The sequence below is a fragment of the Crotalus tigris genome, unplaced genomic scaffold, assembly GCF_016545835.1.
Source record: "Crotalus tigris isolate CLP2741 ecotype Arizona unplaced genomic scaffold, ASM1654583v1 scf7180000018867.1602434, whole genome shotgun sequence".
Lineage (NCBI taxonomy): Eukaryota > Metazoa > Chordata > Lepidosauria > Squamata > Viperidae > Crotalus > Crotalus tigris.
Genome location: NW_024097246.1, coordinates 941391 through 1085049, shown reverse-complemented (window position 1 = coordinate 1085049; position 143659 = coordinate 941391). Strand labels below are relative to the sequence as shown.

Below are 143659 nucleotides of genomic sequence, written 5' to 3'. Positions count from 1 at the left end.
AGGGACACCTATGGGGGCCAGGCAGGGTTGGGGAAGATCCAGGGGGTCTCAGGCAGGTGGTGCTGTGGGCAGGAGGCTCATCCTGCAGGGTGAGGCAAAGCGAGGCAGGGCGGGGGTGCCATTGTCGCAGGGCAAGGTGAAGCAGGGGCCAGGGCAGCCGCTGCCTGACACCATCGGCCCCCACACACAGAGGCCAGTGAGCGCATGGGGCCGACAGTGTCCGTCAGCAGCCACAACCTGCCGGCCCCTCAACTGGCACACTCTGGGACTCTGCAGCCTGCCACCAGTTCAGAGAAGCCACCTCTGAGCTGGACGGCTAGCCGACAGCTGAGGAGGCGATGCAGTGGGTCGTGCCCGCGGAAAGGAGAGCATGTGAGGCCAGGAGGGATGGGACGGGGGGGGGAGGGAAACCAGCCATGCTGGGATGCATCCGGCCATGTGGGACCTCAGTGAGTTAGCGGGCGGCTGGTTGAAGAGGGATAGCTGCCATCTCCGGGACGTGCGCGTGCCCACAGAGAGGTCTCTGAGTGCCGCCTCTGGCACACATGCCATAGGTTCGCTACCACTGTCCTAAGTTTTGCAGATATTCTTCCTCTTCATTTAGAACAGATGTTGCAGCCTTTAGCATTCTGATCTCCGTCTTTCAAGAGTACATTGAAAACATAGGACATCACAGCAGGTTAACCAATCAAGGAATATCTACAGATAGATGTCTTAAGACGTTTTAGGTGATTGATGACTGAAAAGATTGCAATTGTAGCCTCCCACAAAGGCGTGCCTATTACCTTCTGTGAGTGGGCACGTAAGAAATGGAGGCAGATGAACTGGACTGGTGACATTGGACAAAATAGACAACATTCTTTGCTATTTGTAGATCTCCAGTCCTACATGTAGAGCATGTAAAGATCCCTGTTAGATTAAAATGGATTTACGTCTGCTTGTTTAATTAAAATGGTCCGATCCCTTTTTGAAGACTTCACAAGCCTTCCACATTGCTTCATGTTGAAAGCAATTAGAAGAATGGCTTTTGTTTTGTTTTAACCTGCCTCTTTTTTTTTTAAAGGATTGATTGAAAGATAGTTCCACAGTAAGTTCTTTCATAAATCAGTTTCATGAAGCTATGTGTCTTTTTTCCCCAGCAGTTTCTGTTTTTCTTGAGGGTGACTGAATTACACTAAAAGATAAATTATCCTTCAACACTTTCTTGGTGATTCTTTGTAGTTTAAAAATTGTTTCCTACGGTCTGCTCAGTCAAAGGCGTGTAAGGAAAACCAGGAAGAAAGTCAATGATATTTCAAGCACATACAAATATCCAGAAGGAACATGTTATTTGTTACATAGAACATAGACCATCCTATGTCCGTGGCAGATGAAAGAATTGGGGAACAAAAATCCAGATGTTTCACATTCTTCTTTTACTAGAATGGTCCTTACATTTTCCAAACTATGGTTTAATTTAGAAGTCCACAATGGCAGAACATTTTAGAAACACTGATTTAGAGACTAAATCACAAAAGACTCCATACACCTGCCAACCTGCTATTTGCTCAGATTTTGCCAGATTGTGTAAGTATACCTTACACAATTTGAATATTAAACAGGTATACTTACTTTTTAATTAGAAAAAGCCACTTTCTTTGATACATAATTCTTTGATTGATTGGCAGATGGAAACCAATTTTGCTGGCTACTTTTAAGTCAGCAGCTCTGATTCTTAGATACTACAACTTGGGAGTTTCTAAGCACTTTGGGGGCATTCAGAGCAGTTCAAATTATCCCATTGTCTTGACAGCTAAACAGGAAAATAGCTATGGCCTATCTCCACACGTCACACTTCAGTTTCCTGAGAACAGACAAGAGTGTTTCACACAATTCACACGGACTGAATTTCAGGTTGACAAGTTCTGCTTGGTTTAGTTTTCATACATTCCAAGCCAACACCATTTTGGAATTACAAAGTATGTGTCAACTCTGCAACGAACCTGAATGAAGCCATTTGGCTCGTTTTCGGTTGCCTACAGAATGGGAAGGGAAGTGGTGGAATTTTTCTACTAGCTTAAACAATTCTTTGTCACGTGGGAACCAAGGTCATTTCTGTTTGTTAGACTGGGAGGCTGAGCTTTCAGTTAGAAAGCCCGCCAAACTAATCTATTGAGAAATGTAGCTGGTTGCATAGTAATGGGGTGGGAAGTTTAACTTTGTATACTGTAACTTTTTGGAGGGAGCTTTAGTCTTCATTTCACTTTTGACAGCGCCCATATTTTGTAGCCAATAAACATGTTCTTAAAGGAAACCTCAGACCTCAGAGTTCTGTTTTGGTTGGTCTCATCTACCGGAACCAGGACAGTATGCCTGCTGATTTATCTCAGACTAGCTCCCCCAAAACTACAGAACAAATGGGACCCTATTTGATGTGGAGCAAGAAACCAGATTTAATATGGACCGTTTGTAAAAGTAATAAAGGCTGGATATAAATAAGTGTTTTAAAAATGGGCCAGATTCAGCTGAGGCTATGGAGCAAACATGTCAAACACAAGGCCCGGGGGCCGGATGTGGCCCGCGAAGTGGTTTCATGTGGCCCGCGAAGCCATCCTGGAAACAGTGAGGGAACGGCCCTCGCTGCCTTGGCCCTGGCCCAGGCCAGCCGGGAGCCAATGTACAATTTTGTGGTGGCCATCTAGGCACTTGCCCCGGTGGACCATGCCTTGGCACTTGCCCCGGTCCCACCCCCTTCTGCCAGAGACCCTCAGATCTGTCCCACTCCTGCCCAGGCCCCCACAGACACCCTTGATGCGAATGATGTAGTATTGGTCATGCCCACCCAGTAGGCCACACACACTCCATCCACGCCCACCCAGTAGGCCACACCTACTCCATCCACACCCACCCTGCCCCCGAGGGCAACTGCAATGCTGATGCGGCCCTCAGTGAGATTGAGTTTGACACCCCTGCTATAGAGCAAGGATGGGGAATGATGGCCCCTTTATGACTTGTGGACTTCAGCTCCATGCTGGCTCAGGAATTCTGGGAGTTGAAGTCCACAAGTCATAAAGGGGCCAAATCCAGGGGTTTTCCTCAATGCATCTTGATGGGAGAAGAAGCAAGAGTTGGCTTTGCATGTTGTTGAGTACTCCATCCTTAAGACCCCCCCCCACACACACACCTCCCAATCACATAACCTTGAGTGAAGTATCTACAGTATTAAGGGCTTGGAAAAGCAGAAAATGAAATTCACTCAACTGAGGCCTAAGGTAAGAAGTCAAAATAGTAGATTTAAAGAATTTTGAGTGCAGACATTTTGTTCTACACCAAACAACCAATGCTGTAGCTCAAAAATGCACACACATACACACCTCCAGATGGCATAGAATACTTCAGCTTCAGAAATAAAATTTGGGGTGAGGAAAGCTTGTCTCCTTGGTGCAATTTAACAATGTCAGAAATTCTTGCCGATCCACTAGAGATCAATAAAAAAGGCTCAGCCCTGAACAAAGCAAGGTCATGTTAGAAGCTGAGGTTTAAACTAGTGATTATCTCAGTTAGATCCAAAGAAATAAGTGATTCGGTCCATGGTGTGTGGTTTTTTTTTTTTTTTTTTAAAGTACAGGTAGTCTTCAACTTATGACCACAATGGGGCCCAAAATTTCTGTTAAGATAATTAAGTGAGTTTGCACCAGTTTACAAACTTTCTTGCCACAATTGTTAAATGAATCAGTGCGGTTGTTAAGTTAGTAACATGGTTAAGTGAATCTGGCTTTCCCATTGACTTTACTCGTCAGAAGGTCACAAAAAGTGATGATGCTCCCATCATAAATATGAGTCAGCTGCTAACTATCTGAATTTTGATCACATGACCATGGAGATGCTGCAATTGTCATAGGTGAAAAGCGGTCGTAACTTTTTTCAATGCTGTTCGAACAGTCACTAAGCAAATGGTTGTAAGTCAAGGACTGCCTGTATGCATTTAGGCTGATAAAATTGTGGAGCTTGGTACAAGTCAGTGGGCTTTGTTTTCTGTTACCTTCCTGATCCACATCTGCTCCCTATTCACACCAAAGGCTTTTTGTACTTTTGTACTGACCCCCTCAGGCTTACAGCACACAAATGAAGGGGAAAACCCAACTCTTGTTTTCTGTGAAATTTTACACAATTCACTGATCAGGTAAACACCATTTTCTCTTAATTTGGCCCCAAAATCAGGGGGGCAAATGCAAAAACCACAGCAGGCAGGCTGAATGAGGCCTAGCAGAATTTTGAGGATGCCTCCTCAATCCCTAAAAAGGGCCTGATGGCTCAGCGGTTAAAGACCCTGAGCTTGTCAGCTAAAGAGCTCACAGCCCGGGCCCGTGCAATGGGGTGAACTCCCATTCCTTGCCCACCTCACGGTTTGAAAGCACGCAAATCTGAGTTGATTAATAGGTACCACTTTGATGGGAAGGTAAGAGAGTTCTGTGTGCCTTTGGTGTACAGCCATGCTGCCCACATCACCACAGAAATTGTCTTCAGAAAACTCTGGCTCTCTCGGCCAAGAAACTGATGAGTACCATGCCCTAGATTTGGATACAACTGACAGAAAAATCTTTACCTTTTACCTCAATTCCTATTTTATTTTTATTTTTTTTTAAAAAAAAAATACAATTGATGCTTTTTTTTAATTTTTAACTTCTGTGCTTTTTTCAGGCATTGCTCCCCAATTCTGCCCATTTTTTGGAATTCAGTCTTTGACAGGCTGTTATCAAAGCTGGAGCAGCTTTCAAACTGACTGTAAACTGCCCATTTTAAGGGCGCATCTGTTTATTTTGGCATCATTGCGATTCCAGCGAGTCACCCTAACAGTAAAACGACACAGAAATCCCTGCCATGAGGACTACCTTTTGGTTGCTATATCAGAAGGTGCTGGTGCCTAAATTCTTCGTAAGCCCATTAAATGTAAATTTCTAAAACTAGTTAAACCATTTAAATCAGGGATGTCCAACCTTGGTAATTTTAAGACCTGTGGACTTCAACTCCCAGAATTCCCCAGCCAACATGGCTGGCTTGAGAATCCTGGGAGTTGAAGTTCACGGATCTTAAAGTTACCAGGGTTGAATGCCTCGGGTTTAAATCTAAATTTCTAAAAATATTAAACCAGGGGTCCCCAACCCCCAGTCTGTGGACCGGTAGGGCCGTAGCATGCCAGCAACCGGTCCGCACAAACAAAGCCCCATCCACAGGATGCAGGCAGCACACAAAGCCACGCAACCTCCGGTTCATAGAAAAACCTCTCTCCACGTAACCTCTCCCTGGTGCCCAAAAGGTTGGGGACCTCTGTATTAAACCACTCCTGATTTAGAAAAGAGTTTTTCTCCCTCTCCCCCAAGTCACAGCGCAAAGACCCCATTCCAAAATCATCAGTCTTTTCACACCCCGTTTATTGGCAGCAGTATATAAAAAACACAATCCCGTATGTACAATTTTAAGGCAGTGCATTGGGGGGGATTAGCGTCGTCTCTTGGCTGTGCTGGGTGGAGCTGGGGCCGTCCGTGTGGCTGCCCGTCTCTTGCTGGTCCTGGTAGAGGGAACAAGGGGGCTGGAAGCTGGAGATAGACCCACACGGACATCCAGGCGGTGAGCCTGCAAGTCCACCGTCTGCTGCAAAATACCCGTCAGGATGAACTCCGCGTTGGTGACAGGCACTCCTGCCTCCTGAGCTGGTTTGCAGCACGACAAGTCCTCGGGGCAGGACACCACAATACGTTTCTCCTGAAACAAGGTACAAAAAGGTCAGATCGTCCTCTTTCCCAGTCAAAGAGTTGAGTCACATTTTTGCATGGCCCCAATACACTTCAATTTGTCTGCCTGTTGGAAAACCAGTATGTAGCTAGTCCTTGACTTACAACAGTTCATTTAGTGACTGTTCAAAGTCACCACGATGTAAAAAAGATGTTGAGACTCTAGAAAGAGTACAGGGAAGAGCAACAAAGATGATTAGGGAATTGGAAGCTAAAATATAAGGAATGGTTGCTGGAATTGGGTATGTCTAGTTTAATGAAGAGAAGGACGAGGGGGGACATGATAGCAGTGTTCCAGTATCTCAGGGGATGCCACAAAGAAGAGGGAGTCAAGCTATTCTCCAAAGTGCCTGAGGGCAGACAAGAAGCAACGGGTGAAAACTAACCAAGGAGAGAAGCAACCTAGAACTAAGGAGAAACTTCCTGACAGTTAGAACAATTAATCAGTGGAACAACCTGCCTCCAGAAGCAGTGAAGGCTCCAACACTGGAAGTTTTTAAGAAGAGACTGGACAGCCATTTGTCTGAAATGGTATAGAGTTTCTTGGCTCAGCAGGGGGTTGGACTAGAAGACCTCCAAGATCCCTTCCAACTCTGTTATTGTATTCTACCGTGGCACTGGAAAAGTGACCTATGACCTTTTTTCACACAAGACTGTTGCAGCATCTCCGTGGTCATGGGATCAGAATTAAAACAATTAGCAACTGCCTCATATTTATAACAGCTGCCGTCTCCTGGAGTCACGCGGCCCCTTTTGCCATCTTCTAATAAGCAAAGTCAGTTGGGGAAGCCAGATTCACTTAACAACCGTGTTACCAACTGAACAACTGCAATGATTCACTTAGCAACTGTGGCAAGAAAGGTCCTAGAGTGGGGCAAAGCTCGCTTAACAACTGTCTCGCTTAGCAACGGAAATATTGGGTTCGATTGTGAGCGTAAGTCGAGGATTACCTGTAATTAAGTCAACCAGGGTAATGTTGAAGGTGTTGGACAAGGAGCAGGGAGGCCCACGTTGTAGTCCTCCTCAGCCATGGAAGTTCTCCGCTGAAGTCTGGGCCCAGCCACCCTCTCTCAGCCCAATTTATAACTCGGTGTAGTAATAAAAAAAAACAACAACAAAATAATGCCTCCCACTCACCTTAAAGGCCCGAGGCATTCTTGGTAATAAAGTCCCACCACTGCATTTAACGATGTCCTTCATGTACTCTGGTTCTGGCTTCACGTTAGGAGTGACATGGATTTCGTAGCCCTGGAAAGAAAGAAACTCTGGGGTACTACTACTGCTACTACAAGTAGTCCTCACTTAACGACCAGTTACATAACCACCATTTGAGGTTATGACAAACCCATCTCCGCAAAGGTACTTATGACCCAATTTTGGAAGTTCTGATGATTACCCCCCTCTCTGGTGATCATGCGATCACAGTTTGGGTGCCTGGGTAACCAGCTCACATAGCCATTTTCAGCGACTTACATATGACCATAATTTTTGCCTTTTTTTTTTTTTTTGCTGGTTTCCAGCAAAAAACACACGTTTTATAAATTGGATTTGCTTAATGATCACTGCCTTGGCTCAACAACCACGTTTGCTCAATGGCACTGGCATTTGTTTAACAACTGCCACAATATACAATAAGGGACGGTCATGTATGAGCCACTTAACGACCACAATGACTTACAACTGTAATTCCAGTCTCAAATCATGGACTACCTATGTTTGCCAGGAATGTGGGCAAAAAAAGGAAAGGAACATCATACCGTAGCAGACCGGCTGCTGATGGACCTAAAGCCAAATTTGCAGCTTTCACCAACCCAGTCCCCCTTCCCTTTATAGGTGTGTTTGCGACTCAAATTACATTCACCGCAATCCCCAAATACACTGTTCACAGGTGTGTGGGGACTTGTGATTATGGAGTTGTGGTTTCATAGGCCTAGAAACCACTAGACTGGAGAGAAATTAGTTTAGAACAGAGGTTGGGGAGCAATGACCCCGTTATGACTTGTGAATTTCAACTCCCAGAATTCCTGACCCAGCATGGCTGGCTCAGGGATTCTGGGAGTTGAAGTTCACAAGTCATAAATTCAAACTAGGATTATTTTTTTTATTATTTTTTTTGCATCTGGAGCTTTTCAGCACCGGGGAAAGCTATAAGTGAGTCGAGGGTACCTCTCCATCATGGCAGTCTGGGTACTGGATTCTTGGGGAACCGCCTGGGCCCAGCACAGCAAATGATGGACTCACCTGGAACAGGGCTCCTTTCTGCTGTGCTTTCTGCAGCGAGGTGGAGAGGCTGAACCGCAAGTTCTTCTCCTGCTCAGGGTCCCGAACAAGGAAGCTGTTTGGCGCCAGGAAAAAAGCATTCCGTCTGCTCTGTGGGGTGGAAGTATGAATAAGAAGGAAGATCAACCACACAGAGCAGGGATCTCCAACCTTAGCCACTTTACGACTGGTGGACTTCAACTCCCAGAATTCCTCAGCCGGCCATGCCGGCCATGGAGACCCCTAACATAGAGGAACGTTTTCCTTTCCTCCCTGGAAGCAGATCACATCATTCCTGGAGCCATGAATCAAACCATTTACAAGACGCTATAAACCGGAGGGCTGCAGAAGAGGCACTTCATAGTATAATGCTTGGAAGGTTCATTAAATCAGCTGCACTATGTATAGCAGTGGTTCTCAACCTTTCTAATGCCGCGACCCCATAATACAGTTCCCCATGTTGTGGTGACCCCCAACCACTTATACATCACCGGGTGCCAGGGGCGCGGCCAAAGAAAAGGGGAAAAAATGGCGGACAGCCTTGTTTGGCGACCCCCGTGAAATGGTCGTTCGACCCCAAATGGGGTCCCGACCCACAGGTTGAGAACCACTGATGTATAGGCTCATGATTTTTCCAGCACATCGCCCTTCAGCAGCTGCATGGGCCCGGCGCACATGAAGTAGATAGTCCTCGACTCAGAACTACAATTGAGCCCCGTATTTCTGTGGCTAAGCGACAGTTATTAAATGAACTTTGCCCCATTTTATGACCTTCCTTGCCGTTAAGCGAATGTTAAGCGAATCACTGCAGCTGTTAATAACCCAGTTGTCAAGCGAATTTGTCTTCCCCATTGACTTTGCTTGTCAGAAGGTCCCAAAAGGGTATCATATAAATACCTTCGTCATAAATACCAAGTCAGTTGACAAGCTCCTGGATTTTGATCGCCTGACCATGCGGATGCTGCAACGGTCGTTAAGTGTGAAAGACAGCCAGAACTTCCTTTTTTCAGTGCCGTTGTAACTTTGAACGGTCACTAAATGAATTGTTGTAAGCCGAGGACTGCCTGTAGTTTTAAGGAAGTGCTGGCGGATGCTGCATTTGTACGCAGACGGAATTCTAAGGAGTTGCCGACAAATGCTTGAATTTGCACTCCTGTGCATTCCAACGCACCTCACCCCAACTGAATCCCAAACACGGCACTGCCTTAATCAGCGGTTCCTTTCCCAGATCAGTGGCAGGCCCAGGATTGTGCTCTTGGCTGTCCCAGGTTGTTCTCTATTGGAGGATGTTTAAATGGAAGTAGCTGGATGCAAAGCTTGCAGATTTTCACTGAGCTATCCCTGCCCATTTAGGAATATTCACGTTCCGGCACAAAGCAAATCCCACTCAGCAACTCAGAAAAGATAGAACGTCTCGTCTTCAGACAAGGGTGCTCCTGGCGCTCCTGCACGAGTCACTGTTCTGACTAATCTTGAATACCGCAAATATATAGCCACTGGTTCATATTTACAACAGTTGCAGTGTCCATAGGTCTTGTGATCATCTTTTGCGACCTAACCACTGAAAAAAGTGACTACCATTTTCACACATAGGACTGTAGATGTGTCCCAATAGTCACATGATCAAAATTCAGACGCTTGGCGACTGACTCACATTTATGACGGTTGCAGTGTCCCAGGGTCATGTAATCCCTTTTTGCGACCTTCCAACAAGCAAAGTCAACGGGGAAGCCAGATTTACTTAACCACCAGGTTACTAACTTAACAACTGCAGTGATTCGATTCTGGCAAGAACTGGGGACAAAATTCACTTAACGACTGTTTTGCTTCAGAATAGAAATTTTAGGTTAAATCGTGATCGTTAAGTCGAGGATTACCTGCATTGGGAAAAATAATATACTGGTGCAGAGGTGTGAAAAGAATTCATTTGGTCTCAGCAGAAGCTGAACGGGCAGAAACAGAGTCAGAGCAATAAAACATGCAGAGCAGCAGCGTGAAATCTCCCTGGGAGCGAAGCGCAATGGACTTGGGAGACGCCAGTCCTTGATTCAATTTATTTCTCACAAAAATCTACTAGCAGACACCTTGCAGGGCATTAAGCTGGGCTTTGGACTGCATCAATCTGGTGACAACGCTGCTAACTTCAGATATTTCTGCATTGACAACAAAGGGAAATGTAGCCATCTTTTATCTTTTGCTTTTAGAGTTAGATGATGCTGGGAGGGGGGATGTGAACGAGAGTTCAGCTAGGCATAACAACACTAGACTTAGCATGAGAAACAAGGTTATTGTAACCAGAGCTGATAAGGAATTGGCAGGCTGGAGAACTGGCCCAGGCTTCAAGCTAATTGGGGAATGTGATTTATGACTGTTAATTGAAGGAGGGAATTGTGCTTTGATACGATGTACTCAGGAGGAGGGGAATTCAGTTTTTGGCTTCGATTATACTAGTGCCCTAGATGTTATGTTTCTTGAATAAAGATTCTTTAAAGGAAACAATGCCTTGAAGTTCTTTGAAGAGTTTCACCTGTCGGAACCATGACATCTGGCTTGAAAACATAGTGGAAAAGTACAGGTAGTCCTCGACTTAACAATAGTTCATTTAGTGACTGTTACAACACCACTGAAAAAAGCGACTACCATATTTTACACTTAGGACTGTAGCTGCGTCCCCACGGTCACATAATCAAAATTCAGACACTTGGTAACTAACTCACATTTATGACAGTTGCGGTGTCCTAGGGTCACGCGATCCCTTTTTGCAACCTTTCTGACAAACAAAGTCAATGGGGAAACCAGATTCACTTAACAACCGTGTTACTAACTTTAAGCTCCAGGGATTCACTTGTTAACAGTGGCAAGAAAGGTCACGACCTGGGGCAAAACTCACTTAACAAATTCTCACTTAGCAGCAGAAGTTTTCAGTTCAATTGAGATAAGTCGAGGACAACCTGTATGGCAGACTTCAGCTTACAACCAGTCATTTAGTGACTGGTTGAAGTTACGACAGACCTTCCCAGAGCTACATATGACCCAGATTCAAAGCTCCAAGAGCTGTTCCACCCTGCAGCCACATGACTGTATTTTGGGCATTCAGCAACCGACCTGTGCTTCAGCCATTTTCAACATTGCTCAGTCACAAAACCATAATTTACCATGTTTTTGCTGGATACCAGAATTTACTTCCAATTTCCAGTTTAAAAAAAAACAAAAAAAAAACTATTGCAGACAAGGGATTCACTTAACAACCTCAGTGTGCTTGCTTTATGACTGCCACATTTGCTTAACAACCATCACAAAAAAGGTCGTGAAATTGGGCACAGATGTGTGGGGCAGCCCTGGTGGCACAGTGGTTGGAATGCAGCAGTGAAGGTTGACTCTGCCCACTGCCAGCAGTTTGATCCTGACCAGCTTAAGGTTGATCCAGCTTTTCATCCTTCCGAGGTCGATAAATTGAGGACCCAGATTGTTGGGGGGCAAGGTGCTGACTCCCTAAGCTGCTTCGAGAGGGCTGCAAAGCACTGTGAAGTGGTATATAAGTCTATGCGCAATTGCTATTAACGATTGTCATGACATATGTCCATAATTCCGAGTATCCAAAAAAATGGATTACCTTCTCCAGCCAGTCAAGGGTCACAATAGGGATTCCTCGAGCCAGGGCACACAAGAACTTGACCGTGCGACGCACACGGTCCGTCACAAGGTGAGTGCAATCAAAGACAGATTTTGCTAGAGAACCCCCCAATTCGGCCACTACACGCTCTCCCTCCTCATCAATCACACCCGTGAACAGCACCTGAAAGGAAAAGATGGAGGAGATTCAATAAACATTCTTGTTAACGATGCAGTGCCCCCACTCAAATGGCCATCTTCCCTTGTCCGGGCCCAACCCCTCCCCTGCTATGCTATAATACGTACCCGCCATACCTTGGGAGCAGGACTGGCAAATCCAGTGGAGCGCTGGTTGCGACTGCCAGATGAGGCCTTTTCACTTGTCGCTCTGTCTTCCGGGCTGTGATGCCGCAACTTCCTTCCCGAAGACGGAGTGGACAGTATTTGTTCCTGGAGAAGACAGGAAAAGCAGATCAGTCCCCAATTCTAAGAAGACTTGCTGAAAGAGCACTGCCACTTTAGGCTCACGAAACCTGAGCACACCACTCACCTCCTGGATGGGGGCCCCCTGCCCACAGACCACCAAGAGTCACACTGTCCAGGGACAGGTGGCCCCGCTCCACAAAGCCCCAAGTTTGTTAGCTTCAGAGCACCAAGAGACTAGCCAGGTTTCTAGAAACCTTTTTACTGACACATATTTTAACATAGACTTGCCAGCTTGCCGATATTCAAGCCTCAGCTTATGCAGCTGTGTACAGGCGGTCCTCGACTTACAACTCATTTACTGACTGTTCCAAGTTACAATGGCACTTAAAAAAGTGACTTACGGCCATTTTTCACACAACCATTACCGCGTCCCCATGGTCACGTGACCAAAGTTCAAATGCTTGGCCACTGACTCCTATTTATGACGGTTGCAGTCGCCCTGGGGTGATGTGATCCCCTTTTGCGACCTTTTGACAAGCCAAGTCAATGGGGAAGCCAGATTCACTTAACAACCCACTTGCTAATTTAACAACTACAGTGATTCACTTTAACAACTGTAGCCAGAAAGATCATAAAACGGGGCAAACTTCACTTAACTGTCTCGCTCAGCAACAGAAAATTTTGGGCTCAATTGTGGTCGTAAGTCGAGGACTATCTGTACGAAGTGATCAAAGGTGCATAGCAAGGAACTGTGGGAGCTGCAGTCACAACATATCAGAGAAGGCAGCAGGTTGGGGATGGATGCTCCCCATTGGTTTGTGGAACTTTGGAGACCCTCCCATTTAAGATGACTGATGAGCATGACCCCCGCTAGGTCTGCCTAAGGCCGCTTATGACACCTGTGGCTGTTAAGGGCCAGGTTTCAACCAGAAAAGATGTGGAAGAAAAGCACTATCCACCAGTCTACGCAGCTATAGATATATAAGGTCTAGAGCAGTGGTTCTCAACCTTTTTAATGCCGCGACCCCCAACCGGTCGTAAGTCGAGGACTACTCAACCGGTCGTAAGTGGAGGACTACTCAACTGATGCAGCATCGTTTGCAGAATGGGACTTTTGGCGGGCTCAACAGGGCAGAGACAGCCTGGACAATTCCTATTGGCTTTTGAAAGCCAATAGAATAAAAGGGAGTAGCACAGCTAAGGAAAAGGGGGAAAAAATGGCGGACTGCGTTGTTTGGCGACCCCCGTGAAATGGTCGTTCGACCCCAAATGGGGTCCCGACCCACAGGTTGAGAACCACTGGTTTAGAGGGGGACGTGGTCCTTCTAATGATTCAATTAAGGGTCCATTGTCCTGAACTGGGGGGGGAAGCTTTCTTTGGGTGAGGCAGCTTCTCCTTCCTCTGCTTGGATACCCACCTGCCCAGGCTTGGCACTTTTCCCAGAATCCTTTGGGCTCGGGGTGCTCATGGAAATGCTGCTGCTGCTGGACAGCTTGCTGGCCCGAGTCCTTGGACGCTCCGGCTGCCCTTCTAGCCCAGGGCTGGGAGCAAGACCCCTCCTGGCCCGTTTTGTGGGCTCCCTGGCCCCAGGGCTAACCGAGACGGCAGCTGCTACTTCTGTAACCTTGCTGGCAGCCCTGGATTCCCTCTGGGAGCTCCTCGTTTGAGCTTGAGGGACAGGAGTAGCGGTCAGGTCCCCATTCCTGGCCTTTTTCCTGGGCCCCTCTTCTCCAGGCTGCTCTGGCCTCTCCTTCACTTCCCTCTTTCGTTGACTTGCTTTGCTGAGCTGCCGGAGCCCTCTACGCCTGCTCTCTGGGGCAGCTGGTTTGCCGGATGCGACGACGGCCCCAGATCCGTGCTGGCGGAGGCTTCGTCTTTCTAGGACAGGGGCAGGTGAAGCGGAAGCGGTTGAAGATCGCAGACTGCGCCGCAGCTCACGGGCAGGGGGCGCTGTTGACGCCGGATCTTTCTCGGCTGGCACCTAGAGGTATCGTATGGAGGTCAGGCATCATGCCAAATCATAATTCGGTTAACCAGGTGGGGGGGTTGAACAAACCACAATTTGTTGAGTTCTCATAGCAAACCACAGTTTACAAATCACGGTTATCTTGTTCTACCCCATGAGACAAGAAAAACGTCACCAAATCAATCCTTGATTCATGAAGAATGCCAGTCACCCTTAGTCCAACCCACCTCACAAGGTTGTTGTTGTGGGGAAAAGTGGAGAAGGGAGGAATGTTAGGTATGTTCACTACCATGAGGCATTCATTAAATAATTTATTTCATTCAGTTATAACTATTTATATTTATATATTTATAATCATCATTTTAGCAAATGTCTATCCACTGTATATATATCTATGTAATAATAACTATTATTTATATATTATATATTAGTGTTTATATTATATAAATAAATATTATATATATATAATATTTATATATTGTATAATTTATATTTTACACACACACAACACACACACACACAATGTATGTATCTATGAATTTATAAAAATAAGACGGTGTTAAATAAAGATGAATCTGATGCTTACCTTCTTAGGATTCCTTGTTTCTCTTACTAATTCCGAGTTTTCTTCCACCTGGTCATCCAGAGGAGCTAGAAAAAGTCAAAGGATGAAACAGCCTGGATTGAAAAACATCGTTTCAATTTTTTGCCACCAGGGGGCAGAGCAGAGAGACGGACTTACTAAAATATAGACCCGTTTCCCATACCTAAACTCTATCGATATACCACACCAATACATTATAACCCTAGCTCCCTGCCAGAGTTTTTGGCTATATAATTGACATGACTGGTTGCTTAGCAACCATTCAAAGCTACAATGGACCCTCCAAAAGCTACTTATGACATTGTGCTGAAGTTATTGTGTTCCCTCCCCCTCCAGTCACGACTCCATTTTGAGCGCCCACCAACTGACCTGTATTTACAATATTTTTTCCCCAGTTTCCATCCCATAGCAAACAATGTATTCGTGACCAGAACCTTTACTTAACAAAAGTGGCACTCGCTTTACCACTGTGGCCTTTGCTCATTGACTGCAGCAAAAAAAAAAAAAAAAAAAAACCATAAAATCGGGTCCAGTCACGACAACCCAATTTACCATAATTCATGACTGGTTGTAAATTGAGGGTCACTTGTACACAACTCATGAAAAGAGCAGCCTGGAGCATGCAGGATTGAAGGTCACATTCCTGTCTCCCCAACTCTGACCTACAACTTCTATTTGGACTTGGAGGTATCAATTTGAGCCTGTTAGACACCACCACCCCCAATATGGATTCTAGATCAGGAGTCCTCAACTTTGGCCACTTTAAGACTTGTGGACTTCAACTCCCAGAATTCCTCAGCCAGCAAAGTGGAGTTGAAGTCCACAAGTCTTAAAGTGGCCAAGGTTGAGGACTCCTGTTCTAGGTGATGTTTCCCTTACAGCCCTCAATCCAGATTGCATGTGGCCCACAGGATGCCTATGACTCATCTCGAAAGGAATCACAAACACTGCTGGAGTGAAGCTAAAGACCAGTTCCAGCGGACCCGTGGAATATTTTGGATTTATGCTGGAAGACGAAAGCTTCAAAGCTTTCTCTGCCCAAGGAGGGGATGAAGCTGTGCTAAAGCAGGAAGAGAAGACCCATTTTGCAACAGCGTCTCAAGATATGGGAGAATAAGAGAAGCCAACGAGAACTCTTTACATGTGGAGAAGACAGAAAGGAACTCCAGGACTGGAAGAGGAATACGACCCTCCAGTTTAAAAATATTTACACTTGATTGAGAGCAAAGATGAATAGTTTTCAAATCTAGGGCTGCAAAAGCTCTAAAGTCCACCCAGTAGTGCTTTAAAAACACAAATAGAACAGAGATAAAACCTCCCCAGTTCTGAGCAAAAGAAAAAAATAAATCCAGGATTTTGAACACTTGGCTATGTTCCCAGGCCTAGGACTCAAAATGTATGAAGGACCCCAATGCTCGGCTTCACTATTAGCAGATTAATCATCACGGATGTTTATGTGTGTATGTATTTATTTTGTGGATGTTTTTATTGTTTTAATGCTTTTGAAATTATTTTAAAGTTTTAACGCTCGTAAGCTGACCGAAATCACTTGGCTGAGTTGGGTGGCCATAGAAATTGAAAAAAACAACAAATAAATTTACATAAATTACATAATCTGGAGCCTTTGCCATCTGCAACACAGCCCCTTGGTATCACCCTAAATGTAAATTGCAGCCTCTATAATAATAACAACAACAACAACAACTACTACTACTACTACTACTACTACTACTACTACTACTACTACTTCATTACGGTCATAGACCAACAATAGACGTCACTTTTTACAATATATTAAAAAAAATAGTACTGACATTAATAGTAAATAATAATATCCCTGTTAAGAAAATACATGTTCTCAAAATGTTAGGGTCACTCCCTAGTTTACATGAGTGGAAAGCCGGTAAGTGTGTGAGTAAATATAATGTTCCAAAAATTATTAGAGATATCTCCCAAAAATTGGCACAAGTTGACGGCTATAAATCTGTAACCAATTTTTTTTCTTGCGGACATCGCAGCCTCTGGCTCAAGTGTTTCTTGAACTTGGCGAATTGAAGAGGTGTGGACTTCAATTCCCAGAATTCCAGGAACCAGGGGAATTCTGGGAGTTGAAGTCCACCCGCCTTCACCAAGTTGTCAAGGTCGAGAAACGCTGCTTCTGGTTGTTGGAAGCCTCTTCACCTCTTATTCAGAGCTGAACTATGAAAATTTATATTTGTAAGAAAAAGAAAGAAAAAATCAAACAGGCTCATCAAAGATTGCCCCCACGAAGCATTTCGGCAATGCCCATCACAGAACCATAATCCATGCATTCCCCCCAAAACCATTTTTCGTGCGCTTGCCACTCACTTGCCTCACTCTGTCTGAGCATCACCTCTGAAGGGCTTCCACCTTCTGGGACCTCCACCCTCTTCTCTTCCTGTGGAGTCAAGGACCACTGGCTGGCCACCAGGGGGATTTGCAGAGAGCAGAGAGGCTGGGTTTCCTCTTCAGAGGCGCCCCCTGCTGTCTTCGAGGAGGACTGCGGAGGGGGCAACTCCATAGCCTGAGGCAGAGGGTTGTCTCCTGGAAGACTGGGGGTGGTCTCTTCTCCCGGAGAGGTTGAAGCTGGGAAATCAGGGTGAGGCACCTGCTCAAAACATTTCTCCCCTTCGGGTTGGTTCTGGACAAGCCGTTCTGGGTCCAGCTTCTTTTTGCCAGCCAAGGCCTCGCAAAGCTCTGCTAAGGCTTCGGGTTCAGGCTCCTGACAATATGGCTGGGTAGCTTCCAGCATATCATCTTCTTGGTCAGAACTGTTGTCTTTCAAAGGTAAGCTGGTTACTAGGAGGACAACGAGTGGAGAATAATTGTCTTCGTTTGTTCTCAGGGCTAAGCAGGCCTTCCCTCCCTAATGCCCTTCCAGATATTCGGGGTGACAATTGCCTTGATCTCCAACGTAATGGAATCTGGAATTTCCATTGTAAGTCACAATAAGTCAAAGCACCACAGGACCAGATCTGATTTCACGACTTTATTTTGTAGCGCTCTTTAACTCAACGCCATAGTCATTAAGCGAACGTGGCGGCCGTTAACACAAATTAATGTATTCCTATGTGCATTTTTTGTGGAAAAGGCTGGAAATTGGCCAGTAGCAATCCTTGCTGAAAGGATGGGGACCAGAATCCATGTATTTATTTAGAGGGGAATCAGGTGAAGGAAACCTTTAAGCTCTACCAGGATCTTCCTGTTTATCATACCAAGTTGCAATCGCTCCCCTCCCCGTCTATGAGAAGTAGCCCAGCTACAATTTAAAACAGTGTTTCTTAACCTTGACAATTTTAAGGCATGTGGACTTCAACTCCCAGAATTCCACAGCCAGCAATGCTGGCTGTGGAATTCTGGGAGTTGAAGTCCACATGCCTTAAAATTGTCAAGGTTGAGAAACACTGATTTAAAAGGTCCTAAGCTATCACTTCCCTTCACCTTGGCAGTTCTGCTGTCCAGTCACTCTCTACCTCAAGTGACAAGAGGCAGATCAAGTGTGAGCTTCAGGAAACTGGGATGTAAAGGCAATTCTTGATGCAGCTGGCCTTCCAAGCTATTGCTGAACTACAATTCCCAGCTTCCCTCACGATTGGGCACTCTGCCCAGGGGAAGTTGGGAGATGAGATCATTTATAAGAACTGTTATTTAACATATGCAGAATTGGTGAATTGTTTCTATATTTCGTTTACCCTTGCCGACCCTATTGTGTCACATCTTTTCAAAATACAGGTAGCTTAGCAACCATTCGTCGTTATAATGGAACCCCCTCCCAAAAAAAACTAATCAAGTTCCAACAGCTACACAAACCCTCACAATCAAATGACTGCATTTCGGGCACTTGGTAACTGGCTCACCTTTACAGCCAGTTGCAGTATTCCTGTCAGAAGCAAGAACATCCAATGTTAGCCGTAACTTCGGGATAAGGATTGGTTCTGAGGGCTAGGCCAGGTGGGATGGGGGGGGGGAGCGCGGCAGCGATTCCAGAGGCGAGCTGGGCCGGGCCCTTCTCATGGATCGCCCCAATGCCTGCAAGTTCTTTGAAGTGTTTTATTAGTCAGAACTTTGACAATTCCAATCACATGACCACAATTTACTATTTATTTTTTGCCAGTTTCAGCCTTTTCGGTTGGTTTCCGCAAAAAACACCCATAGGAACACATTAATTTGTATTAATGACCGCCATGTTCATTTAATGACTGTGGCCTTGGATTAATGACCACTACAAAATAAAGTCATAAAACTGGATCTGGTCATGTGGTGTTTTGACTTACGACCATCATGACTTACAGTGGAAATTCCAGTTTTCATTACATTCATAAGTCAAAGACGACCTGTATAAGCAGAAACATAGACCAACCTATGTGAACCTCAGGCAGATGTTTCTTAATTGAGGAACAAGATTTTAAATGCTGTAAATAAAGTAAATACCATTCTTTACTTACAGAATCTACGTTTGCTGATACAAAATGCTCTTAATTATATTTCTGAAAATCCAAGAAGCCCTGCCAACCCAACCTTTTCTTCTTTCACAAGATTGCTTTCTAAGAAAACTCAGAAAAGTTCAACTATGCAAAGATCTTTTTAAAGAGAGTACTCTAAACAGAGGATGGGGTGTGAATTAACCTCACTACTGCCATATGCTATAAAGACAAACATATGCTATAAAGACAAACACTTTCTCCCCCACTCTGAGGCATTTCCTTTCTAAAAAGGGCTGTCAGATGCAGCTCCTTTAGAACAGGGGTCCCCAACCCCCGGGCTGTGAACTGGTACCAGGCAGCGGCATGCCAGCAACTGGGCGACACAAATAAGCAAAGCCCCATCCGAGGGCTGCAGGCAGTACACAAAACCACGCCCCCTCCGATCTGTGGAAAAACCTCTTTTCACGTAAGCAGTCCCTGGTGCCCAAAAGGTTGGAGACCTCTGCTTTAGAATATAGGTAGTCCTCAATTTACCACAGCGCATTTAGTGACTGTTCAAAGTTATACAACAGCACCGAAAAAAGTGACTTATGACCATTTTTCACACTTACAACATTGTAGCATCCCCATATTCAAGTGATCAAAATTCAGACACTGGGCAACTGACTCATATTTATGAGGGTTGCAGTGTCCCAGGGTCATGTGATCCCCTTTTGCGACCTTCTGACAAGCAAAAATCAATGGGGGAAGCAAGATGCACTTAACAACTGCTACTATTTAACAACTGCAATGATTCACTTAACAACTGGGGCAAGAAAGGTGATAAAATAGAGCAAAATTCACTTAATTGTCTCTCCTAGCAACAGAAAATTTGGCTCAGCTGTGGTCGTAAATCGAGGACTGCTTGTAATGTGATCTTGAGAAAATGAGATCAGATCCTAAATAATTATTAAGGAATTTTCAGGTAGAATCAGTGAAGAGGAGATAAGCAAATGAGAGATTTAGAGCATGGTGCAAAAAGAGATTAAACTGATTTTAAAAAAATGGGTTGTGGACCAAGAAATTCAATACAAGTAGTGCAATCTAAAAGAATGTATATCCCCCCTTTTGACCCTGTCATCTGGGTTAGCCCTGGACAACAAATTCCATCTTGGGAAAACCTCCTCTTGTTGGAAAAAAGACTCACCATTCCTGAGTTGACATTTGGCGGGTAAAAAGGGTGAACTGAAGTCAAATGCCTGAGTGGGCTCTTCTTCTAGAGCGCAATCGGAATCTGATATTTAAAGAGAGTTGAAGGGAAAAAATCCATTATTATAAGACATGGCAAAGGAAGAATTGTTCTGGAGGATCAGGATACGGGTCCATCTAATCTAGAATTGTATGTCACGCATCGGAATCACGTACTCCAGAATCACAGACCAGGAAGGAAATAGCCCACAGCAGTTTTAAGAAAGCTAAAATAAAGAATGTAGGAGTCACTGATCCTTTTCTAACTGAACTTCCAATTCTAACTATGATTTATCAACCGCCATTCAAAAGGCTCCCCACGCATTCCAGAAATGCCAATGATTGTAGGGTCCTTGTGCTCCCTGAGTTTGGTTGCTTTCTTGCAGACATTTCATCACCCAAATAGGTAACATCATCAGTGTAACTCATGACTGTTTCCAAACTACCATTTAGGAACACAAATAGAGCCTTAATGGATGGAGGCAGGCTCAGAGCTAGGCTGGTATCTAGTTTCCCTCCTTATCCGACCCAAAGTCTGTATGAAATCCTTAACTAGGGGCCTAATAACTCTTTTCCACTATTAATCCATGTCTATCAAAAATTCAGAGGGCTTCCTGAAGCCATCATAACAAATGACCCATTTCTCTCGTCCTCAACCCATTTCTAGATGTTTAAACTTCTCTCCCTGTCAACTGCCTCCTGTTTAATCTTTTATTTGTCACTGAAGGCACGTTCACAAAAATCACGGATCACCACTATGATTACTGTCCATTCTGTTCCACTGGTAATAGACGAGGCTTTGCTTTGGGATCACAAACCCTGCATAACCAACCCATAATCTGCACAGGGCCTTAACCTACAGCTCCTGGTCTGTCATGCCCTAATTACTTCTTCTGCCACTGAACCCAGGAGCCAAACGTCCTGGCTTTTAGCCCATTAAGTCTCTTCTCTTCCAGATGATCCAGAAGTTCAGCAATATTTCTTACCTGTAGCTGTGATACCTCCAGCTTTTTCTGGTCTAGGTGATGTGGTTTCTGTTGGCAGGTAACACTGTGTGGCCTGCAAGGACACATCAATCTCGTCTGAAAGAGAAAAGTGTGGAAATAAATGTATTATGTACATTGTGAGCTTAGTCCCAAGTAAAGATGGATAAATAACCCAAAACGGCATTTCCTACATATTAGACAGTATCAGAAAACAGCAATGTCTCTAAACCTGCCAGTCTTTGAATGATACTCTATTCAACAGAGGGAATTATCTGGCCATATCTTTCTAAAAGTTGTTTCATGTAAGTTTTAAATTATTTCCACCCCCCACCTTTTTTCTGTTTAAAGTTAACTTTAAATCCCGAAAGAACTCATCGTATAATCTGAATTCAGATTACAGTAGAACCTTGGTACTCAACTGCTTTGAAACTCATCCAATTTAGTGCTCAGCACAGTTTGACATAAACATTTTGTCCCGGCACTCATCGTTTGTTGGGTACTTGATGCGCTAGATAGAGGTTGTCGGTGTCGGCTGCCTTCTGACTCATTACATTATTCCTTACGGGAAAAATCTGTTTGATACTCATTGTGACTCCTAGAATCAATTAATGATGAATCCCAAGGTATCACTGTACATAATTTGTTACTATTTTTTTTAACATCACGAGATTGTGACATTTGTAATAACTAATGCATTATTGTGTTGTTGATATGCTTACAGATAAATATGTGAACATATTTTACTTACATAAATTTTAAAAAAGATGAAGTGTTTGGAAAGGGATACAAACTACATACAATGAAGAATATTTTTTTTTCTTTTAACGACCCTGTAACCCCCTTGCATAGAGGTGGAGTTGGGACGACTGAACAGAGCTTCAGCAATTATTGGCCGGATGCAGGGCTTGTCTAATAATACCCTAATATCAAAGAAATAGTGGAACAGAATCATTGAAAGAAGGGTGCAAAAGGAGGGACAGAATGAAATGTGAATGGCAAAGATTAAAATATTTTTAAAATTTATTTTAAGTCATTAAATAGAATTGTTAAATTGTCCCGTAGCGAGTTCAACTGTACCTTTAGATCAGTGGTTCTCAACCTGTGGGTCGGGACCCCATTTGGGGTCGAACGACCATTTCACGGGAGTCGCCAAACAACGCAGTCCGCCATTTTTTTCCCCCTTTTCCTTAGCTGTGCTACTCCCTTTTATTCTATTGGCTTTTGAAAGCCAATAGAATAGACTCTCTTGAATAGAATTGTCCAGGCTGTCTCTGCCCTGCTGAGCCCGCCAAAAGTCCCATTCTGCAAACGGTGCTGCACCAGTTGAGTAGTCCTCGACTTACGACTGGTTCAGTAGTCCTCGACTTACGACCGGTTGGGGAAACGCGGCATTAAAAAGGTTGAGAACCACTGCTTTAGAGTAGTGGAATTTATACACCTTGCCTAATGAAATCACGACATTAGGATGAAAAAAAAACAATAGTCAGCTGGTGTCCCAAAGATGCTTTTTCCAAAAGGCAACTGGGCTTTATTGGGTTTTTTCCCTTGAAAACGTTTCATTTCTCATCCAAGAAACTTCTTCAGCTTGCCAAAACTGTCCTGGCTTTGCCCTGGCTTGCCAGAACCGAAGAAGCTTCTTGGATGAGAAGTGAAACGTTTTCAAGGGGAAAAAACAAAACAAAACCAGGAAGTCCAGTTGCCTTTTGGAAAAAGCATCTTTGGGACAACCATGACCTGGAGGATTGGGAATCTCTGTAGCAATATGGAGACAACAGTACTTGAAATTTCTCTCTCTCTTTTCTCCTTTCTCCTTACCATCGGTGTTGCTCTCGTCTGCCGAATAGGATTCCTCTCCCTCTGCGTCTGTATCTTCATCGTCTTCACGAGATTTGAGGGACACTCCAACCCCCACTGCAGAAGAAGCCAACTGCTCTTCTCCTGCCTCAGATTTCACTGGGATTATCGACTGTGCGCCTTTCTCTTCTAGGGGTTTCCTTAGTAAAGGTGCAGCAACGTCCTCTGTATCCGTATCACTGTCCTGAGCTGTGGATTTATCATGACCCACAGGCATCATTTCCACATCAGTATCGCTGTCCTTGTCTTGTACAGATGTAGGTTTTTCCTGAGATCCGATATCTGGATCCCCCAAATGGCTCACTCTACTTCCTTTGCTGGACTCCACACCGGAGGATTGCGGGTTCTCCTTTGATTCTGCATCCGGATGACCTGCCTCCTCTTCCCCATCTGTATCGCTACCCAGAAAGAGTAGGGGCAGGTTGTGATGCTCGGGGTTTGGCAAGGGCTCCTTCTCATCGAAGTCCCTAGGAGACTTGTCACCGACTTCGTAACTCATCTCAAGTCCAAGGTTAGAATTTTGTGTCAACCCAACCACGTCGCTGAGTCCCTCACCAACGCGATGATCATCTGGCACAATCCTCTTGAGGTGGATCTCTTCCCTGTCCATGCTGTTCTTCTTGGCACTTGAAAAACAGGTCCTCTGAGGACAAGTATCTTCTGAATTCTCCAGCCATGGGTTAATCACTTCCTCCTCGGTATCATCCCCGTCACTGTCTCCACCTACTTCGTGGTCCTTGGTCCTGCCTGGAGCCTCTCCCTTGACAGAGGAGCCTTCCACATCTGTGTCAACATCTTCATGGGCTGTGGGAGGCAGGGCATTCACACCGCTTTCCGAATTATCCGAAGCCTCCTCCAAATTTGTATCATCATCCTTTTCCCCACCAAGTTGGACATTGCCTTCCAGCTGTTGGCAGTCATCCTCTTTTGGGGAAACAGGCTTATGTTTCCCTGGACCAACAACACTTGGACTTTCCATTTCTGCTTCCATGTCGGTGTCATCATCTTCTTTTTCCAGAGAAGTGGAGGGAAGCTTTAATCTGAAGGCAGCTGGGCTTTCCATGGTCTCTTCCGCATCTGTATCACTGCCCAGCTCAACTGATGTTTGGGGACAATGGATCTCTGGAGCCATCACTGAAGACTCATTCAGATCAGGCTCAGTGTCCACCTCTAGGTCCCTATCCCTTTTTGATGGGTCCAATGATGCTGGTGCTTCGGAGACGCAACCCATTTGGCTTTCGTCCTCTACATCTGTGTCACTGTCCAAATGAAAGCCTTCCACCAAGCCATGTTCTGTAGAAGCTCCCTCCTCTTCGGCTGTGGGTTCTCCGGAGTCTTTTCTGCTGGAAGAATGACCATCACCATTCTCTGTGGGGCCCCGTTCAGCATCCTGGCTCTCAAAGGAAAGACGCAGAGCAGGGCAGGGTGGGCCACTGGCTGAAAGGTCTCCACTTTCATCATCACTTGAGAAACAAACAGAAAGCAGAACAATTTAAGCTCTCGGTAATTGGAGTTTTCTACATTGCTATTTAGAACTATTCTCCCAATTAGAAAAAATACAGGTAGTCTTCAACTTACAGCAATAGCACTTAAACTTATGTACCGCTTCACAGTGCTTCACAGCCCTCTCTAAGCGGTTTTACAGAGTCAGCATATTGCTCCCAACAATCTGTGTCCTCATTTTACTGACTTCGGAAGGATGGAAGGCTGAGTCAACCTTGAACCGGTCAGGATCGAACTCCTGACAGTCGGCAGAGTTAGCCTGCAATACTGCATCCTAAGCACTGTGCCACCACGGCTCTTATAACTGCAATTGGGACCAGAAATTTTATCGATAAGCATTGCGGTCGTTAAGCGAGCTATCACATGACCACTCCCAATTTCATAATTTTTTTGTTGTAGTCATTATGATAAATCACTGCAGTCGTTAAGCAAATCTGACTCCCCCATTGACTTCGTTTGTTGAAAGCTGGCTGGAAAGGTCACAAGTCACCATCAGTGACCACAGGGAGCGGCAGTTGTCATAAATGTGAGCCAGTCGCCAAGCACCCAAATCACAATCACGGGACCGTGGGGGTGGTGCAACACTCATACGTTTGACTTCAAACTGGTTTCAAATGAATGTTCGTAAGTCAAGGACAACCTGTTGAGCTCTCCTTACAATCTCGTATCCATTTGATGGAGTAGACTACAGTGCCTGGTATCCCATATTTTAAACAATTAAACAAACATCCAAACTAGTTTTCATTTTTTTTAAAGAAAGAGTGTTTCATTTGTTTTTAATAGGGACTAAGACAGGGGTAGGTAACCTTGGCTCTTTTATGACTTGTGGACTTCAACTCCCAGAATTCCTGAGCCAGCATGGCTCAGCTTTGAAACCTCTCCCTTCCCCTCAACATGGCTGGCTAAGGAATTCTGGGAGTTGAAGTCCACGAGTCATAAAAGAGCCAAGGTTGCCTACCCCTGGACTAAGATATCAAGATTTCCATATGCTAAAAGGAAGATGTCCTGCCGATGATTGAAAGGCGGATACTTTTCTCAGATACGACCTGTCGCCTGCATGGACTATAAATACTTTATCTATTTGATGTGAAATACTTCTGCTTTTATACAATAATCACAGCAACTATTGATTTTCATTCATCAGACTTTTAACAATGCAATATCATCCCTCTAGAGCAGGGTAACCAAACCTGGCAATTTTAAGACTGGTAGAGTTCAACTCCCAGAATTCCTCAGCCAGCCTGGGAATTGGACTTTACAAGTTGCCAGGTTTAAAGACCCCCACCCTGGGGCTCTAGAACTAGGTTCGCCTCCAACCCTGATGGACCTTGAGAATTTGGTTTTGGGCTCAAGCTCCAGGTCTGTGACAGATCCTGTTTCCTGGCTCTGCTGAAGGATTTTCATGATTTTCCAGCTGCTCTGTGTTTTACAGGTGGTCCTCGACTTAGAACAGTTCATTTAGTGGCCATTTCAAGTTACAATGGCACCGAGAAAAGTGACTTATGGCAGTTTTTCACACTTATGACCGTTGCAGCATCAACGGTCGTTAAGTGTGATCAAAATTCAGAATCTTGGCAACTCTCATATTTATGATGGTCGCAGCGTCCCAGGGTCATGTGATCAACATTTGCGCCCTTCTGACAGGCAAAGGTAATAGGGAAGCCAGATTCACTTAACAACCATGTTACTAACCTAACAACTGCCATGATTCACTTAACAACTGTGGCAAGAAAGGTGGTAAAATGGGGCAAATAAATGTTTTGCTTAGCCACGGAAATGTTGGCTCAGTGGTGGTCGTTAAGTCAAGGACTCCCTGTATTTCTTATTTTGATAAAAAAAACTGATAGGCAACCTTGGCTCTTTTATGACTCATGGACTTCAACTCCCAGAATTCCTGTCTACCTGGCAAGGTGGACACCAACTGGCTGCACCAAGGATGTTGACAAGCCGTGAGTGGAGGGCAAAAGTTTTCTCCTGCTGTTGCTACCTAGCGACCATATTAAAGACCGGCTCCTTCTGGTTCAGGAGGCTGTAAACAGCCATAAATAAGCCACTGATAACTTAATCCTCTATGAACCTTCTCAATCCTCTTTAACAGCATCTAAATTGGCTGCCATCATCACAAGTCCTGACAGCAAAGTCTACAGCTAACTCAGCAGTCTAGACCTCAAATCTTCCTGTATTTATACACTGAATATCATTTAGTTAGCCGTGCTTTATTGACCTAACGAGACAGCCCCGCGGCCCATTGGGTCATGGTTGAAGAGATATTTCCTTACCGGATTCTTCAGTGGCTGCCTTCCACAACGGCAGAGATTCTAATGTACAGGTTGTCCTCAACTTATGACGAAAATTGAACCCCAAATCCCCATTCCTAAGCAAGACAGTTGTTAAGTGAGTTTTGCCCCATTTTACCATCTTTCTTGTCACAGTTGTTAAGCGAATCACTGCAGTTGTTAGGTTAGTAATGTGGTTGTTAAGTGAACCTGTCTTCCCCATTGACTTTGCTTGTCAGAAGGTCGCAGCTCATGACATGAGCCCGGGACACGGCAAGCATCATAAATATGAACCAGTTGCCAAGCATCCAAATTTTAATTACTTCATTATGGGGATGCTAGAATGGTCATAAGTGTGAAAAACGGTCATAAGTCAATTTTTTCGGTGCCACTGTAACTTCAAACAGTCACTAAATGAATGGTTGTAAGTCAGGGACTTCTTCTATTTGAAACTTTCTTAAAAATTCAAGGATATATTCAGAGAGGTATCTGCCTCGAGAAGAGCCCATGTTGAACTTTATAGCACAGTCAAACATCAGCACAGGAAATGTTCTACGTCATTTTGAATCATGTCATAAACTACTTTATGATCATGTCGATGTCAAAAGGTTTTACAAAATTTGCTAAAATTCAGTTCAATAGGAGACATGGATCTCAGACTTCGGACACATTTGGCAAGTTAGCCCATTTGAAGTATTTTGGTTCAAAAAGTTTTGCTGTCACGTGACCACATTTACGGCCATTTGCAGCATCCCAGAGTTAGATAACCATGATTTATGACATTTTTTTTCTAAACCAGCATTTATTTCTGGTCTCTGGCAAAACAAAACAAAAAAACCACCCTCTAGTAAACAACAGGTTTGCTTAGTGACCACGGCATTCACTTAACAACTGCCCTCATGATTTATGATTAAAATTGTGGGCTTAATTATGATTGTAAGTCAAGGACTATCAGTCATGATTCATTCATCAAAATTCAAACATAATTCTTTTCTAAAATGTATGCAGTGTGAAGCAGAAGGAGGCCATCCGCCTATCCAGCATCTGATTTATTTTATTTATATTTTCTATTTCTAAACCACTCATTTTCCTCAAAGACGGTCTCTTGAAAATTAACACACAGGGAGTCACACCCAGCCACTATCCTACCCTTACGTGTCTTAATCAAAAACATGCTACGCATGAACTTGAGCAAGCAATTCCATTATGTATTAACTATGGAGAGGTTCATCCTTCCACAGATTAATCTAATTCTTCCTACAATAGACTCAGGCCGTGTTCACAACATGCTAAGTTATAATGTGCTTTGTCAGGTTTAAATTTAGCCTATTCTCTCAGTCAAAGCACTTTGGTTCATAAACCTGCATAGTATTAGGAAGAAATTTCCTGACAGTGAGAATAGTTAATCAGTAAAATAGCTTGCCTCCAGAAACTGTGGATGCTCCATCAGTGGAGGTTTTCAAGAAAAAATTGGACAACCATTTGTCCAGAATGGTTGAGTGTCTACCAATCAAGCAGCGGGTTGGATTAGGAGACCTCCAAGGTTCCTTCCAATCCATTATTCTATGTCAGGGGTCTTCAAACTTGACCCTTTTATGACCTGTGGACTTCAACTCCCAGAATTCCTCAGCCAACCCAAACAACTGCTAGGTAGTCCCTATAAATAATGGTTGTAACAAACCATAATTTAATATAACGCATGAATCATGCCTTATATACGCCTTTCAAAAATGCAAAAATATTCCAGGTTTTAACCGCAAGGAAGTTGCTACATGATGATTTACCTTTCAGGCACCACCGTAGACGAGGGAGAAGAGACACCAAAGGAAGCCAAACTCACTTGTCCTTCTCCTACGCCATTTTTGTTAGAGCAACCAGACTCTGTTGGTAAAGAAGAAAGATGGAAATAAGAAAAATCAGTATTAAGGCATTTCCTATTCTTTTCACTTTAATGGTGTTCAAAGCAGTGGCGGTGGGAGGAAAAAACTGCCAGAAAATGTTCCACAGGAAAATTTCATCCCACATCAATTCCATTCCTGTACATATTTGTTAAGGTTTTTGGGGAAATGCACATTAATTGGTCTAAACAGCATCTTCTCCAGTTAAAAGATTGATTAATTAAAATCAATGTATATGGCTGCCCATCTCTCAAATATAAGTCCTTGACTTATGACTGTAACTGAGCTTGGCAATTACAGCCTTAAGTCGCGATGGTTGTAAAGCAGGTCATCATGTGACTGATCCATTATTTTGCCATACGCTAAATCAATACATGTGGCCGACCCAATTTTATAACCTTTTTTGTAGCAGTCATTAAGCAAACATTGTAGTCATAAAGCAAACCCACTGCTCGCTGTGTTTTTTTGATGGAAACAGAAGTAAGCTTTGGTTTTCAGCAACAACATCATAAATTGTTGAGACTCTAGAAAGAGTACAGAGAAGAGCAACAAAGATGATTAGGGGACTGGAGGCTAAAGCATATAAGGAACAGTTGCTGGAATTGGGTATGTCTAGTTTAATGAAGAGAAGGACGAGGGGGGACATGATAGCAGTATTCCAATATCTCAGGGGCTGCCACAAAGAAGAGGGAGTCAAGCTATTCTCCACAATGTCGGAAGGCAGGACAAGACGCAACGGATGGAAACTAAGCAAGGAGAGAACCAGCATAGAACTAGGGCAGGGGTAAGCAACCCAAAACACTCAAAGAGCCACTTGGACCCGTTTCCCACTAAAAACAAAACACTGGGAGCCGCAAAACCCTTTTGATATCTAAAATGAAGATAACACTGCATATATCCTTTTTTACCTTTATTATAGGTGTGTGTATGTGTGTGTGTGTGTGTATGTGTATGTGTATGTGTGTGTGTGTGTGTGTGTATATACACACACACACACACACACACACACACACACACACACACACACATATACACATTAAAAATAAAAGTAAAAATATGACTCTTGGGAATATCCATACTATTAAAACAATGATCACCAAGAGAATGCTTTAAGAGAATAAAATTACATACACACAGAGGTTAAAAAAAGGATATATGCAGTGTTATCTTCATTTTAGATGTCAAAAGGGTCTCTCTCTCCCTCCCTCTCTATCTGCCCTTGGTCTGCCACTCCTCTTCCCCCACTCTCTCTCTCTCCCTCTCTCTCTCTTTCTCTCCCCCCCCTCCTATCTGCTGCTCACATGGCAAGCTTCAAGCTGTTGTCCAACAAGATCAGGGGTAGGCAACCTCGTCTCTTTTATGACTCATGGACTTCAACTCCCAGAATTCCTGAGTCAGCCTAGCTGGGCTAGCTAGCTCTCTCCTGCCCTTCCTGCTTCCTTCAGAGACGCAGCAAAGGGAGGAGCTCCGCCCAGAAAGCTTTTCAGCTCCTCGGAGAACACTGTGAGTGCACTCTCTTTTACACATATACACACACACACACACACACACACACAAAACACACACACACACCCAGACACACAGAGAGAGAGAGAGAGAGAGAGAGAGAGAGAGAAAGAGAGAAGCAGGGAAGTGCAATTGCCTCTCTCTGTCTCTGTCTCTCTCTGCAAAGGCAGAGGAGGCTGGGAGCCACAGGGGAAGGCTCAAAGAGCCGCATGCGGCTCCGGAGCCGCAGGTTGCCGACCTGTGAACTAGGGAGACATTTTCTGACAGTTAGAACAATTAACCAGTGGAATAACCTGCCTGCAGAAGCTGTGAAGACTCCAATACTGGAAGTTTCTAAGAAGAAACTAGACAGCCATTTGTCTGAAATGGTATAGGGTTTCCTGCCTGAGCAGGGGATTGGGCTAGATGACCTCCAACATTATTATTATTATTATTATTATTATTATTATTAGTAGTAGTAGTAGTAGTAGTAGTAGTAGTAGTAGTAGTAGTTAGCATGTTGTTGTTGTTGAAGTGACGATGGACATACTTGGGGGATACTTATGACCTGGATTTGAAGTTCCATCAGTCACTCCCACACACCTGGAGTCATGTGTCTGCATGTTGGTTTCCTGCCTGAGCAGGGGGTTGGACTAGATGACTTCCAAGGTCCTTCCAATTTTATTGTTGTTGTTATTATTATTATTATTTGCAGCCAAGTGACCATGTGACACTGCTAACAGCCATAAATGTGGGTCGGTTGCCAAACCCCCCAAATGTGTTCACATGGCTGCGCGGGAACCATTGTGACTGTGGAACAGGGTCATAAGTACCTTTTTGAGAATCCATTGTAACTTCAAACAATTGCTAAGTGACTGGGTGTAACTCAAGGACTTCCTGTATGCGTTATATTGATTTTCTCAATCAGAAAAGAAGTGAAACAGAAGTGAAACAGAAAAGATACGAAGACCTGGGACATTCCCTGCCCTCCGGGGAAACCTTTGCAACTCAATTTTCAAATGTTATTCACAAAGATTAGGAACTTCTTGTGTTTTTCTAAAGGAAGGAATGACAAAATGAACGTCTGGACCCCCACAAAGATGATTTCTGAGTCAATCTTACATTCGGTTATTTTTTGGCTCTCCCAAGAATCAAAGGATAACTTTGCATTCAAAGATCTGGTTGTTTTAGTTGAGGAATTTAATACAGGTAGTCCCCGACCTACGAACACAATTGAGCCCAACATTTCCGTTGCTAAGTGAGACAGTTGTTCAGTGAGTTTTGCCCCATTTTACGACCTGTCTTGCCAGCGTTGTTAAGTAAATCTCTGCAGTTGTTAAGTTTGTAACATGGTCGTTAAATGAATCTAGCTTCCCCACTGACTTTGCTTGTCAAGTCGTCACAAAGGGGATCACATGTAACCATCATAAATATCAGTTACCAAGCGTCAGAATTTTGATCATGTGACCCTGGGGATGCTGCCATGGTCGTGTGAAAAACAGTCGTAGGTCACTGTTTTCAGTGCTGTTGTAACTTCGACCAGCCATTAAATAAAGAGTTGTGAGTCAAGGAATACCTGTAGAACAGATCCTGCCGCTGCCAGGGCAAAGGCCCCAATCTGAACACTGATTCCTTACCGTCTCTTGCTGTGTGGGGCAGGTTGCTTCCTGTCCCATTGATCACTTCCTCCCCTTCCTCTTCCTTGTCAGAATCCTGGACCAGAACTTGCCCAAAGCCTATTCTCCTGCCCGGCGCAGGTGTTTCCTCAATGGCCAGTGCACTGGCCTCCACTCTTTCCTGGGTGGGTGGCACTGCCATGGATTCCTCCAGGGAGTCACAATCGCTATCCGGGGCCAGGATGAAGTACTGGCATGTCACATCTCCAAAAACCAAGGTGTCCCCATCTTGGAGGCTGTAGCGGACCTGTGGGATCAAGGCCACCCGCTGGCGCCGAGTCCGGTTCAAGCTGCCCCGATCGTACAAAAGGTGGGGTCCGCGGGAGGAGGGGACCTCGATCACCGCATGCGCTTTGGAAACAGAACTGGCAGGCAAGCAGACATGACAGTGTTCCAAGCGACCAATGGCGTTCTCGCCAGGGTAGATCCAGAAATCTAGAGAGAGAATACACAATACACGTGAAGAAGAAAAAAATCTCCTTTGGGTGATCTGTTTTATTTCCATGCAGGAGGGTCAAAAAAAAAAAAATTCAAGATGACAGCCACAACAATGTGACCAAAGGCCCGCCCCTTTTAAAATTGCATTGCAATGAACATAAACAAGGGGGCGGAGCTTTGATTTGGTTGAGGCTGCCCTCTTGACTTTTAGTTGGTTCCTCTCCAAGGAAACCTTTACTTTCATGGTTGCCACAGAAACCTAGTTTTACTTACACACGTGGTGAAATCAAGTGAAAAACGCTGGCAAGATAGATGCTATCCAAAAGTAGTTATAAAAGTCATACAAAGGTTTTATAAATATGTATTTAAAAATATAGTATTTTCAATTTTAACAATGATTTTTTATAGTTTGATAACAATTATTTTATGTATTTGTTTTTCTATTTGAATATAATATTCAAACCCCGACTGCTCTTTAGAAGGCCAGATCCTGAAGTTGAAACTCAAGTACTTTGGCCACCTAATGAGAAGGAAGGACTCACTGGAGAAGGGCCTAATGCTGGGAAAGATTGAGGGCAATAGAAGAAGGGGACGACAGAGAATGAGATGGCTGGATGGAGTCACTGAAGCAGTAGGTGTGAATTTGAATGGACTCCAGAAGATGGTAGAAGACAGGAAGACCTGGAGGAACGTTGTCCATGGGGTCGCGATGGGTCGGACACGACTTCGCAAGTAACAACAACAACAAATTCAAACGTTATATTCAATACTATTTGGGTATACTCTCCAGAGTTACTTTTTTGGGGGGAAGGGCAGCCATATAATTGGGATTTAATAAATAAATACATTTTCGAGCTTTCCCCCATTACCAATTTAAATCCTGGAAATCTAACCATGCTTTCATTCAAGGTAGGTCAAAAGGTTTGCTCAACAGTTTAGTTATAAAGTAAAAGAATGATTATAAGGAACTCCATCCTTCCTTGAATTTTTAGACTTACTCCCATTTCTGTCATTCGGTACAGAAACCGCCAGCCATGCATAAATGAGGACCGGCTTGATCTAAGTCAGTGGTTCTCAACCTGTGGGTCGGGACCTCATTTGGGGTCGAATGACCATTTCATGGGGGTCGCCAAACAACGCAGTCCACCATTTTTTCCCCCTTTTCCTTAGCTGTGCTACTCCCTTTTATTCTATTGGCTTTTGAAAGCCAATACAATAGACTCTCTTGAATAGAGTCTAATTCTATTGGCTTTCAAAAGCCAATAGGAATTATCCAGGCTGTCTCTGCCCTGTTGAGCCCGCCAAAAGTCCCATTCTGCAAACGGTGCTGCACCAGTTGAGTAGTCCTCGACTTACGACCGGTTGAGTAGTCCTCGACTTACAACCGGTTGGGGGTCGCGGCATTAAAAAGGTTGAGAACCACTGATCTAAGGTGCTGAAACAGAATCTAGAGGACCATGAGTTCTAATCCTGATTTGGGCATAGAAGTCAGCTGGGTGACTTTGGGCCAGTCACTCTCATCCCTAGAAGAGGGCCAGGGCAAATTATTTTCAAAAATGTCACCAAGAAAATTGCAGGAATCTGTCCCTGGAGTCACCAGGAGTTAGACTTGACTTAATGGGCCATAACATGCATATGTAAGCTAACCCTCTTTGTCCTTCCCTCTCTCCCTCTGCATGCCAGCAGTGCAATCTACTGCCCTATGTGCACGGGATAGAGATATATATAGGACTCTCCCCATATGGATGTTAGCCCTAACTGACCAGGGCGATATGCCCATTCTCCCAAGGAGTTCATTCAGATTAACCATGATTTCAGTGACATGTTCGATTGGGGAACACACGTTGAGTACATTTAGTACTAGCAATCACCAAAATACTTAAACCAGTCACTTATTTCTACAATCACTGCATTCAAAATATAATAATAATGGTTTCTAAATTCTCAGTCAGCATAGTACATTCAGCTAAAATACATTCCATTTTTCACCACAAAAGCAAATCAACTGATCAGGTACGTAACTATCACAGAAACACCTCAACAGCAAACAAAAGAAGCTGTGTAAAAAGTGTTCTCAAGTGTTCTCAACACACTGCAGTAAACCAGAATTTAAAAAAGCCAAAAATAGCTTTGTAACATGCTCTAATTGTAACATGCAATTTCCTCAAAAAGTGACTATCCACGAAACCTACACAATACATGAAAAGGATCTCCACCAAAAGACAACTCTGAAACTAGTACAACTCCAGGCCCACAGACCACAAGAATTTATCCAAAGGATCCCAAACAAACTCAGAAGCCAACAGCCCAAGAAAACCAAGTTAAGTGTTATTTATGTCAGAAAGTACAAGCAATTAAAAACCGCTATGTGGAGCAGGTAGACAGAAAACATACCCATGAAAACTGCGAGTTTTGTGATGAAAAGTTCTTAGTTTTCAAACATACTAATACATTCAATCACAATTTTCATTGAGAAAACTGTTGACATTAGACCAGGGGTAGGCAACCTTTGCTCTTTTATGACTATGGACTTCAACTCCCAGAATTCCTGAGCTGGCTGGCTGGCTCAGGAATTCTGGGAGCTGAAGTCCACGAATCATAAAAGAGCCAAGTTGCCTACCCATCTTAGACCAAGCCAGATCAAAAATCCAAGAAACTTCCTAGAAGCAAATCATTGAGGAATCAACCATTTAAGAGATGCATCAAAATCTGTACTCTCAACAAGCCCCTTCAAGAAAGGAAGCAATCGAGGTACAAGAACAGGAGCAAAGAGCCCTAATCCCTCATCAGTTTTTCTCACATGCTAATTAGCCAACAGCCAGATAAGCAAGAACCAGCTCCAGATAAACAAGACCAATCAAAGAAGAAACAATGTCCCCAATAACGGAGAATATTTGTAGCTCAGGGTTGAAATGAGGAAGCTTTGGTGCCCTCTTAAATTGGTTGTTTTCTTTCATTACCCAAACTGGGTAACATCATCTGTCCCCAAAAATGTTCCATCCAATCAAGGAAGAAATAATACCCTATCAAGGCCGATAAGGCAAGCTACCACATGTAAACAGCCTACAACAGTGATGGCGAACCTTTTAGAGACCGAGTGCCCAAACTGCAACCCAAAACCCACTTATTCATCACCGGGTGCCAGGTGCGCGTGGCCCACTGGATAGGCATGGCTGTGATGGTCATGGCAGATTGGGTTGGTGTGGACAAGGTGGGCGTGATAACCTCAATGTTGCTTGTGGGGAGGGACGCCTGTGGGAGCCGGGCAGGGTTGAGGGAAATCCAGGGGGTCTCTGGCAGGTGGGGTGATGGGCAGGAGGCTCGTCCTGCGTCCTGCGGGGAGAGGCAAGGCAAGGTGAGGCAGGGCGGGGGTGCCATTGCCACAGGGCAAGGTGAGGCAGGGACCGGGGCGGCTGCTGCCTGACACTATCGGCCCTTGCATACAGAGGCCAGCGAGCGCATGAGTGCTGGGATGCATCTGGCCACATGGGACCTCGGCGAGTTAGTAGGCAGCTGGTTGAAGAGGGATGGTTGCCATCTCTGGGGCATGGCGCACGTGCCCACAGAGAGGGCTCTGAGTGCCGCCTCTGGCACGCGTGCCATAGGTTCGCCACCACTGGCCTACAACTACTCCCCCACACCTTGATGAATTTATGTAGCCTGGAAATGAAACATCTGCAGGAAGTGAAGCAAGCATAGAGAACATTAAGAACCCATCAATCATGCAAAATAGCAACAAGCAAATATGTACTGAACACACTGATATTGTAAACATACCAGTCTTTTTATAGACCGTGGGTTAGGAAGGAAGCACACTCTACAGCAAAAATACACTTTGATATCAGTAAATATGAATCTGGAGTGATCAATCGATCAGAATGGAGCTGGAAGGGACCTTGGAGTTCATCTAGTCCAGGGGTAGGCAACCTTGGTTCTTTTATGACTTGTGGACTTCAATACCCAGAATTCCTGAACCAGCCATGCTGACTCAGGAATTCTGGGAGTTGAAGTCCTCAAGTCATAAAAGAGCCAAGGTTGCCTATCCCTGATTCTAGTCCAAACCCCTGCTCAAGCAGGAGACCATACCATTTCAGACAAGTGGCTGTTCTTAAAAACGTCTAGTGATGAAGCACCCACAACTTCTGAAAGCAAGCTGTTTCACTGTTTAATTGTTCTCACTGTCAGGAAGTTTCTCCTTAATTCCAGGTTGTCTCCTTCCTTGATTAGTTTCCATCCATTGTTTCTTCTCTTGCCTTCGGGTGCATTGGAGAATCTGGGACTTGACTAGCCACTAGGTCACCTGTAGCTCTAAGGAAGACACAGGTCCATTAGGCCTTACCTTTGTCAGGGCCGTACGTGCTGCTCAGCTGATGCAAGCGCCCCACCGGTTTAGGGGTCTCCCCTGCAGCATCAGACCCATCAGTAGAATCGCCTTCTCCATCCCACTCCAGTAACTGAGTTTGTTCCATCCTGCAATAAATAAAGGAAATATTTTCCTGCAGAGTGGAAACCTGCCTCGCTTCGCTTTATAGATCCGAATCGCCGTTTTCCCTTCCTAGCATTAATCCTTTCCCCGATCGTGGCGATGCCCCCAATTCCTGTTTTGGCCCCCTCCTCCCACCTTACTGGGCAGCCAACTTTTTTAGAGGCATGGCCCTTTAAGCCTTAAAGCCGCAGCAAGCCCTTTCCCGACTAAACTGCAGGAAGTCGGTGAAGGAGATTTCAGCTAAAATTAGATAAAAGGAGATGGGGAAAATCACCTTCCTTGCACCCCCCACCTCCGAGCAACCCTAAAAGCGAAGGAGGGCGACCGCTCTTTCTGGACGCGCCCCACCTTTCTCGGCAGGAAGGGTTTTCATTCGTCCACTCCGCTGCCGCTTAAAAGCTTTCCTTCACTTGATTGGACCATTCGAGTCCTGGAAAACGGAGAGTAAACGGTCTGACCTTCTCCCCGCTTGTCCCAGAACCAATGAAAGACCCTGGGGGAAAAGATCATAGAGAGGGGAAACGCCAGCGTAGAGAGTGTTGTCATACCCCTGGAGGACAACCATAGAGTTGCTTTTCAAGGCTAGCCTCTCTTATCGGAGTTTTCTGCAATCCGTTTTTTTGTCTCCGCACAGCGGAAGTCGATGTCATTCATAGGAAATAATATTGTTAATATTATGGGAAGCGCCGTAGGCTGAGACTGCCACGCTAAAAGTAAATTGCCAGATCTGGGCTGCAAAATCCGAACGACCGGTGGGTGGCAGCAGAGGTGCCAAGTGACCCCGGATTTTTTTTTTCCAGCCTTGAACTAAAAGCCGTACACTACAATTTTGATGCAAATTTCTAATTCAGATCCTTTGGAGAGGGGAAACCCGATACTTCGTTAAATGAAACAATGGACCCTTTGCATTTTTCATCTAATTTTGTTCACCCGTTTAAAGTTTCCCCTGAATGTGCTTTTTTGCAGTCAATTTAGACTCATACCCATAATTAGATTAGCTAAAGCTAGTTTCTGAAGATCCCCATTCGCCTCATCATCATCATCATCCTCATTAGGTTGGCAGTGTTAGAGATGAAGTTTTATATTTCTTTCAATGCGGAAATCCCTCTGCTCTCAGGCAAATGCATATAATTACAGAAATATATTTTTTACATTTGCAGTGATTCATTCCTTCCTTCCTTCCTACCTACCTGAAATTCATGACCTTGGGTAGCTCATGATATTAAAGAAAAAAAGTATAAAAAAACAGTACACAAAAAAACAGCAGCAGAGATAAAAACAAATTCAACAATCACAAATGTACTGATTCAGCCACAGCTCCTAAGCCCTAGGCCTGGTTATCTCTTGCAGTTCTATCATAAACTTTAAAGAACATAGAAATTTACGCACAAATGCAATACAATCCACTTTTACTTGCTTCCAGCTGTGTGAAAGACAAAGCAATATACAGGTGGTCTTCCACTTAGGACAGTTTTTTTAGTAACCCTTCAAAGTTACAACAGCACAGAAAAAAAGCAACTTATGACCATTTTTCATACTTAGGACAGTTGCAATATCCCTGTGTTCACATGATCAAAATTCGGATGCTTGGCACCTGGTTCATATTTATGATAGTTGCAGCATCCCGGGGTAATGTGATCAATCTCCTTTTGAGACCTTCTGACAAGCAAAGTCAATGGGGAAGCCAGATGCTGTTGACAACTGTGTTATTAACTTAACAACTGCAGTGATTTGCTTAATAACTGTGGCCAGAAAAGTCGTAAAATAGGACAAAACTCACTTAACAACTGTCTCGCATAGCAAGATAAATTTGCAGAAAGTCGAAGTCCACCTGTACTAATCCTTACAGATCTTGGTGTAAGAGCCAGTTTAGTGTAGTAGTTAAGGCCTCAAGCTAGAAACTGGGAGACCATGAGTTTTACTCCCACCTTGGATACAAAGCCAGCTGGGTGACCTTCGGCCAGTCCTAGGAAAAAGGCAGTGGTAAACCACTTCTGATAAACTTTTTCAAGAAAACTAGAGGGACTTGTTCAGTCATTCTCCAAGAATCAGATACAATTGAACGGGGGGGGGGGGGAAGTGTTGGTATGCTGTGAGAAAAAGCATTTGTGTTTTAGAGAATAATCCAACTTTGGTTAAATTTACATCAGCCATAAACCAAACCAACCATTAGAGGGCTTAGCATATTCTGAGCACCCAGCTATTATTTTGAATTCCTGGTCAAAATGAGGTATTTTGAAGAATTGGAGCCCTGATGGAAAATATGTAATATCCATCCTGTTTTGATTCAGAAAACCACTGATGTTGTAAACTGTAGTGTAATGTAAAATGTGAACCCCACCCTTTTGAATCTGGGAGGGAAGCAATAGTATTTATATGCTTTTGGGTGTGTGTTTTTAATGGAAAAAGAAAAAGAAAATGGATTCCACAAGAATTTATCTCTCATATATCAATCAAAACTGGCTTTGCTTTTATAGTCAGGTTAGACATGCTACATTTCATTTGTTGCAGTCATAAGTGTGAAAAATGGTCATAAGTCATTTTTTTCGGTGCCGTTGTAATTTTGAAAGGTCATTAAATGAAATGTTATAAGCTGAGGACTACCTCTATTTTTCTAATCGTTATATAGAAAAGGGATACCCAACTAATCTTGTATTCTCAGAAAATGTTTTGAAATAATAATAGTAGTAGTAGTAGTAGTAGTAATAGTAGTAGTAGTAGTAGTAGTAAAGTTGGAAGGGACTTTGGAGGTCATGTAGACCAACCCCCTGCTCAGGCAGGAAACCGTATACCATTTCGAACAAATGGCTGTCGGGTCTCTTCTTAAAAACCTCCAGTGTTGGAGCATTCACTGCTTCTGGAGGCAGGTTGTTCCACTGGTTAATTGTCCTAACTGTCAGGAAGTTTCTCCTTAGTTCTAGGTTGCTTCTCTCCTTGATTAGTTTCCATCTGTTGCTTCTTGTCCTGCCATCAGGCACCTTGGAAAATAGCTTGACTCCCTCTTCTTTGTGGCAGCCCCTGAGATATTGGAACACTGCTATCATGTCCCCCCTCGTCCTTCTCTTCATTAAACTAGACATACCCAATTCCAGCAACCGTTCCTTGTATGTTTTAGCTTCCAATCCCCTAATCATCTTTGTTGCTCTTCCCTGTATTATTGTAAAGTTACTCCTCGATTTATGACCACAATTGAACACAAAATTTCTGTTGTTAAGTGAGACATTTGTTAAGTGAGTTTTGCCCCATTTTACGACCTTTCTTGCCTCAGTTGTTAAGTGAATCATGCAGTTGATAAGTTAGTAACCTGGCTGTTAAGTGAATCTGGCTTCCCCTCATTGACTTTGTTTGGCTAAAGGCTGCAAAGGGAGTCACGTGATCTTGGGACACAGCAACGGTCATAAGTATGAACCAGTTGCCAAGTGTCTGAATTTTAATCACATGATCCTGGAGATGTTTCAAAAGTCGTAACTGTGAAAAATGGTCATAAGTCACTTTTTTCAGTGCTGTTGTAACTTTGAAAGGTCACTAAATGAACCGTTCTAACTCGAGGACTACCTGTACTACATTTGTTTAATTTGAGGTAAATATGTGTGGACTTCAACTCCCAGAGTTCTCCAGTGAGCATGCTGGCTGGGGAATTCTGGGAGTTGAAGTCCATACATCTTAAAATTGCCCACGTTGAGAAACACTGTTTAAATAATTCAGAGAAAGCTATGTGTTTCCTCATGTGAGATGCTAACAGGTAAAACAGACCTTTGAAAGTTGTATTTGAAAAATCCCTCTTCCAAATTGCATTTACTTTGCACAAGTCCTGTCTTCTTTAGCCTTCACCATATATAATACACAGCTACATTGCCTCCTTTTCTTTTCAACCAGAGACAGCAGAAGGCATTTAAATAAAAATTTGGATGGCTCCTTCAAGGCTGGTCTTGCAGGCAAAACGTTTGGAGCTGCACTCAGTAAAATAAAGATGGAAGTCTTCAATACAGTGGAAAATCAAACGATGGCTATAATGATACCACCTATTCTGGTAAATCCATTATGTCTAGAATTGAAAATTGCTTAAGTGCATCAGTAGAAGGTCTACGTTACTCTTTCTGGTATGCAAGCTCTGGAGATGGCATGTAAATCCATTTTAGAGAGGATCAAATTCCCACAATAATGAAAACCAAGCTTCAAGCAGAACAAATGATACCTATCAAAAGCTATGTTCTGGAAGGAGGCCAAATGGATACATCCTAAGTGCTTTTTAAAAGCGCAGAGGAACAGAATGGACATTGCTTGGTGCCTAAATTATTCAGAGGTAAAGTACATAAATGGCCCCCAATGTCAATGCAGCTTGCTTTTGAATAAGAAATCTCAGTGAGGGCTAGCTTTCCATTGATCTGACCCCACTGCTGACACATCTCAACTTCTGAAACATACGTAATCTGTTTCTGAGCGAAAGAAAACTTTCCAACTTGCTCTTTTAATGTCCAGTATCCTTCTGAGCAGTTTACTGTGAATTAAAACATTTAAAGCATCTATGAGAGCCTTTGGGGAATGAACTGGGGACGTTTCCCTTGCAGTCTGGCATTGTTTGTATGGAGGGAGAGAGGACAATTTGGTCTAGTGGTTAAGGCACCAAACTAGAAACTGGGAAGCCGTGAGTTCAAATCGCACCTTAGCCGTGAGAGCCACTCAGGTGGCCTTGGGCCAGTCACTCTCTCTCAACTTAACCCCACCTTACAGGGTTATTGCCATGAGGAAAATAGGAGGAATATTATCTTTGAGTTATTTGGGAAAACAATAAAGGCAGGATATAAATTAATTAGAAACATTTACAGCTTAAACTTTCCAATGCTGTTGCATTGTAAAATAATGTATCAAGTAATGTTAACTATGGATATAGTCGTAGTTGCAAGAAATATTAAGGCTGGGTTAATGAAAGGCATCTCACACGTAGCACTTGCCTCATCCAAGATGGATTGTGCATATTGTCACTTTTGGCTCAGTTGTCACACATTTTAAGCTGCTGTATCAGCTGATTTTTTTTTTTTTTAGATACCGTGGATAAGTTGCTTTGTCCAAATTTGAAGATAGGGATGGCTAAACACTTGATAGCTTTTCATAACAATAACTAATAATAATAATAAAATTGGAAGGGACCTTGGAGGTCATCTAGTCCAACTCCCTGCTCAGGCAGGAAACCCTATACCAGTGGTTCTCAACCTGTGGGTCGGGACCCCATTTGGGGTCGAACGACCATTTCGCGGGGGTCACCAAACAAGGCTGTCCGCCATTTTTTCCCCCTTTTCTTTGGCCATGCCCCTGGCACCTGATGATGTATAAGTGGTTGGGGGTCACCACAACATGTGGAACTGTATTATGGGGTTGCGGCATTAGAAAGGTTGAGAACCACTGCCCTATACCATTTCAGACAAATGACTGTCCAGTCTCTTCTTAAAAACGTCCTGTGTTGGAGCATTCACAACTTCTGGAGGCAGGTTGTCCACCAGTTAATTGTTCTAACTGTCAGGAAGTTTCTCCTTAGTTCTAGGTTGCTTCTCTCCTTGATCAGTTTCCGTCTGTTGCTTCTTGTCCTACCTTCAGGTGCTTTGGAAAATAGCTTAATTCCCTCTTCTTTATGGCAGCCCCTGAGATATTGGAACACTGCTATCATGTCCCCTCTTGTCCTTCTCTTCGTTAAGCTAGACATACCCAATTCCAGCAACCATTCCTTATATGTTTTAGCCTCCAGTCCCCTAATCATCTTTGTTGCTCTTCTCTGTACTCTTTCTAGAGTCTCAACATCTTTTTTACATCGTGGTGACCAAAACTGGATGCAGTATTCCAAGTGTGGCCTTACCAAGGCATTGTAGAGTGGTATTAACACTTCACGTGATCTTGATTCTATCCCTCTGTTAATGCAGCCTAGCACTGTGTTGGCCTTTTTTGGCAGCTGCAGCACACTGCTGGCTCATATCTAAGTGATCGTCCACCAGGACTCCAAGATCCCTCTCACAGTTACTACTATTACGTAAGATACCCCCTATACTATACCTGTACATTTGGTTTTTCTTGCCTAAATGTAGAACCTTACTTTTTTCACCATTGAATTTCATTTTGTTAGATAGCGCCCAGTGTTCAAGTCTGTCCAGGTCCTCCTGTATCTTAAGCCTGTCTTCTGTCTTGGCTATTCCTGCCAGCTTGGTGTCATCTGCAAATTTGATGAGTTCCCCATCTATCCCCTCGTCCAGATCGTTGATGAAGATATTGAAGAGCACTGGGCTCTGTGAATGTGTCAAGTGAGAGAGACTGACTAGCTCAAAACGTAAGCAACAGATAAAGTATAATGTTAAATAAAATATTACAATGCTGAAAACCAATATGATAGAGATTAAGAATTAGGTTGTGCTTGTTTAGGCTACAATATCTCAGTTAAAAAAGAAATCAGAGCAGATCTTGTGATCTCCCTAGTTTATGTTTTAGCCACCCCTCCAGCTGTTTCAGTTCTATGTACAACTGGAGTGACAACAAAAAAGACACCAGAATTTCTAATTATATGACTTTACTTCCTATGATACTAAGGTTTATTTCAGGAAAGAAAACATCCCTTATCCCCAATGTTATAATTTGCTTTGATTTTGTTTTTAGCGTATAATCAAAAGGGATGTTAATAGGGAACAACCCCAGCCTTGGTGCCTGATGAAAACCACACAAGGTCAGGATAATGAGAGCTTTTGGTTTTCCTTTTTCTTCTGATCTGAAGGATCCAAAGCACAAAATTCAGGGCTCTTCTGAACCTCAGCAGTAAAATGCCACTGTCATCCAGGATGGAAACTGGCAAGAAACTGTGCCAGCTTAAAGAAGTGCTGACCTCAATTTCAACTCTTACAACTAAGCAGATGGGATCTCTCTCTCTCTCTCTCTCTGTGTGTGTGTGTGTGTGTGTGTGTGTGTGTGTGTGTGTGTGAGAGAGAGAGAGAGAGAGAGAGAGAGAGAGAGAGAGAGAGAGAATAGTGTTGCTGTCTGTGAAAGAAGCAATGTGTCAGGCGCAAGGAATGAAAAAACGACACCATGAATTGCCAAGTAGTTCCTTTATTGCTGTTCACTCCTAGATAGAAATCTTGCCATACTAAAGCGCACTCTGCAAAACTATCAGATATATGAAATATATTTGGCATGGCCTCCTTCTGCATACCAAGGACAAGATTGATTTGCCTCTGAGCTCCTTGGGAAGGAGCCCCCCCCCCTCCTGCAACTCTCAGTCAGATTCCACCACAAATGAGATAGGGTGGAAAATGACTCCTTTGGTGCCCGTCACTTGCAGCAGCAGATCCACAGGTGTCAAGACTGCCACTCAAAAGATCCTCTTCCTCCTTCTGCTTCTCCTAACACTCAGGGTTGGTCAGAGAAGTGAAGAGATAGCCTTGTGGCCCAGTTGAAAAACCCAGTTCTCCCACTTCCCAAAGACAAATGGCCCTGAAAGTCAGTGGCCAGGAGCCAGAGGGTTGGCAGGTTCAGATAGCTACTGGGAACAAAGGGGCTATCACATCGCACTTTGCCAGAACCACCGAAACACTTCCGGGTTGAATGGTTTAGCTCAGTGATGGCGAACCTTTTAGAGACCGAGTGCCCAAACTGCAATCCAAAATCCACTTATTTATCTCAAAGTGTCAGGGCTGCATCAGCATTATGGTGCCCTCAGCGGGTGTGGGGGGAAGGCGTGGCCCACTGGGTGGGCATGGCTGCAGTGGTCATGGCAGACTGAGTGAGTGTGGCTGAGGCCAGTCTGCCATCTCTGGGGCATCCCTGGGGGGGGCAATGTCACTTGCTCGCTCACTTCCTGTCCTGTTGCTTCCAAACGCCACGTGCTCACTACTTTGGTGAACTTTGCTGGGGCAACAGCGCGCGTGCCCACAGAGAGGGCTCTGAGTGCCGCCTCTGGCACGTGTGCCATAGGTTTGCCACCACTGGTTTAGCTGGTGATTTTACTGTTGCCCAGGGGATGCCCAGTTGGGGGCTCTTTTCATATCCCTGGCAGGAGCTGGAGCAAAGGACAGGAGCTTACCCCACCCAGTGGCAGCACTCAAGTCTTGAACACGGGCTTGCTAACTTCCAACCATGTATCCTAACCATCAGGTGAGCCACTGGGCTCCTTCAAAGGGGCCTATAGTCCAGCATGTTTTGTATTTCAAACAAACTGGAGAGCACAACTTAAAACACCTCTCTGGAAGCATGGCAAGAAAAGAAAGACAGAGGTCTTTTGGAGATGGGCTCAAAGAAGGTTGATGTTCATGTCTTCATCAAAATGGTTAGTAGGATGTCATAACACAAGACAAGACCTACAGGTGAGTCTCCAGTGAGAAATTATTATAAGGCAATAGCTGGGTTTTCATAGCTGTGGTTAAATTAACTTACATATTTTTCAATTAAGCTGGGTTTACTGATGTTTACAATACAGCTGTTTAACTGAAGGTAACTATTTGGTAATGATTCAGTGTATTAAATGAACCAAAATAATTTAATTCAGCTATCAGGTTAAACGTATTAACTTGCCAATTATAAGCTTATCACATGATCTAGTTGATATAACCCACTGGGATACAACAGGCTATCAAGCAAACCCAGCCTAAATGAAAAAAAAAAAGACTTCCTCCAAAATTAACATAATTTGAAAGCTTTATTGCAGCATGGGCTGGGTGGAAACCTACCACATTACCCATTTCAGTGGCATCCTAGGTTGGGGTAATGTGGTTTTTATCTATTAATGGCTGAGTTAAAGTAAAAACTCCCAAAAGTTCTGGAATTCACTTTGATTTGGAAAAGTGTCCTTTTAAATTAAAAGTTCTGCGCTTGCACTGACTCAGCATTTCCCATATATTATTTGGTCTGTCTAGGGCAATGATGGTGAATCTTTTAGAGACCGAGTGCCCCAAAACAGGCCCCGCCCCCACCCTGCCCGCTCGGCCCCACCTCGCCCCCATCCCGCTCCCCGCCCCATCCTGCCTGCCCACAGGGCCATCCACCGCCTCCACAGATCGCCCAGGCGGCCCAGCAGTGCCATGACAGCCACACCCTCTGCTTGCGCCCCGTAGAATCAACTCCGTGCGACGGGGCACAAGGACGGAGTCTTGTCCCCACTGCCCGGCTGCCATGTTCTTGGCTGCGCTGCTCCGCGTGGGCCGCGCTCGGGGGCGATTCTCCTCTGCGTGGGCTGCTGGCGAGGTGGGGGCCATGGGGAGAGGTGGGGCTGGGACAACGGCGGCGTGCCCAGAGAGAGGGCTCTGAGTGCCACTTCTGGCACGTGTGCCATAGGTTCACCACCACTGATCTAGGGAATAAAAATGTTGATTTTTCCATTCCCATCTTTGTTGACAATCAGAAATTTGGATGATGGAAGCTCAAAGTTGTTATCTTGATATTTAGAAGATACATAGATCCAGTTTAGGATGCATGAATGGATGTTACTCAAAGATACTTCGAATATCTATTGTCTCTTGGAGTGGTGTTGAGGACCAGTCTTGCTAGCACAATATTAAGGTGCCTAAATGTATCGGTATCAAAAATATTACCTAATTGGAGAGCCCAAATGCATAAACACCCAGAAGAAGACATGTTCTCCATGGATGTGTCCCTATTTTGGAGCTCTGAGTAGCAGGAAAGAGAAAGTGTTTGTTTCTAAACTGTGCTGTTAGAAAAGAAGGGGTATGTCTATGTGAGACAGTGAGAGAATCGTCACACAATATTTAGATTTAATGTATGTCGCTTAGTCTTGACTTAAAATATTCTGCCAGCCTATCCATTGTTGCTTACAAAAATGCATGTTGTGCAGACCTAGCCCATTATGATTTAGCCAACTATGGTTAAAACACAGGTTAGTACAATATGGGAACCAGTCCTTAGGATAACTCTTGGTATGCATTTTCTCACCTGCTATCCTCAAACATATCCTCCAAGTACAGGGGGTCCTTGACTTATGACCACAATTGAGCCCGTAATTAATGTTGCTAAGTGAGAAATTTGTTAAGTGAGTTTTGACCCATATTATGACTTTTCTTGCCACATTGGTTAAGCGATTAACTGCAGATGTTAAATTAAGCCCCCTGGGAAAGCCAAGGGAAATCATCAAAACAATTAAAAAATGAAAATTAGAATATTTCGGACATGTGATATGACACTCAGAAAAATATGGCATACTCCATTTAATCCTCCAGGGAAAGATTGAAGGCAAACGAGGTCCAGGCAGAAGAACATCATGGCTTCAAAATCTAAAGGATTGGTTTGGACAAAACTCAGCAGCACTTTTTCATGCGGCTGCTGATAAAAACAGGATCGCCAACATGATCGCCAACGTCCAATAACGGATATGGCACAACAACAACAAGAAGTTAAATTAGTAACATAGTTGTTAAGTGAATCTGGCTTCCCCATTGACTTTGCTTGTCAGGTAACAAAAGATGGTCACATGGCCCAGGGACCCTGCAACCATCATAAATATGAACCAGTTGTCAAGCATCCCAATGTAAATCACGTGACTTTGGGGAATGCTGCAATGGACATAAGTGTGAAAAATGGTCATAGGTCACTGTTTTCAAGGCTTTGCTCACTGAATGAACTGTTTTAGTTATGGACCACCTGTATAGACCAAAATACAGAGAAGACTCTTAAAGAGACAGAAGTTGGAAACATTTTCTTTCCAAGATCTGAAGTAGATCTGTGATCTTCCCCATACCCAGCAGACTTGTCAGCTGCCACTTTATGCTTGCTTGTGCTTCACTACATTACGATGACAGACTGCCATGAACTGTGGGGACAGGGGAAAGGCGAGGGGGGAAATGGAAGTAAGTGCTGTATCTCTTTGAGATGCTGCTTCAAGGTCACCTGGCATACCAGCTGCATATCAAATTGTGCAGCTTGGACTGACCATTACGAAAACTTCCTACCTGAATGTGACTCGGCTCGTGGGGTAGGAAATGGGAGGTAACTGAGGGAGGGAAAAATTGAACTTAGGGATTTTGGCGGTGATGCTTAGTTCTGACTATTGCAATGCACTTGACTTCTAATAAACTTTTCTCAACAAATGGAGCCAATAATCTTTTCTATTTAGAGGTTTAAATGGTGGCATATCTGACAAAGACTTTAACTCACCTTTCTTTTAATTAAATCAATACAGGCTAAACTCCCATACTGGAAAATATAGGATCTGCTCATAGCATCATCTTTATTCCCAAGGAGATCTTTGGGTGTATTGGCATTCCCAAAACAGGAAGAGCAGTTAATTATAGCCCATTACTATGCTTGGAAATATGTCCCTTGGCCAAGGCATCTTAAGCAGTTATGATGTCAGGAAGCAACCTCTCCCATCTGCTTTCTGAGTACAGGTAGTCCTCGACTTACAACCATTCATTTAGTGACCATTTGAAGTTGCAACATTACTGAAAAAAGGGACTTGTGATCGTTTTTCACACTTATGACCATTGCAGTATCTCCATGGTCACATGATCAAAATTCAGGCACTTGGCAACTGACACGTATTTATGATGGTTGCAGTGTCCCGGGAACATGCAATCAACTTTTGTGATGTTCTGACGAGCAGGTGGTACCACCTATTCCAGTGGTAGCGAACCTATGGCACGCGTGCCAGAGGCGGCACTCAGAGCCGTCTCTGTGGGCACACGCGCCGCTGCTGCCAGCAGCTTGCGCAGGTCCATTAGGCCGCTGCTGCCCAGAGCAGCCCCACCGGCACAAAGGAGGCGAAGCAGCCAGCTAGCAAGCTCAAGTAGAGGTGGTAGAGCACGCCCACACCCAGCAAGTCAAAGGCCACCCCGAGCAGGGAAAGCCGGACCCCCGTTGGCACCATGGCCTCCCAGCCCCAGCTAGGATTGCGTGCCTCCCCCCACCTATGCTGGGCCTCCTACCCATCGCCCAACCCACCAGAGACCCCCTGGATCTCCCCCAATCCCACCCGGCCCTCACAGGCGTCCCCCCCATGAGCAACATTGAGGTGGCCATGCCCACCCCAGCCACGCCCACCCAGTTTGCCGTGACAGCCGCAGTCATGCCCACGCAGTGGGCCACACTCCCATGCCCCCCAAGGGCACAATGCTGATGCTGCCCTGGCACTTTGCGATAATAAGTGGGTTTTCGGTTGCGGTTTGGGCACTCGGTCTCTAAAAGGTTCGCCATCACTGACCTGTTCCATATCTGTACATTTGCTTTTACTTACCTAAGTATAAAATCTTACTTTTCTCACCACGGAATTTCATTTTGTTAGAGAGGGCCCAGTGTTCGCACTCTCTGCGTTTGGAGTAACTATATCCAAATATCAGTTGTAGAGGAACAAGAATGGGAGAAGGGTGTCGGTTCTTGTGAAAAATACAGGGAGTCCTTGACTTACAACGGTTCATTTAGTGACTGAAGTTACAAAGGGACTGAAAAAAGTGACTTATGACCATTTTTCATACTTACAACCGTTGTAGCATCCCCATGGTTGCGTGATTTACATTTGGATGCTTGACAACTGATTGACGTTTATGACAGTTGCAGTGTGTCCCAGAGTTATGTGATCCCCTTTTGCGAACTTCTGACAAACCAAGTCAACGGGGAAGCCAGATTCTTTTTTTTTCTTTATTTTTTTTTTTATAATCCCTCTTCTTCTTCACTCTCCCCCTCTCCTCCTTCTCCTCAACCTTCCTACTTACTTCTCCCCTTCCTCCTATCTTCTCATTGCGGATGCAGTCCAGGAGAAATGCCCGAGCAATTCCTCTCTCCAAAATAAAACATAATATTATAAACAATGAAACTATTTCTACTTATCTGAGCTATTTAACCTTCAATCCATCCCCCCTCCCCCCACCCCCTCCCCCCCACTTCCCAGAGCCAAGTACAGGGTTATACAAACATATTAAACATAATCTATTTAAGTTTACTAATTATACAATAACCAAAATCATACTAACCCTTAACTCTCTTCAAACTTTAACATTAACAACAATTTTATAAACAAATCTATTACTCATAAAATAAATGAAACTTTGTAGTTCCATATTTCTTCTGAACATATTCTATCCATCTTCTCCATACAATAACATATCTCTCTTGTGAATGGTCCTTTAAATAAGCAGAAATTTTAGCCATTTCTGCAAGGGGGAAGCCAGATTCACTCGACAACCATGTTATTAATTGAACAACTGCAGTGATTCACTTAACAAATGTGGCAAGAAAAGTCGTAATACGGGACAAAACTCACTTAACAGATTTTTCACCGAGCAACATGAATTTTGAGCTCAAGTGTGGTTGTAAATTGAGGACTACCTTTATATTGACTGAGATGGGCTTTTATTATCCAGCAGGCTTATGTTTCTCCCCCCCAACTTATTAGAAAACTATGGGGAATTGAGCAAGGACAGGCATATGTATAAAAACTAAGAAAGCCCAAAGGAGTGAAGAGTCAGGAAAGATGAACTTAACATGTACAGAAGGGAACTGCTGCTGCTGCAAAACAAAAAAAACCCCACCCCACTGCAGGTAGTAATTGAGGGACTTTAAAAGAAAAAGCAATTTAGCAGCTTGGAAAAAGAATATGCCATGAAAATTTATGGGCTGAGGAAACAAAGAGAAATTTGAGCAGAGAGGAAGAAGTTTCCTTGGGGAAATCAACAGTGAAATTCTTTGATAGGTGAGGGAATTGATCTTCTCAGGTAGGCAGTCTCACAAATCAAGAATTAGTGTCTGAATGGTAAGCTATTTCTTCCTTAATGGTTTGATTGCTTAAGGAAGGGGGCTACATCTGAACTGTTTGGAGACCTCCTGCTCTACTTGGCTTAGTTCTCTTGAACACAAGCTATATATACTGTGAAAAATAACAGAAAAATCCCTTCACCCAAGAGTGGATACATGCAATGTAAAACCTCACATATGGTCATCTGATGCAATGTAACATTTGTATCTAGAAGCTTAAGAGCAGTGGTTCTCAACCTGTGGGTCGGGACCCCATTTGGGGTCGAACGACCATTTCACGGGGGTCGCCAAACAACACAGTCCGCCATTTCCCCCCCCCTTTTCCTTAGCTGTGCTACTCCCTTTTATTCTATTAGCTTTTGAAAGCCAATAGAATAGACTCTCTTGAATAGAGTCTAATTCTATTGGCTTTCAAAAGCCAATAGGAATTGTCCAGGCTGTCTCTGCCCTGCTCAGCCCGCCAAAAGTCCCATTCTGCAAACAGTGCTGCACCAGTTGAGTAGTCCTCGACTTACGACCGGTTGGGGGTCGCAGCATTAAAAAGGTTGAGAACCACTGCTTAAGAGGGAAATTATTTGTTTTAAAAAAACCCCAGTAATTTACCAATTAGATAGGTCTGTTGTTATAAACTAGCTATTATTATGTAGAAGTAAAAAGTGGAGGCTTGATGTTATTATCTTATTCTACTTGCACCAAAGGGAGTCAGAAGTCAATGCCTTTTCTTTCTTTTTCCCCTGCCCTTTCCCCTTCCTTATTTTCCTATTTTATTTTGTACTCTTGTATTTTATATTATAAACTAAGAACCCAGAAATTATATAAAGCCAAAAATAAACAAAATTGCTGTACAAATTATTAATCCCTAATTTTCTAAGGTAAACCTTAGTGTGTACCCCAGGAAAGGGTACCATTTTGATTTTGCTTACTTCTGAAATGTCTTTTTATTGCCCCCCCCAGTAGATTTTACTAAAAGGAATAAAGTTTCAGGAGCTACAGTTCACTCTAACACCTTTTAATAAGATTTGTGGGTCTAAAAAGTAATTACCAACTGTCTCCCAATTTTTTGGCTAACATAGACTAATGCAGCTCTCGTCCTGCAGTTTTCCAACTGTATCTTTGGGAAGAATCATAAATACGTTTCAATCTGTACATATTAGAATACATTTCACGTTAAGGCTGTAAAATATTTTGCCACTCACTCTCAGTGGCACCTAGCTAAGTATTATCACACTACCCCAAAACTAATTTCTTAAAACATTTTCTCTCAAGGCTCCTTCTCACTTTTAAAGATTATGGATGAGAGCTTTCGTTTATAAGGGCTATATTTATAAATATCTACTGTATAAAATTAACATTGACATATTCACAGCCACTGTTTGCATCTCAGGATTGTTCAATGGGATTTTAATATATTATTTTTTTCAATATAGGCTGGCAAATAATTTTGATTTTGAGAACCCCTGAGGATTTTGGGGGGGGGGGTGTTTCTAGGACCACACTTTAGAAACCACTACTCTACACTATTGTATTAAGCCTAATTTTACTGCAGTAATACAAAAGATGGCAAATTGCATAAAAGCAAATTAGGTAAAGCCAGGAACACATAAGATCGTTGTACAAGACGTTAACTCCTAATTTTCCATGGAAATCCTTAGCGTTTACCCAAGGACAAATGCATTTTTCCAGGCTAAATAAATACCTTGAAGGAGGGGAGGGAAGAAGATACCAAACGATATTCTGCCCCCTCCCTGTTTTCAAACGCTGTTAAGACCCCTCCCTGTTCCTGCTATAAACCATATGCCACAAAGGAGGGCATTTTGCTAGCTAGGCATTTTGAACAGAGTCCCTCGAAGCGTTTTAAAAATGAAGTCATTATAGCAAAGGCGTTTTGTTCCCATATGCCTGAACTCTTAAAAGAGAGGGTGGCGAGCAGAGCAAGGAAAGAACCACGCTTTGAACGTAGTACAAAAAGCAGATGAGATGTCCTGGCGTAATACTTCAATGCGAAGTACGCACGATGTTGTTTTATCATTTCTCGTCCATTAGACAGCTTTCCAACGCCCCTTCTCATTTTATCGCCGCCACAAAAAAAAAAGAAAGAAAGAAAAATCGAATTTTTCGCTCCGGCTCCCCTCCTCTGTCACCTACCACGCCCCAACTCTGCCTCCCCCCCCGCTTTTTTTTAGCCACGTGATTTTTTTCCTGCCCCTGCCCTATCAGCGTGCGCTCCTGATCCCTTTCGACCAATCAGAGCTCGAGCCGACCTCCAGTTTATAAAAGCTTTGTCTGGTTCTCTGCAGGCTAGCCCCGCTACTTCCTCAGAACGTTTCGCTGTTGCCGCCGCGTTCGGAGAAGAGAATCTTGAGCTCCGCAACGTTCTGCACTTAAAGGAGCAGCGGCGTCCGGCTAATCTTAAAAGCAGAAGGCAGACAAAATGAGGGAAATCGTACACATTCAAGCTGGGCAATGTGGTAACCAGATCGGAGCAAAGGTGAGGCTGGTCAATTTTTTTCCCTCTCTTCCACCCCCTCCCCGCCAAGCGGGCCGAGCGTTAAATTTAAATATAGTCAAGTTGAAAAATAGCGAGAGGCGGGACGCGGGATCAGGAACGGCTCAAACGCTTTGTCCTGTTGCTTCTTCTCCATTGCCACGGTGGCGAAACGGAAGTGCTCCAGGGGCGGAGAAGCACGTGGCTGCGTTTAATTTTTGAAATTAAGGGCTGCAGAGGAGCCCTTTTTTTTTTCAATCGCCGTTGCAAAACACGGTGCGGTCGCTATGAAACCCGGTTACAACGATGTTTTTATATATATAGATATAGATATAGATATATCACCTCTAGATTAAAGCTATTAATCGGAGAGAAAAGATTGGGGCAGGCGGCTCCCCCTAATCCCCCTCCCCGCTAAAAAAAATGTACTGATTTTCCTTCTAAAGGGAGGGGCTCTCGCCCTTCTGTCTTGGCACTATTGTTCGGCCTTCCCTTTTAATCCCGCGGTTTAGCAATGAATGGGATTATTAGACCCTAAATGGCAGAGGTCTATCCGTGAACGTCACCCTTTCTCCCTTCGCGCGATGGGGGAGGAGCGATCAAATGCCCGCCAGCTAATCCGGCGTAGCATGTAAATTCTAGCGCCAAAGCGGCTGAGGAAAGGCGGTGCAATTCCGAAATGTATCCGAATAGAGATCGAGTGAGAAAGGAGAACAAAAGCCGCCGGGCTGTTTTTAGCGCCGGGGATGAGAAAGGGCGGCTCTGGGGTGTGCGCGTAGCCCGACCTACATATCGAAATAGAGCGAAGTGGGTCAGCAGGCTTGAAATGGAACTCAGGCAGCCGGGGAGAAAGACGGGAGGATTCGCACACAGGGTGTTGACTTTCCTCCCCCTCCCCTCCCCGCTCCTAAATCCAACGGCGCCGTATCGGTCGTCTTTTTTTGCGACGAGCGAATCCGGTTTCCTCCGAGCCGAGTTCGTTCCCTGGGATCGTCGTCTCCTTCCACGCGGTCGATCCTTTTTTTTTTTTTTATCCGAGCCCCACCCCGTTTTCCTGATCCGTTTGAGATCGGATCGAGAAAAATAAGAGAAAGAGGAGGGATGTGGGGAAGGTTAGAGAGGGTGGACGCAGCCTGGGGGGGAATGGGCAGGCGGTACCAATGGTTAGGAATTTAATTGTATTTTGTATGAATAAATGGAAAATAAAAACTTTTTAATAAAAAAAAGAGAAAAATGAGAGGATCCGAGGGGCTTTCCGCAACAGAGGCGCGGCTCTCTGAGAGACTTAATGGAACCGGTTTCCTAATAAAGCACGACGGGGGTTGTTGCAGGCGTGTAACCAGACCCTGGGTAGGCTTACTCGGGAGTAAGTCCCAACGAGGCGCTCTCCCTTTTTTTAAAAAAAATTTAAAAACCCCCGGGTATGTTTTTAAAGAGGTGTTCTGAAAAGCAGCAATTTACCTCTATAAATAAAATTGTCTTTCAAGATTTCCATAAACGTACAAAGAAAAGGAGGGCCCGGAATACTTGAATATTTTTACACATTTTTTTTAGGGTTAATAAAACAGCATTCAAGTTCGGGGAAGCCTTCCCCCCTTTTTTTATTTGGGGGGGCTCGAGTATCGAGGGGCTCCGTAGCTTCTACGTTCCTATCTGACATTGGATCCCGGCTTGAAATAAACCTAACGGGAGCTGCACCTCTAGTCTAGTGTAATAACCTCTGATTAGCCGAGAGAGAGAAGAAAGAAACGCGGCCTTCTGTAAGTTTGTTGCAACCCGAGGCTTGAAATGTAGCAGGGAGAGGGGAAGGTTGCTGCTTTGAAAGGGAAATCCTAGCGAAAATCTGTAACGATTTTTCAGACGTCTTGGCCTTCCGCTCTTGTTGTCGCTTATACGCAGGCTGCTTGAGGGGTGGGGTGGATGATGGGAGCTGGAGTCGAGAGTATTGGTGGTGGTGGGGCGCCAAGTTGGGGAAAGCTGGCTTGCAAAGCTCCATTAGTGCAATAGTGTTTTTTTTTTTTTTAAATCGACTTACTCTACTGCAGAACGGATGCCCTAATACTGGCGCCAAATCTCCCGTTACCCCCACCCCACCCCCTTTTTTTTTACCCGCCCACCATTTCCAGCCTTCTTTGTCTGCAGTCGGAGAAGCACATGGCCGCCGGGCGCGCTCCGGTCTCTCTCTCTCCCTCTTTCACTCTTTCCCTTCCCTCCCTCCTTCCTCCCTTCCCTCCCCTCCCTCTATCCTCTCCCTGCCTGGCCGAGCTCTCCGCCCGGTGGTTGCCCTTCTGCTCGGCTGCAGCAGCTACAGTAGACAAAGGTTTGTGGGTTTGTGTAATGGCTGCTGCCCGGAAGAAAAAAAAACGCCCGGCAGGGGCGTTGAGGCGTTTTCTAGCAGCAGCAGCAACGTGGTTGAAGTGGATATTAGCAGGAGAGCTCTATTTTACATACCAGATCATATTTTTTTTATTCAACATACATTCTCCTTTTTGGGCTGCCTTAAAGCCCCAGAGTTGCTTTCCAAGCTGCTGAGCCTGGCCCTGCCCTGCCACTCTGCTGTCTGTGTGCAGTCCTTGAAATCCTGGTTATAGGAAAGCCTCCCACCCAGCTGTTGAAAATCATCCAGTTGCTCTCCTGGATTATTAGCCTGTAGAAAGGAATAGGGCTTCTTAAAAGTCAGTGACCCTGCAGGGATGAAACCTTAACTTGCACTGCATTTCAGCTGAAGGGTCTAGAAGATCAGAGCTGGAGACAATGGGGTGCCCGCCCACCATATTCCCCAACTCCCAGCATAGATGCCCTGCATCTTTCTGCCTGTGGGACACTCACATGATGAAACATCAAAGGGCTTCTGAAGCAGCATAAACACTAAACCCCACACCCATCTTAAAAAAAAAAGTCCTTGCTTTTTAAAATCAAACCTCTCTCTGGATGCGTGAGAAATTCTGATTGTCTGCCTGAGTGGTTGGACTACAAGACCTCCAAGATCCCTTTCAACTCTATTGTTCTGCTCTACATCCATGTTGAAAGGCAGGAAGAATGCCCAGCCAGGCCTTCAGAGAAAAAGCTTTTGAGAGGTTAAACTAACTATTGCAAGGTGCCACGTTTCAAAATCCTCTTGGTTATCCCCATAGTCTTAGTGTGAAGCTGGGTTTCTGCAACATGCTATAAGCCTCCTTAAAGTTAGGACATTGTATTAAGCAGACAACTGCGGTATCCATTGTAATGGGTCAGTGGTCAGTTTTCTCTCCATTGTGCTACTTACATCAAAAGATTGGAGAGAATTATTCACCTGTATCCTTAGAATAGGCACTAAAATTAGCATCCCTACCTTGGAGATTATTCTCACAAGGAGCTGTCTTGCTCCTGTAGACATAACCCATCCTTCCCTGTCCTCTCTTTTTTCCCTGACCTCCATCATTCTATAATTTTAGATGTTATATGGAATGGATTTTTGAGCAGTAAAGATAATTTAGCACCTGTACAGTATGATAGAGATACATTGAGAAAGCAGAATCCTGCAGTTTGTAGAATTGGCTGATGGACCTGTATGCTTTGTTCTCTTTCTGGTAAACTCTTATATGGTGCATATGATGTTTGGGGGGGGGGGAAGGAAAGAAAAATCAATACCAGGGATCATTATTCATTTTCCAAAATGCTGCATTGTTCCTGGAAGGCTGTAGCCTTTAAGATGTATTCCAGGATCCATTGATGCTAATCCAGTGTCTGCTCCTTCCCAGCTGCCCCACCCAGATTACCTCTACATGACCTACGTTGCAGTATACGTTGCAGTATACGCATCCACTTCGGTATGCGTGAGGGTGTGTCTGCAGGTTTTTGCTGGCATCTGATGAATTAAAAGCAGACTCCACTAACTGAGCTGCAGGCTTTCTCTATTAGATAATGGGGAGCATCATTAAAAAAAAGAGACCCCACTCACGATCCTTTAGAACAATAACTTCCCACTGGACCTCTATAAAATTCCTAGCGTTGGAATCTATGCACATTCCAATGGTGTGCAATGAGTTTTTTTGGTCCCATGTCTGGCTGCATGCAGTTTTTTTTCCCCTGATTAGATCTGCAGTCAGGGTGGGGCTAGACCCAACTCTCCACCTTCCTCCCCACTAGTGTATTTAAAAATTTATGTATCTGCAGTGTCTTGGGTGTGTTTGGCCAGCAAATAGGAGAACCAAAATTAGGAGTGGGTTTTCATTTTTTTTGCAAATAGTGCCTGTAAAAAGATCTGAAACTGATTTGCATATAGGGGTCCATTGGAAGCAATAATCTCCTAGGAAGAGAGTACCACAGTTTTGTGCTGCGGTTTGTCAGGTGTCTTTGCCCACACAATATGAAGGAATCTTAATACTAGAAGGGAGAATCTTAATATTTGAAGGTTTTTATCTGTTACTTTTCTTATAAAAATGATGCCAATTATTATCTCCCTTGGAGAAAAATGTATCCCTATGAATGCAAGATTGTACTTTAAAACTACAGCACACCTATTTCTTCCTAAGTGAAACCCTTAGGACTGAATGAAGATTTTTAAAATTGGCATACAACAAATAGAAACTTTTTAAGAAATTTCATTAATTGAATATAAACAAAGGCTTATAGAAAGTGGGAAAAAACTGACAAAAGTAAAAAAAATGCCCACAAGGCATATATTCATACATAAATATATATAAGTAAAATGCTAACATAAATATTACAATGAACAGCCATATTTCATTATAATCATTGATGTGTGTGTATATATATACATACATACATATACATACATACATACACACATACATACATACATACATACATGCAGCCAGTAGGCCATACCCCCTCATTTGTTGCTTGGGTTAGTCATAAGGTTATTATGCTAGAAGCTGGACAACTATAAAGGGGCTATTGATTCTGAGAACCACAAGGAAGACATTTGAAGCCAAGTCTGCTTCTTAGAAGTATCTACTCTGTTCTTCCCACTATTCATTGCTATGAAAAGAGCACATTCCTTTTTCGATGGGTTGGAGAACATCATCCATCATAGTTCAGTTCTTTCTCCACTGCTTTGGAAGTTATTAGACCAAAGAAAATCTGAGAAGAACATGGGCAAGAGTCATAATACCTTTGGCTGCCCCCAGCTTTATTATGTACTACATTTTCCCAGCTCTGGGGGCTACAGGGTGAGATTAGGTTATTGAGTTTGCCTAGCCCAGTGGTGGCGAACCTATGGTACGGGTGCCAGAGGCGGCACTCAGAGCCCTCTCTGTGGGCACGCGCACTGTTGCCTAGTCCTAGGCCTTCAGCTGGGTTTTATAAAACCTTTTCGCTTTAGGCCTCTGCCGCAGTGTGCAAAAAAAAAAAAAAAGGTTCAATCAGTCAATTTCAATTTCTCCCAGGAAAAAAAAGATCTTGCAAAGTTGGGATTGATTGATTGAACTTTTTAGTTCAGCCACGCCCACCCAATGGGCCACACCCACCGATGCATAAGTGGGTTTTAGGTTGCAGTTTGGGCACTCGGTCTCTAAAAGGTTCGCCATCACTGACCTAGCCCATTGCAACGGAAGGCAAAGCAAGAAGCAATGGATGGAAACTAATTGAGGAGAGAAGCAGCCTAGAACTAACAATGAGAACAATTAACCAGTGAAATGGTTTTGCCTTCAGAAGTTGTGAATGCTCCATCACTGGAGGCTTTTAAAAAGAGTCTGGACAGCCACTTGTCTGGGATGGTACTGGGTTTCCTGCTTGAGCAGGGGGCTGGACTAGAAGATCTCCAAGTCCCTTCCAACTCTGTCATTATGTTAACTGATCTGACTTGTCAAACTCCAAATAGGATTTTGAACCTGTAGGACTCCACCTAAGTGCTCCCTTTTGTTAGAGTTAGTAGGAACTGAAATTTAGATTGGTGTTTCACTTCCTCACAAAGAACTGGAAGCTTTAGGAAAGTGAGGTTTCTGGGCGTCTTGAACAAACTTTTGAAAAATTGGTGGCAGTTATGAGAGTCAGTGTGAAGTTGAAATAATTTGTTAAATGCTGGGCTAGAAACAGGGAGATTCAGGTTCCGATCTCATATAAACAGGGAAGATGGTCCAATTGTTCACTCTTGGCATTCTTTAATTTTTCAAGGAATTTAAAAACATCTGGATACTAACCTGGATTGGTGGATTTCGATCCCTAATCATCAATGGGATTGATTAGTCTGCAGTGAATTGATTTGGCCTGATAGCAGTAGACATTGATTCCAGCCTGGGCACCTTTGAGACATGTGGACTTCAACTCCCAGAATCCCTCAATTCTGGGAATTGAAATCCACACGTCTTAAAAGTGGCAAGGCTGAGAAACACTAGTAGTAGTGATGATTATGACAATAGTGGTCACAATGAAGAACTTTTTACTCATTTCGCAATTTTCACAGTGGATCCCATCAATACCTCTTTAAAGCAATAGTGGAGATATTGTGGGTGTCTTCCTAATGTTTCAACTGGTACAGGATGGCAAATCTAAAAATGTTTCTTTTTAGTCTGTATACAGTAATGTAAACTGGAGTGGGAAGATGTAGGATTTACGGTAAAAGAAAACTTTAGCAGAGGGTGTTACGATAAGCCTGTAACCTAAAACCCTGAATGTTAGAGATATGCAAAACTCATTGATCCAAGAAAGGGATGTTCTGGACCTGCAGTTTTTCCCAGACTTCTTCCTGAACTGTACCATTTTGGGAGCAGATAAACAGTTTCCGGCAGTAAATCGCTCCTGGTTGGGAACATTTCCTTCTGAAAACCATCAAAATGCACCTGTAACGGAGTGTTCTGGAGGTAAAAAAAATATTTCTGATTTCTCTGGTAACATTCTTTATTTGGATCCATGAATTTTTCACATCCATAATGAATACTGTCTTGAATTTGTATTAACTGTTTGTGTAGTAACCACAGTCACTAGCCTTATCATTCACCACATGGTAACTGTCTCCAATTATCTACTCCAATAGCAACATTATCAATGAAAGAAAGTTATTGTGTCAGAATGAATGGGTTCCCTGGCACAGCTGTAGAATGCTTTAGATTGGATTCCAAAATGGTGCTTTGGAATAAGGGGTGAACTATGAATCCAGCTTCTTTGTGCAGCTCTTTAAAGCAGCTGCATCATTTCCCAGAATCAATCACATAGTCCCAGAAAAACGTGCAGCTATTTTAAAGAATTACTAATGGATGCAACACACATTTTCCAAATTTATTTCCAAAGTGTGACAAAAGTCTATGTGCTAAGTGCTAGGTTTTATATCTGTGTTTTGAGATATAAAGTCTGCTTCAATGGGTACATTGTAATTACTTTTCACAGTTAGAAATTCCTCAGAAAAAGGGCTTTATGGCCTGTAATGCACTTCCAGTCATCAGAAAATGTCACACACACACACACACACACACACACACCAGCATCTTGGCAACCGATTCACATTTACAACTGATTGCAGCATCCCTGTCCCATGACAATTTGTAATGGTTTTTTTTTTTAATCATTTTTGTCAAAAACGCCCATTCAGGAGAATGGGTTCAGATATACGACTACTTGAATCACTTAACAATTGTTGTAAAAAGGGTTGTGATATTGGGGTCTGGTCATTGGTGCCTCAACTTACGATTGTCACAAACCTCATGTGGGCACCTCAACGATTGTTCTGATTCTCATGAATTTCAAATCCAACTTTGGTCATAAGTCAAGGACTGCCTGTAAACAACAGCTAGTCATAAATTGAGGACTATGTGTAAAGAAATAATAAATTCCATAATTCTAGCCAGAGTTGGGCAACCAGAAGCTCTCCAAATATTGCTAGTAGACATCTCCAACACTCTTACCTTCCCTACCGAACAGAATCAGTGTGATTTTATAGGTAATCCTCAACTTGCGTACTTTTTTTTAAGTGTCTGAAGTTAAATGATCCTGAAAAAAATGACTTACATTTTTTTACATTTGCAACCATTGCAGCACCTGTGGTCCTATGGACACTTGGAAATTGCCATGTATTTATGATGGTAGCAGTGTCCCAGGGTCATATGATCACCTTTTGCGACCTCCTGTCAAGCAAAGGCAGTGGGGAAGCCAGATTCACTTAACGACTGTATTACTAACAACAACTATTCACTTAACTGTAGCAAGAAATGTTGTAAAATGGGGCAAAACTCCTTTAACAAGTGTCTTGCTTAGCAATGGAAATTTGGGGCTCAATTATTACAAGACTACTTGTGCTTTTCTCCCATTCCTCTTAAAACTACCATTCTAGTCTGGATTCCCAAATTTTAACATTCTTACTTGTGGGGGGAAAAGACCATTTTCTGATAATTGTCTCTCCCCCTTTTGCTCCTCCTTTTTTGCCTCAGAGAATTTATGAACCGCTAAGATGAAGTTTTCCAGATCCAAGTAGTTATTGAAAGAATGGATGAAAATTAATTTATAACTCACAGGATAATTGAATTCTGCTGAGAATAAATGTCTACACGCGTTGGTAATTTATGTTAACTATTAACCAAGGTACATGACATTACTCTAGAGATGAAGTGGGCATAATGCAAGTTTCAAGAATTTGGAAGATCCATGCAATAAAAAAAAAAAACAGTTCATTGGATTGTCCCTTGCCTATGTTATCTCAAGAATCTAACCTTGCTTGTGTTGGAATATAATTAGTGCTAGAACTGGTGAGAATTCACGGAGTTACTGGTCTGTTGACTAAATTAGAAAGTTGAAAAAACAAAAAAACTCAGATGAAGGCAATGCAGGTAGTCCTCAACATATGATCACATCTGGGACCAGAACTTGTGGTTGTTAAGTGAGTGGCACCTAATTTTATGACTTCTGCTACGGTCATTAAGCAGGTCACATGGTTGTTAAGCAAATCCGGCTTCCCCCACTGACTTTGTCAGAAACCTTGGGAAAAGCAATCACATGACCTCAGGATGCTACAGCCATCATAAATACATGTTGGTTGCTTAAGCGCCTGAATTGTGATCACGTAACTGCAGGAATGCTGAAATGATCATAAGCGTGAGGACCAAGTGTAAGTTGTTTTTCTCAATTGTGTCATAACTTCAAAAGGTTCTTAAACGTATGGTCATAAATCAAAGACTGTAAGAAATACTCCCTGTATTGTTATGCCACAAAACTAAATGCGCGTGTTCGTAAAATGACCAAAACTCAACTTACATTGAAGGAAAGTTTTATCTTTCATTCTTTAAAAGCAGTTTTGGGTAGCTTGGTTTATTAATTCTCATATTTAGAGAGAAAGAAGACAGGTGCCATCTCCTTAAGGGGAGGCTGGGACAAGGCTAGAGCTGCATTTGCATGAATCTTCTTATATTTTCCTGAATAGATTAGTGCAGCTTTTACAAAGTCTGGCATTGGGGAATTGATAAATTCCCTGAATTTGGGGAATTGAAAGTCTCATTTATCTGAAAAACATTGTGTGGGGGTCTCTAAAGGAGGATTTTTGATTATGAGACTACCATTTAATTTGTGGGCAGGGAGGAGACTCACTGGATCTGCTGTGGCTTTTTCATAGGGTTTTCAGTTTTTGCTTGTCCATTGATTTGCTTCCTGGCCCCTTCCTGACCAATCCATGGTTCAAATGTTTGTGGACTTGCTTAAATGCTCCCTTCTTTTACTGTTTAGCTTCATGGATGAAGTGATTTCAGAGAAGGACTGAGCAATTTAATTGAGGAATTTCTGGCCAGAAAGCAAGGCATAACTGAGAACATTTTAGTGCCAATAAATCTTTCCCCTGGTGCCTACATGTTTCCTTCTCCCTAGTTCTGCATTTTTTGCTCTGGATTCTTTTATTGAAAAATAATTAGTTGTAAACCAAATGTTTCTGGCACCTTTATTTTCAAGAAATTATGGGATACCACGCTGTCCAAAGGCATTCCTAGGAAATAAAAATGTTGGTGGCAATAGTACAATGCAAACATTATGTGCAGGAATGCATTTGTCTGCCCAGAAATATGCAAAAAAAAGTAAGGAATATATCCAAGGACTGTGGGGAACAAATCCATCCGTTTGCCTTCTGATAAATGGGTGTTTTGGGACAAAGATGTGTGCTATGGGAGCCATTTTGTGAATAAATAGACACTCCATGGCAGGCATTTTGAGAAACATTCCAAATTTTCTACAAATAGTAAGACAGGTGTCTCCAACCTGGGCCACTTTAAGGCTTGTGGACTGCAACTCCCAGAATTCCTCAGTCAGCCATGCTGGCTAGGGAATTCTGGAAGTTGAAGTTCACAAGTCTTAAAAGTTGCCAAGCTTGGAGAGCCCTGCCCTAAGAGGATTATTGTGCCCCTTTGTTGGCTCTTATATAGCATCCAAAATTAGTATCTTCTCCTTGGAAAAGATTGTCCAGGCAGGGACTTCATTACGAAGCTAGATTTTATACAGGACAACAATTACACACTAAAACATATTAGCCATGTTGTTTTCCAAGGTGACGTTAAAGTTTGCCCGAACCCTGTAAGAATGTTTTGGCATCTGAAAGACAACATATTCCATCGGGCAATTTTAAGTAAGTTTTGCCTTTGAGATGCTGCAAGATTCTTTGCCCTTTCAGTTACAAGAAGCAAAAACAATATCTCTCCAGAAATTGCTTCTTTCCTTCCAAGTCTTTGTAAAATGTTTCTTTGAGGGACATAATGGTGGGGATGAATGGAGGCTGTTCATGGGCCCGAGTGTCCTTTAAATCAGCCATTACTGGTTTTAGAAAAATGCTTGGAATGTTTCTTTTCCTCAGCACTGATAGTCAGAGCCTAGAGCAGGGGTCTTCAAACATGGCCCTTTTATGACTTGTGGACTTCAACTCCCAGAATATGCTGGCTGAGGAATTCTGGGAGTTGAAGTCCACAAGTCATAAAAGGGCCAAGTTTGAAGACCCCTGGCCTAGAGAGTGATAAAGAGGTTGTTTTCCTGCATCTTGAGATGGATCCTAATGGGGATTTAGAGAAGAAGTCTTGCTTCCTCCCTATTTATCACAAAGTAACGGTTAAAGATGCTGAGCTTGTCAGCTGGAAAGCTGACAGCCTGGTTTGAGACCTGAGTGCCTCGCAACAAGGTGCGCTTCTGTTCCAGCCCCAGCTCCTGCTCACCTAGCAGTTGAAAAGCATGCAAATGTGAGTAGATAAATAGGTACCACTTGGGTGGGAAGGTAACAGCATTCCATACGCTTTTGGTGTACAGCCATGCTGGCCACATGACCACGGAAAATGTCATCAGACAATGCTGGCTTCTGTTCTATCCCAGCCTATAGCCGTCCTTGTTAAAGGCACAAGGACCAAACCCCTGTTGATAAAATAGGCTGGAGACTTTAAAACAAAACAAACCCCTTTTAATATGGGTGACAAACCTGCCAAATAGTCCAAAACACAAACAGCAAAACTCAATCCAAACGAAGGAAATAGTCCACCGGAAACACGATACAAACAGAAGAGTAGTCACAAGCAAGACGAACAGACCAGGATCCAAAGAAGTACTTTGCAAACGGTTGCCTTCAGCAACCAGCACCGCCCACACCTCTTTTTATACAGCAGTCCCAAGGCGTTGCCTCTCCGTGCCTTCTCCTTTTACTCTGGAGTTGCCGTATTGACTGCTGCTGATTTACTCTAGCTAATTGACGACATGCGCGTGCATCAATTAGCATGTCCATCAGGTGTGAGTCCTCCGAGTCTGACTTATTCTCCTCACACAGCTGAGCTTCATCAGGAACACGACTGGAGGGCCCAGGCTCTGCCCCTGATGGCCCTTCAAATGTCTCCTCCACTTCCTCAGATTCCTCAGACTCAGCTGTTGGGACCACAGGCTGGCACAGAATCACAACAGCTTCCTCAGCCAAGAAACAGATGAGCATCGTGCCCTAGAGTTGCACACGACTTGACAGGGAAATCTTTTTAATGATGGATGCAACTTGGATCCAATTGCTTTAGTGTTACCTAAAAGAAAATGTAGAAATGAGGGATCTGGGCTATGCACATACGTGCATATTAGATAACACCATTCTAGTTGGGTAGTGAAATGTCTACAAGGAAACAACCAAGCTCTGGGAGCACCAAGGACCCCACAACTAGCATTGCTGATTGTTTTGCTAATGTGTCATTGCCAACTCTCGTTCAGCACTTTGCCCCAGTAGAGCCAGCTTAGATGAGGTGACTCATCTTCTTTAAATAAATAAGATGGGGCATTTAGGAGAAATATGAGATGACCCTTAATCCATGAGTTGATTTATGGATACAGTATAGGACAATGATGGCAAACCTTTTAGAGATTGAGTGCCCAGACTGCAACCCAAAACCCACTTATTTATTGCCGGGTACCAGGTGGGCGTCACCCACTGGGTGGGTATTGCTGTGATGGTCATGGCAAACTGGGTGGGTGTGGCCAAGGTGGGCGTGGTCACCTTGGTGTTGCTCATGGGAAGGGACACCTTTGGGGGCCAGGCAGGGTTGGGGGAGATCCAGGGGGGTCTCTGGCAGGTGGGGCGGTGGGCAGGAGGCTCATCCTGCAGGGTAAGGCAAAGCAGGGCAGGGGGTGCCATTGTCGCAGGGCGAGGCAGGGGCCAGGGTGGCTGCTGCCTCACACCATCGATCCTCGCACACAGAGGCCAGCGAGCACATGGGGGCTGACAGTATCCGTCAACAGCCATAGCTGGCTGGACTCTCGACTGGCACACTCTGGGGCTCCGCAGCCCACCGCCAGCAGTTCAGAGAAACCGTCTCTGAGCTGAATGGCCGGCCGACAGCTGAGGAGGCGATGCAGTGGGTTGTGCCCTGGAAAAGGAGAGCATGGGACACCAGGAGGGATGAGACCGGGGGGGGGGGGAACCAGCCATGCTGGGATGCATCTGGCCACATGGGACCTTGGCGAGTTAGCAGGCGGCTGGTTGAAGAGGGACGGTTGCCATCTGCGGGGCATGGCGCGCGTGCCCACAGAGAGGACTCTGAGTGCCACAGGTTCGCCACCACTGGTATAGGAAATAGCACATAAACACAAGATAAGTTGCACATTAGTACAAATAAGTCGCAATTGCCTGCAAGTTAATTCTAGCATTGGAAAATAGCCCAGAACCATAGTTGCCTCTGTAGTGTTAGCATTTTTGTCAGCTACACACCCATCTTTGCAATTGATGCTGAATTGTTGCAGAATTAGATTCTCCCTACACTCTTTGGGAAATTGGAATATTAAGACTAGTTTCTCTTCATACTATAATTATAATTTGAAGCCAAAAGAGAGACACTAAATTGGAAATGGATGTTTTTAGTTCTTGGCATTTTTAATTATTCCCTATTCTATCAAAGCAGGCATACTGATGTCTGTTAGAGACTAAATTCCAAGTCTCTAGAGTAATTTCCCCAGTCTGTTTTTTTCCAAATGTATTGAACTCCAGCTTGTACAATCCTTAGTCAGCAGACGCCTCTAAAAATATCCTGCCTGGATCCAATTCTAGATGTTTTTATTAGGTATCCTGGTCTATTTTTAAAAAGTTTGCTTAAAGTGAAATTGTGAAAAATCTTCCATCTGCCTTTCATCTCCCCAAGAATGATTATCAGGGGTCGCTTGCTGCTTTAAGTAGCTACAGTGATTTCCCTCAAATGGGAAAGAGGATAGAAGCTATTTGCCCTACACAAAGGTGAGTCAGGAACATTAATATGCTTGCTCAGTGCAGAACACAGCAGTTGTACAAGTCCTTGACTTACGATCACAACTGGGACCAGAATTTTGGTTGTAAGTTGAGGCACCCACATGATCAGACCCAGTTTTATGACTTAATGACAATCACTAAGCAAGTCACCCAGTTGTAAGTTAGAATCCATATACCTCAGTGTGCATTTTGGTGCCAGAAACTGGCAACTCCATCTTATTAACCCTTTTGAGGTAAACCATTAACACACCATTCAAAAGAGACAACAAAAAGCTTAAGAAAGAAACAAAAACACACTCTTTAGTATCCACACTAAGGTAAGCCAGGATTAACACCAGACAAATAATGAAGCAGAAAACTATCCTAGTCAAGGAACTGCTAAGGAGGCAATCAAGCAACAATAATCAAGAAGACCACAATGCCACCAGCACTGGCACAGCAAGCTACAGTACACAAAGAGGGAGCAAGGCCCATAGTCACTAGCGCTGATGATGATAATATTAGGTAAGGAAATGTCTGCAAGTAGACAGCCAAGTTCAGAAAGTGCCAAGGACTCCATAAACTCTTTAAAGGGGTCTGTGTAACCCTGACATATTCTTGCAAATGCAGATGATGCCAGAGTCTTTGAACATATCAACTTCCCAATTATTTACTTCCAAGAATCTTGGGTCAAGACTCTGGAGAGGTAGCAGTGGAATAGACACATTAGTGGCCATAAACTCAGTGGTTTCTCCTCAACTTTATTGATGCACTTTGATGCACTGTCCCTCTGGAGGAGGTTTGGTGGAAGCTTTAGGCAAGTTTGCTATGAGTCCTGTATTTGTTAGCACTCTGTTTTAGTGGACCAATCTGGCACAGTCTAGGAGCAGATGGGATGTAGCTTTTGGTTGGCCTGCTTCAGTTCCATAAGATGCCTCATCACTCTGCTCTTTCTTTCTCTTGCTGTGGACCTTGGGAATTTTGGGATAATCAAAACATTAACAGTACCTTGTGGAAACTTTATCTCCAGAGACCAGATACAAATCGTCCATGGAATAAAAGCTGGTAGGCTAGTGAGAACCATCTCAATCTCCAAAGAGAGAAGCTATTTAAAAGACACCTTTGCTGCCAGGTTAAAAGGCTCAAGAATGTGTTTATTGTGGGTTTAATGTGCACAAGTAGACTGGCTTCATGAATGGCACTAAGCCAAAATGTGGTTTATTTGGGGTCTTATTTGGAACTGGGCTTGCACAATGTGCTACGCCAAACATCTGTTAAATCAATAATTAGCTATTGAACTAAATCGATAGCTGACTGGCTTGTAACACCTTTTCCTAAGGATCCAAAAACATATCGCCTATTAACGATGGATGGATGGTTAGTCAGGGGTAGGCAACCTTGGCTCTTTTATGACTCGTGGACTTCAACTCCCAGAATTCCTGAGCCAGCCATGCCGAGGGGAAGGGAGAGGTTTCCAAGCTGAGCCATGCTGGCTCAGGAATTCTGGGAGTTGAAGTCCACGAGTCATAAAAGAGCCAAGGTTGCTTACCCTTGGGTTAGTCAATTTAGTTAGTTTTATTGATGTACTGTGTTTCCCTGAAAATAAGACCCGGTCTTATTTTTTATTTTTGTCTCCAACAGAGACATCAGGTCTTATTTTCGGGGGGGGGTGTCTTTTCCACTCACCTCCGGCATCAACAGCCCTGCCCAGCCAGCCCACTTCTTCTGTCGTCGAAGGAGCAGCCTCATTCTGCTGCTGAGAATGGAGCTCCGGCCTACATCTCGCCATCAGAGGCCTTTCAGGAAGGCTTGTGCAGCTGAGAACCGAGTTACCATAGCTTGGTTCTCAGCTGCAGTGGCCTTCCAGAAAGGTCTCTGACTGCGAAATGTAGGCTTCAGCTCCATTTTTAGCTGCAGAATGAGGCTGCTCCTTCGGCCGCAGAAGAAGTTGGCTGGCCAGGCAAGTGTCAATCCAGGGGAGACCTGGCTGCAATGGTAAGCTCCACCCCCACTCTAGCTTGATTTTTAGGTGTGCACCTTGTCCCAAAACTAGGGCTTATTTTGGCCCACCCCCCCCAAAAAAATCAAGGTAGAGCTTATTTTCGTGGTAGGCCTTACTTTTGGAGAAACATAGTAGCTGAATTAGTTGGCTGACTCAAATATATGTGTGGGCGTTGGTGAATGTTCAAAGGTATTGGGTGTTGATTTATTTTACTAAGTAGTGAAATCTGTTTCAGCCAAGGCTGTGGAAAAAAGAGAGAGAGTGAGAACCCTGGACTGTTGAGCAGAGCTTATACAATTTTAACCTTGCTTAGAAAAGTCCATACAGTTTCTGAAGGAAGAAGATTAAAATTGATGGACAAGCTACCCTAAGAGATCTCCCCTTCACTGCAATATGTCACCTCCTAGGATTTTTCTAAGTTTGGGATCCCCCTCTGAAGCCTATGAAGACTTTATCCATCATAACCAGAAAAAGAGAATAGGTGTCTATAGTCTAGCTCCTAAGATTCGACCTCTTCCCCCAAGAAACAGGTGAGGTGGGGATAAGCTTAGACTGGATGAAGATGTGATCAAAACACTAAAGCAATACCACCAGTTTATATTGTTTTGGGATGGATCATATAAACGGCCGACATTTTGTGAATATGCAGCTATTTTCTGCCCTCGGAATCCCAAATTTTCCTTCCTAGCATCAGCCAAAGATTGGGGGCCTCTTTTCCAAGGCAAAGCTTAGCAGTCTGGCTTTTGAGTATTTGGAGCTTAGATCCTCCTGAAGTCTAATGTAAGCCAAGATAGCAAGGTATTGAGAAGTTCTGCCCAGAATACCTCCTGCTTCTTAACATTCAAGGCAATTTTCAATCAAGAGAAAAATGGAACAAACAGAATAAATGAAAACAGTTTCTAAGCCTATTTAGGAAAATCCATCCGCTATTGGTGACAAGGTATCCTGCAGAAAAGGATAGTCTTCAAGACGTTCTTAAGGACCAAGAGATGTGTGTGTGGGGGGGGGGGATCATTCCTGAGCTCATGCTAAAAGACCATTTCAAACAGGGTTAGGAATCTTTGCAGGTCCATCAGATCTTCTCCTTCGATGAATAAGCAAGGACAGTTGTTTGCTAAAGATGGGATGGTGGGAGAGGCAGTCTGCACCTGTAAGATGGATTTGTCTTGGATAAGGGAGGAGAAAGGGCCAAGAGACAGGATTACACTACAGCTAAGAGCTACTTTGATGAAGCCTGGCCTTCATAAAGAACAAAGCAGGGCTTGCATGGGCTGTTGCAGCTGCTTAGTCAGCTCCTCCGTCTTTTAAGAGGGACAGTTTTGTTGCTGCTTTAAAAGAGGGGACTGTGATTAATGTGAAGATCATTGGTGTCTTAGGTTGGCTGGGCCTTTTAAAATAGTCATAAATCCTTCTCGCTTGCATTCATGGTGTTTCCCCCTTAATTGCATGTCCAAGTCTTGGCTGGTTGGGAGCGGAGCCCTGAAGTCTACTTACAATGCCCAGGTTCCAGCTTGCAACTGTTAAGGGATAGCATTGGATTCTGAGCATATTTTGAATTCACTCTTCTCGCCATTGAGGATGGAGAGCTCTTGGGTCAAAGGTGCTGCAGCCAATTAGGTCTATGCCCTAGGTCAGGGGTCTTCAAACTTGGCAACTTTAAGACTTGGGAGTAGAAATCCACAAGTCTTAAAGTTGCGAAGTTTGAAGACCCCTGACCCTATGCAAATATGTGATTTGAATAAATGTCAGGAAAGAGATTCTTATATTTTCCTCCCACCTTTTCCTCTGAGAAGACTTCTCTTTGGTGGTTTTTTTCCTCATTTTGTTGGTCTGTTGTTCTCCAGATGGTTTATCATACTCTGCCAATAGGGCTAGAGACTCCACCACAGCTGTACAGCACTAGATTAGGGAAGGGTGGCAGTTTTTAGTTAGGATAGAGATTTTGTGGACTTTGTTCCTTCTTTCATACTGTGGCTTATAAATTGGCCTCAGCCACTCTTGCTAAGTGAGAAGGCATTTAGTTGTAGTATTATCACAGAGGGGCACCAAGTGGGGGAAAATTTGGCACAGGATATCTACTTGGGACTTTTTTTTAATTTTTTTTTATTATTTTTCACCATACACCATATACCCAAACAAACTTAAAATACATAAACATAAATCTTTTCTTTTAACAGAACAGTACTATACATTTTAAGCATTCTTTACATCTTATTCACATTTTATGTACATCAATAATTATGTCTTTTCCTTTCTCTGTTCTAGCCAATTATAATATTTATTCCAAATTTCATAAAACTCTGTCGCCTCCTTGTCTTTTAATTCTAACGTAAGTTTATTCATTTCTGTGCATTCCAAGATTTTGTACATAATCATATCATTTGTGGGAATATTTTCACTCTTCCAACATTGAGCATATGCTATACGAGCTGCAGTCAATATGTGTATAATGATATGTTGGAATTGTTTTTCCATCTTGGGACTTTTTAAAGGTGTGTCTCACAGTGTTGGGCAGATAAATTTCATGACAGGTTGTTCCAAGAATGTATGTCTCCTAAATTGCCATATAATTTGGAAAGGGGGAAAATAAGGATCATTTCTTCCTTTTGTAAATGTGCTGCTGGAATACACAACTTTTCTTTTTCATCCTAACCCAAATCTTTTCTCTTTTTATTTATCCTTGGGAAGTTCTGGGAAGTGATCAGTGATGAACATGGAATTGACCCAACTGGAACCTACCATGGTGACAGTGATCTACAACTTGATCGCATCAGTGTTTACTACAATGAGGCCACTGGTAAGCCTTCCTCTCCTCTTCCCCCTCCCTCACTGTATGATTTGATCCAAATGTTTTCCAGCAAATACATAGGAACATTTATTGAACTTCCTCATTGTCTCTTCTAGAATCATTTTTTTTTTCTGTTATGTCTTTGTGTATTAAAATGGAACATGAGAGGAATATAGAAGTAAGTATATGGGCAGGAAGTTTTGCTACGAATCTCAACATTCATTATGTGAACTTAAAAGTAAGCTTCTAATACAGGGGTCTTGAAACTTGGCCCTTTGATGACTTGTGGACTTCCACTCCCAGAATTCCTCAGCCAGGCATGCCTGGCTGAGGAATTCTGGGAGTTGAAGTCCACAAGTCATCAAAGGGCCAAGTTTCAAGACCCCTGTTTCTAATAGTTATTTCTTACCTGTGGACTTACGACCAACCCCCAAAAGGGGACTTATGACCCAGATCCTAAATTCCTAAGGTGCTCTCCCTTCCTGTGGTGATGTGACCACCACAGGCACTTGGCAACACCCTGCATTTGCAACACAGTTGCGTTTAAGACTTTGCAGCATTCCGTTGCCATGTGGCTGCATTTTATGACAGTGTCAGACCTCTCTCAACCTGAACCTTTAAAAGGCAAGAACTATCCTTAACTCCATTTGTTGAGAAAGGTATAGTTGACAAAAGGTCAAGTGAATTGCTATAGAGCAAAGCCAGAACTGAAGTTTGCGTGCCAAAATCCCCCAGCTTAACTTTTCCCTCCCTTAGTTGCCTCCTGTCACTGGTTCCTCCAAGTCCAATCAAATTTTTTTTAAAAAAAAGATGTTTTCAGAATGGTCATTTTAAGGCAGAAATGTCGAACACAAGGCCCGTGAAGTGGTTTCATGTGGCCCGTGAAGCCATCCTGGAAACAGTGAAGGAACGGCCTCCACTGCCTTGGCCCTGGCCCAGGCCGGCCAGGAGCCAATGTACAATTTTGTGGTGGCCATCTATACTGAAACGCATTCAGTCTTAGCTCCACAAGGCCGTTTGGAAACGGTGAGGAACCATCCCCTGCTGTGTCGGCCCCGCCCCCTGGGTGCATGCTGGGGAGATGTCACCCTTTGTGAGGAATGAAGAAATGCACCATCGCCTGGAAGTGGCCAGCAAATGGCCCTCGCCTACTTCACCTATCTGGCGTGATGGGCTCCGCCCTGGTCCCACCCCTTTCTGCCAGAGACCCTCAGATCTGTCCCACTCCTGCCCAGGCACCCTTGACGCGAATGATGTAGAGCTGGCCACGCCCACCCAGTAGGCCACACCCACTCCATCCATACCCACCCTGGCCACACCCACCCGGCCTCCCGAGGGCAACCGCAATGCTGATGCGGCCCTCGATGAAATTGAGTTTGACACCCCTGCTTTAGGGATAGGATTTGCATGTAGCTCTGTTCCGTTCCAAGCCATTTAGCCTTGATACTCTTCTTGGAGAGATGTTTCCCTTGAAGCCTCCCTCTTCCCATCTAGCCCCCCCCCCTTTGAGTTTATGGATTACCTCTATTACAGTGTTTCCCAAACTTGACAATTTTAAGGCATGAGGACTTCAACTCCCAGAATTCCACAGCCAGCAACGCTGGCTGTGGAATTCTGGGAGTTGAGGTCCATATGCCTTAAAATTGTCAAGTTGGGAAACACTGCTCTATTAAATTAAAAAGCCTGGCTCAGGTTTAAACTTCATCTTATCCTACAAACGTAGCCTAATAAATTGGATTGAGAAAGGTGTACACTAACATGTATTGGGAAAATGATTATTTTATAATATTTTTAATGCCATATTGAAATGCCTCTTTTTTTTCCCCCTCTCCTTTTTGTACCTCTGATACCCGCTTCTGTGTTCCTTCCACCCATCCTATATATCGAGAGTCTCCAAATTTGGCACCTTTGAGGCTTGTGGACTTCAACTCCCAGAATTCCTTAGCCAGCTGTATTATACTGACTGGGGAATTCTGGGAATTGAAGTCCACAATCTTCAAGTTGCCAAGTTTGGAGAGGCCCCCTGCTATAGATAAGGAATGCCTGACATCCTTTAATTTCATTGACCGACTTACCAATACCTGACCTTTCCTTTGAAATCTAACAAGTAGGCAGAAGCAAGCTATTTGAAAGCCAGGACCCAAATGTAATTTGGTTTTTCATCGGAGGAAGCTCAGTTGGTTACTGCAGTGGACTTAATCTATTACACCTGGACATTAAACCTTTGTTTCTTTCTCTAGGTGGCAAATATGTCCCTCGTGCCATCTTGGTTGATTTGGAGCCAGGAACCATGGACTCAGTGCGTTCTGGACCTTTTGGACAGATATTTCGACCAGATAATTTTGTATTTGGTAAGAATCTTACCGCTTTCCCTGCACCCTTTGCTACTAGTAGCTACATTTGATGGGGGGGAAATATAGAAGGACTATACCTGTTTAGGTTTGAGCAATGTCTTTCGTCAAATTAGGAATCTGGGTTGATAACTTACATTGCTATTGAAGGAGGAATTGAAGAGGTCTTTACAGAGCATTGATACGATGGGAGGGGCAGGCAAAGGTAAGTGTTTTTAGGGCAAGCTGGGATAGTTATTTCTTCTGGAATGCTTGGTTTTGCCTTCCAGGTTTTCAATGTCTCCACTGTGTAAACTTCAATTCCCAGAATTCCTGAGCTGGCACACTTAGGATTCTGGGAATTGAAGCCCACCTAATTTGTAGGAGACTGTAGCAGTTCATTGATACCTAAACTGATGCTCTCTAGATGTGCAGCTAGGCTATCATTTTCATGGCTTGGGTATAAACTGAACTGCAGTCCGAGATATTTGGAGGACACTGTAGAGAGGACTGTATTGATTAAGACTAGAAACCAAAAGGCAATGAGTTCTAGTCCTGCCTTGGGCGTAAAAATCTGGGTGGGGCCAGTCATTCTCAGCCCAGCTCACCTCACAGGGTTGTTGTTGCGGGGAAAAATAGAAGGAAGAAGTATTAGGCATGCTTGCCGCCTGGAGTTATTTATGAAAATAATAATAAAGGGCAGGATATAAATAAAAATTAAGTAATTTATTTTATCCTCCCAATATAATTGATCAGAGTCCCTTAGAGAAAGGTATGGGTCTAGGCTCCATTAAAACAGGATCTCAGAAACTTGGATTCACACAAAGTGTATGAGTCGGAAGGTTCCTCCTATGGTGGGTTTGAAGAATAGTGTTGCACGTTCAAGGAGATAATCTGTACCAGTCTGGTGGGAAAAGGCCAGGAAAGCAGAAGTAGCTTGCAGTCAAAGGAGAAGGGCAGCTACCTAACCCAACACAATAATTTATATCCCATCTTCTTCTGCCCCTTTCAGGCCAGAGTGGAGCTGGTAACAACTGGGCCAAAGGTCATTATACAGAAGGTGCCGAGTTGGTGGATTCAGTCCTAGATGTTGTGAGGAAGGAAGCTGAGAGTTGTGACTGCCTGCAAGGATTCCAGCTGACCCACTCTTTAGGGGGTGGAACCGGTTCTGGGATGGGCACCTTACTGATCAGCAAGATCCGTGAAGAGTACCCTGACCGTATCATGAATACCTTCAGCGTGGTGCCCTCTCCCAAGGTCTCAGATACCGTGGTGGAGCCTTACAATGCTACCCTCTCAGTCCACCAGCTGGTGGAGAACACAGATGAGACCTACTGCATCGACAACGAAGCTCTCTATGACATCTGCTTCCGTACCCTCAAGCTGACCACTCCAACCTACGGGGATCTTAACCACTTGGTCTCTGCCACCATGAGTGGTGTGACGACTTGCCTCCGCTTTCCCGGACAGCTGAACGCCGATCTCCGCAAGCTTGCTGTAAACATGGTTCCATTCCCCCGGCTCCACTTTTTCATGCCCGGCTTTGCTCCCTTGACCAGCCGTGGCAGCCAACAGTACCGGGCCTTAACAGTCCCAGAGTTAACGCAGCAAGTTTTCGATGCCAAGAACATGATGGCGGCCTGCGATCCCCGCCATGGACGCTACCTAACTGTGGCAGCCGTCTTCCGAGGCCGTATGTCCATGAAGGAGGTGGACGAACAGATGTTGAACGTGCAGAACAAGAACAGCAGCTACTTCGTCGAATGGATCCCCAACAACGTCAAGACGGCCGTGTGCGACATCCCTCCCCGTGGCCTGAAGATGGCGGTCACCTTCATTGGCAACAGCACAGCCATCCAGGAGCTCTTCAAGCGCATCTCCGAGCAGTTCACAGCCATGTTCCGCCGCAAAGCTTTCCTACACTGGTACACAGGTGAGGGCATGGACGAGATGGAGTTCACAGAAGCCGAGAGCAACATGAATGACCTCGTCTCTGAATATCAACAATACCAGGATGCCACGGCTGAGGAAGAGGAGGATTTTGGAGAAGAGGCAGAGGAAGAAGCTTGAGGTTAAATCTCGCGCCCTTTCGACACCTGTTCAATAAGTCCGCACAAAATAAAAATAAAAAAAATTGCATCTCCACGCTCTTGTTTCTTTCTCCTCAAAAACCTTGTTTCTTTCTCCTCAAAAACCTAACCTGTCAGCTCTCTTTTCACTCTTACTTTTTTGTTAACGGGGCAGCCTCTAACAATGGTTTAAGGTTGGCTTGGCTTTTTGCATGCATTACTCTTTAGTAGAGGCAGGTACCCAGTAAAATTGGGTAAAGGGAGGCTGTGGGAAGAGACGCAGCTCCCTTCCTTGATCATATTCTTACTGAACTGTATTTATTATTCCCCAACCTTCAATATCTCTGTTGCCAACATAAGTAAAACATGCAATCTCAAAGGCCTCTAGCTATTGATAAGGAAGCAGACAGTTTGAAGCAGAAAACAGATGTCTTTAAAATGGAAACCACTTCCTTGTTCTGCCAAATGCTCCTTTTTATCTTCCTGGCTTTGTCTTAAAGGCATTCATCCTCTGTATTTGCAATGGAAAAAAATCCTTGTGTGGGCTGGATTTTGGCTCTCTCTTTTTTTTTCCATCAGCGTTTCATGTCCATCCCTCCCTCCCAACTTATCTTACTTGGGGTTGACATCTTTCAGATCTGTGACTAACTCTAAGGATGTTTGTCACAGTTTCATGTCTTGCCAAAACTAAAGAAAAAAAATATATTAACAGTCCAGCCTCAAAGTACCCTCTTGCTCTTTTATAGCGGGCCTTTGTTCAGACTTTAAATCTTACTCCTAATCCTAAATTAAATTATTAGTTGAACGCTGCTAACCACTCTAATTTCAGATATAATCCCAAAGAAGTGTCCCATTTGCAAATGCCCTAAATAAGATTTGAGAGTTGCCTTAATGGTATAAGTGGAGAAATGAGGGGGTCTATCTAGGGATGTGTGTCAGTTTAGGATCATTATGGTGCATGCATATTTTAAGTATGAATTTTAATATAGTTGGAACAATCCTGGGTAAGTTTGCATTGCAAGAAAGCTCACTTGCACCCTGTTAAAATTCTGTAAAGAAACACCACTCAATTGTTGCTTAAAGAAGCAGTTCTATTAAATCAGAAGAAGGGAAGGTGCCATATAAGTGCTAATGATTTAAGTTCATTTCAGGGAGAGGTGTAGAGAGAATGTGTTGAAGGTATGTCTACTTCCCAAAAAATATGAAGGAAGTTCAAATGTTCCAGGGTGTGCAAAGGAATGATGTGTTGATGGGATGGATTTATCTTTACCAGTGATGGTGTTCAAATATTTGCTTCAGGTTTGGTTAATAATATACAACCTGCCATCTTGTTGCAGGCTGCCAATACAGAGAGGCCATTTATATGGAGTTAGTAAGGCCTAAGTGGAAAGGCATAAGATGCGTTCGCTCTTTGCCCCCAAATACTATTTTTGGCTAGATGGGTCACCCATAGAAGATTACCATATACCAGTATTTCTCAACTTCAGCAACTTCAAGATGCATGGATTCTTTCTTGCCTTTCTCCTTCTGCTTGTTGACCCAACTTTTCTTCTCACCTGTTCCACTCATTTGCCTTCTTTGCTTTTCCTTCTAAAAAAAAATCCCTGTTCATATTTGAAAAGTCCTGTGAACAAATAAAAGTTGTTTTTTTAAAATGTTTTCTTTGCATTGAGTGAATCTGATCATCCACTTTGTGGGAAGAGCCTCATTCATCCATTAAAACAAAAAACAAAAAAGTGGGATTTCCTAACACTGGTAGTGTCATCTATCTGTCGGGTTGGCTAAAAAATGTTCCCCGAATTCAGGAATGAGTAGGCTAGCCAGTTGGAATTAAAGAAGAGCGTGCAGATTCTGGATTAAGCTGCTTAAGAAGATCTAGAATCCTGATCAGCAAATATTGATTAGAAAATAGCTAGCTACAGTGGTAAATTATTTAGATGGAAAAATGCCAGGAAGGATGGAACGGAGAAAACTCGATCCTTTTTACACCAATCACAAAACTCGATATTTTGTCACCCACCACTGGGGAGACTATTGATGCATTAAACAATGCACCTAACTTGTACATGAAGGAACATGCTATTCTATTACCTGGTTAAATCAGGCGTGTTGGCCAGCCAGGTGAGCCATCATGAGTGGTGGGACTTTCTAGAAGCAATTAAACAGGAGAAGCTGGTTGACTTGATGGGCCTCTGCCCTGAATAACCATTGGTATTTAAATGAGCTGTGGGTAGCGCAGTAGTTAGAATGCAGTACTGCAGGCTAACTTTGCTCACTGTCAGCAGTTCGATCCTGACCGGCTCAAGATTGACTCAGCCTTTCATCCTTCCTAGGTTGGTAAAAAGAATCCAGATTGTTGGGGGGGGGGCAATATGCTGACTATAAACTGCTTAGGGCTGTAAAGCACTGAAGCAGTATATAAGTCTAAGCGCTATTGCTACTTTAATTAATCTTCATAACTCCATTGGCATTTTAGTTAATCTTCATATATTTGCACTGAGACTGATCTGCTTCTCTCTCCCCCCCCCTTGGCAGAAACCTGCATTTCAAAAGAAAAGTCTTTAAAAAAAATGCATTGGATAGGAGGCCAGGATCAGAGACCACCTATGCAGAATAGGCATTTGAACCCGGAACTATGGCTCACTTAGGCTCAATTACAGCAAATCTCAGGTGCCTACAACCTCTGCTGTTCTAAAGGCAGAGATTGCTTCAAGTGAAGTTGCCGCCAGATAATTAAATGGACACATTCATGTCTTAATAATGATAAATTAAAGATTTCAAGGATTTCACATTCCCTGTCTAGTGCACGGCCTCAAGATTTCCTGCTGTCCCCCACCATGACCATGTCCTAAAGCAGTGGTTCTCAACCTGTGGGTCGAGACCCCATTTGGGGTCGAATGACCATTTCATGGGGGTCGCCAAACCATGCTGTCCACCATTTTGTTCCCTTGTCCCTAGCTGTCCTACTCCCTCTTATTGGTGGCCACACCCACTTGGGGTCACCACAACATGGGGAACTGTATTATGGGGTCACGACATTAGAAAGGTTGAGAACCACTGTCCTAAAAAGATTAAATTCGGCTTGAATTGAGGATCAGCCAAGATTTATTAGATTTTTATCCCACCTTTATTATTTTATAAATAACCCAAACATACCTAATATTCCTTCCTTCCTCCTATTTTCCCCAAAACAATGGTGGATTGGGTTGGGAGAGTGTAACTGGCCCAAACTCACCCAACTGGCTTTTGTGCCTAAAGCAGGACTTGAACTTGCAGCCTCCTTTGTTTCTAAGCCAGCCCCTTTAATCACTACACCAAACTGGCTCTCTGTTCAATACGATCCTGTCCAAGTGCCCTTCAAATGTCTCCCGTTGCAATTCCATTTATACCCAAACCATGAAAATGACAGCCTAGCACATCTGAAGGACATCAGTTTAGGTGTCAATGAACAGTGATAGCCCCCTCCCCCCCCCAGCTCTTAAGATTGGCACGGTGTCAAACGGAGTGCCTTCTGTTTTTGCTCAGGGGTGTAGGGCAGTGATGGCGAACCTTTTAGAGACCGAGTGCCTAAAAACTGGCCCCGCCCCCACTCTGCCCCCCCATTCCCCGCTCCGCCTGCTCACAGGACCATTCACCGCCTCCACGGCCCCGCTGCAGATCGCCCAGGCAGCCCAGCAGCACTATGGCGGCCACACCCTCTGCCCACGCCCTGCAGCATCAACTGCATGAAGGGGTGTGAGGGCAGAGCCTTGTCTACGCTGCCTGACTGCCATGTCCTTGCCTGCGTTGCTGGAGAGGAGGGGATCACAGGGGGAGGCAAGGCTGGGGCAACGTGTGCCCACAGAGAAGGCTCCGAGTGCCACCTCTGGCACCCATGCCATAGGTTCGCCACCACTGGTATAGGGGGAAAAAAAACTTATTTTTCCCTCTGGGCCAGGGGTCTTCAAACTTGGCCCTTTTATAACTTGTGGACTTCAACTCCCAGAATTCCTCAGCCAGGCATGCTGGTTGAGGAATTCTGGGAGTTGAAGTCCACAAGTCATAAAAGAGCCAAGTTTGAAGACCCCTGTTCTGGGCTGTTCTTTTTTCCTCCTCTGTTAACAAAGGCTGCCAAAAGGAGATGGAGGAAGGGCTAAGCAGGGCGCTCCGCTCCGTGCATGTGGCAGACGGGAAAGAGGCTGGAGAGAGAAGGGGGGGAGGTGGGGTTGGGCTCAGGCTTTCTATACATGGTAGCAGCCGGGCTCCAGTGGGTCACGCTGTGTTGAGCTATCATACTTTGTGCGTGCTTCATCATATTTTGTGCGTGCTTCATCAGATTTATGTTCTAACCACACCACTGGAGAGATCGGCTCTGTTGCTTGCAGGAGTAATTAATAGGTTGAGAATTGAAAAGAAGGCAAGACAAGAAATGGTGGATAGAAACTAATCAAGGAGAGAAGCAACCTAGAATTAAGGAGAAACTTCCCAACAGTGAGAACAATTCATCAATGGAACAGCTTGCCTTCCAAAGTTGTGGGTGCTTCATCACCGGAGGTTTTAAAGAAAAGACTGGAGAGCTATTTGTCTGAAATGGTATAGGGCAGCGGTTCTCAACCTATGGGTCGCGACCCCATTTGGGGTCAATCGACCATTTCACGGGGGTCGCCAAGCAAGACTGTCTGCCATTTTTTTCCCCTTTTCCGGTGGGTGCCTTACCTCCCTTGGGCCGGACCAGCTGGTGGCCCAGCCGGTGGTCGGCCTGCTCCGTCTCTGCCGCTTGCCAGCTACGCCTCAGCCGGCGCAGGGGGCGGCACCACGCATGCCCGGCGCTTCCGGGCAGGGAAAGTCCTCGACTTATGACCAGTTGGGTAGTCCTTGACTTATGACCGGTTTAGTCCTCGACTTATGACCGGTTTAGTCCTCGACTTATGACCGGTTGGGGGTCGCGGCATTAAAAAGGTTGAGAACCACTGGTATAGGGTCTCCTGCTTGAGGAGGGGGTAGGACTAGAAGACCTCCAAGGTCCCTTCCAGCTCTCTTCTGACTGATACTTCCAACTTGCTGAGAAGATGAATAGAATAGAAGGGTATGTGTTAGGGGGAGACAAGCTAATCCATATTACTAGCAGGCCAAGGAGCAGAATGTGTAAAGGTGTTTGCAATGAACGGGTTGCATCATATAAGGTGGCCATCATTCTTTCAGGATTAGCAAGCCATTTCATATGCTTCTAGTGTTGAGATGTTGAGACTCTGGAAAGAATGCAGAGAAGAGCAACCAAGATGATTAGAGGGCTGGAGCTAAAACATATGAAGAACAGTTGCACGAATTGGGTTTGTCTAGTCTAATGAAAAGAAGGACGAGGGGGTGACACAACAGCAGTGTTTCAATATCTAAAGAGCTGCCACAAAAAGAGGGGGGTCAACCTATTCTCCAAAGCACCTGAAGGCAGAATAAGAAGGAATGAATGGAAACTAATCAAGAAGAGAAGCAACCTCGAATTAAGGAGAGATTTCCTGACAGTGAGAACCATAACCCAATGGAACGGTGTGCCTTCAGAAGTCATGGGTTCTCCATCACTGGAGGCTTTTAAGAAGAGATTGGATAACCATTTGTCTGAAATAATGGTGTCTCCTGCCTGAGCAGCAGGTTGGTCTAGAACAGTTTTTAATGCCGCGACCCCCAACCAGTCGTAAGTCGAGGACTTTCCCTGCCCTGGAGCGTCGTGCATGTGTGGTGCCACCCCCTGCGCCGGCCGAGGCGTAGCTGGCAAGCGGCAGAGACGGAGCAGGCCGACCACCGGCTGGGCCACCAGCTGGCCCAGCCCAAGGGAGGTAAGGCACCTGCCGGGCCTCACGCGCGCCAGCAACCCTCCCTGCGCCTGCCGGCTTCCCACCTCTCACCCCTGGCCCTCTTTTACTTACATTTTTAGTAGTTGCTCAGCAGGGAGAGGTGGAAGCTTCCAGACAGCTCACTTTCGCTGCAGACAACTTGCAGCACCGTTTGCAGAATGGGACTTTTGATGGGCTCAGCAGGGCAGAGACAGCCTGGACAATTCCTATTGGCTTTTGAAAGCCAATAGAATGAGACTCTATTCAAGAGAGTCTATTCTATTGGCTTTCAAAAGCCAATAGAATAAAAGGGAGTAGCACAGCTAAGGAAAAGGGGGAAAAATGGCGGATTGCATTGTTTGGCGACCCCCGTGAAATGGTCGTTCGACCCCAAATGGGGTCCCGACCCACAGGTTGAGAACCACTGGTCTAGAAGACCTCCAAGGTCCCTTCCAACTTTGTTATTCTATTATGTGATTTTCAACCTTGGCAACTTTAAGATGGCTGGACTTCAACTTAAATATGGATCTATTTAAGGCACATATCCTGGTCTACATTTTTTTTAACCAAAATGATTAATCAATAGAATCTTTGAATGTGTCATCATTCAAAAGAAGATAAATGGTAAACATCTGTAAGCATAACAGAAATCTTTGTCATTTAAATATTTCATTTTAAACTTGGGGGATTTGATTTTTATACTCTTGGTCCAAGTAGGCTTAGCGTGTTGGAAAAATGCAAACAAAGCTTTATTTTGACACAATTTGGTCAACAAACTGCACAATCAACTGTGTTGACCCATGCCTTTTTTTATGCTAGGAAATGCTCCACAATACTTTTGAGTCTGCTTATGGAGATTCTCAGTCATCCAAGTCATGGTTATCCCAAAGGTGTTTTTTCCAAAAGGCAACTGGGCTATCTTGATTTTTTTTTTTCCCTTGAAAACAAGAAGTTGGCTGGGGGAATTCTGGGAGTTGAAGTCCACGTCTCTTAAACTTGCCAAGATCAAAAAACACTGTAGATTCATTGTAGATTAATTTTGAATGTATACGAACCAGAATGTTATTTGGGGTTTGGCTGACTTAGTAAACTATGAAAATCACTATGTTGGTGCATGCACTAGCTTGCCTTTTTAACAAAGTATCCTGGACATATACAATCATAAAATGCAGCATGTAAGGTCCTTGTTTGGAACGGGAAGTCCGCACATTGTGAAGCTTTCGAGGTTGAAAAACACACAGATGGAGGGAAAAATATAAAATCTGACTACAGGTGGTCCTTGACTCACAGCCATTCATTTAGTGACCATTTGAAGTTACAACAGAACTGGAAAAAAGTGACCTAGGGCTGTTTTTCCCCTTTATGACCACTGCAGCACCCCTGTAGTCATGTGATCAAAATTAAGGCGCTTGGCAACTGGCATGTATTTATGGCGGTTGCAGTGTGTCCCGGGGTCATGTGATCCCCTTTTGCGACCTTCTGACAAGCAAACTCAATGGAGAAATAGGAATCACTTAACGACCATGTTACTAACTTAACAACTGCAGTGATTTGCTTAAAAACTGTGGCAAGAAAGGTTGTATAATGGGGCAAATTTCACTTAACCACTGTCTCGTTTAGCAACGGAAATGTTGGGCTCAATTGTGGTCATAAGTCACCTGTATACTTTTGTGTTAGATAACGTCATATATTGAGATTGTAATTGCTGGGAAATAAAAGAAATATATTTTAGGGAAGAGGGTCCAACTAAACCAGGGGTTGGCACTTTTATGACTCGTGGACTGGCTCAGGAATTCTGGGAGTTGAAGTCCACAAGTCATAAAAGAGCCAAGGTTGCCTACCCTTGAACTAAACTGAGTTATCTGGCAGCATCAGAGCTACAGGCCTTTACTTCCATGTTAAAGGGAACGCTCTCTAGTTTGTTTGTATCCTACCTTTATTTTTATTAATAACCCAAGGCGGCAGAGATTTATTTATTTGTGTTTCACGTTTCTGAACTACCCTTCTCCCTCATATCCAACACACCTTCCTCCTATTTTCCCCAGAACAACAACCCTATGAGGTAGGTTGGGCTGAGGGATAGTGGCTGGCCCAAGGTTGGCTTTGTCCCTAATGCAGGATTAGAACTCACTGTTTTCCAGCCAGGTGCTTTAACCACTAGATCAAAATGGCTCCAAAAACAATTTCCTTCGAGCCGGAATCGAACCAGCGACCTAAGGATGACTCAAGCAGACTTCTACAGTCCTCCGCTCTACCAGCTGAGCTATCGAAGGAAAGCTGCCTATGCTGAGGTGGTTTTTTTGGGTAGATCCTAATAAGGTATCTGCTAATGCCAACAATATAATGAGCTGGTTTTGCATCTCTTGAAATAGCCTGGAGTGAGTTTTACACAGATGCAATCTCAGAGGCACTATGGCTTATGGAAACTGGTTAGACCCAAACTGCGCCAAATGCCAGATAGCAGCATATGGAACTAATGGAAACCGACCAGAATTCTGATGATCCTGGATGGGCAGGAACTTAGAAAATTTACATTCAAGAATGGTTAAAAGGAAGTACTGCTTTCTAATCTGCTTTCTTTCCTGTTCCCCTCACAGAGTAGGGGAAAAAAAAAAAATTCGTGCTGGCTAAAGAGTTAACAGCAAGCAGCCTGACGGATTTTGATCCCTTTGCAAGCAGGATGTGTGAATTTCATCATCCTGGAGAGGAAACAGCTATGAGTCATAAGAAGGGGCCCCAGCAGACGTTCTTTTTGTTCACTGCTATTCTTTTGCAACCACACATCTGTTACAGTTGTGTCTTTCAGGGCTGCTGTGAAATCCACCGCCCCTTGCAGCTGCCAGCTCTCATTGTTGAATTGTGCTCACACACAGCTGCACAGCCCTGGACCAGCTCATTTCATTTCCCCACTAAGTCAAACACAGTGACTGGAGCTCAGGAATGGCTGCTTAGTGTCTGCATCCAAGAAGCCGAGTGTGGGATTGAAAAACTGCTGAGTTAAATGAGAAGAAGCCTGTTTCAGCTGCAGTGTGTTAAAAGTGGGAAAGGAGGGAATCAAAGCCAAGAGATAATCCTACCCAGAATGAGTCATAAACAGAATACAGAATAACAGAGTTTGGAAGGGACCTTGGAGATCTTCTGATCCACCCCGCTGCTCAAGCAGGAAACCCTATACCAGTGGTTCTCAACCTTTTTAATGCCGCGACCCCCAACCGGTCGTAAGTCGAGGACTACTCAACTGGTGCAGCACCGTTTGCAGAATGGGACCTTTGGCGGGCTCAGCAGGGCAGAGACAGCCTGGACAATTCCTATTGGCTTTTGAAAGCCAATAGAATTAGACTCTATTCAAGAGAGTCTATTCTATTGGCTTTCAAAAGCCAATAGAATAAAAGGGAGTAGCACAGCTAAGGAAAAGGGGAAAACAAAATGGCGGACTGCGTTGTTTGGCGACCCCTGTGAAATGGTCGTTCGACCCCAAATGGGGTCCCGACCCACAGGTTGAGAACCACTGCCCTATACCATTTCAGGCAAATGGTTGCATAATCTCTTCTTAAAAACCTGTTGGAGCAACCACAACTTCTGGAGGCAGGTTGTTCCACTGGCTGCCTTCACAGTCAGGAAATTTCTAGGTTGGAAGTCTCCTTGATAAGCTTCCATCGGTTACTTCTTGTCTTGCCCTCAGGTGCTTTGGAGAACAGATTGTCCCTCTCTTCTTTGTGTTAAGTCTCTCAAATATTGGAAGACTGCTATCAGACATGATATTCCTAATACTTCTCTCTTTAGCCTCCAGACCCGGTATCTTTGTTGCTTTTCACTGCACTCTCGTGTCTCAACATCTTTTGGGTATCGTGGTGACCAAAACCGGATGCAGTATTCCAAGAGTAGTCTTACCAGTGCAATATAAAACAATACTAACACTTCTCGTGATCTTGATACTATCCCCGTTGAAATATGATAGCTACATATGTATCAAATTTATGAGGCAATATTTTGAAAACTTGACCACTAGACCAGGGGTAGGCAACCTTGGCTCTTTCATGACTCGTGGACTTCAACTCCCAGAATTCCTGAGCCAGCCACGCTGAGGGGAAAGGGAGGGGTTTCCAAGCTGAGCCATGATGGCTCAGGAATTCTGGGAGTTGAAGTCCACGAGTCATAAAAGAGACAAGGTTGCCTACCCCTGCACTAGACAAACTGTAATCCACTATCTGTGTGTCACATATTGTCAGGCACTGTGAAATCAGGCATTATTTGCCAACAAGCCCAGCCTCTTAACCACTGACCCACTGCCTCGCCCGCTTGTTGCAGAGAATACACCTCTGAAATGCAATGTGACAACAGAACTCCACTTGATGGGAGTCCTGTAATGCAAACCTTTCTCAAGGAGGTGCTCTCCGAGTGTGTATGTGTGTGGCCTCCAGAAGATTCAGTGACAGCAATTGTGGAAGGTGTAATCCCAACAAAATTGCTGGGATTACAAAACTGTTTTTAGACAAACAAGATTGGACTGAGAATTTAGTTATGTATTCACCAGCAGCATGTTTGGGAAGGTGGATGAAGTTGGTAGTCATCCCTGTTTGTGTCCAATGCCTTGTATTTCTACTTAAACCAATCACGCATCCTGAATTCCTCGGAACTGTGCCCTTCTATTTCCTCTTTTTGAGTTACATTTAGCAATGGCACTTACAGCCCTCACTAAGCCGTTTACAGAGTCAGTATATTTGCCCCCAACAATCTGGGTCCTCATTTTACCGACCTTGGGAGGATGGAAGGCTGAGTCAACCTTGAGCCATTCAAAATTGAACTCCTGGCAGTGAGCTGTGAGTTAGCCTGCAATTAAGCATTCTAACCACTGCGCCACCACAGCTCTGAGTTAGAATGCGGTACCGCAGACTAATACTCATTGCCAGGAGTTCGAGTCTCAACAGACTCAAGGTTGACTCGGCCTTCCATCCTTCCGAGGTCGGTAAAATGAGGACCCAGATTGTTGGGGAAAATATGTTGACTCTGTAAACTACTTAGAGAGGGCTATAAAGCACTATGAAGCGGTATATAAGTCTAAGTGCTATTGCTACATTTCCTCTTTGCAGCAAGGTGTAAATGGCCCACTTGCTAGATCAGTGGTTCTCAACCTGTGGGTCGCGACCCCATTTGGGGTTGAATGACCATTTCACGAGAGTCGCCAAATAACGCAGTCCGCTATTTTTCCCCCCCTTTTCCTTAGCTGTGCTACTCCCTTTTATTCTATTGGCTTTTAAAAGCCGATAGAATAGACTCTCTTGAATAGAGTCTAATTCTATTGGCTTTCAAAAGCCAATAGGAATTGTCCAGGCTGTCTCTGCCCTGCTGAGCCCGCCAAAAGTCCCATTCTGCAAATGGTGCTGCAAGTTGTCTGCAGCGAAGGCGAGCTGTCTGGAAGTTTCCACCTCTCCCTGCTGAGCAACTACTAAAAATGTAAGTAAAAGAGGGCCAGGGGTGGGAGGTGGGAGGCTGGCGGGTGCAGGGAGGGTTGCTGGCATCCCGGCAGGTGCCTTACCTCCCTTGGGCTGGGCCAGCTGGTGGCCCAGCCGGTGGTCGGCCTGCTCCGTCTCTGCTGCTTGCCAGCTATGCCTCGGCCGGCGCAGGGGGCGATACCACGCATGTGCGGCGCTCCCGGGCAGGGAAAGTCCTCGACTTACGACTGGTTGGGTAGTCCTCAATTTACGACTGGTTGGGGTCGCAGCATTAAAAAGGTTGGGAACCACTGTGCTAGATGGAGTATTTTTGGCTAAATGGGTTACCCATAGAAAGTTGGCTTATATCAGCTATGCTGGCTGGGGTATTCTGCGAGGTGAAGTTCACACATCTTGAACATTGCCTTATACTAAGCCCAGTTGCATTTATTGATCACAAAGGTTTCTTTTAATGGCTCAATCCGTATACACTCTGATTTCCAAACCAGTGACTGCGTTCATACATACTGAACAAAAAACAAATGAAGCCATATTATGGCTTCACGGAATATGTGAAACCATCCACTAAACTTGCTAAATGATCTCTTATCCACAGTAAAAATTCCTGATCACTCAACTTCTTACATAACAGCTTGCATGGCGTAGACCAGACATGTCAAACACAAGGCCCGGGTGCCAGATGCGGCCTGCGAAGTGGTTTCATGTGGCCTGCGAAGCCATCCTGGAAACAGTGAGGGAACAGCCCCCACTGCCTTGGCCCTGGCTGGCCAGGAGCCAATGTACAATTTTGTGATGGTCATCTATGCTGAAATGCATTCCATCTTAGCTCCACAAGGCCGTCTAGAAACAGTGAGGAACCAGCCCCTGCTGTGTCGGCCTCGCCCCCTGGGTGCATGCTGGGAAGGTGTCACCCTTTGTGAGGAATGAAGAAATGGACCATGCTTTGGCGCTTGCCTTGGTCCTACCTCCTTCTGTCAGAGACCCTCAGATCTGTCCCACTCCTGCCCAGGCCCCCACAGGCACCCTTGACGCGAATGATGTAGAGCTGGCCATGCCCACCCAGCAGGCCACGTCTACCAAGTTATCCACATACCCCCAAGGCAACCGCAATGCTGATGCAGCCCTCAATGAAATTGAGTTTGACACTCCTGGCTTAGACACTGAGAGAGATACCATTTGGGACTCCTACATATTCATGGTTAGAGCTGGTTAGATATAGTAGTTAAGATGCTGGCCTAGAAGCCAGGAAATCATGAGTTTCAATCCTGTCTTAGTCATGAAAGGAGGCTGGGTGACTTTGGGCCAGTCACTTTTTCTTAGCCCAACCCTCCCCACAGGGTTGTTGTGGAGAATATAAAAAACAGGAGTATTAGGTATGTTCTCTCCCTTCCATTGACCATAAATGTGTGCTATAATAATAATAATCTCAAACACCACTTGATCACCATTGGCATTGACAAAAACCACTACTGGTCAATTGCAAAAGGCAGCTTTACTTGGAACAGCTTGCATTCTGTGTTGATACTTTTAATATTAAACAATGTGTGCCTATCCCAGGTCTTCGGGAGAAACTCAATAGGTGGATAAAAATGCCAAACCCAGTCTAACCATCTGGCTGACCGTGCAACCAGCCACAATAATAATCACTCCAATTGCAACCCAAAGGAATGTTAGAGATTATGCAGACAAAGTTCATATTATACCTACGCTGATAAAGCAGGTTCACGTGTAAAAAAACAGAAGCAATGCCGTTTCCTCCATCTATTTTCTGTACTCACAGCAAGTATTTCTTAGGTTCAGATATAGATTGTGAAAACATGGACCAGAAAGTAGAAATGGATACACAGAAGGTCCACCACAGGCATTAATCTTGAACTTTATTCTTAGTCAAGGATCTCAGTAACATCAAGGACGGACTGTCCTCTTCAGACGAACATAGGCAAGACACCATGCTAAGACCACAACATACAAGCAAGCAGGCCAAACACGACATACATGAATTCATAAGCACAGACAGGTCCAGGGGTGATATTTAAGCCGCTGTAGAAGGGCTACCGTCTGACCAAGTGTGCTTCATGAGCAGATGGCCCCTGTAAGTTTGGGACAATGAGCAAAGATGACAGCGTCAGAAGTCAGGGTACAAAACTGAAAAGCTTCGGGGAAGAGTTCAAAAACTTAAGAGGAGAGGTAACAAGCAGTGAAAATGGGGACGCTTCACATTTCCCCCTTTTAGGGAAATGATGATGTATAACTACTCCGTTAGTTAAAACAGATATAAGGCACATTCAGATGGTGATTTTAAGAGGAGATGAACATGCAAGCAGAAGAGACGCTTATTCGAACGTTCATCCCGAGGGATCTCCTGTCGCGGTGTGGATTGTCTCTCTGGCAGGGAGACCTTTCTGATTTAATACAGGAAAGCCGCTATGGACACAGGCTCCCCCCAAAAAAGTGAGATTAAGGACTGGTGGGGGGTGGTGATGAAGAGAGGATGGAAGAAAAAAGACAAAAAGCAGAATGTAAGAAGTTTGCTAAGAAGAGGAATCTTAGCTATGCACAGCACCAAACACTATGGCACAAATGGAGAAAATGTTGATCTATCAAGCAAGCTGGGAAGGTTCAGATCAGGGGTGGGGAAGGATGGCCCCTTTACCACTTGTGGACTTCAACTCCCAGAATTCCTGAACTGGCTCAGGAATTCTGGGAGTTGAAGTCCACAAGTCCTAACAGGGCCATCCTTCCCCACCCCTAGTTTAGATAAACAGAACTGGGAAACCTCACACATCACTAGGTTTAATAAGGACTGTAAAACTGAATCCCTCTCTCTACATAGGTAGCAACTCCTTAGGGCAGTGTTTCTCAACCTTGACAATTTTAAGGCACGTGGACTTCAACTCCCAGAATGCTGGCTGTGGAATTCTGGGAGTTGAAGTCCATGTGCCTTAAAATTGTCAAGGTTGAGAAACACTGCATTAGGGAAATTACTGAACAAAGCACTAAATGACTTTCCCTTGTCAGAAATCCCTGAAACAAAACCACTGTCCAGCCTTATCCTTATTCCAGTCTTATATCCTTCCCAGCCTTTTTAGAAGTAGAGCCACTGTTAGATCCTCTAGGATAGGTTATTTGGGGGGGAAAGAAATATCTAGTGGACAGCAGACTCCAGGAAAGGAACAGCGTCAAGGAAAGGATCATTTCCACAAGTGGTGGAAATCACTATATTGCCAGGTCTACACTGTGACATCCCCAGCTATCACAGTGGTACAGCGGAGTGACAAGACCTCAGCATTTGTGGATACTGATCAACATGCAACAATCTTGTCCATAATAAAGGTTTGGCATTCACAGGAGGGTGACGATAGGAGGAACGCTAAATATGGGTGCATATTGATGTTGATCTCGGAGGTTCACTCTTAAGACTTTTCCTTGTCCTCAGTTCATCCGTCCCGGTTTCTTCTGATTCATCTGCTGGAGAGACAGCCCCCCCCCCAAAAGATTAAAATTCAGTCATCGCTCCCGTGAACATGGAGCCTTTCCCCACTGAAACATGCATTAGATGTGTTTCTTTGGCTGAGGAATTCTGGGAATTGAAGGGCTCACATCTGCAGGGTGCTCAGATCGGGCAATATAGAAGTTCTGCATATGCATAAGCCAGGGGTTCTCAACCTTGGCAACTTTAAGACTTGTGGACTTCAATTCCCAGCTTTGCTGGCTGAGGAATTCTGGGAATTGAAGTCCACAAGTCTTAAAGTTGCCAAGGTTGAGAACCCCTGGCATAAGCAATCTGTGACCTTCCAGATGTTGAAAAACTACAACTCCCAGCATCCCTAGGAAGCACAGTTATTAAAGGCGAAATAACAACAAGGTTGTTGCTCATCCCTTTGGCTAATTAAGGAATGCCTCTTTTGTCTCCAACCAATTTATTTTTCCTCTTTCCATACAGCCCAGATTTTGGGCTCTACTTGGTCCACTAAATATGGAATGGAAGCCAGGATAGTAACTACATATTTACTCTAGCTCAGTGGTTCTCAACCTGTGGGTCGGGACCCCATTTGGGGTCGAACGACCATTTCACGGGGGTCGCCAAACAACGCAGTCTGCCATTCCCCCCCCCCTTTTCCTTAGCTGTGCTACTCCCTTTTATTCTATTGGCTTTTGAAAGCCAATAGAATAGACTCTCTTGAATAGAGTCTAATTCTATTGGCTTTCAAAAGCCAATAGGAATTGTCCAGGCTGTCTCTGCCCTGCTGAGCCCGCCAAAAGTCCCATTCTGCAAACGGTGCTGCACCAGTTGAGTAGTCCTCGACTTACGACCGGTTGGGGGGTCGCGGCATTAAAAAGGTTGAGAACCACTGCTTTAGCTAGTTGCCACCGAGAAGGGCTTTATACCGGCTCCACCCCTTCCTCCCCACAGCTGAGCAATCCTTGAGCGATACCTGAGAGATGCTAACACCGGTCAGTTTCTCAACAGTTTCAGGCAGCTTATTCATGATTTCCAGCACTTCCCCAGTCATCTTCGCGGCACCCACATCTCCGCTTCCGCTCGACACCATGGTGATCTTACTCACGGAACCCAACGGTTTGCTGATCTCTTCAGCTATCTGTGAAGGGAAGGCGAAGACAAGAGTGTAGTCCAAGGATTCAGAGAGAGAACCTGGATAGAGATTACGGTTCAAGTCCCTATTTGATCAGGAGAGCAGTGGATGGCTTTGGGCTTCTCTCTCTGTCCAACCTACCTTACAAGGTGGTTGGGGTGGAAAAAAAAAAGCAAGGGAAAATTCTAATTTAAGACTTTTCCAGTGCAACATAGTACATAAAAAAAAAAAAAAAAAAAAAAAAAAAAAAAAAAAAAAAAATCACCATCAAAGGAACCATTTAGATTAAGGATAGCTGCAAAAGGCCCACGGTCCACAACGGTATCCACCAGTTTTTCCAAATTGCAGGTAGTCCTCAACTTACATGTATTGACCATTTGAACTTACAACGCCACCGAAAAAAAGTGACATGACTGTTTTTTTATGACCATGGAAGCATCCCCCTAGTCACGCGATCAAAATTCAGATCCTTGGGAACTGGTTCATACTTATGACGGTCGCACTGTCCCGAGGTCACGTGATCACCTTTTGTGACCTGCAAAGTCAATGGGGGAAGCCAGATTCATTTAACAACCGTGTCGTTAAGTTAACCACTGCCGTGATTCATGTAACGGTGGCAAGAAAGGTTGTAAAATGGGGAAAACTCACTTAACAACGGTCTTGCTTAGCAACAGAAATTTGGGGCTCGATTGTGGTTGTAAGCCAAGGACTATCCTGTACAGATAGTCCTCGGGTTATGACGTCAATTGGAAGCACACATCACTTGACCACATTGCTTAGTAACAGCCAATCCTGGGCAATCCTGGTTGCTGTTGTAAACCCAAGATGCTTCCTGCCTGGTTGTTTTGTTGCAAATGTTTCATTACCCAAACTAGGTAACATCGTCGGTGCTGCACAGAAGATGTTAGTTTGGGTAACGAAACGTCTGCAAGAAAACAAGCAAGCTCAGAGAGCACCAAGGACCCCTCACTCCAACCCTGAGCTACAAATATTCTCCTTTATCTACACGAGAAATAATGGACAGCTGAAGGGATAGAGGTCATGTAAAGTTTGTGAGCAGCAAACTGCCTGATCAAATGCATGACCTCATCCCGTTCATATCACCATGGTGATGGAGGGAAATACCCCTGGCTGGTACATGACCTCACCTGGCTCACATGATATCAGCTAGCTTACACCAACAGGATGTGGCAGAAAACTGCTCCCTGGCTGGGGGCCTCCTAGCTGGTATATTCTTAAGCAGTGTTTCCCAAACTTGACAATTTTAAGGCATGTGGACTTCAACTCCCAGAATTCCACAGCCAGCGTTGCTGGCTGTGGAATTCTGGGAGTTGAAGTCCTCATGCCTTAAAATTGTCAAGTTTGGGAAACACTGTTTCTAAGGATTGGCAAGGGGTTTCACAATGTTGTTGCTATGCTGATGCCATGTTACTTTATGCTTCTTGGAATACCTGTGTAAAACAATAAACACTGCGAAGGCAGTCAGACATCTTTGCACTCTGCAATGACTGGTCACTGATTTCACCAGACAGCTTTGTCCAATTAACAAATCTCACTGTGCTTTTGTTCAGATGCCCTCTTCCTTCGATAGTACCACTCTTTTATGTCAAAGCCTTCAAGCCTTTGAGGGTGCAGCGGCACAAGGAAAGCACAGTTAATGGCTTAATATCCAGCCATCAATACCCTAATTAACAACTAAAAGCTATACACAACCAGGAACCATGTAGAACAGTCCAGGGCACACATTCTGGAGAGAGAGAGAGAAATTCCCCGATGATGGGTTCCAGCACGAGCCCCAAAGCTTGGAAGAATAAACCTCTGGCCTCAGTGACCGACATTATCCTGGGACCGCCATTCGTCAAAGCCTTCATCTCCCTCCTTTTCTCCTTGGGATTACTCAGGGACGTGCTTACCTCCGGAAGCTTCTCCAGAAGCATGTCCACCATGGCGACTTCTTGATACTGTTTAAAAGCTTCTGCCTTCTTAGACATCTGCTCAGCATCGGCCCGGGCCTTGGCCTCAACTGCGTAGGCCTGAGCCTCACCCTTCACCTAAAAACGAAAACGGGATTTCAGAGTAAGCTGGGTTCTCATCCACCTCTTCCTGCTCTTTGTTCCATGAGGTAGAGAAGAAGAAATGGCTCACCCGGATGGCTTCTGCCTCTGCCTCCGCCTGCATGATGAGCTGCATCCTGTTTGTGAAGAAAACAGGGACACGGTTACCCTTGTGCCCAGCATCCAACAGCCATTTTTGGCCTTTCAAAACGGAGGGGAGAACCAGTAAGTGAGAGGGTCTGAGAAGAGCTTGAGGTGACAAAACTGGAGTAAGAAAACAGGCTTATTTTTCTAGGGCCCAGCATGGTAACCATACCTGGTTTGCAACTGGAGAGTTAGTTGCAGGAAGTCAAAAAGGATTATATGCATGGAGGCCAAAAGGCTTCTCTGTACCAAACAGCAAAGGGTAGGAATGTCTGTGGAGATTCTTAGTCATCCACAGTTGTCTCAAAGATGCTTTTTCAAAAGGCAACTGGATTGTTTTTTTTTTCCTCAGAAACAAACACAACTATCTTCCTCCAGGGAAAAAAAAAAACAGTGCAGTGGCCTTTTGAATAAGCACCTTTGAGACAAAGGATGGGAAACGTATGGGCTGCCAACCATAGAACAGGACCGAATGGTGTTCTACCTCAAGGATGAAAGTTAGGCCTCTTTGAAGTTAGAACAATTAGCGGCCTAATGGTGAAGACGCTTGGCTCCAACTTGGAAGGCTGAGTGTTCAATCCTAGGTAGTGGCAGATATTTCTCTCCTAGGGTGCGAAGAAAATGTATTGCTGCGAACTCAGGAAGGACATCGGCCAGTAAATGCTCAGCTCCATCCGGTCACCCTGACTCTATCCCAAACAGGGACTACAGGATTGTGAAAAGGGAGTTTTGAAGTTAGAAAAAGTATTTCAGCAAGAATGCTGTGACACATTGCATTGCTGTGCAGGAATCCTGAGATGGTGTGATTGAAAATTAAGCGTTCATCCATGCAAGCCCTCCTTAAACGAATTCTCAGTTGGTACAGTCCAAGGATGGTTTTGCCATAAATCAGCTCCCTGCATAGCTCAAACACATCAGCGCCTTGTATGACAAAGTATTTTTGAATTCTACTCTTTCTGATTATCCACCACGTGAGTGGGGATACAGGTAGTCCTTGTCTTACGACCAGTCGTTTAGTCACCTTTTGAAGTTCGGACAGACCTACTTACGACCTGGATTTGAAGTACTGACAGTTGCCCATCCCCACCCTCCGCAATTAGGTGACTGTACTTCAGGAGTCCAACAATCAGGTTCACATTTATGGTTGTTTGCAGAGTCCCATGGTCACCTGACTGCATTTTACGACAGTTTTGCCAAAAAAAAAACCAACAAAATTTACTTTGGGCTTTTGGCAAAACTGCACCTATTGCGAACCACTGGCTTGATTAATGACCAGGCAGGTTCCATTATGGTCATAACTCAAGGATCATCTGTATTATTTTTGTGGAAATTCATTCCATTATTTAACCTTCCAGTTTTACTCTAAAGCAGGGTTCCCCAACCTGTGGGCCACGGCCTACTACCAGGCTGAGGCCTGTTGTCCACCAGGCCACTTGAGTGGCTGGTCGGTACGTGTGCGCACACAGCCCCCCTCGTGTTTGAGTGACAAGCACCGTGGGCGTTTGTGGCCCCACTCACGTGAATGTCGTGGGTACTTGTGGCCCCATTCATGTGAATACTCACAGTGCCACTCGCGTGAATACTTATGTTCCCACTTGTTCAAGCATTCGCATCACCGTGGGCGTTTGCAGCCCCATTTTGAGAACTCACATCACCGTATCACGAGCACTTGCAGCCCCACTCGTGTCAGTACTCACGGCCCCACACGTGTGAGCAATAGGTGTTCATGTGCGCACACATGCATTCACACACCCCTCCCCCTGCCGCCAACCCCAAAAGATTGGGGAACTCTGCTCTAAAGGGGTACAGCCAGAATCAGTTCCCTCCTTGAAAAGTGCTCTTCTGTGGTGAATAAGAGAAGATTCTGGATAGGAAGGAAAAAGAGGGGAATAGGGGAGCCTTGATGCCCGTGCCTTTCAGCTTCGGCTAATTTCTCCAACCGGTAACGCTCTGCTTCGGCTGGTTTCTTGACCCTGGCCTCCAGCTCACGTTCCTTACGGGTCATCTCCTGCTCCTGGATCTGAATCTGCTGGGTTCGCTCCACCACCAAGACCTGCATCTTCTCCTCTTCAATTTTCTGCTTGGTCTTGGCCACCTGCATGAAGGATACAGAAAAACACCCTGAAGGGTTTCAGAAACTCCCTGGTGAAGCTAGTTCATGGCTCAACATGTCAACATCCGGCAAATTTAGAGCAGATGCTTATGCTGTAGATCAGAGATGCTGGCTGGGGAATTCTGGGAGTTGAAGTCCACAGGTCTTAAAGTTGCCAAGGTTGGACATCTCTGCTGTAGATCAGAGGTCCCCAACCTATGGGCTGCGGTCCACTACCGGGCTGTGGTCTCACAGTAAATGCTCACCTAACCTCGTGCTGTTGCTGCGAGTGTGGTGCGGGAGGTGGCAGCACCGCTACTATTGCATGGGCGGCGGCATTGCCACGAACCTTGCCCGGGGGGGCAACAGCGTGTGGGCGGCAGTGCACCACACGCAGGTGGCGGCATTGCCATGAACCTTGTGTGGGCAGCAGCAGTGCTGCGGATGAGCCACGTGTGGGAATGGCAGTGCAAGCCTCGCGCCAGGGCAGTGGCACGAACTTTGTGCCGGGACGGCATCACTGCGGGCTATGGCATGATTGTTGCACCGGGGGCAGCATTGCTGCAGGCCACAGCACGAGCATTGTGCTTGTGGTAGCATCGCTGCGATCCTGGCGTCGTCGTCGTCACTGAGAGCCTTGCACGCATGCTCGCAGCCTGTTTGTATGTGCATGTGCACATGTGGCCACATTCACGTTTGCACATGCACATGTAAGGTGCCTGCCCCTCCCTCGGGCCACCAATCCAAAAAGGTTGGACATCTCTGCTCTGGATGAAGGATGTGGACAGGCCCAGGGGTAAGAACCACAAATATTTTCCTATGCATGTTTCATTTGCGAATAAAATAGGCTACAGCATATTCCCCTTGACTGGTTGCAGGGTGGGTGGCTCACCTGGAGCTGATAGGCCAAGTCAGATTCTGCTTTCCGTGTGTTCACCTCGATATCGTAAGTAGCCTTCTTCAGCTCATAATCTCGGTGGGCTTTGGCCATCTCAATATCATTCAAGAACTGAGCAGACAATTTCTCTTGCTTGGCCTTTGCTTCCTAGAGGCGGAAAGATGACGAACTCAGAGGCAAGGCCCGACAGGAAGAGAGAGAGGCAAAAACGTAGCGGTGGTGCAAAAGCTTTGGTCATCAAAGGATGTTTGATTTAAAAAGATTCTCAAGTTCCGTTTGACTCCTAGTGATTTTATGGGCAAGTCTATTTTGGATTGTTGATACTACTGGGAAATCATTTGGCAGTCGCTGCCTTCCTTTCTTCAGCTCTGGGGTTTCCTAGTGGTCCCCCATCCAATTAATACCCAGATCTGAACTTGCTTAGAGTCATAGGGCATAAAGGAGACCTCCTAGTCCAGGGGTAGACAACCTTGGCTATTTTATGACTCATGGACTTCAACTCCCAGAATTCCTGAGCCTGAGCCATACTGGCTCAGGAATTCTGGGAGTTGAAGTCCACGAGTCATAAAAGATCCAAGGTTGCCTACTCCTGTCCTAGTCCAACTCTCTGCCCAAGGCAGGAGACCTTATTCCATGCCGGACAAATGGGGCTATCCCAGTGGTGGCAAACCTTTTAGAGACCGAGTGCCCAAACTGCAACGCAAAACTCACTTATGTATCGCCGGGTGCCAGGTGGGCATGGCTGTGGTGGTCATGGCAAACTGTGTGGGTGTGGCCAAGGTGGGCATGGTCACCTTGATGTTGCTCATGGGGAGGGACACCTGTGGGGGCCGGGCAGGGTTGGGAGAGATCCAGGGGGTCTCTGGCAGGTGGGACGATGGGCAGGAAGCTCATCCTGCGGGGTGAGACGAGGCAAGGTGAGGCAGGGTGGGGGGTGCCATTGTCGCAGGGCAAGGTGAGGCAGAGGCCGGGGTAGCCACTGCCTGATACCATTGCCCCCCCCCCACAGAGGCCAGCGAGCACACAGGGGCCGACAGTGTCCGTCAGCAGCCACAGCCTGCCAGCCCCTCAACTGGTGCACTCTGGGACTCCGCAGCCCACCACCAGCAGTTCAGAGAAGCCGCCTCTTGAGCTGGACAGCCGGCCGACAGCTGAGGAGGCGATGCAGTGAGTTGTGCCTGGGGAAAGGAGAGCATGCAAGGCCAGGAGGGATGTAACGGGGGTGGGGTGGGGAACCAGCCATGCTGGGATGCATCTGGCCACGTGGGACCTCTGTGAGTTAGCGGGCGGCTGGTTGAACAGGGACGGTTGCCATCTCCGGGGCATGGTGTGCGTGCCCACAGAGAGGGCTCTGAGTGCCGCTTCTGGCACGCGTGCCATAGGTTCACCACCACTGGGCTATCCAATCTTTTCTTAAAAACCTCCAGCCATCTCTAAAACCGGGTAGATAGTCACACACAGGCAGCGTCCATCTCAACTCTGTCCTTCCACAATGGCCTGAGAGTTCACCTTGATGCCAGCATCCCTCTTGGCTTCAGCTTCTCCAATCCTGGCATCTTTCTGTACCTGAGCAGTTCGGGCTTTCCCCAGAGAATGAAGATAATCCTACAATTGACAAGAGGGGGAGGCGATGGTCAAGAAAAGCAACCCAAAATCGAGCAGCAAGAAAATGTCCTTTTTGCAAACAGAATCTGATAATGCTGAATTCTGATTTTTTTTCTCTTCTTCTTGGAGTTATTGAACAGTCGCAGAACAGACCGACTCTAGGCAATGGGGAGACCCAGGTTCTAATCCTCCCGCAACCATGGAAATTCCCTGAACTAATCCTTCTCTCTCGGCCCAACCTACCTTACAAGGTTGTTATGGAGAAAAATAGGAAGAGAGCAATATGTATGCTACCTTGATCTTCTGAAGTGGAAAACCATGTGGAAATGATGGTTGAAACAACAAAAAACGTACGCTAAGGCCAGGAAACAACTCAATTTGGCTCCATCTTATTTCACTATAGGAAAGGAAAACTTTCAAGATTTTGTTACTATAGCCCAGGGGTCTTCAAACGTGGCCCTTTTATGACTTGTGGACTTCAACTCCCAGAATTCCTCAGCCAGCATGGCTCAGCTTGGAAACTTCTCCCTTTCCCCTCAGCATGGCTGGCTCAGGAATTCTGGGAATTGAGGTCCACAAGTCATAAAAGGGCCACGTTTGAAGACCCCCAGACTATAGCCTTTATCATAAACTAGACCTCCAGTCAAACGCATAGACATTTATTTCTTCACCTGACCAACCTTGGAGAAGTGACAGACATAAATCCAGTCAGTCAATAAATATGCTCAGCCCCAAACTTGGTTGTTAGTTATCAAAAGGAACTCTTATGTCATCTTTTCATGAACAAGAGAAAAAAAAAATGGATCAAGCAATTCCATTTGGCGATGGGACAAGTTGACGATGGGAGTCTTCTGTTTCTATTGCTGAAAGATTGTGAACCGGGCGTCCTTAGCAATCTCCTGCCTATGATATCCCTGTGAGATCAGGCGTTCTCAGCTTCAACACAAGACAGGACATGTGCACCTGGTCATCGTGGATATCCTTGAGGGTGTAACTGACCACACTGATCCCCATGTTGACTAGGTCAGACGAGGCCACTTTGAAGACCTGCTCGGAAAACTTCTGACGGTCCTTGTAGATTTCCTATTTAACAAAGGGAGGTAACCACGTCAGGACCAAGCAGAGACTCTGATTGCCAGTTTTTAAGCCCATAAGCAAAGTAGCGTCAGCTTTTCTTTTTATCCTATAGCCAGTGGTTCTCAACCTTTTTAATGCCGCGACCCCCAACCGGTCGTAAGTCGAGGACTACTCAACTGGTGCAGCACCGTTTGCAGAATGGGACTTTTGGCGGGCTCAGCAGGGCAGAGACAGCCTAGACAATTCCTATTGGCTTTTGAAAGCCAATAGAATTAGACTCTATTCAAGAGAGTCTATTCTATTGGCTTTCAAAAGCCAATAGAATAAAAGGGAGTAGCACAGCTAAGGAAAAGGGGGGGGGGAAATGGCAGACTGCGTTGTTTGGCGACCCCCGTGAAATGGTCGTTCGACCCCAAATGGGGTCCCGACCCAGAGGTTGAGAACCACTGCTATAGCCCTATAGGTTGTGTCTTTGTTTGTGAACTCTCAAAGCAGCCTTTCTTCACTGAACCCTCTCCGTGAGGGTTGGGCTCCCAAGGCCCCATGGCTAATGGAAATCATAATTCAGTGCAGGGCTGTCTACAGGGAGGGGGTCTCCAAACTTGGCCCTTTTATGACTTGTGGACTTCAACTCCCAGAATTCCTCAGCCAGGCATGCCTGGCTGAGGAATTCTGGGAGTTGAAGTCCACAAGTCATAAAAGGGCCAAGTTTGAAGACCCCTGCTCTACAGGGAGGGGAACAAAATAGACAAGAGGATGGTCACAACCACACCATCAAAAGCCCACCCCTTGTTAATGTGTCTTGTGAAGAAAAGGGTGAGGTTATAATCACATGGTCGTGGTTGCCACAACTTTTTTGCCCCCCCCCCCCCCCCCAGATATTCCTGATTTAATTCAACTGGATACCGAACTGTTGAAAAGCTAGATTAAAGTAACAGCCCAGTGTACACAACTGGAGACAAAACATCTAAGCTTTTAAGAATAACAGAGTTGGAAGGGACCTTGAAGGTCTTCTAGCCCACCCCCCTCCTCAAGCAGGAAAGCCTATACCATTTTAGGCAAGTGGCTGTCCAATCTCTTGTTAAAAATCTCTAGAGATGGAGCATCCACAACTTCTGGAGGCAAGCCATTCCACTGGCTAATTGTTCTCACTTTCAAGAAATGTCTCCTTAATTCTAGATTCCTTCTCTCCTTGATTAGTTTCCACCTCACCTCACCCATTCTTCAACCAGCGGTGACATCACACACGCACGCACGCACACACACATTCACACAAGCAACCTTACCTCTACTGTCATATGGGCCATGATGGCTCTCTGATGCCCTTCCAGGGTCTCCAGAGCAATATGGGTAATTTCTGCTTCGGACTTGCCCAGGAACATTTGGCAAGCAGCTGCCAGCATCTCCTTGTTTTGGCCCTGGATCTTCACCTAGGTGGGAAAGATGGTGTAGAAAATAAAAGAAGAAAGGATGGGAAGTGGCCCCTGCTCATATCTCATTCTTGACATGGGGTTTGTCAGACTAAGGCAGTGTTTCTCAACCTTGACAATTGGCATGTGGACTTCAACTCCCAGAATTCCACAGCCAGCAATGCTGGCTGTGGAATTCTGGGAGTTGAAGTCCACATGCCTTAAAATTGTCAAGGTTGAGAAACACTGGACTAAGGGGGTGGGTTTCTCTTCCAAGCAGTTGGTGATGGTCCTCTCCATTCCAGAAGAGAGTTCCGTCTGGTATGGGGATTCTGCCCTGCGCAGAAGGTTGAAGACCTCTTGAGGCACCCCAACCTCTTGGGCACTAGGGACTGGTTCCACGGAGAAAGATTTTTGCGCAGACCAGTGGTTTTGCAGACTGCCTGCATCTCACAGATGGGGCTTCGCTTGTTTGCCCGGCCCAGTTTCTGATATGGTCTAGATCAGTGGTTCTCAACCTGTGGGTCGGGACCCCATTTGGGGTCGAACGACCATTTCACGGGGGTCGCCAAACAACGCAGTCTGCCATTTCCCCCCCTTTTCCTTAGCTGTGCTACTCCCTTTTATTCTATTGGCTTTTGAAAGCCAATAGAATAGACCCTCTTGAATAGAGTCTAATTCTATTGGCTTTCAAAAGCCAATAGGAATTGTCCAGGCTGTCTCTGCCCTGCTGAGCCCGCCAAAAGTCCCATTCTGCAAATGGTGCTGCACCAGTTGAGTAGTCCTCCACTTACGACCGGTTGAGTAGTCCTCAACTTACGACCGGTTGGGGGGGGGGTCACGGCATTAAAAAGGTTGAGAACCACTGGTCTAGATCGGTGCCAGTCCACAGACCAGGGTTTAGGGAACCCTGCTCAAAGGTCCCTCCGACCTTATGCAGATAGTCCTCAATGTATGACCATTTATTTAGTGACTAGTCAAAATTAAGACAGAGCTGCCGGAGGGAACTTAGGACCTGGATTCAAAGTTCCCAGGGATTTGTGACCACACTTTAGGCATTCAGCGATCAGGCTGTTTGTAGCATTTTGTGGTTACACGGTTGCATTTTATGAATTTTGGCAAAAACTGGCATTTACTTCCAGTCTTTTGGCAAAACCAGCCCATAGCAAGCCACTGGTTCACTTAATGTCCGCTGCAAAAAAAGTTGCAAAATCAAGTCGGTCATGTGAGCGATCCGATTTACGACTGTCCTGAGTTATGACTGTGACGGGCAGGTTCCTTTACAGTTGTTAACTCAAGGGCTACCTATATTGTGTGATTAATACTGGGCACAACTAATGCACTGTTGGATGCATTTTGCACAAGATAGCAAGTGGAAGATAATAAATCATTTCAGGAATGGCCGAAATGTTAACTACAAGCCACCAAAGGAATAAAAAAAATAAAATAAAATGAATTCAGTTGGGATTGTAATCCTGTTTTTCCCCAGCTGTAGGTCGCTTTGTACAATATCCTTCAGTGTATTGCTGAAAAAAAAAAAATTACCTGCGCGATGCCAGTGACTGAAATGGGTACTCCATGTCGGGTGTAAACTTTCTCACTCTTCACATTTAGGGTCAGGGTGTTAAGTGAGATCCTATAAGAGCAGGACGGAAAGGGTTAATACATACACAAGCTATACATCCATCAGCTTCTAACAAAAATGTCACCCTGTACTTCTATCAGTGAACTCAAGGAGGGCAAATAGAGCAATCTTCTATTCCAGTGATGGCGAACCTTTTAGAGACCGCGTGCCCAAACTGCAACCCAAAACCCACTTATGCATCGTCGAGTGCCGGGTGGGCGTGGCCCATTGGGTGGGTGTGGCCTATTGGGTGGGCATGGCTGCGGTGGTAACAGCAGACTGGGTGGAACTAAAAAATTCAACCAATCAATTCCAACTCTGCAAGATCTTTTTTTTTCCAGTGAGAAGTTGAAATTGACTGATTGATTGAACCTTTTTTTTTTTTGCACACAGCAGCGGAGGCCTAAAGTGAAAAGGTTTTATAAAACTCAGCTGAAGGCCTAGGACTGGGGCAACGGCGCGCGTGCCCACAGAGAGAGCTCTGAGTGCCGCCTCTGGCAGCCATGCCAAAGGTTCGCCACCACTGTTCTATTCCGTTTGAAACCCAGTAAGTGTTTGAAGGACACCAATATGGTTCAACGGCTGATCTCAGAAGCTAAGAAGGGCCAGCCCTGGTTAGCATTTGGATGGGCAACTGAAATGACACCAACGGGATACCTTTGCTCAGTTAAAAGTGTGACCAAGCCTTGATGAGATCTTGGGTGCTTTTAAATACAGCCTCTGCAGAAAGATTTACCTCTGGATCTGTTGTATGCACGGTATCACAAACACACGTCCACCAGCAATCATCACTGGGGGGCTGCGGCAAAAACCTATGGAAAGTGACAAAACAGTGCAGAATCTGCCCAGGCCAATCAGATCCCTCAGTCAGCCTGGTCAATCAGATCTCTGGGTCAAATGTTCATATTATTATTATTAATAGTAGTAGTAGTAATAGTAGTAGTAACTGATAATAAAAAACAAAAATAGAAGAGTATGTAGCAGTCAAGGAAGCTGTCCATTACTTGGAAAAAATGAAAAAAAAAAGTCCAATTAAAGGAAGAGAAAACAGAATGGAATATAGCAGTGGTTCTCAACCTTTTTAATGCCGTGACCCCCCAACTGGTAGTAAGTCGAGGACTACTCAACCGGTCGTAAGTCGAGGACTACTCAACTGGTGCAGCACCGTTTGCAGAATGGGACTTTTGGCGGGCTCAGCAGGGCAGAGACAGCCTGGACAATTCCTACTGTCTTTTGAAAGCCAATAGAATTAGACTCTATTCAAGAGAGTCTATTCTATTGGCTTTCAAAAGCCAATAGAATAAAAGGGAGTAGCACAGCTAAGGAAAAGGGGAAAAAATGGCGGACTGCGTTGCTTGGTGACCCCCGTGAAACGGTCGTTCGACCCCAAATGGGGTCCCGACCCACAGGTTGAGAACCACTGGAATACAGGTAGCAACCATTTGTTTAGTGACCGTTTGAAGTTACATGACTGGTCCTCGCAATTACAACCATTGCAGCATCTCCGTGGTCATGTGATCAAAATGCAGGCAATTTTGTAAAAGGCTGGGATATGACGGTTGCAGCACCCCGGAGTATGTGATCAACACTTGCCACCTTCCCAACCGGTTTACAACAAGCAAAAACCATGATTTACTTAATGATTGCACGACTCACTTAACAACTGCACTGGTTTGCTTTAATAACTCTGGCAAAAAGGTTGTGAAAACTTGGCACGGCTCGCTTAAGAACAACGCTGCTTAGCAGTGGAAATTCTGGTCCCGATTGTCGCCGTAAGTTGAGGACTACCTTATACTAAAAAGAGTGCTGAGCAAGAGCATCCAATAGTACAGGATTTTTTTTTATAGATCCCCTACATAAACTACTCCATAGGACTGTGAAATGCTTTGGCTTCTGTTCCAAAAATCCCCTTTAGAAAGTGTAGGGTCATGATCCTAACATTCTTCCGTAACTCTTTAAAGCAGCTACGTCTTTTCCTGCACAGCCCTATAACAAGCTTGAGGCTGTGCTCTAATGCAGGGCTTTTCAACCTTTTCACCCACTGTACCACTTTTAGGATATGGCAACATCTGAGTACCACCAGTCGCCTAGCAAGGTGTCAAATATTTGATGACAAAAAAAAAAAAAGGAAAGAAGTGATAAAGTACAGGTAGTTGTCGACTTACAACAGTTCGCTTAGTGACTGTTCGAAGTTACAATGGCACTGAAAAAAGTGCCCCCCCAAGCCACAGCCGAGCAAGACACCTGCCTGCCCACATGGCAGCGCTCTTCCTCCTGTCCGAGGTTTTCATTGTTGTGAGCATTTCTGTTGAGGATTGGCAGCAGGGGTGGGGTGGGGGGGGGTGTTTGGTTTTTATTCCCCCCGTCTGCTGGGTGGTTGCAGCAGGTTTTGGTCACTTCACATGACCCTGGGACACTGTGACCGTCATAAATATGAATCAGTTGCCAAGCATCTGAATGTAAATCACAAGACCCTGGAGATGCTGCAACATTCCAGCTGATCGGCCCTTCTTCTGGGCTCAGCAGAAGTGCCAGGATCAGCGCGGAGCTCCAACTGGAGCCTGGCGCTGATCCTGGCGCTTCCACTGAGCCCTGACAGCCCTGCAGCTCCAGCCATCTCCCGCTCAGGCTTGTGCGGTGCTGCCACCGGTTCAGCTCATTCCCCTCCCCCGCTATCACTTTTCTAGGATGGTCGGTACCACCTGCCAGGTGCCAATGTACCACAGGTGGTACCCGTACCACTGGTTGAAAAGCCCTAGTCTAATGCAGCAGCCCCCAAGCTTTTGAGAACCAGGGACCAGATCTGTGGAGCAAGGCTTTTCTGTGACCAGACCGGATGGGGCTTCATTTCTTTGCGTGGACTGGTTTCTGGCGTGCTATGGACTGATGCCGGTCCATGGACTGGGGATTGGGGGACCCCTGCTCTAATGGATGTGCGGCCAAAATATAATTGTTGGGAAACGGGAAGCAGGCACAATCAAGGGAAAAGCCCTTGCTGGAGTTTTTACTTGTAAAAATAAAAACGCAGAATGCCTAAAAGAAAGTGAGGAGAAAACAGTCTCTCCAAATGAAGTCCTAAAGCGCAAGCTTCACCTGGAACAGCCCAAAGATGGTTGAAAGTGATCCATGCATTCTGGATCGTGGCTAGTTTGAGCAAAGGCACATTGCGGCATGTTGTTGCCGCTCTGAAGGCTGATCTGATCAGATAAAAAAGCTAAGAAAGAGGAACCGAAAATGGAGCTCTTACCTGAGACGACCATGGCTTCATTGGGGCCACAGGTAAAGAACATCTTGACGCTTAGGGAGTCTGGAAAAGGAACAGGAAACTGGGATTTCAGAATAGCAGAAACCTTGGAGGTCTTCTAGTCCAACCCCCTTGGCTCAAGCAGCAGACCCTATACCATTTCAGACAAATGGCTCTCCAATCTCTTCTTAAGAACCTCCTGTGATGGAGCCCCCACCACTTCCGGAGGCTCTACTGATTAATTGCTTTAACTGTTAGGAATGTCCCCTTTTTTCTAGGTTGCTTCTCTCCTTGATTAGTTTCCATCCATTGCTTTTTGTCCTGCCTTCAGGTGCTTTGGAGAATAGGTTGACTCCCTCTTCTTTGTGGCAGCCCTTGAGATATTGGAAACTTGCTATCACATCACCCCCTAGTCCTTCTTTTCATTAAACTAGGTCAGGGGTAGGCAACCTTGGCTCTTTTATGACTCGTGGACTTCAACTCCCAGAATTCATGAGCCAGCACGAGTCATAAAAGAGCCAACGTTGCCTACCCCTGAACTAGACATACACAGTTCCAGCAACCGTCCTTCATATGTTTTAGCCTTCAGTCCCCTAATCCTCTTTGTTGCACATATTTCATGTCTTATTTCATATCTGGCCTGTTTCCTCTGTTGTGATACATCCTGCTTGCATCAGGGTGGGGCTATATGAAGCCCTCCAGATGTTGCTGAATTCCCAGATGGCCAATAGTGGGAGATATAATTCACTCCAAACTAGAAGTTTTTTTTCCCATCCTCATCCAGAATTAAAATACACTACACCCCTACACATACACTTTGAGCAGGGTCCCCAAGATTGTCTGGGACTCAACACATCCTCTTCACGACCTGTTTTTCTTGTTACTTTCTGAGAGGAGGCTTTGTGGTATCCGAAGCAGAACGCCCAGATTCAGTCAGAGTTTCGTTCCATACAGTACCAACCTTGTGAACTCTAAAGCTTCCTCTTTCCGTTATGTATTCAAGATGCACAGTGATTAATATTTACGTCTTATTTATATGTAAGGGTGTAGTTCAGAGGTAGGCAACCTTGGCTCTTTTATGACTCGTGGACTTCGACTCCCAGAATTCCTGAGCCAGCCATGCTGAGGGGAAAGGGAGAGATTTCCAAGCTGAGCCATGCTGGCTCAGGAATTCTGGGAGTTGAAGTCCACGAGTCATAAAAGATCCAAGGTTGCCTACCCCTGGTATAGGTATATACGTACCGTACTTTCCGGTGTGTAAGACAACTTTTGAAAGCGTTGAAATTGGCGCCGAAGTCGGGGGTCGTCTTATACGCCGGAAATTATGGTAGTTTCCGGCATATAAGACGACTTTCTAGGCATGCGACTCGGCACTGAAGACGGGGGTCGTCTTATATGCCGGGTCGCCTTATACGGCGGAATATACGGTATGTTGTATATAGCATTTTTATATGCGTGTTATGTATGTGTACCCTTTGAGAGCAAGCAACTAAATTTCATTTTTAATGTGTGCCCTTGTCCCCACAGTAAAAAATGACAATAAAGGTTATCTATCTATACATACATACACACAATTAGTCTTCCCAGTCAAATTAAGCAGATTCAGTCCTAGGAATCAATGAACTACCCAATGGTTAAATCTGCAGCCAAGCTTGCAAGGCAAACAGATTCCTTAAAATCAACTCAACTTTGGACTCAGAACAGGGAACAATTACGGCTTGATCATAGAACACCAACTTTGCATGCAGAAAGTCTCACGTCCATTTCCAACATCTCCAGTTAGACTAGTATGAAAAGATCCTTGCAGGAAACACCAAAGAGTTCTTATGAATGAAGAATTCTTGATAATCTACTGAAGGTAATGAAGCCACCAATGCCAACTAAACTAGTCACCCAGGAATTTTGACAACTTCCAAATATATGGGTTCCAACTCCCAGAATGTCACACAATCCACACATCTGGAAGTTGTCAAGAACTGGGAAATCCCGGTGTAGCCGAAACTGCTTCTTTCTATGAAGATTCACACAGCACCTTCCTCAACCAGATGCCCTCTAGATGTGCTAAGTCCACTCCCTCATTTTCCATTTGAACTGTAACTATAACACAAACACACCTGAAAGGCACCTGACTGAAAGAATCTCCTTTATAGATCGATCGCAAATCTGGCAATCAAAACAAAACCTTGCTTGAATGAGAGTTTTGTCCATTGCTGCTGAATTTTTACTGCAGGGATCTCCAAGGCAACTTTTAAGACTTGTGGACTTCAACTCCCAGAATTCCTCAACCCGCCATGCTGGCTGAGGAATTCTGAGAGTTGGTCTACATGCTGACTAAGGAATTCTGGGACTTGAAGTCCACAAATCTTAAAGTTGTCAAGTTTGGAGAGCCCTGTTCTATTGCCATGAGTATAGCCAGAGACGAGTTATGGGTTTCTCTTTGTGTCCGTCCATTGTTATTTCTGACCTGAGAACCTTTTCAATCTGTGGTGGCTCTTGCAGGAGACTGGGACCATACATTATAGTAGTCCAACAGATGGCTGGTTTGTTCTTAGCTTACATCTGGTGGCTGAGCTACGCAATTTTGTATGAACTAGGATGCCTCTGAGATTGCATCTGTGTAAAACTCACTCCAGGCTATTTCAAGAGATGCAAAACCAGCTCATATTATATTGTTGGCATTAACAGATACCTTATTAGGATCTACCCAAAAAAACCACCTCAGCATAGGCAGCTTTCCTTCGATAGCTCAGCTGGTAGAGCGGAGGACTGTAGAAGTCTGCTTGAGTCATCCTTAGGTCGCTGGTTCGATTCCGGCTCGAAGGAAATTGTTTTTGGAGCCATTTTGATCTAATGGTTAAAGCACCTGGCTGGAAAACAGTGAGTTCTAATCCTGCATTAGGGACAAAGCCAACCTTGGGCCAGCCACTGTCCCTCAGCCCAACCTACCTCATAGGGTTGTTGTTCTGGGGAAAATAGGAGGAAGGTGTGTTGGATATGAGGGAGAAGGGTAGTTCAGAAACGTGAAACACAAATAAATAAATCTCTGCCGCCTTGGGTTATTAATAAAAATAAAGGTAGGATACAAACAAACTAGAAAGTGTTGCCTTTAACATGGAAGTAAAGGCCTGTAGCTCTGATGCTGCCAGATGGCTTAATTTAGTTCAGGGGTAGGCAACCTTGGCTCTTTTATGACTTGTGGACTTCAACTCCCAGAATTCCTGAGCCAGTCCACGAGTCATAAAAGAGCCAAGGTTGGCTACCCCTGAACTAGGCCATCATGGTTTTCTCAGCAAACCATGGTTAAAATTCTGGTTTATATTTATGTGTACACTGAGCCAAAATGAAAAGACATCCTTACATTCAAAAAGCTTGAAAAGACACATATATAAACAGCAAAAGACACTCAGAAGAACTTTGTTATCTCTTTAACTCCAGAGGAAATTAGTCAGAAATTGTCTGGGCCTCACCTTTCCAAGTCTGGTTCCATTTATTTATTAGCTTTAAAGTCTATCAAAACTATCAAAAAACTAGTAACATATTAAAATGCAGTTTTATCTGTGGTGGGAAAAAAAATATTATGCTCCAGGGAGGTCTTCTCCAATACACATAGTCTTCGATTTACAACAGTTCATTTAGTGACTGTTTGAACTTACAACGGCTCTCAAAAGAGTGTCTTATGACTGTTTTTCACACCTACGACCATTGCAGCATCCTCATGGTCACGTGATCAAAATTTGGACGCTTGGCAACTGATTCATATATATGAGGGCTGCAGTGCCCCAGGATCATGTGATCCCCTTTTGGGACCTTCCAATGATCAAAGTCAATGGGGATGCCAGATTCACTTAGCAACCGTGCTACTAACGTAACAAATGCGGTGTTTCACTTCACAACTGTGGAGAAAAAGGTCGTAAAATGGAGCAAAATTAACCACTGTCTTGCTTGGCAACAGAAATTTTGGGCTCCATTGTTGTTAAGTCGAGGACTACTTATATTCCTTCAATCAGAAGAAATGAAATGCGATCCAATGGTGGGATTCAAATATATGAACAACCGGTTCTCTGTCTAGATGCCACTTCTGGAAGTCCATTCTGGGGCTGGGCAACAAAAAATTAGCTACCAGTTCTGCCAAAGTGGTGCGAACTGGCTGAATCCCACCACTGGATGCGATCACCACTATCAAGATCTCATGTTTCCATAGTTACCGAACCTTTTCACATGGTGGAGATGCTTAGAACTGGACTTTGGATTGGCCAACATGAAAAGGGGCAAAATATACAAATTCCAAGCCTTAAAAGAGCTTTGAAGTTCATGACTGACTTTTGGATTCATCTCCAAGACAGGGTAAGGAGGTTATCTCCACCCCCAAGTCTAGTTAACTAAGCTTGTGTTTTGAGTTTATCTAAACCTTCCAGAACACTTTTGAAGGCAATCCTACCTTACAATACATCCTGACAAGAAACTGTGTCAAAAGGAGTTGGATGAAGAACATCATTCTGCAAGAACACTTGTTAAATGTCAGTGCAATAGATATTCATTTCTAACACATCCTAAGAGCGGTGTTTCTCAAGCTTGGTAACCTTAAAATGTTGAATTTTTTTTTTAACTCCCAGAAATCCCCAGCCAGCATGGGCTGACTGAAGAATCCTGGGAGTTGAAGTCCACAAATCTTAAAAGTCACTAAGGTTCAGAAACCTTGACCTAGAGCAGGGGTAGGCAACCTTGGCTCTTTTATGACTGGTGGACTTCAGCTCCCAGAATTCCTGACCCAGCCATGCTGGCTCAGGAATTCTGGGAGTTGAAGTCCACCAGTCATAAAAGAGCCAAGGTTGCCTACCCCTGACTTAGAGTTTTAGTGTTTTGAAGGTTAGGTTATTTTACAATGTTGGGTGGTTACAGAATGTTGAATGTTACATAAAATACAGGCAGTCCTTGACTTATAACAGTTCATTTGGCACCTGTTTGAAGTTACAGTCACGCAGAAAAAAATGACTTATGGACGGTTTTCAGTTATGACTGCTGCATGGTCATATAATCAAAATCTGGGTGCTTGGCAACTGCCATGCATTTATGATATCCTGTGGTCATGTGATCACCACTTATACCCTTCTCATATGGCTTCCAACAAGCAAAGTCAATGGGGGAAGCCAGATTTGCTTAATGACCACATGATTCACTTAACAAATGGAGTGAGTCACTTAACAACTGTGGCAATAAAGGCTGTAAAATGGGGCACATTTAACCACCTTGCTTAGCAACCAAAATCTGGGGCTCAGTTATGGTTGTAAGTTGAGGTCTACCTGTAATGTACATCCCCCAGAGCTTTTGCAGTGGGTGAAATATGCATTTATACATAAAGTGGAAAGGATCAGAGAGGTCACCTAGTCCAGCCCCCCTTCTCAGGACAAGATTCTGTGAAAGGAAACCATCCAGCACCGTTATTCTAAGCAGACCATTTCAATGCTCAATAACTTTAATTCCTCCTAATTATCCAGATTCTCATGCCTTTTAATTGCCATCCACTGCTCCCCATCCTGTGTTGCTTTTCGATGTATATTTTTTCTAAGTACGCCAATCATGGCAGAGGCTATTCCTCCCACCCACCCCCACCCCTGCCAAATCCCAACCCAACCACCTGGAGCCATTTTCCAAAGGAAAATGTAATTTAGGCACGGGGTGTTTAGATGAAAACCAGAGCTGTGAGCTTTACTAAGGCGGGCAGATTCCCGAGGACTAGCTAGTTAATTCAAAAGAACCACCCCCAAAGAGGAAGGTGATCCAGGGGATTTCCACACTACAGGATGATGGCAACTTCCACACCCTGTAGTGTGGAATTTTTCATGACGCTTTTCTATGGCAACATGAAGCTTTTTTTTCCTAGGGATTACATTGGCCTCACGACGGCTTAAGTATGCTATAAATTCGCTGAAAACACAGCCCGAGGAAAACCACTCCTCTCTGAAAAAAGGCAGAAGCAGGCCTCTTATTTATGTGCATTTCGCAAAAAGCGCAAGGAGGACCCCCAACGGGGCTGCGTGCTAGCCTGGATACTGTGTCCAATTTTTCTCCCTTGCACGCTGCTCGTTCGTGCAATCCCCTCCCCGGCTTCCCGACGGCCGGGCCCTACCTGCCTTCCCAGGACCCGCGCCCGCTCGCTTCTGCTCCAAACAGGCGCACCCTTCCTTCCGACGCCGCGCCTTTCCCGGCAGCCCTCGCTAGCGGCTTACTTTCGCTTTTCCACAAGCGCAGCGCCTGCTGGAGGCGGCCGCGCGTCGGAAGGGTGGCTGATCGCGGGAGGGGAGCGACGGCGCGGCCTCGCTCGCTCGCCCGCCCGCCCGCCCGCCCGCGCTGGCAGGCGGAGTCTCTGAATCCTCCGCTGGGTGAAGTGGCGCAGATCCGCACCTGGTGGCCACTAAGAATATGGGAAATTGAGGCTGAAAGTGGAATGGGAGGGGCTGGAATGGGAGGGGGAGGGAGGGAGGAAGGGAGAGATGGAGGGATGGTAGGGAGAGAGGGAGGAAGGAAAGAAGGAAGGAAAGGAAAGAAGGAAGGCAGAAGATGAAGGAAAGAAGAGGGAGGGAGGAAGGAAGGAGGGAGGGAAGGCAGAATGGGAAAGAACTAAAGGAGGGAGAGAGGGAGGAAGGAAGGAAGGAAGGAAGGAAGGAAAAAGAAGAGGTGGAGAAGGAAGTATGGAAAAGAAAATAACTGGAGTGGGAAGGGAATGAAGGGGATGGAGAAGGAAAGAGGGGGAGAGAGAGGAGAAGGGAAAAGAGATGAGAAAGGAGGGGAAAAGGCAGGAGGGGGAAAGAGATGGAGGAAGTAGGGAAGAGGGAAAAGAACTGGAGAAGGAAGGGAGGGAGAGAGATGGAGAGGGAAGGAAAGGTGAGAGGAAGGGTAAGAAAAGGGAAGAGAAAGGGATGAATGAAGAAATAATGAAAAAAAGGAAAGATGGAACCAATTGGAATGAAGAGAAGTTCATCTTGTACAGTTGAATGAACGCAGGGAAGTGAGGTGTGTCAGAAAGTGTGAGCTGATGTCTCCTCACTTATTGTGGGTGAGCATAAAAGTAGGAATCTATAGGTTGGCAAAAGTTGCATGCTTAGTAATTATTGATTGATTGAGTTAAGATACTTAGTGGGTTGTCCATCTTTCACGCCATAACTCTGGGTGGCTCATACCAACAGCAATAAAAACATAGAAGAAGTGATAAAAACCAAGCTACAAGCAAAAGAAATCTGGGTGCCTTTAAAACAGTTGTTCTCAACCTGTGGGTCGGGACCCCATTTGGGGTCGAACGACCATTTCACAGGGGTCGCCAAACAACGCAGTCCGCCATTTTTCCCCCCTTTTCCTTAGTTGTGCTACTCCCTTTTATTCTATTGGCTTTTGAAAACCAACAGAATAGACTCTCTTGAATAGAGTCTAATTCTATTGGCTTTCAAAAGCCAATAGGAATTGTCCAGGCTGTCTCTGCCCTGCTGAGCCCGCCAAAAGTCCCATTCTACAAACGGTGCTGCACCAGTCGAGTAGTCCTCAACTTACGACCGGTTGAGTAGTCCTCGACTTACGACCGGTTGGGGGTCGCAGCATTAAAAAGGTTGAGAACCACTGCTTTAAAACGATTCTCCCCAATTCAAATACAGTCTCTAATCACTGGGCTGCAGCCTCATCCCTATCCGTGCTTTTTAAAAGCTCTTTAAGGAAGACTAAAAAGGGTGGGAGATACCGGATCTGCAGCTGAGAGGACAAGCTTAACCTGGGGAGAAATGGGGCAATAGTCTGAATGAATGTAGGGTGAGGGTGAGGAAGATGATTCTGCTCAATGACATAAAGGGATGGAGAGGTAAAACAGTATAAGAGCATTAATAATAATTTATTAAATTTAAATAGCTTGATATTGGGATGACAGGGTGATTCACACATAAAAAGGAATGAATCAAAAACATAGTTCATTTTGTTTACAGGTAGTCCTCGACTTATGACCACAATTGAGCCCAGAATTATGGTTGTACATCAGGGCAGTCATTAAGGGAGGTGCCCACATGATTGCTTTGCTTTAATGACCACAAACCCTGCTTTCCCCATAGTGGTCACTAAGTGGCTCCAATTCTCACGATCTTAAGTGCTAAGAGTGGATCTATGGGGCGAATGGACATGGAAGAAAAAAAAGTAAAGAAAAGCAGTGAAAGAAAGAATAAAAGTAGAAGGAGTTCGGGAAGAGAAAAGTCAGAGAATTAGCGCTTAGTTCTTCAATTTTTACAGACTTAAGGCTGCTCATTTGTGAGCTGAAAGCAACATTGAAAGAAGATTAAAAAGTTACCGTGGTGGAAGTTTGTCCCTTGGAGAGACACAGGGTGGAAATGTTCTTATTTTATCCATCATCCCCAATGCATGTCCTCTCTAACCAATGAATGTAAAAATTGACACACACACACACACACACCTTATTTTGGCACTGTCAGAGAGGATAGTCTTCCATTAATAATAACAACAACAATAACAACAACAACAACAACAACAACAATAATAATAAAGTTGAAAGGGACCTTGGAGGTCATCTAGTCCAACCCCCTCCTCAAGCAGGAAACCCTATACCATTTCAGATAAATGGCTGTCCAGTCTTCAAGGCTTTGAATGGCTGAGGAATTCTGGGAGTTGCCAAGTTTGCAAAACGATGTGCTAGACCAATTGCCATAATTTCCAACCAGCGTGAGGAATTACTAAAATTGAATTTCCCCGTAATCTGGGAAATGCTGCTTTGAATGTGTTCAAAATGCTATGCAAATACAGCACTTTTTAATCCAGAGTGAGATGACAATACCCATTGCAGCCAGTAGATGGTGCACACAGATTAGCTAAACCTGATCAGAGGACATACACAGATAGTCCTGTATTTACAACAATTCATTCAGTGAGTGTTCAAAGTTACAACAGCACTGAAAAAAATGACTTATGATGTTTTTCACAGTCGTTGCAGCATCCCCCTGGTCAAAATTCGGATGCTTGGCAACTGGTTCATATTTATGACAGCTGTTCATATTTATTTATCACATGATCTGCTTTTGCAACTTCTGACAAGCTAAGCTAATGCGGAAGCCAGATTCACTTAACCATTTTTACTAACTGAACAACTGCAGTGATTCACTTCACAACTGTAGAAAGAATGATTGCAAAATGGGGCATAACTCACTTAACATATTTCTCACTTAGCAAGATAAATTTTGGGCTCAATTGTGTTCTGCTTTGTGGCTGCCACAAAGAAGAGAGAGTCAAGCTATTCTCCAAAGCGCCTGAAGGCAGGATAAGAAGCAATGGATGGAAACTAACCAAAGAGAGAAGCAACCTAGAACTCAGGAGAAATTTCCTGACAGTTAGAACAATTAACCAGTGGAACAACCTGCCTCCAGAAGCGGTAAATGCTCTAACACTGGAAGTTTTTAAGAAGAGACTGGACAGCCATTTGTCTGAAATGGTATAGGGTTTCCTGCCTGAGCAGGGGGTTGGACTAGATGACCTTCAAGGTCCCATCCAACTTTATTATTATTATTATTATTATTATTATTATTATTATTATTATTATTATTAAAAAGCTATGTGTAATTGTATGCTACCTGGTGATTGTAAGGTGTATGTTGATCAACTTCTAGATTACAAATTTTGTCTATTATGTTCCATGAGAGGCAAAAAGTCAACTTTCTTTAAGCGAATCTCAGAAACTTGATTATTCCAACTACAACATTTGGATTTCTTGACAGAAATGCGCAAGGATTTACTATGGCCTTCTTCAAAATATTAGTTTGCTTCCCTAGCCTATTCTGTAATCCTGGGATTTCCTTGTGGTCTCCCATTCACACACTAACAATCAAAGGTAAGAATTGTGGAAGCAGGTTAACAGTCTCGTACTGCTAGAGATTTGGAAAAAAAAGTTATTGCAATACATCTGGAGGATATTATTCTCAAGAAGGCTCAGCTATGAGTCACATTTCCTTATTTCACAGAAATCTGCAGGCAATATAGGAGCGCATTAGTATCACCCAATGTGCCACGTAATTCAGATTCATCAACTTGGCACCACCTAAAAGTTGGATGACCTCACATTCCAGTGTACCAAACCAGGATTTGGGACACCCCAATACTTTTGGTCCATGTTGGTTTCGGAAGATTGAGAATGACAGAATTGCATATAGCTGAGAAATAATATCTTGAAAGAATTATTCATTCCAGTACATCTGTCTGAAGCTTGAGAACAGCCACTAAGAACCAATGGATCCATAACAGTGTGTAAAAAAAGTTTTATCTATTGATTCTTGGACCTCCTGGGTTCATCTCGTATGAAAAATATCGCAATTGGTCCTTCTGCTGTAATAAAGAAATAAACTTCTATTAATATCCCTCTCCTTCCTTTCTTTTTGGTTCTGCTTTCTGCTTTTCTTTGGTTCTCAGAAAGTAAAGAATTTGTGGGCGTCCAGATATTACTGAAACTACAGAACCTGGAAGCTACAAACAGCCTGGCCAGTGATGAGGGATGCTGGACATTGTAGTTGAAACACATCTGAATGAATTACATTTGGGATAAGGGCTGATCTCTGCTGTGTGGCTCAGACTTAGGGGAGGGTGGCAGCTGGGCTGCAAATCCCTGATCATCCAGACATTTCACGAAAAAAAAAATGACAAATCTTCACAGAATAATATGAGAGGTCTTACTTAACACTGTTACAAATGTAAAGAAGGAATGAAAGGACTGCAAATTTTCGAGACGGGGTAAGGGGACGGAATTCTATGAAGTTTCCTATTGATTACATACAATACTTAAAGGAAATTCTGGGTTTTCCCTGAGTAATGTTACACTAAGATGCAGTGGTACTAAAATTATGCTAAGCCTAAGCAAAACTTTGGAGGATAATCAGCACCCGAATGAGTAATCCTACGGCTTGACTCAGAATGCTATTTGTAGATAGTTCTTAAGTTATGATCATCATGGAGACTGCCCATCCCCATCATAATTTTATGGCCTTTTATAAATTATGTCCATTTTTACACTTTTACAGACTTTTTTTTTTTTTGCAGGGGTCATTAAGTGAACACTGGTTGTTAAGATTTGCCAGATTTCAGCAAAAATGTAAAACACGGTCACGTGACTGTAGAATGTGGCAAACGGCCATAAATACGAACTGGTTGTCAAGTGCCTGAGGTGTGGGGGGGTGTCACATGACTGCTGGGGGGGAGGGGCTGACTGTCAGAACTTTGAATCTGAGTTGCAAGTATTCCCCAAGTAGATCTGTCAGAACTTTGAGTGATCATTAAGTGACCGATCGTAGGTTGAGGACATCCTGTAAATGAAATAAGTCAGTCAGTCTGGAATTGTGCTCATCAGCTTTCAAAGTGCCCCTGTTTCTTTGTGGCACAGAATAATATGCAGTTGTCAATATATACATTTTATTTATTAATCAGGTTTATGTGGCCATCCATGTTCTGGAAAGCGACTCTGGTTGGCGTATGGCAATCCAGTCAAAAGAGTAAATATATAAATGATCATTACCTAAAACCATTATGTAATAATTATTTTTAAAAAGCATTAAAAAATTATAAAAGCAGAACTGAAACAGGAAAAGAAAATAAGAGATGGAGCGATGTTAATAGTGTAGCTGCATTGTAAGTTAGCCCGTCCCCTATCTTCCCCAACTCATTGTTTATAAATAACTATACGTTATTTTATTTACAAAGAATCTCTCATAAAATGTAAATTCTAGCTGGGTACCATGGTATTTATGCAATATAAACACCAGGTGGTTGAGATCTTAAACCCTTAGAACAAGGAGAAAAAAAATTGACGTTAATGTTAAATATAGTTTATAAAATGTTAACAAACACAAGGCTGCTTGAATTGTACAGTTAAAGCTGAGTACAGCGTTGACAGACAATTGCGAAATATATTAAAATATTTTATATTATAAAAAGGTTCCCGTCTTTGAGCTTCATACTAAGGTCTACATATTAATTGTTATTTTAGCTGACCATAGTCACCTTGCAGAAAGATGGGCGGCAAACAAATTTAATACAGTAATAGAATGAAAGTAAATAAATATCCATGAATGTTAAAAAGGAGAAAGAAAGAGGGAAAAAAAGGATAAAAAAGAGGCCGCTTGGAAAAAAAATAAGTATTTAATGTCTAACTTCCCACTTCTTTATACTCTGACTGATTTGTACTATATAATTATATGTAGTCCTCAATTTAGGGCTGATCACTTAACAATTGTTTGAAGTTATGATGGACCTTGCCAGAGTTACTTATGACCTGTTTGTGGAGTTACAACGGATGTGCATATATGTGCGCACCCACACGTATACACACACACACACACACACACAATCACATGACCTAGGAAGCAGAATCAGACATAGGTAGTCCTTGACTTATGACCTCAATTGACCCTCCCTAAAATTTATGCTGCTAAGCGAGACAGTTGTAAAGTGAGTTTTGCCCCATTCTATGATCTTTTTTTTTTGCCACAGTTGTTAAGTGATTCACTGCAATTGTTAAGTTAGTAAGATGGTTAGTAAATGAACCCGGCGTCCCCCATTGACTTTGCTTGTCAGAAAGCCACAAAAGTTGATCACATGATCCCTGGGACACTGCAACCATCATAAATTCATGCCAATTGCCAAGTGCTTGAATTTTGATTATGTGACTACGGGAATGCTTGCAACAGTCGCAAGTGTGAAAAAAGGTTGTAAGTCACTTTTTTCAGTACCGTTGTACTTTCAAACGGTCACTAAATGAACTGTTGTAACTCGAGGGCTATTTCTTCCTGTACTGCCATGCACTTTGAAATGCTTCTTTGGAATGAATCCAGAGCATTGTACCATCTAAATATATTGTATTGCCCAGCTGGAGGCCAGAATTTAACCAACTTTGGATGATTTTGAAATGCTAAACAGGGTCCTACGTGCTTATTTTTACCAGGAGCCCTGGTGGCACCGTGGTTAGAATGCAGGCTAACTCACTGCCCACAACCAGCAGTTCGATACTGACTGGCTGAATTTGATAAAGAGTCAACACATATACAGTATTCTCTCTCTCTCTCTTTCTCTCTCTCTCCATCTCTCTCTCTCTCTCTCTCTCCATCATATATTGCTATCTATCATCTGTCTATATCTGTCTGTCTGTCTATCTATCTATCTATCTATCTATCTATCTATCTATCTATCTATCAATCTATCTATCTGTCTTCATCAAACCATCTATCCATCTCTCTCTCCATCATTCAATCAATCTTTCTTTCTTTCTATCCATCTATCCATATCTATCTTTCTATCCATCCATCTCTCTATCCATCTATATCTATATCCATGTTTAATCTATCCATCCATCCGTCTGTCCATCCAACCTCCACACACAGAATGAAAAAGAATTTTTAAAAATGACAACAGTGTAGGCTGTGAGACAACATCATCATGCTTCTACATTCATTTTTCTTCTCTAAAAAAGCTGAATGGTATGTGGACAGTGACAAGTCACATATTCCTTCCCTTGCCTTTTGAGTTCTGCTTCCTTCGAGGCTGCTCTGTGGTCAGGAGACCAATGTCACTTCTAGAGGCCACTTCCGTTTCGTGCTAAGACGGTTCTCGTTTTCCTGCAATTCTTAGTTAAGCTAAGAATGACGCACATCCAGGAAGTTAACAAATTGAGAAACAACAAAGTTGTTCCTTCCTTCTTAATACAGTAAGGGAGAAAGCCAACAATAACAATCTTTTTGAGCCAACTTTTGTAAATCTTTGTAATCTTTCAACTTTATTCTGCTTTTTTACTTTTTCACCCTCCATCTCTGCATTGTATATCATCCTTGAGTCATCAGGATAACCAGTGGCTCATCTCTTCTTCCATCAAAGTGCAATGAGTCCATCCTTGCCCAACGAAATTCAAAACTTTGCTTTCCAAGCTGGGACAGCATCAATGCTTCCTGTCTTTTGGACAGTGCATTTCTATTCTATTCTATTCTATTCTATTCTATTCTATTCTATTCTATTCTATTCTATTCTATTCTATTCTATTCTATTTTTTTTCTTTTGTTCAATAGTGTCCAATTCCCAAGAGATTGCCTGGAACAGTCCCTGCAGTTTTCTTGGCAAGGTTTTTCAAAGCAGTTTGCCATTGCCTCCTTCCTAGGGCTGAGAGAAAGTGACTGGCCCAAGTTCACCAAGCTGGACTAGAATTCACAGTCTTCTGGTTTAACCACTGCACCAAATTGGCTCTTGGGTTATAATAATAAATTCTAATACAAACTAAGCATAAAGAAAGAGAAGATAAGAGAAAGAAGGAGTAAAATGCAAGGAAAGAAAAGAGAAGAAAGGGAAAAGAAGAATACAATAAAGAGAAAAGAAATATATGAAGAAGTGACTTCCAACGTTCATGACAAGTATAAACAAATTTAGTAAATCTTCAGCATCTTTAAAACTACAAACATTTATCTGTTCACCCCATATCCCATCTTCATTCAACAATGTCATTGTGTTGAAGGGTTACAATAGAAATTTTCGAAGGCGGTTGTAGCTGTTTTGCAGCCATACGGTAACACTCTCAACTCTCTCAGATGGCTCCTACAGAATCCTAAAATGTGTTCAACAGTTGATTTTCTGCAAGGGTTCTAAAAAAAAAAAACCTCGTGAAATGTTGATGTTTCTTCTGATTCTGCACAAGACGTTTGTTGTGCAAGAATGCCAGCATCTTATAAGATCCGGTGGATGAGCTGTCAGAGAGTTGCAAAGATTTCATAATTCTGTAACTTTACCCTTTTTCAAAATTGCTTTTGATACCTCGTGTCTAAAACGGTTTAACACCCTCTAAATCAGGCATGTCCAACCTCTTGGCTTAGTTGGGCCTCATTGAGTGAAGAGGAATTGTCTTGAGCCCCATATAAAATGCATAATATAGTTAATGTAGATAAATGCACATAATAATGTTAAAGGTTGGTGAGGCTGCATTATTAGTTGTCCAGGGCCACATGGGGACTGCGGGTTGGACACGCCTGTTCTGAATCATTCCACATTATTCAGAGGTCACTTCCTGGAAGGGGAACTCATCAAATTCGCAGATGACACCAAACTGGCAGGAGTAGCCAATACTCCAAAAGACAAACTCAGGATCCAAAAAGATCTTGACAAACTCGAATCATGGGCCCTATCCAGCAAAATTAGTTTCAATGTGGAGAAAAGCAAAGTCTTACACTTAGGCAGGAAAAACCAAAGGAACAAATACAGATTGGGCGAGACCTGGCTTGGAGGCAGTAACTGTGAGAGAGACCTAGGAGTCCTGGTGGACGATCACTTAACTATGAGCCAGCAGTGTGCAGCAGCAACCAAAAAAGCTAACACAATCCTGGGTTGTATAAACAGAGGCATAGAATCAAGATCACACAAAGCACTAGTACCGCTTTATAAAGCCCTAGTAAGACCACACCTGGAATACTGCAGCCAATTTTGGTCACCATCACAAAAAAGATGTTGAGAATCTGGAAAAAAAATCAGAGAAGATGTTCAAAACTAAGAACTAAGATGATCAAAAGCTGGGAGACCAAAACATACAAAGAACGGGTGCAGAACTTGGGTTTGGCCAGTCTATAGAAAAGAAGAAATAGGGGAGACCTGATAGCAGTATTCCAGTATCTGAGGGGCTACCACAAAGACGAGGAGGTCACATTATTCTCCAAAGCACCAGAGGGCAGGACAAGAAACAATGGCTGGAAGCTGATCAAAGAGAGAAGCAACCTGGAATTAAGGAGAAACTTCCTGACAGTGAGAACAATCAACCAGTGAAACAGCTTATCCCCAGAAATTGTGGGTGCTCCATCGCTGGAAGTTTTTAAAAAGAGACTGGACAATCACCTGTCTGAGATGGTATAGGAGAGGTCCTCCTGCATGAGCAGGGGGCTGGACTAGAAGACCTCCAAGGTCCCTTCCAGCTCTATTCTATTCTATTCTATTCTATTCTATTCTATTCTATTCTATTCTATTCTATTCTATTCTATTCTATTCTATTCTATTCCACTCCACTCCACTCCACTCCACTCCACTCCATTCTATTCCATTCCATTCCACTCCACTCCACTCCACTCCACTCCATTCCATTCCATTCCATTCCATTCCATTCCATTCCATTCCATTCCACTCCACTCCACTCCACTCCACTCCACTCCACTCTATTCTATTCTATTCTATTCTATTCTATTCTATTCTATTCTATTCTATTCTATTCTATTCTATTCTATTTTTAAAGGCCACCTTAAGCCTCTTTAGAGGTTAAGCTGCAATATGATTCATCATCTAGGGTTGGAGGCACAAGGCATGACGCTCTTCACATTCCCATGGGCCTCCCTGTCCCCAACTACTGTATGTTCAGAGGCAAGAATTAGAGAAGCTTCCCTTTCGTTTCCCTTGCATGACAGCACTGCCATAATCATTTCCTGTAAGTCACTTTGGGTTGCCATGAGCAAGTAGGCGGCAATATAAAACTTCCAAACCAACCAACCAACCAGCCAGCCAGCCAACCAACCAACCAACCAACCATTGATTGATTGATTCATTCATTTTCCACACTTTCCAAAATTTCTGACTGGCAGTGCAGAGATAGAAGCAAGCTTGCAACCCTATCCTAAGCGTTGCTGAGACAACATAGGTGAAAAGGGCTGAGCATCAGAAATTTATTATGGAAGAGTTTACTATCTCTATTGTTCACCCTTTTTCGATCCGTCTTTTCCTACACACTGATGTAGCTTCTTCCCTTCATTTGCAGCCTCTTCCTTCTCAAGAATTACAGGTAGTCTTCAGCTTACAACAATTCGTTTAGCAACTGTTTGAAATTGCAACAGCACTGAAAAAAAATGACTTACCGAACGGTTCTCACGCTTACAACTGTTCCAGCAGTAAGGTGACCAACTTTTTTACAATGAAAAGGAGGACACAAATAAATTGAAGAAAAAAATATCGTAAATAAAAGAAACATTGTATTTATTGCAACAATAATACAGAATACGCTATAATATGATAAATGCATAATAAAAACATTTGTAACAATAAAATTTTATATTGTAATTATGCTTACATGCCTATTAATTATTATTTAAATGAGTACTGCACGGGGTGGGTGGCAGAGGCAGGTGTTGCGGGCCAGGTGCTCCAGGACGGCCACGTAGGCACGCATGGTGAGGTGGTGGCAGCGCAGGTCAGCACTGCGTAGACCACCAGCTGGCGTGGTCCATGGAAGGTCAACTGCCCGCCGCGCCCCCGCCCACAGCCGCCCCGCCAGCACCGCTGCCCTGCCGTGGAGAGCCGGCCCCGCGGCTCGCAAAGCACCAGCTGCGCCGGCTCCGGCCCTGCAGCCACCCCCCAGCTGCCCCCAGCACCACCGCCCCCACCCTGCGCATCCCCATAGAGCCAGCCCCATGGCTCACAAAGCACCAGCCGCGCCAGCTCTGGCCCTGCAGCCCCCCCCAGCTGCCCCCCCCAGCACCACCGCCTACCCTGTGCATCCCCGTGTAGAACTGAACAGGGAAGATCAAGAGAAACTTACCGCTCCAGTCTCCTCCAGCTATCTTCGGAATTAAGTAGGAGATGGTGTAGTTGGGTAGCAGTGAGGGGTGCAAAGTTCCTGCAAAGTTTGCTGACCGGATGTTTTGGCGCGCTCAGCAGCAATTCCTATTGGCTTTTGAAAGCCAATAGGGGGAGTAGCACAGCTCATGCAAAAGTTGAAAAAAACCATCAAAAAAAGGTCCCGAAACGCCTTCTGAGTGTTCTATGAGTAAAAAAAAGCCCTGCAGATTAGTCTTCAAATATGGAAAAGGAGGACATCTAGGAGGACACTTTTTGAGGGAGGACAAAACTTAAAAAAGGAGGACTGTCCTCCCAAAAGGAGGACGGTTGGTCACCTTACAGCAGCCCCATGGTCACATGATCAAAATTTGGGGACTTGGCAACCAGCATGTATTTACTACAATGGTTGCAGCATCCCAGGGTCATGTGATCATTATTTGTGACCTTCCCAGTTGGCTTCTAACAAGCAAAGTCAATGGGGGGAACTGGATTCCCTTATCAACCACGTGATTTACTAAACAACCATGACAAAAAAAGGTTGTAAAATCGGATGTGGCTCACTTAACAACTGCCTTGCTTAGCGATGGGAATTCTGATCCCGGTTGTGATCATAAGTCAAAGGCTACCTGTAGTGGCAGAATCCAATGTGACAAGCGTTCATCTGGTTAAACCCTCCCAGGTAGTGGACATCAAGAATAGCCAATAAGACTCCATCTTCCCTAATGAGTTGTGCACTTCCATAAGCCTCAGAGGATATCGTAGCTATAGGATATTCCAGAAGGAAAGAGGGAAAGCCAGTTTGGTCTAATGGTTAAGACATCTATCTAGAAACCAGGAGATCGGGAGTTCTAGTCCCATCTTAGGCATGAAAGTTAGCTGGGTGACTGTGGGCCAGTAAATTAGCTGGGTGACTTTTGGCCAGTTGCGCTCTCTCTCTCTCTCTCTCTCTCTCTCTCTCTCTCTCTCTCTCTCTCTCTCACACACACACACACACACACACACACACACACACACACAGCTCACCTCACCTCACAGGGATTGTTGTTCTGAGGTAAATAGGAGGAGGAAGGAGTACTAGATATGTCTTCACTTTGAGTTATTTATAAAACTAATAGGCAGGATAGGTAGGTAGGTAGGTAGGTAGGTAGACAGACAGACAGACAGACAGGCAGGCAGACAGATAGTCAGACAGACAGACAGACAGACAGATAGATAGATAGATAGATCATGGCCCTCATTACTCTTTTCAAACATAGTTGAGGGATTCGATAACAAAAGGGTTTCTGGAATAAAACTGCATTACTGAGATTCCTGGATTTTTGGGTGCTATTATTGAAAATACCAGACCAGTCTGGGACTGCTAACTGGTTGAATTACACTACTGTGGCTTCCCTAAGAAATCGTGACAAATGCAAGCCATTATCAACCTGGGTAACATGTGAATCTTTTCCCAGAATTCAGTATTAAAAGAAATCTTGGGTCAAGATGTGAATCATAGTTTGTCTTTAAATAGTTTCTCTTTAAAAAAAAATGAATATGTGATAAGTAGGCCAATTATGTTGGCTAAGGACGGTGATGTAAGGGGAAATGGGCTTCAACTCAGTAACCTATTACCATCCTGAGGATGGATTTCGCCAGCCCTCTGCATGTTATTTGCAAATCAGCAGATCTTTCCACTTGCCACAAGCTTTTTAGTCAGGTTTTTACAGAACACTCACAGAGAAACACCCCCACACACACTCTTGTGGGGCTCAAGGGGGCTATAAAATCCATTTTTCCAATCAGCTATCCAGCCCATTTGCCTTATGAGCAGCATGGCTTCCAGTGACAAGCCTCTTTCTGTATTACTTACTGAGGCATATGCAAGGTGCTGCATTTAAGAACCAGCTGTGCACTTCTTCATATCTTTCTTTTCTCTTTATTATATTCTTCTTTTCCCTTTCTTCTCTTTTCTTTCTTTGCATTTTACTCCTTCTTTCTCTTATCTTCTCTTTCTTTATGTTTAGTTTGTATTAGAGTGTATTATTATATCCCAAGAGCCAATTTGGTGCAGTGGTTAAAGGAGCAGGCCAGAAACCAGAAGACTGTGAATTCTAATCCAGCTTGGTGAACTTGGGCCAGTCACTCTCTCTCCGCCCTAGGAAGGAGGTAATGGCATGCTGTTTTGAAAAACCTTGCCAAGAAAACTGCAGGGACTGTTCCAGGCAGTCTCTTGGGAATTGGACACTATTGAACAGAAGAAAAAAAGAATAGAATAGAATAGAATAGAATAGAATAGAATAGAATAGAATAGAATAGAATAGAATAGAATAGAATAGAATAGAATAGAATAGAATGGGATGGGATGGGATGGGATGGGATGGGATGGGATGGGATGGGATGGGATGGGATGGGATCAGAACAGAATAGAAGAAAGGGTAAAAACCTGTAAGCCCTTAACTTACAACCATTTATTTAGTGACCATTCAAAGTTTCAATAGCATTGAAAAAGGTGACAACCGGTCCTCACACTTACAATTATCACAGCATCCTCATGGTCATGTGATCAAAATTTGGGCACTTGGCAACTGGCATATATTTACAATTGCAGCATCCCAGCCAAGCAAAGTCAATGGGGGAAGCCAGGTTCACTTAACCACCAAACGATTCATTGAACTGCACTGATTCACTTAATAACCACGGCACCAGTCCTCCGTCCATACATTTAAAGTAAGTGACCATTGTTATTGTAGTTAATTTTGGCACCACTACTATGGCACCCCCTTTGCAGTATGGATGACTAATTTCCAGCTTTGAGGATGGTTCTCATTTAAACAGAATGAGTTAAATTTGTCTTTTCTTAACCAACAATCTGCTTAGGTTACACCAAAGGTGCACATCTGAATGCAACAGGTGTGCAAGATATTAAGGTGGACGACCACTATGTTGGTTGTTCCTAACCTGGCATGTTCTAAACATGGCTGGAATTATAGTTCTCCAAATAACCATTACTTTGCAACCTTCCTTTGGACCATGTCATCTATTGCCTTTTTATTTTATCAGAATGGGTGGATTAATTTAACTGTCCCTCCTCTGTTATTCTGAGCATGTCTCTGGAGATTCTCAATCATCCAGGTCGTGATTGTCCCAAAGGGGCTGTCAGCTCTGCCCTCTTCAGCTTCGTGGGCCAGGATGAAGGGAACAAGCTTGTAACCTTTTGTGTGGGAACCTCAGTTCTAGCCTGCCTTTCCTGCAGCCAGCAATCTTTAGTCAAAGAACCCGTCATTTCAACAAAACGGAGTTGAGGGTCTTTCTTTCCTACGGACTCTGCTGGGGCAGGTTTAACAGATGCTTTTTCAAAGGGCCACTGATCTTTCTTTGTTTTCCCTTGAAGGGGTTTCGCTTCTCATCCAAGAAGCTTCTTCAGTTCTTTTTTAAAAAAGCACCATTGGGACATTATTCTGAACACGTTACCCCTTTCAGGTGTTCTTGGCAGCTTCCTTAGACCCAACTGAAGAAGCTCATAATTAAAACTTTATCAATACCCTTGTATTTTTGCCAATCTGCACAAGGACAACCTGTACTCTGTCTGCAACTTTGCTTTGACTAGTGCTCCAGGATAACAGCCGATTAACCAATATAATATAATATAAATAATATAAAATAATATAAATTTGCATCAATAGATTCCCTCCCCCCCCCGAAAAGTCTTAATAGTTGTTCTTATTGTGGTTGGGAAATGAAGTATTAAATATCCCCTTCTTGCACACTGCATTGCCAGGAAGAGTCACCCCCAGCACTAGTAATTAATTTTTTTAAAAAAGGAACACTTGCATATTTCACACATTAAGTGTAACTTGTAGTCTGCTTTAAAGGAACTAAATTAAACTATTGTTCCTGGAAACAGCTCATGTCTTTTCGTGAAGCAGATTTCACAAACTCCTGAAGGATAGAGATATTTACACATTCCCGAGGAACAAAAGTTTGCCTTTGTCTAGGGTGTTTTATGTAAGAATGTCTTTTTTTTTAATTTCCTGTTGCCGAGCTCTTGGTCATGACATTTCGTGCAGGTGCAACCTTTCGTACTTTAGTAATTGCCTTTGTACATATTTCTTCTCTATCTCCTTTGAGGTGTCAGGTGTATTGCGAGATCATATCCCTCCTTAATCTCTGAACCAAATAATTGCACTGCCTTGCTTCCCTCCTTCTCTGGATGTTGTGAAACAAGGGGGACCGAGGTGTGTAGATCAGAAGGTCCGTTTTCCATATTCTAGCAGAATAACAGAATAACAGAGTTTGGAAGGGACCTTGGAGGTCTTCTAGTCCAACCTCCTGCTCAAGCAGGAGACCCTATACCATTTCAGACAACTTGGTCCCTTTCCCAAGTCCAAGGATTTCCTTGCAATCTTTATATCTCTTCCTGGTGCAAAGACATGAATGTGAGAGAGGTGCATAGACAATCTTCGAAACCCATTGAATGCCCCCCCCAAATATAAATTAAAACTTTTGTGGAGTCATGTCCAACTTCAACCAATGCAGCCAGAATAACTTGTCAAGATCTGCTATTGCCCTTAGCTGTAGTATAATTAATTTTAACAAAATAACAGATTTCCTTCTAAGGGACCTTAGAAGTCTCCAACCTAAGTTCAAGCAGGAGACCCTATCCTATACCATTTCAGACAAATGGTTGTCCAATCTCTTCTTTAAAATCTCCAGTGTTGGAGCATTCACAACTTCTGGAGGCAAGTTGTTAATTATTCTCACTGTCAGGAAATGTCTCCTTAGTTCTAGGTTGGATCTTTCCTTGATTAATTTCTATCCATTGCTTCTTCTGCCTTCAGGTGTAGAGGTGGGGGCCAGGTAGAGGTCGTGTGCAGCAAACTGCCCTTCCAACGCCTGTGTGCCTCTTCTCTCTACATCAGTGGTTCTAAATATTTTTAATGCCGCGACCCCCAACTGGTCATAAGTCGAGGACTACTCAACCGGTTGTTAGTCAACTGGTGCAGCACCGTTTGCAGAATGGGACTTTTGGCGGGCTCAGCAGGGCAGAGACAGCCTGGACAATTCCTATTGGCTTTTGAAAGCCAATAGAATTAGACTCTATTCAAGAGAGTCTATTCTATTGGCTTTCAAAAGCCAATAGAATAAAAGGGAGTAGCACAGCTAAGGAAAAGGAAAAAAAATGGCGGACTGCGTTGTTTGGCGACCCCCGTGAAATGGTCGTTCGACTCCAAATGGGGTCCCGACCCACAGGTTGAGAACCACTGCTCTACATTATCTCATCCCTACACATCATCATGGTAATGTGGGAAAGTACCCCAGGCTGGTACAATGACCTCACCTGCCTGATATCAGCTAGCATACACCAACAGGATGTTACAGCCTACTGCTCCCTGTTTTGGGCCTCTGGCTTCTATATTCTTAAGGATTGGTAAGGAGTTTAACCAATGAAATGCTATTGCCATGTTAAACTTTTGCTGCTTCTAAAACTGTATAAAAGAATAAATGCTGCCAAGACGGGCAGCCATATTTGCACCCTGCAATGACTGATCACTGATTACTACATTCAGGTACTTTGGAGAACAGCTTGACTCCCTCTTCTTTGGGGCAGCCCTTTATAAGTTGTAAGACTGCTATAACATCTTCCCTAGCTTTGATTTCCTCTTCAGTCACCTCTGTGAACTTGCCTCACAGTTCAAAAGAACAAGATTCCCACCATCATGAGATCATCCTCTGAAATGAAATGAAAAGTCCGTCTATAAAAACATCATGATATTTACTTGGGCTGTAAAACTCACTAGTTCACACAGAGGACACCATCTTTTTTTGACTTGAAGAGGAAAATACTTTGGGGAAGAACTTGGCCGACTTTGGTTACATATTTAAGAAGGGCCAAATATAGGAGCATGTTTTAAGAGAGAGATTTTACTGACCTTAACTTAAATTATGGGGTTTTTCCACCGCATAATCATTGGCAGAAACATCCACAGGGAAGTCAGGAGGGTATCTGTGCAATTAAAGTTGCAGCACACCCTTTTCCCCACACACTGGAGCTTTGATCACACACCCATGGAGCCATTGTGTCCCCAGGGACACCCTGAGCCATTGTGAAAACATGGAGGAGGTTCAAGGCTGCCTGTAGTTCTTCACAGCTTGTTGTTGACCTTGAAATGAGCACTCCAGAGTTCATAGCAGGATGCTATCTTCCCACAAGAAGCAGCTGGCTTATGGCCTCAAAGACACACAGTGATCAAGGGTGTGAGTTGTAACTTGATAATATCAGAAGTGACCCTTGAGGAGAGCCTTGTCAAGAGAGGTGGGATGGTGGTGTTGTGTGATTGAGGTGGAAGCTTTATCTACAGTTTATTCCTCATAGTGCACAATGAAATATCAGTTGTTTAAGATGATATCATGAGTCTTTTTTCCATCACAAACAGCAGAGAAACATGAGATCACCATCTTTCTTCTCCTGCTTTTCACTCAATGCTCAAGAATGAATGCAACGGCCTGGTCCTGTGTGGGGATGGGGATGTTAACCAGAATTTCATTTTTTAAAAATTTCGGTTAAAGTATACAATAAAGGGAGAACCAGTTTGGTGTAGGGCTTAAGTTAGAGACCAGGAGACCATGAGTTTTAGTCCTGACTTAGGCACAAAGCTAGCTGGGTGAACTTGAGCCAGTCACTCTCTCTCAGCCCTATGAAAAAGGCAATGACAAGTCACTACTAAAATACCTTGCCAAGAAAACTGCAGGGAATAGAGGTAGTCCTCGACTTACAATGATTTGTTGTAAAGCAAAGTCACATGGCATGTCGCAACATATCGGGGTTTTTTGGCCATTGCTAGCAATGGGGCGGGCACGGTTTTGCTATGATGCATCCGGCCTGCGGGCCGGCAGTTTGATACCCTATAATGTAAAGCCGTATGTAAGAAACAGGTCTAGTGCTCTTTTACAATAGCACTCAACTTAAATTTACAGAAACCAGCATCAGATCTGACAGCTTTGTAAGAAATCTTACAAGAAACTATTTCCAAGAAACTATGGATGGAAACTAATCAAGGAGAGAAGCAACCTAGAACTAAGGAGAAACTTCCTAACATTGAGAACAATTCACCAGTGGAACAGCTTGCCTTCAGAAGTTGTGATGCTTCATCACTGGAGATTTTTAAGAACAGACTGGATGAGCTCCTCTGAAGGGACCTCCAAATTTATACGCTCTCTTGCTGAGCATGGGATAGTAACTGTGAGAGGACTCTCTGGAGTCCTAGAGGACAATTGTTTATATAAATATGAGCCAGAAGTGTACTGCAGCTGCTGGGCTGCATTAACAGAGGGATAGAATCAAGATTACATGAGGTATTAATACCACTTTACAATGCTTGGGATACTGCATCCAGTTTTGGTCACCACGATGTAAAAAAGATGTTGAGACTCTAGAAAGAGTACAGAGAAGAGCAACAAAGATGATTACGGGACTGGAGGCTAAAACATATGAGGAACGGTTGCTGGAATTGGGTATGTCTAGTTTAATGAAGAGAAGGACAAGGAGGGACATGATAGCAGTGTTCCAATATCTCAGGGGCTGCCACAAAGAAGAGGGAGTCAAGCTATTCTCCAAAGCACCCGAAGGCAGGACAAGAAACAACGGATGGAAACTAATCAGGGAGAGAAGCAACCTAAAACTAAGGAGAAACTTTCTGACAGTTAGAACAATTAACCAGTGGAACAACCTGCCTCCAGAAGCAGTGAATGCTCCAACACTGGACGTTTTTAAGAAGAGACTGGACAGCCATTTGTCCAAAATGGTATAGGGTTACCTGCCTGAGAAGGGAGTTGGACTTGATGACCTCCAAGATCCCTTCCAACTTTATTATTATTATTATTATTATTATTATTATTATTATTATTAACCAGATTCATTTAATAACTGTGTTACTAACTTAATAACTGCAGTGATTCACTTTACAACTGTGGCAAGAAAGGTCGTAAAATGGGACAAAACTCACTTTAAAACTGTCTTGCTTAACAACTGAACTTGTGAGCTCAACTGTGACCATACGTTGAGGACTATCTATATGGAAAGCTGGTATTCCCCCTCTCCCCCTGCAACAAATACTAAAATGTTTTAAATATCTTATTCTTGATGATAATCTCCCTGATGTTATACCCCAAACAGCATTTCACTTCAAAAGCAGCCTGGTATCTTTACAATATGGGTGGCATTTTCAAATTTCCTAATATTTTCCCCCTCCTTTCTATGACTAATTCCAAAAGCATTTGGTTAAAAGTCAAACTGGGAGTAACCTTGGAGCATGCATCCAAGGCCCCATAGTTTTGGACATAACCTATCTTCTTTACTTCTGATTATGACATAGTGTTGTGGGTGATTATGGAAGTTAATCTGTAATATTTGTTGATTGTTGCATTCCAGAGCCCTGCATAGGAGTGGTTTGGCAGTTGGGGTGTGATTTTGAAGGTGAAATGTTTTCAGATCAACCAAGAGCAAAGAAAGGTCTTGTGTAGGGTGTTTTACAACTAAAAGGCAGGGATGGGAACGCTTGGTTTTAAAAATATAGATGCAACAATATGGAGACTGAGTGGAATGGAAAGAATTAGATTTTTTTTTGTATCTTGCATTTGAACTTCGTCCTAATCAAACACAGGACTATTAGGGACATGTTATGATTTCTCAGATCAAAATATCCACAGCGATATTGTGATGGACAATGAAAACAAGGAATCATCTTTAAAAAACTAGAATTTGTTGAATTTAGAATTTATCGAATTTAGAAATATGTGTTTTTTTTAAAAAATAAAAAGTTTGGAGTTTCAAAATAAATAAAAAAACTTTTTCTCTTTAAGGTTAAAGAATTTGAAAGAGTGTAGTGAATTTTCTTAATATAAATGATGATAGTGTGGGAAGTCAGCCCACCCAAGAAAGAAATATTTTGGGGAATATTAAAAAGGCAGAATATATTTCTCCAAAAGAATAATGGAAAATCTTAGGCAGAACCCCCGCCCCAAGTGTCTCTGCCCCAAGCAGAGGCCAGGTCTGTAGAAATGCAGATGTGATAATCCTTTCAGAAAGATTGGAGCCAGGAAGCTTAGAGCTGATGAGATTAGAAAGATAAAAGATCCCTAGAATTAACAATCCCTCACCCCAAAAATCCAACACAGGACATAGTCATCAGCCACAACCCCAGGGAAGCAGGATATGACCTTTGGGACATAATAGGATTAACTGACCACCATTAGAATACCAGAAAGGCACACTGACCCTCAGGTCAAAGTTTATGCCACAGGAACAACTCCAAACAGAAAAGCCCAAGAAGGTATAAAAACCCATCACTCCCAGCTACATGTGGTCAGCTTTCCCAGAGCCATATTTCTGTCTGGCTCTGTTCTTCAATAAACTACAACCTTCTTTCTAAAGCAATCTTCATTTTGTTTATTCTAGGCTTGGACTAGACCCTGATGAAGACTTTTCTTTCAACAATAGTCTACAAATATTAGTAAGTGTTTCTAGAAATATATATATATATATATATATATATATATATATATATATATTATTTCACACAAGGAAAAAAGCAGAGGTGGCTAAGTTGATTGCTTCAACCAAAAAAACAAACACAAACTGCTTCTGGATGTTGTGTTGGACCAAATAAAACTTTGATTTTGGGTTTTTGCTGATTAAATAGGTTTGTTATTATAGAAATGGTTAATACATGTTACTGTGTAAAACTAAAACGTTGAGGCTGTAATGTTATTGTCTTAAAGAGAGTCAGAAGTCAATACTTTTCTCTCTTTTTACTTTTTTACTGTATATTTTTTCCTCTTACATTTTTTCCCTAGTTTATTGCCTTTTTCCTTTGTATTTAATATTCTGATAAACTAATAAAGTATTTGAATATAAGAAAACAAGGAAGCATCCCAAAGACAACATTTTGCTTTGAGAAATTACTTTCGTTTCCCATGTCAAGATTGGATTATGTTTTCCCACATTTTTCAACACTTTGCATCAGGGGTTCTCAATCTGTGGGCTGTGGCCCACTAGTGGGCCATGAGGGGTTTGTAACTGAGCCATGGAAATGGCTGGCGAGCGCATGTGTGCGCATCCTCACTTGTGCAAATAGCGGGTAAGCACATGCTCGCTCGCTCCATTTGTGTGAGTGGTCCTGGTATTAGGTGAGCTCTTGTTAGTACAGTGATTACTTACTCTGTGTAGTTTTGCTCTGTACGTGAACTGTCCTTTTAATTGCCTTTGAAATGACTAATTAATTTGTCAGCCAGAATCTCATGTCAATCAAGCAGCTGTAGAAACACATGAAATGAAGAAATCATGTGACGTGTTAGTATCACTTTATAATGATACACACTTGGAATATTGCATCCAGTTTTGGTTGCCATGATATAAAAAAAAGATGAGACTCTAGAAAGAGTGCAGAGAAGAGCAACAAAGATGATTAGGGGACTGGAGCTAAAACATATGAAAAATAGTTACAGGAATTGGGTATGTCTAATTTAATGAAAAGAAGGATTAGGAGTAACATGACAGCAGTGTTTCAATATCTCAGGGACTGCCATAAAAAAGAGGGAGTCAAGCTATTCTCCAAAGCGCCTGAGGGCAGGACAAGAAGCAATGGATGGAAACTAATCAAGGAGAGAACCAAGCTAGAACTAAGGAGAAACTTCCTGATAGTGAGAACGATTAATCAGTGGAACAACCTACCTCCAGAAGTGGTGAATGCTCCAATACTGGAGGTTTTTAAGATGAGATTGGACAACCATTTGTCTGAAATAGTACAGGGTTTCCTGCTTGCGTAGGGAGTTGGACTAGAAAACCTCCAAGATCCCTTCCAACTCTGTTATTTTGTTATGTGAAATGCTCAAAAATGGATGTGGTCTGGTAGAAAGTACCCCACTACTTTCAGGCAGCTAGTTACCATAGCATAGTGAACAAACCATTTCAAGGAAGCTATTAGGGAAAATGGCAGCTGTATCTAGCCAATGGACCATGTTCAAAAAGACAATTCATCAGACATTTTGGTCTTGCACCAGCCACTTATGCATGGTAACTTTCCAGGAAAGTGAAGGCTGGAGGCATGTTATCTTTGAGAATTACTCACAACTCCTGGGTTGGTTCCCGATAACAAATTGTTAATGGGCCATGCCCTATCCTAGATAGACAATACTGTACACACAGATAGAAAACACAGAAGTCCTAGAGATGTTAATCAGGCTCAGCAAGACTCTTGTTATATATTTTGGCAAAGACCCTCAAAATGCTTTTCCCTGATACCTCTACATGCAGACATAAGGGGGGTACACCAGTTACCGATTCCCTTAAGCACATATATGCCAAAACAAAAACAAAACAGCTCCTCTCCAGCAATCAACATGTGGATAAACAGAGATTAACACCAGAATTAATATCAGACCAAAATCAAGCAGTAAACAATACTGTAATCAAGGAACCATCTCAGACAAATAATCAGACTATAAACCACACCTAATCAGGGAAGTAGCAAGAAGAAAACAATACTCCCACCAATGACAGGGCAAACCACTGTATCTAAACAGAGACCAAACTCGCTCACTTCTAGCACTGATGATGTTACCTAGCTGGGTAATGAAACATCTGCAAGAAAACAACCAAGCTCAGAAAGAATCAAACACAATATGAACATTAACATTTTCTTCAGCTATTCTGCCCACACACCCATGCCCACTGTGCTCTAAATAAAACTGGGCATATATTGTTATGGGATTATATTGAAATTTAAGTCTTAGAACTGGTAAATGGATGGGCAGTAACAAAAAGCTTGCTATTTGCTCTGTTGTGCGTTATTTCCTTCTTTTTACTTCCTTGGAATATTCATGATTCTTTTTGTAAAGTGCTCCACAAAAGAGAAGTACATTTACTTCTGCTTGTCTCATGAAGTCAGGATGAGCTTCAGGCCGAATGGGCATCTGGTGTGTTGATGATGATGATGATAATGATGATGATAACAATAACAAAAACAACAACAACAATAATAATAAAGTTGAAAGGGACCTTGGAGGTCATCTAGTCCAAACCCCTGTTCAGGCAGGAAACCCTATACCGTTTCAGACAAATGACTGTCCAGTCTCTTCTTAAAAACTTCAGTGTTGGAGCATTCATGACTTCTGGAGGGAAGTTGTTCCACTGATTACTTGTTCTAACTGTCAGGAAATTTCTCCTTAGTTCTAGCTTGCTTCTCTCTTTAGTTAGTTTCTATCCGTTGCTTCTTGTCTTGTCCCTCAGGTGCTTTGGAGAATAGCTTGACTCCCTCCTCTTTGTGGCAGCCCCTGAGATATTGGAACACTGCTATCATGTCCCCCCTCGTCCTTCTCTTCATTAAACTGGACATACCCAATTCCAGCAACCGTTCCTTACATGTTTTAGCTTCCAGTCCCCTAATCATCTTTGTTGCTCTTCTCTGTACTCTTTTTAGAGTCTCAACATCTAGAGTCTCAACATCATGGTGACCAAAACTGGACGCAGTATTCCAAGTGTGGCCTTATCAAGGCGTTATAAAGTGGTATTAATACTTCCAGAAGTTGTGTTTTTCCAGAAGTTGTGGCTGGGAATTTCAGGCGCTGGGCGAGCTGCTTTGCAGTGAATTTATCATCATAGGCAATTGAAGTAGAGGTGGCTGGACTTCGTATCTGCCAAACTAATCCCTGATTTGTCTGTGTCATGGGAATCTAAGAAATCTGGTTCCTCATGGGTTCTTCATTTGGGTGGGCTTCTGATTGGTCTGTTTTGAAGAAACTCAAAGAGAATTCATCAATGATGACTTAATCATCCAGGTCAAAGGTGTCTAAAGGTTGAATCATGGCAACTCGACCAAACTTAGTTAATCTGAGATGTTTCATTGCCCATCCAAGCAACTTCATCAGTCAGAGCAAAAATTAATTAGCTGAGAGTCAGAGAGTGGTTGTAATGTACCAACTCTTGCCACATCAACTTCAGGGGTTTCCCCCCAGAATGGCTTGTAAGAAAATCCATTTGTCACTGATTGGCTGATGCTGGCATCACCTCGCTGATATATTGAAGCCAAATTTGGGGAACGGATTACTAAGCAGAAAAAAAAAATCACGCTGTATTAAAAAAAAGGTCACTTTTTTTTTTACAAAAGAAAGAAATTAATACATTTTGAAAATTGATGAACCACCTGCATGTACGTAAATAAAGTTTACTGAAGTTTTCTCAAGTTTACTCAATTTTTTTTTTAAAAATGAGGACTCTGATCAAAGATTGGCGAACAATATTATCGGTCATGAAATAATAAGAGCAGGAGAAGTTCAGGGCGAAAAGGAGCCAAAATACGGAGGTCACTTAGAAAACGTATTATTAAAAGGGAAATTGCAAATAGCTAAGATAAGCAAAAATGGAGAAGAAAACAAGTGGGGAATAAGAGGCTTAGTAAGGATCTGATAAGGGAAAAAAATACATAGAAGAATAGATCTCTATTATTATTCATTATTTATTAATTCATAGAGATCCAACCTAGAATTAAGAAGAAATTTCCTGACAGTGAAAACAATTAGACAATGGAATGACTTGGCTCCAGAAGTGGTGGATGCTTCATCGCTGGAGGTTTTAAACAAGAGACTGGGCAGCCATTAGTCTGGAATGGTATATGGCAGTGGTGGTGAACCTATGGCATGGGTCAATTTCAACTTCTCGTGGGAAAGAAAAAGATCTTGCAAAGTTGGAATTGATTGATAGAACTTTTTAGTCCCACCCAGTCTGCTGTTACCACCGCAGCCACGTCCACCCAATGGGCCACGCCCACCCAGCACCCGATGATGCATAAGTGGGTTTTGGGTTACAGTTTGGGCACTTGGTCTCTAAAAGATTCGCCATCACTGATATAAGGCAGGGCTTTTCAACCTTTTCACCTATTGTACCACTTTTAGGATATGGCAACATCTGAGTACCACCAGTCGCCTAGCAAGATGTCAAATACTTGATGACCCCCCCAAAAAAAGGAAAAAAGTGAAAAAAGTACAGGTAGTCGTCGACTTACAACAGTTCGCTTAGTGACTATTCGAAGTTACAATGGCACTGAAAAAAGTGCCCCCCAAGCCACAGCCGAGTAAGACATCTGCCTGCCCACTCGATGGCGCTCTTCCTCCTGTCTGAGGTTTTCATTGTTGCATTTCTCTTGAGGATTGGCAGTGGGGTGGGGTGGGGTGTGGGTGCTTGGTTTTTATTCCCCCCCCCGTCTGCTGGGTGGTTGCAGCAGGTTTTGGTCACTTCACATGACCCTGGGACTCTGTGACTGTCATAAATATGAATCAGTTGCCAACCATCTGAATGTAAATCACAAGACCCTGGAGATGCTGCAACATTCCAGCTGATCGGCACTTCTTCTGGGCTCAGCAGAAGTGCCAGGATCAGTGCTGCTTTCCAGCTGGAGCCTGGCGCTGATCCTGGCGCTTCCGCTAAGCCCTGACAGCCCTGCAGCTTCAGCCAACTCTTGCTCAGGCTTGTGCGGTGCTGCCACCGGTTCAGCTCATTCCCCTCCCCTGCTACCACTTTTCCAGGATTCTCACATACCACCTGCCAGGTGCCAATGTACCACAGGTGGTACCCGTACCACTGGTTGAAAAGCCCTGGTATAAGGTTTCCTGCTTGAGAAGGGGGTTAGACTAGAAGACCTCCAACATCCCTTCCAACAAATGTTAAATGATAAAGGGATAGATTGGCAAGGAAGAGTAGACAAAGCAAACAAGGAACTATAGAGTTCATGTCAGAAAAACTTAAAATCAAGAATGAACTGCTGTAGATGAAGGAAGCAAAAAAAAGAAAAGAAAGGGAAAAAAAGAAAAAGGCTTTTTTTAAAAAAAGAGAGAAGAATCATTACAATAAGTGTTCAGTGAAGAAGAGACATGGCAATAAAGAAAAGGCAGTTTTTAATTTGCTTCAGTTTAAACATTTGCCCTATGAGGAGGTTGTGAAAAGAGAAAGAAGAAGGATTGAATAAACAGAGAGTCAGGGAACCCCTGGCTTGAATTACTGGTAAATTCTAGGTTTAAATTATATTCTGAGGAACCATTGTGGCAAATGCAGAAGTACACAACACTGAGGAGAAACAAAAAAAACCCCCCACATTTATTGCAATGGTGGATGGGCACCTGCTTTACGAGAAAGAGGAACTCCAAGAATTTGGGAAGAGATTCTTGTGTAGTTCTCAAGGCGAGAAATCCTAGGGACTTTTGCGGGCCAGTTTTAGGGAAGCTGAGCAGGTCCCTGACAGTGATCCTGGGGATATTTCTACTGTTAGACAAAGTGGCCCCTTCAGAGGGCAGGCAGACCAGAAGAAGCCCCTTGTTAAAGATGAAATGTTGAGGCCATCAGACTGCTTGAGGACGGAAGGCGGGGTTTCTTCTAAGTTGTGATTCCCTTGCAAAGTTGCAATTCCCTTGGACTGAACGGAGTGAGGAAAGAGGAAGCTTCTATTCTTTCATTTAGATGAGATTGCAATAACAACAACAACAACCATAATATCTAGGTCAGGGGCAGGTCAGTATAGGTCTGATAGGATTAGGCAAAGAGAGGAGCTAGGGAGAAAAATACAGGGAGAAACAAAAAAGGTGCAGTATTAATTTTGTTAGATTACCGTATTTTCTAGCTTATAAGACGACCCCTGACTTCGGAGAAGATTTGCATGGTTAGAAAGTCGTCTTATACGCCGGAAAATACGGTATTTTCCGGTGTATAAGATGACTCGGCATATAAGACAACCCCCGACTTCGGAGAAGATTTGCATGGTTTAGAACAGTGGTGGCGAACCTATGGCACGCGTGCCAGAGGCGGTACCCGGAGCCCTATCTGTGGGCACACGTGCCGTTGCCCCAGCCTCGCCTCCTCCCATGACCCCCTGCTCACCAGCATCCCCCCCGGAGGAGAGTTGCCCCCGAGCGTGGCCCACACAGAACAGCGCAGCCAAGGACATGGCAGCCAGGCAGCGTAGATAAGACTGTGCCCTCATGCCCCATCCTGCACAGTTGATGCTGCGAGGCGTGGGCAGAGGGCATGGCCATGGTGCTGCTGGGCTGCCTGGGTGATCTGTGGTGGGCCATGGAGGCGGTGAGTGGCCTTGTGGGCAGGTGGGGTGGGGGATGGGGTGGGGGCAGGGTGGGGGTGGAGCAGAGGCGGGGCCAGTTTTGGGGCACTCGGTCTCTAAACGTTTCGCCATCACTGGTTTAGAAAGTCATCTTATACGCCGGAAAATACGGTATCTTCATCACAACTAGCTTTGATCTGCTGGTCTAGCTAAACCTATACAGGTAGTCCTTGCCCACAACTGAGCCCATAATTTCTCTTAACAACTGAGGCAAGAATAGTCGTAAAATGAGCCAAAACTCACTTGACAAATGTCTCACTTAGGACATTTGTCAAGTGAGTTTTGGCTCATTTTACGACTATTCTTGCCTCAGTTGTTAAGTGAACCGCTACATCTGTTAAGTTAGTAACAGCTTCTCAGAAGCTCACAAAATTTGATCACATGACCCTGGGACACTGCGACTGTCATAAATATGAACCAGTTGCCAAGCGTCTGAATGTTGATCACTTGACCCTGGGGATGCTGCAGCGGTTGTAAGTGTGAAAAAAATGGTCATAAGTCACTTTTTTCAGTGCCATTGTGACTTTGAACTGTCACTAAATGAACTGACTACCGGTAAGCAATATCTTCGAGAAATCCTGACAAATTGGTGTCAGATTAGTGTTGAATTGGTGAAGTGTCAGAATCATTTCAAAATGAGATGTGGGAGCAAATAAATTTAATAATAAATAAAAAAATAAGCATAGGAGAACCAATGCCTAAGAAGTGGAGAAAGTAAATCTCTGACCAATTTGACAGGCATCAATACCTGGTAAATTTTTAGAGCAGCTCATGAAGAGGTCGATCTGTAAGCCTCTTGATAATATTGCAATAATTAATAAAAGTCATGCAGAATTTATCAAGAGCAAACCTTGTCGGACTAACCTAATCTGAATTTTTAACCGGTAACCTCCTTAATAGTTTGTGGGAATGTTGCCGTCATAACGTATCTTGATTTCATCAAAGCATTTGAGAACCATAATTCGTTTGGATGAGGAAGCTAGCTAAATGTGGATTTGAAAACTGAAAGGTGTACATGCTGTCTTGAAAATCATACCCCAAAAGTGCTCATCCTTATCAAACTGGAGAGGTATTGAGATGGGGGATGCCTCAGTAAATGGTTTGAGTCTTATTCAGTTATTCTATTCTATTCTATTCTATTCTATTCTATTCTATTCTATTCTATTCTATTCTATTCTATTCTATTCTTCTACTCTACTCTACTCTACTCTACTCTACTCTACTCTACTCTACTCTACTCTACTCTACTCTACTCTACTCTACTCTACTCTATTCTTATCCCTATCCCTATCCCTATCTCATCCTATTCTTAATTTAGTTCCTTATGAACTAAAGCAGTAGTTCTCAACCTTTTTAATGCCGCAATCCCCAACCGGTCATAAGTTGAGGACTACTCAACTGATCATAAGTCGAGGACTGCAGCACCATTTGCAGAAAGGGACTTTTGGCGGGCTCAGCAGGACAGAGACAGCCTGGACAATTCCTATTAGCTTTTGAAAGCCAATAGAATTAGACTCTATTCAAAAGAGTCTATTCTATTGGCTTTCAAAAGCCAATAGAATAAAAGGGAGTAGCACAGCTAAGGAAAAGGGGAAAAAAATGGCGGACTGCGTTGTTTGGCGACCCCCGTGAAATAGTTGTTAGACCCCAAATGGGGTCCCGACCCACAGGATGAGAACCACTGAAGTAAAGGGAATACTTACCAGATCTGCAGAGAATATATACCATTGGGTGGGGTAGCTAGAACTACAGTAATGAGCCAGTACCTGGGAGTTGTGAGGACAGGAAAGGGCAAAACAAACTCGGATTAAAGCTAGCAAGAGAAAGGTATTGTTCTTCCAAAAACATCTGGGCTACAGAAACATTGGTTCTAGTGATGGAACCAGATCGCCTTACAGTTTCCTGACTGAACCAAGGGTGTTCCTCAATTCATAGCTTCCACGAGCCTAAAAGAGTGCCTTTGAGCAGATGTGGCCCTATCTGGACCAGGAAATCCAAGTGATGGTAACTCATATTCATGGCTGTGTGGGTCAACTATTGAAGCACATTCTAGGCGGGGCAGTATTTGAAGGTGACTCAGAAGCTACAACTGAAACAAAATGCATCGGCCATGGTTTACTAGACTCGTTCTTCTTGTTGGTCCAAATTGTAGAAAACAACTGTAACTCTGGGTTAAACAGTTGGATTCTTGGTCTTCTCTAAGCTTGGCTTAATGATGACCAAGCTGCCACTGTTTCTTCTTTCATATGTAATTTCTTTTTTAAATGTGTGAAGTGATTATTTTGTGAATTTAGAATACAGGATCAGGGTGTGTGTGTTGGTTGATTCCTCAAAAATTTTCTTAAAGATTTATGACCAACCAAGAGCAGATACAGGCCCTCTTCCTAAACAGAGCTTTCAGAAATCCCAAACAGGCAAAAATTAAAACATCATTGTTTTATTGATTTGTTCACAGAACATACAGAGTGGAGCCAGTTCATCCTGAATAGTGTTAACATGTAAAGTGCAATTCATAAAAGTGACTTACTAAAGTTTTGGAAATGTTAGTATGGCTGCATCAGCCCTCACAAACTGTTCATACGGTAGTTACACAACAAGGAAACACTATAACAAAGAATGTTCTGGCTTACATACAAATCAGGAAAACAAAAATCAGTCAGATGTTTTTTTACAATAAATAAAAATAAAAGCATCCTTAACTTTTATTGTGCCCATTATCCAGAAGCTAAGAAGTCTTGTCCATCAGCTTCAATGACAACTTTTTTTTAACTTGTCAGTTTTTCTATTCCCCCCCCCCCATTAAATGTACAGTATTGGAGCATCACAACCCTATTTGCAAAATTCCAGAAATCCTAGTTTAATCTTCGCTAAAACGTTGCCCCTTCGCCAAAGTACAAATCATAAAAAGATTCTTGATTTCCAAAATCTAGCCTTCTTCCTATCAGACCAACCAACCGTAGCGTAAATTCTACCTTGCTAGAGAAACACAAAACGTTACAAGAGTTCGTTCCAAATGCATAGTGCAGTACATGAGCAGCATTTCTCACCCTACCTCCCAGTTTCACACATAAATAAAAGTCAGTTTAAATTACATATTATTATTATTATTATTAAATATTAAATATCCCCTTTCCCCCCCTCCTTCAATTTCAGCAACGAGGAATGTCCCTTTCCTGTTGCATAATGCTGTGTGTCAGTTGAGGTCAAGTCTCTGTGACGTCAAGCCTTGCTTGACAGCCTCTGTGCAGGAACGCACAGGCTGCGGTCCAAACCGCCTGTCCCCTTTCTGCATCTTTTACTTCTGCTTTACAAAGAGACTTTTCTGAAGCCCCCCCCCCTCCTCCGAGCACGGCAGTCCCTCCATTGGACTTCTTGGTCCGTTTCTACCTCCAGTGGGAGGGGTGGGTGTCGATCGATCTTCAGAAAGCAGCCGGATTCTGCTCCCAAAAATGGGTGATGTCAAGGGCAGATTCGGAAGACCTGTCCTCTCCCCACGACCACTCAGAAGCATTGGCCACCATGGCGATTTCCACGGAGGAGGCCGATACAATGGGTTGCTGTGGGATTATGGGCTGTTCCAAAGGGACAGGTGGGACCTGAGACTCCCAGCTCTGTAGAGAGCAGCTGGATGTGTTGTCCTCCAGTGTGGCTCCAGCAAGGAGGTCATCCTCTGCAGTGTAGACTTGGAAAAAGACAACGGCGAGGAGGATGAAGAGGAGGGACTTAGCGTAGCTGCGTTCCTCAGTGGGGTAGTAACGCTTCACCTGGAAAAAGAGAACCAAGAAAGGGGATTAGTGACACAGCACCCTGATAAACTCTGCATTTAGTTTGACGCCCCTGCAATGAATTAATGCCCTTTTCCTTGTCATATACGGGGGGGGGGGAGGAAATCCCTCCCAGGGATGATTCTGATTCTAAAAATAAAAGGCACCAGGCCCACACTGGCTGGGGAATTCTGGGAATGGAAGGCCACACAGCTTA

At 44.0% G+C, this 143659-nt stretch overlaps 4 protein-coding genes and 3 non-coding genes across 12 annotated transcripts in view; 3 read left to right on the top strand and 4 right to left on the bottom strand.

The window, feature by feature from the left end:
• Positions 1-759: 759 nt before the first annotated feature.
• LOC120314281 lies at positions 760-892 on the top strand. Its single transcript, XR_005558388.1, has one exon. It is a non-coding gene; the product is annotated as a small nucleolar RNA SNORA38 (small nucleolar RNA).
• Positions 893-5393: 4501 nt separating this feature from the next.
• On the bottom strand, positions 5394-37396 carry MDC1 (mediator of DNA damage checkpoint 1). Of its 4 annotated transcripts, none has more exons than XM_039357141.1 (15): positions 37262-37396; positions 36767-36897; positions 31951-32424; positions 28715-28811; positions 23113-24614; positions 21298-21393; positions 20271-20357; positions 16989-17459; positions 14622-14686; positions 13487-14050; positions 11949-12092; positions 11644-11826; positions 8013-8141; positions 6909-7019; positions 5394-5742 (listed from the first exon to the last, which is right to left on the bottom strand). In XM_039357141.1, the coding sequence occupies exons 2-15, from the start codon at positions 36894-36896 to the stop codon at positions 5479-5481; spliced, it is 4317 nt and encodes a 1438-aa protein (XP_039213075.1). In that variant the 5' UTR covers position 36897; positions 37262-37396; the 3' UTR covers positions 5394-5478. The 4 variants fall into 4 exon arrangements, with proteins under 4 accessions (XP_039213075.1, XP_039213074.1, XP_039213076.1 ...); XM_039357140.1 differs by having other exon boundaries at positions 37188-37308; XM_039357142.1 differs by having other exon boundaries at positions 11958-12092; positions 37188-37308.
• Positions 37397-52916: 15520 nt separating this feature from the next.
• On the top strand, positions 52917-77607 carry TUBB (tubulin beta class I). The gene is made up of 4 exons (XM_039357111.1): positions 52917-53126; positions 71450-71558; positions 73790-73900; positions 74892-77607. The coding sequence occupies exons 1-4, from the start codon at positions 53070-53072 to the stop codon at positions 75947-75949; spliced, it is 1335 nt and encodes a 444-aa protein (XP_039213045.1). The 5' UTR covers positions 52917-53069; the 3' UTR covers positions 75950-77607.
• A 6333-nt stretch (positions 77608-83940) lies between these two features.
• On the bottom strand, positions 83941-84028 carry TRNAY-GUA. Its single transcript is given in 2 exon segments — positions 83941-83976; positions 83992-84028. It is a non-coding gene; the product is annotated as a tRNA-Tyr (tRNA).
• Positions 84029-90128: 6100 nt separating this feature from the next.
• Positions 90129-112259, bottom strand: FLOT1 (flotillin 1). 3 transcript variants are annotated; one of them, XM_039357133.1, is made up of 13 exons: positions 112082-112259; positions 105954-106013; positions 103443-103518; positions 102628-102718; positions 100960-101103; positions 99560-99679; positions 98501-98596; positions 96986-97138; positions 95915-96096; positions 93949-93994; positions 93717-93854; positions 91645-91809; positions 90129-90676 (listed from the first exon to the last, which is right to left on the bottom strand). In XM_039357133.1, exons 2-13 carry the CDS (start codon positions 105994-105996, stop codon positions 90641-90643), a joined length of 1290 nt encoding a protein of 429 aa, XP_039213067.1. In that variant the 5' UTR covers positions 105997-106013; positions 112082-112259; the 3' UTR covers positions 90129-90640. The 3 variants fall into 3 exon arrangements, with proteins under 3 accessions (XP_039213067.1, XP_039213065.1, XP_039213066.1); XM_039357131.1 differs by having other exon boundaries at positions 112078-112217; XM_039357132.1 differs by having other exon boundaries at positions 90129-90673; positions 112078-112217.
• On the top strand, positions 108686-108773 carry TRNAY-GUA. Its single transcript is given in 2 exon segments — positions 108686-108722; positions 108738-108773. It is a non-coding gene; the product is annotated as a tRNA-Tyr (tRNA).
• Positions 112260-142099: 29840 nt separating the features above from the next.
• IER3 (immediate early response 3) overlaps positions 142100-143659 on the bottom strand; it is a 2879-nt gene continuing 1319 nt past the window's right edge. Inside the window, exon 2 of the mRNA XM_039357165.1 lies at positions 142100-143442. Coding sequence (XP_039213099.1) covers positions 143098-143442 — 345 coding nt within the window. The 3' untranslated portion in view covers positions 142100-143097. The remainder of the gene's footprint in view (positions 143443-143659) is intronic.

Bases quoted from the DNA above. Each gene is read 5' to 3' on its own strand.
- MDC1 (XM_039357141.1), bottom strand. From the start codon at position 36,896: ATGGAACAAACTCAGTTACTGGAGTGGGATGGAGAAGGCGATTCTACT. The intron at 32,425-36,766 runs GTAAGGCCTAAT...TTCTCTCTCTAG, and splicing joins CACGTACGGCCCTGACAAAG to ATTTCTGGATCTACCCTGGC. The intron at 5,743-6,908 runs GTGAGTGGGAGG...ACCTTGTTTCAG, and splicing joins GAATGCCTCGGGCCTTTAAG to GAGAAACGTATTGTGGTGTC.
- TUBB (XM_039357111.1), top strand. From the start codon at position 53,070: ATGAGGGAAATCGTACACATTCAAGCTGGGCAATGTGGTAACCAGATC. The intron at 71,559-73,789 runs GTAAGCCTTCCT...TTCTTTCTCTAG, and splicing joins TTACTACAATGAGGCCACTG to GTGGCAAATATGTCCCTCGT. The intron at 73,901-74,891 runs GTAAGAATCTTA...TGCCCCTTTCAG, and splicing joins ACCAGATAATTTTGTATTTG to GCCAGAGTGGAGCTGGTAAC.
- FLOT1 (XM_039357133.1), bottom strand. From the start codon at position 105,996: ATGTTCTTTACCTGTGGCCCCAATGAAGCCATGGTCGTCTCAG. The intron at 93,995-95,914 runs GCACGGGCATCA...CTTCACAAACAG, and splicing joins AAATTAGCCGAAGCTGAAAG to GATGCAGCTCATCATGCAGG. The intron at 91,810-93,716 runs GTAAGCACGTCC...TTCCCTTCACAG, and splicing joins TTCTGGAGAAGCTTCCGGAG to ATAGCTGAAGAGATCAGCAA.